This window comes from Cuculus canorus, chromosome 2, assembly GCF_017976375.1.
Source record: "Cuculus canorus isolate bCucCan1 chromosome 2, bCucCan1.pri, whole genome shotgun sequence".
NCBI classification, from domain to species: domain Eukaryota; kingdom Metazoa; phylum Chordata; class Aves; order Cuculiformes; family Cuculidae; genus Cuculus; species Cuculus canorus.
In genome coordinates, this window is record NC_071402.1 from 33,413,438 (window position 1) to 33,557,616 (window position 144,179).

General features: G+C 37.2%; 1 protein-coding gene and 1 long non-coding RNA gene across 3 annotated transcripts; one reads left to right on the forward strand and one right to left on the reverse strand.

The window, feature by feature from the left end:
* Positions 1-2,031: 2,031 nt before the first annotated feature.
* Positions 2,032-61,204, reverse strand: HNF4G (hepatocyte nuclear factor 4 gamma). Of its 2 annotated transcripts, none has more exons than XM_054060610.1 (10): positions 61,001-61,204; positions 19,847-20,015; positions 18,219-18,313; positions 14,696-14,802; positions 10,845-11,000; positions 8,696-8,783; positions 6,478-6,630; positions 6,064-6,300; positions 5,470-5,592; positions 2,032-5,077 (listed from the first exon to the last, which is right to left on the reverse strand). In XM_054060610.1, the coding sequence occupies exons 2-10, from the start codon at positions 19,990-19,992 to the stop codon at positions 4,959-4,961; spliced, it is 1,224 nt and encodes a 407-aa protein (XP_053916585.1). In that variant the 5' UTR covers positions 19,993-20,015; positions 61,001-61,204; the 3' UTR covers positions 2,032-4,958. The 2 variants fall into 2 exon arrangements, with proteins under 2 accessions (XP_053916585.1, XP_053916584.1); XM_054060609.1 differs by lacking the exon at positions 61,001-61,204 and adding an exon at positions 23,972-24,135.
* A 17,740-nt stretch (positions 61,205-78,944) lies between these two features.
* Positions 78,945-81,359, forward strand: LOC128851392 (uncharacterized). Its single transcript, XR_008448751.1, has 3 exons — positions 78,945-79,062; positions 79,185-79,330; positions 80,396-81,359. It is a non-coding gene; the product is annotated as an uncharacterized LOC128851392 (long non-coding RNA).
* Positions 81,360-144,179: the final 62,820 nt, after the last annotated feature.

Below are 144,179 nucleotides of genomic sequence, written 5' to 3' on the forward strand. Positions count from 1 at the left end.
TGTCTTAAGGTAATTTAACTCCCAGAGAAACATCTCCCTGAGTAATCTGTGTTGCTATGTTTCCATGAAGACATTCAGGATGCTAAAACTGAAACAGCAATTCCTGTGTGTTTGGTCAACCTGCTAACAAAACAGCAGAAGAGGTTAGTGGGAGGCCAAACAAAACCAAGCCCATAAGCCCAGTCAGACACATGATGTTCTCAACCATTGTAGCCCTCTGGCTACAAGAAGACTCCTCTAAAGCAGAAAGACAGTACTACTCACTCCCAAGTCAAAGAAATTTTTAAAATATGGATTTCTAGGCTTTCTTCTCTAATCTCAGAGCACAGTGTCTAAGCTGCAGATGAAACCACCCCTGGAACAGATTGGCAAAAGAGAAATCTTCAACACTTGCTACTGTTCACCCCATGAGGCACACTTCATCCTATTAAGCAATTGGTGGCATTCACCCTTGCAAAAGGAAAAAGTGGTGTCAGACCAGAATCATCAGCAGTTACAATCAAGAGCTCCGTTTCTGTTGCAGGGACATACTGCCATTAAGTGACCTGGAGCACGTGTCCCGTCAGGCACTGTTAGTGGGGAGCTGATAACTATCTAAGCCCCACCAGTAAATCTAGCGTTGATGTGGCATCTTTGGCTAATACTTAACTCAGATGAACCACCAGATAATGTCAGTAGAAATTGTAGCTCTAACACATCATTAAGGAATAGAGATCATTGCGATAGGAACATTTATTATGCATAACATGCTTGCTCTCTTGAAGAGATTTTGCCCATCCTATTTAAAGGCTATTTGGGTATGCTGGTACTCAATAAGAACGATTTGCCTCTTTCCATTTTGTGAAAGAAGTCCAAAGTTCTCTTTACTGTATACATCTTTATATTTCATTTCTATGTTTCCTACCCTTTCATAGAAATACATATAATTAAAATTATTAACATAGTAATATAAATTTTAACATTATCAATATATTTTGTTATGTATTATATTATAGATAGGTGCTATACATAATATTTAAATATAATATATATTCTATATATTATATAGAAGGCTATTTACAAGTAAACTTTACCATTAATGAAAATACTTGGTTTTGCCACAAGACAATAAGGAACTAGAAGGAAGCAGCGATCGATGGCAGGCTTGATGACTGCTATGTTCCCTTTGTTTTTATATTACAAAACCAACAGAAGAGAAAGAAACCTTTTAACATAATGAGTTTAAATTTTGGGGTAAATATTTTTTATTTATTTTATTTTTTCTGAGGAAGAATAAAGGGAAAGAAGAAAGCTAATGGCTCTGCCTCAGGGACAATATGAAAAATGTAGACATTTGCAAATCAATACAGAAGATTTATGAAAGACTTACTAGAAAATGAGGAGCTAAATATTTTCTTTCTACATATTTTAGCATAAATAACACAAATACTGGAGATGCACAGCCAGAAATAGTCTGTTGGAAAGACAAAAAATTTTTGTCATTCACAGACTGCTAAGGAGACTCTGGTTATCTAAAAAAAAATCTTAAAGTTTTTGAAGTTTTTATCTACATAATATTTAAGTAACTGCTTAGTTGCATCTAAATTAGCCTAAATGGCAATGCACTAGAGCAACAAAAGGGAGTGATTTGTTATTAACGTTGCCTAGAAAAAAATAAAAAAGTCTCTTGAACATATGCTTCATTTTAACCACAGATGGAATTAAGCATGTTTCAATTCTTTTCTGAGTCAGAACTAAAAATTGAACACCATAGCTATGTAATACTTTGCAGTGTTATAGTAGAATCAACTAAAATATTGCCATCAGATTATTTCACATAATTTAAATATCCTGCTTGAGTAGGAGGGGGTGGACAAAATGACCTCCAGAGGTCCCTTCTAACCTCAGCCACTCTGTGATGCTGTGAATACTGCAGAGAAGAAAGCATGTTTCAGTTTTCTACCTTTTCATAGCATAAAGAATATAAAGCATTGTCATTGTCTATGTAAATAGTCACAAAATTACCATAAGGCAAATGTGTCATTTGGATCATTCATTTTTCTTTATTGAGCTTCGATGAAAAACAGTCCATTTGAAACATTCCCAGCAACGATTTCAATTCCAAATGCTCAACACAAAAACTTGGTATCAGAGTTCAAACATATAAAGTTACTTCTCATTATAATTTAATATTTAACAAAGCTAATAATTTCTGATTTATCATAATTAAGTTTACAAAAATAACGTTACATTTATAAAATAGATCAGCTTTTCCCAATAAATTACAGTGGTGTTCTTATTCAAAAATGTAAAATATTGTACAAAATAGATAACTTTTTGACAGATAAAATACTAAAGTATATTTTTCATCCAGTACATTTTGGCAGTGAGTGAAAATATTTTATTGTACACTTGATATCTAAAGTAAAGTGTGAAAACTAAACCATTAAGTTATTACGCACATTGCTTCTATAAGGCAAGGGTGGCCAACCTGGAGACAACTTTTTATTTCCAGTTAATTGTTTCTAGTCAGACTAATACTGCCAAGTTTATGCAACTGACTTAATTAATCTGACCCAGTAAAGCCATTCAGATCCAGCTTAAGCCAAACACTCTTTCTATGACAAACACACAGAAGTGACCCCCATCAGCCAACTTTTGGGCTGCTCAGTATCTCTCATGCACACTTTACCTCTGTGTTTCCTCACAAAGTGTTGGTGGTCAACTTGTAAAAATAGCATAGTCCGGACCCCCCTAAAGTTAATGGCAAAACCTCAGTACTTTATTCTGTCATAAAAATTCATACTAAAAGGGACTTGTAGAAAGAGCAATGCTTTGATAAAAAAATAAACAGTAACCAGCAAAAAGAAAAACACTCTGAAAAGCAAATGGTAACTCTAAGAGCTACTGTATGCAGACTTTGCAAAAGCAACTACTTAAAAATAACATAAAAACCCACAGCATCTGCTTGATGGTAAAGGTATTCTCATTAAAGCCTTTTGAATATTCAGGTCAGCTCAGCACTTACTGTGCTGCCTTTCCTGCCTGCAAAAATGTATCTGAAGAAACATACCAGTTTGTTTGAGCAACTTTTAAAAGCCAGAGGTTTAACTACACAATCTTTGGATGCCATGATTAATGCGGGTGTCTGGTTCAGGATGATCAACATCTCACCCTGCAGAATTTCTGACTCCACTATGTTTTCTCTTTGCAATAGTTCAGCAACTTGCAGTATTTTATTCTCTTTTTTTCTCTGTTTGTCTCTAACATAACTTCTAGGAAGAAAGTACTAAAGGAATATCATTGCTGTCTGGAACAAATAAAATGTGCAAAGTGGTGATTTTCTTATGACATCAGTATTGTATGAACAACAGATCACTTCGTGTATTATAACAGATCATTTTCGACAAATTGTAACTGAGTGAGTATATGTCCAAGTGAGCACGTGTCACAAGGTCCCCTTTGTACAAATTCACTGAGGGTCCAAATCCAGATGGGTTATTATCGACTCCAGACAGAAAACTTAGTCAATATTGGATCCTCCCAGGCTGGAAGTGGACAAAGAAGAGGAGGAGAAGGGGGCTTGTCAGAGTAAGTCAATTCATCCTATGCTTCTGAAACCTCTTAAAATTCCATACAATGAGCATTTGGTGTGCTGGCTATCTTCTGGCTTGAAATACCAGGAACATCTGGAGCATAACTCAGGCACATCTGCTGGTTGAGTTAGTAAGCCATACCTCTCCAGACACAGAGCAACTACATAACTTCAAGTACTTTGTAGGTGAAGTTTAAAGGGATTGCTGAAACAAGCATTCACCAGATAGGCAAATAAACATGATGCCTACATTTACACTAGTAAATCAAATAGTGCAAAGTCCAGCCCTGAGGTCAAGTGGCATGGTCTGGCCATATTCCTAACTATACTTACTGTCCCCCTAAAGTGAGGTGGCAATATCCAAAGCACCTAGTGAACAGTAGTCTGGACAGGTCTAGTTCCCAAAATGTGCCCAGAAATTGTTTGGGAGAGTACTAGCTAGTCCTTAACAAAAAGCGTACCAGTCACTCTTCTAACAATTTAGCAACAGAAATGCCTGAATCCCTGCCTTGGCACTGTCCAATTGACTTACATAAACATTACTGTATATACAGATTTTTAAAAAGTTCTTAATGTATTTGCATGTGGCAGGCCCTCTGATTCATACAAATAGGTAAGCAAGAAGGATTCAATGCTTTTGTTGAATTTTCACTTGAAAGAGATGTTTCTTTCAAATCAGGATTTTTTTTTTAATTAACTGGGTATTTCTGTCCTTTATTTTTTCCTTTTTATTTAACACATGTGCTTTGTTTGGTAGCCTACTATTTAACTATTTAAGGAATCTTGGCTTTTGTTTGATTATCTCACTTTTTCACACCTACAATTCACAGCTAAACAAGCACTAAGCAGTTCCGTCACAATGAAAAAATAATATACACTTCTAAAACAATAATATTAAGACCACAACTAAAACAGGAAATAAAAAATTAATCTGTGCAGTTAAAAGATCTAAAAATAATATCAATGTCTATACATATTTGTCAGACTGCAGTGTCCACAGTTACAGTTGTACACAGCAGTCAGAATAGTGAGTATTACTTTCCAGATCACGAGGTGTTTTAAGATAAAACCCCCACAGTAGTGGCTGCTGAGGAAGTTATTTCCTTTATCATCCCAAGATTTTAAATGTTCAAGTGTCCCACCAATTTATCTAGTGCATAAAAAAGAAAGAGGGAGGAAGGAAGGAAGGAAGGAAGGAAGGAAGGAAGGAAGGAAGGAAGGAAGGAAGGAAGGAAGGAAGGAAGGAAGGAAGGAAGGAAGGAAGGAAGGGAGGGAGGAAGGAAGGGAGGGAGGAAGGGAGGAAGGAAGGAAGGAAGGAAGGAAGGAAGGAAGGAAGGAAGGAAGGAAGGAAGGAAGGAAGGAAGGGCAAGACGGAGAAATTTTATTACAAAGATTTTTGTTTCAAAATAGATTGCTGTGCAATGACTGAAGCTTGATTTGTAGACATTTTGTATTCTTGCCCAGAGCTTTGAGGAGGGGAAGGTAATGGAGTTTCTGGAGTTGCTGAAAAAAGAATGTGGAAAAAATTACATATTTTTATATTCTAGTCTGCTCTGCATGCACATATATCTAATACTGCCCCAAAAGGAAGTTATGTTACACTTGGCATGCATGCTAAGTAAACAGGATATTTTAATTATCAGAATTCAGAGTTTATTAAAAACTGTACATGTGAAACCAATAATATATCAGAATGGTGGTGGATTTTTAAAATTAGAATAAATTCAAGTCAAAGTCTCTCACTTAAGACTGTTTATATACATAGATTTTTAATGCACAATTATTTTAAGAATGATGATGAAATAACTATGAGCACTCACAGGCCACCGTTCTAATTAATATGTTTAATGCAACAGTGAAATGTTACGATGGAAGAATAACTTGCAATCACTTACAAATCTGTTCTCCATGGACAGGAGCAGACATTGAACTTATGAGGATAGTTTGGCCAGTTAATGGATCTTGGGCTAAGTGAGGATGCACTGGATGATGCAGATGACTGGCATCATTAGAAGTACCTGCAAAAATAACATGAACACATACCAATGGAAAAGAGCATGTTGTTGCCTGCAACTTACACTGCAATAATTACATTTCTGTAGAGCAAATATTTTGATTGGCAATCTGAGTAATTGCCCCTGGGTATTCATTAAACAATTTAACCTGACTCCAACCATATTAAGTGCTGTGTTTATTTTCACTGTTTTGACTGTATTAACAGAGGATTTCATGAAATATTTGTAAGGATTCTTCTACCTGCCTAGGGAATTTTATTTTTAGATACTCAGCAATGACTGAGAAGTACAGAGCAAAATCTGAGGTTGTAGGCTGTAACAAGATGAGCAGCAAAACCAAGAAGGCCTTAGCAAACAAAGATCAGCCAGCAAGGTAGTGGTCAAAGTGCTTGCTTACATGATAATACCTTCAATTTCCCAGTATGCAAATTCAACATAATATAACATGCTAAATTTAACACGTTGTTAACTTACCTCCCAGTAACATTTCCTGAAGCAAACTGTCTATTTTAACAATTCCAAATAGTTTAACCAATTGTATTTGCTCAATCATTTGCCAAGTGATACTCTGGAGTGTAGGCAGTAGAAGCAAAAGTTCTCCAAATCTTCCTCGGGAGTCATACTGACGGTCATTAATATAATCCTCTAAACTGATTTGGACTTGGAACCGCATGTTCTTAATCTTCACTGGATTACTAAGGCCCTTTGCATCTAAAAAAAATGACAAAAAAAATCAAGGCAAATTATGATTTGGGAGGATCATCTCACATTTTTTATTTTATTCTTTTCCATCCAGCTAAATAACACGAGCAGATGCTACTTCTACAAAAATTCTTTTCAATATAATCACATGTAAAATAATTGTGAGAGAAATTTTCAAAAAGGTACCTGGATCAAAAAACACAATGGCTTTCAAGCAAGCATACTCATTGTCGTCTATTTGAATTTCCTGGAAGGGTCGAACTAGTTCATCTAGAATCCGATTTGCCACTCGGTTGATCTCTACTTCAGTACTGTTGCGATGGATTATGTAATTATTGCCTTAGAGAGAAAGAATACCATCATACAGATTGATGTAAAAGCTTTGATATAACGTACTAGATGTAGCCCATTTTCAAAAGAATGTCTTTTTGTTTAATCAAATTGTTTAATATATGTTTTAAGTAATAAGGCTTCTTTGTATCATCCTTTGTATCTCCTTGCATACTCTATGCGAGTATATGTGCAAAATACAGCTGTCACAGAGTAAATAATCTGTAGATGTAAATATGCCAACTTATAGTTACCGATTAGTCCACAAGACTGAGGTGCATATTTGAATGCACAAGCCTGGAGCAAGTAGGATTTATCTTTACATAACAGATAAATATAGTGGTAAATTGATCTTCCCCCATTAAAATAATATATCCCAAGCTGAATGATCAGGATTTGCCAATGAACAGACACCTTCTTCCAGGGAAGGCATCAGGAAGGTTTCTAAGAGATGCTTCTGCTACAGCTAATTAAATTTAGAAGCATCTTAAAATTTGAAAGAATGCTATTTTTCCTGCTCTTTTAATTTTAAATTTTAAATTTTCATTCTGGGGAAGTCTCCATCATAGCACCTTAATTCACCTTCTGTCCAGAAATCATCTAACATAAGTGGTGAGAACAGTGGGAATGTCACAGAGCTTCCAGAAGCCATCAAGCAGTTTTTAAAAGAAAAGCTGATGATTATATCACAAGAGATCCATGCCAAAATGACTCATAGGCTATACAGATATCTACCTACAAATATCAGAAATAAGCCCTGGAGCCTCAAATTGTTTCTTCTTTCAGTATATATGTTAATGTTGGTGATGTTGACTGAAGTTTTCTGCTTACTATTTTCTCATTTTTCATCCTTATTACCTACTAATACAAATAAAACTACAAGTATTTCCTTTTTACTTCTGTTAATTTTATCCATAAAACTGTATCTAGAGAAAGCACTAGGTTAAGAATTTATAACATTTTTAATTTGAGCGGATTGCTGGTTAGAGTAGTATCTCCAGAACAAGCCCTTCCTGGCCTTTTAATGTTATGATATGTGTAAAAATAAATTCAAGTTGATTAAGAGCTATGCAAAAGGCCAGTCCAAAGAGGAAGGAGAAAAAATAGCAGAAAAACCCTTGTACCATACTGCCAGTGAAGAAACTAGTCCGTATTCTGTGTAGTCTTGCCTCACATCAAAAATCCTGTCCAAGAAGACCTACACATTTTCTATCAAAAACATGACCACTTTTGGCAGAATGCACTTCGAAATGGTGCAGTACTATGTCAAATGACGTTACAAATGCTTTATCACATCACTACACATAGGTACACATCTCACATTACTCTGCCTCTCTGCCATGTGAATGAACGGAAGACATGCTTCCACCATGCAATGACATCCCTTTCCCTAACAGCAGTGCTCTCTTTATCTGACCCAGTGAAGGAGCCATTTCAAGTGACTATGAATATGCTGGTGTAAGTGTTACTCCTCACAGTGCTACGGATGCACTCATCTCCCACACGGCAGGGGATGACAAGCCTGCTGTTTACATTATTACCATGTGGTGACTGTCACGGCAGTAGTGACAGGGCTCTTCGAAAAGCGAGTTTCAAGGAACAGGCTATCCAATTTTCCAGCCTGTAGGATCTTCTCTGACTATGTCTTAGGGTTCTTAGGGAAGCTCCAATTAAATTATTTTCATGAAGACTAAAATTAGCACATAGGCCACAGCCGGGCTGTTCCTCTCTTAAGTAAAGTTTTTTTAAGGATTTTTTTGTTGTAGTTTTGTTCTTTTTTTCTATGGGACAAAGGTGCAGAAAGGATGCTATTGCAAGAGAAGAATTGGCCAGGAAGTCCCTAAAGTTGTGGTTTCTGGTATCAAACAAACCTTTAGCCATATGAACTCACAGGATACTGTCCACTTACTTTTGCTGGATCAGGGCATATGACATTATGTCATTAATAGCTATTTAGCATTCACAGGACGTATTGCTTTGATTGTCCCAGAACAGTTGTCCCACTTAAGTGATTACATGGTTGCTAATGTACTATAACTTCATCATTATTAATTAAAACAAACCAAATATTTACCTAAAAGTAAAATGTCCTTATATGCCATGGACCGTTTTGCTGCTCCAAGCAACAGGTGTTCCCCAGCATGTGCTCTTAGCAGGGCAACCTCAAGAAAAAAAACCAGCAGACTCATTAGAAGTTAAAGCAGAAAGTTCCAATAAGGGCAAAAGAAACAAAGATGCATATTACTGTGAGTGTATTCAGCTATGGGTAAGACCCTTAACGTTCTAATGTAAAATGTAACGTGAATGTAAAAGCCTTAACACTGTACTAACAGCACACTACAATTAAACTGTCATCCTCTGTCACTTCTAGCAGTTGGTCTAGATTTTAAACATACAACTCTACAAAATACTTGTCAATAAATACAATACTTGCATTTATTTCCTAGTGCTATCCCCTTAGCAAAGTTTTCTCTGGAATTTTAAGTTGACACTAAAGACTCTGGTGGGCTGGAATGAATTGTTACAGTAAATTTGGCACTCAGTGTTTCAGTGTTTCATTTTTCTCACCTTGAAACAAAAATGTATGTGGTACTTATAAGAGCTTTTTCCCCAACAAAGCCAGATATACTATAGTATCCACTACTGTCAACAAAGAAAAACCGTGATTCATACCAGGAAGGCACTTAAAAATGTGGTCATTAGTTTACTCTTTGTCACCTATTTACTTTCCTTTGGTTTTAACGTCTGCTTGAAATAGGGGCTTGAGGCCCCTATTTCCTCAAGGAACTCTTTTCTTGGCAAGCAATTATTTTTTTACTAATCCAAGCCAATACTTTATAGGTGATATAAAGGTACATAGCACCTAGGAATACTTAGTGTCTTAAGACTTCTCAGGTTCTCAGTATAGTTAACTTATCTGCTATCACTTGATTTCTGGTTTGCAATTCAGGCTGGTTCTCAGATCAGGAATTGTTTGTCCAAAAACAGATGGTTTATTTTGTTACTAAATGCACAATGCCATTTAGAAAGAGGCTATCACAAATGCAAAAGCAGCATTCGCTTTAACTCCTACTACCTTTGTCACTACTCTTCTAAGGCAGTTAACGCTCGTGAGTTCTTCCAACATATACTCTTCAAGCACTGTAGAAGTGTTTTCAGCCTTTCTCTCCAAGCTAATTTTTTTTTTTTTTTTAATACAGACAGGATTTTTTTAATGAGGTCCAATCCCTTCTCTTTTCCTACATGTCACCCTATCAAGAAAAAACAGCAATATTTTTTTCTTGCTTTTGTTGCCCTTGTGTAACCAATGCATTTAAAATTCTCCTTTCATATGAATGATTTTTAACTTATTCCAGTATGTTGAGCTTCTGCATATTCTGTGTGTCTGCAAAGACATCATTCAGCTGCTATTTTGCAGGGTTTCATGTGGCCTGAAAAACCTCTGTATTCCTGAGGAAGAGTATAAGAGGGGATGAGTTCAGTTGAGTCTCAAACTCATGGATGATATAACTGTCTTTGCAGGATTTTGTTCAAAACTGAGAGACTGAAGAGAGTCATTTTCAAGCTGAATCAGATTTAGGCGGACTGGAATCTAGAAATCCGAGCTCCTGCTCAGGCGGCTGGTGACAGAACTGCTTACCACAATATGAAAACATTGGTTCTGAGTATGCCAGCACAACTTACTCTGTAACTCAGCGATATATTAGGATTTACTACAGATATGATGATAGATCAGACCTCTGCAAAAAACACCCTTAAGAATTTTCAAGGTTTGATGCTTTCCCCCCCATTACATGCAATATATAATAATTCTAGTACATTGTATTATATGAAAGATTATTTGCTATGGATTGAGATCAGTATGTCTGGCATTTGTTCAATATTCTAATAGCTTTTATTCTTTGCAAGCAGAGAAGACCTGCTTCAAATTCATTTTTCCATGCACTTTGGCATCTCTGCTTCCAAAAGTGTACAGAAAGCACAAAACACTTAAAGACATACTGGTTTACTGCTTCTTTTTGTTAACATGCTAAAGGCTTCTCAATTTTCTCTGTTTTTTTTTTTTTATTTTTGTGGCTGTGCTATTTCAAAACTTTAGAAAATTTTAATCTGGTGAGCCCAGCTCTACTTGATCAGACAAAAAACTATTTAAACATAACATTTAAATATCACAGAAATAACAGAACAGTAATTGAAGTTCTCTCTTTGTTCTCCTCTTATACCTGGTCATCCAATGGTAATTCGCAGAAGCCTGGAATATATTTAGCCCATTCCACCAGAACCAAAAGTTGCTGCTTCATAGATTCACAGACATCACTAATACCAGCAATTTTCTTAACATTTATGTCAGTGCTAGCACCAGGACTGGACACTGAGATCTGGCCACAGTGAGAGAAAAAATTAACAATGTTAAATTTCATATAAATGCATTTTCACTGATTAACAGCATATTTAATAATAAAAAAAAATCACAGCAGCAATAACACATAGCCTTGAGAAATTCCTTGACCACACAGGACGTTAGTCTTCATACAAATTATAAAATTATGTTTCTCAATATTACTAGTGTGTATTACAGCACGTTAAAAATTACACAACTCATATCATGCAATACTTTCTCATTCCAAAATACTATTTTTAAATACACCGGAGTCCTTATTATTTGTAGGGGTGGAGGTGGGGCTTTTTTATCCCTTTAAAATGGTTGACATTTACTTCATTTCAGGAAAAAAAAGATGTCATAGGGACATGCAGTAACAGTAAAGGCAAAGAAAGAGAAAGATAAAGGGGTAGCATGTTCTTCTAGTCTTCTAGTATCATTAACTTCAGAAGGTAAAACTGAGGGGGGGGCTAATGCTTAGAGGGGAATGGTTTGTAATGATGAAGTAGCAATATAGGTGGAGATCTGAGATATTTCAGAGCAAACGTAAAGGATATGAGTGTGCGTTAGACCACCTGCAGTGAACAGTGTTCTGTGAAATAAGAAGACAGCAATATCTTTCTGGGCCTGAAGCTGAGGTACCTTCAAACATTGCTGAGCCAAATCCTGAAATTCTTAATGACTTTTCAAGGAAAGAAACAAAACCAAGCTTGCTCTTAAGTTAATTTAAGATAAAACCAAGCCTGAGAAGAGAACATCAGTTTAAAGCTGCTATCATACTGTGGAAGAAAAAGAAAGAAAAGAAAGAAAATGAAAGCAAAAAGAAGAAAAAAAGAAAAGGAGAAGGTGAAAAAGGAGGGAAAGGGAAAGGGAAAGGGAAAGGGAAAGGGAAAGGGAAAGGGAAAGGGAAAGGGAAAGGGAAAGGGAAAGGGAAAGGGAAAGGGAAAGGGAAAGGGAAAGGGACCCCACCACAGCAACAAACTCCACCACTGCACTAGGTCTATGAAAATGATTTTCACCTTGCTTTATTACAGAAAGCATACTCAGGAAATTCTATAGTTTCTAGTAGATGCTATTTAGGTTGATTCCTACAAGATCCCCTTAATTTCCAGAACCATGTTATAAATCCCCCAGTAGTGAAACCCTGTTATCCTCGGGTCGTCAAAAGGAGCCGAACTTCTGAACTACAGTTCAGTGCTTCCTACATAATTCAGCAGTCTAAAACACTGAAAACAGCTTAGATATTAATGGCAGTTAACCAGCTGAACATTAGTTCTGAGGGAAATACAGCAGATAGGCAGGTGAAAAAAATTCTAAGGCACATAATTCAAAGACTATCACACAGGAAAAAGGTAAAAAATACTGTCTTTTTGTAGATAGAACATTTGTGAAATCCCTGCTATAATGATGAGTGCATTTCTGGCTTCTGTTCTACAAAAACAAAGTTGAAAATACTGAATATCGTTCAGGTGAAAGCTACCAGAGTGATTCAGTCTAGAAATCTTCCAGTACAGAAAGCAGGTAAAGAAATTCTATATATTTTTTTTCCAGAGGAGTAAGAGGAGTTTTGATCATGATTCAAAAGTACCTACATAGAGAGAAGAGTTCTAATAGCAGGAGGTGCTCTGATCTACCAGAAAAAAGATTCTGTCATGCACCAACTAGAAGTTAATTCTGGAAGGTAAAGAACAGGCAGACTGTTTAACCATTAGACTTACTGACTCATGAACTTAATACATTGTCCTTCTTTTAATATCATTTAATCAAAGCTATACATCTTTATAAATTACATATTGTAGGAAAAACTATAGAATCTGTGCTGAAATTACTTGTTGAGCTTCTGTTGGGGATTCATCGGACAACTCCCATGCAGTTCATCATGAATTCCTGTGGCTGCATCTCTTCACAAAGCTATGAAGTTGTGAACTTCCGTCTATTTCTTCATTCCTTTAACCTGCCTTTCATTGCTGGGGTGCAATACTGGAGTCACTGCCTTCACAGAATCATAGACCAGCCCAGGTTGGAAGGAACCTCAAAAGATCATCTCATCCAACCTTTTGTGGGTAAGGGAGCCTAGATGAGATTATCCAGCAACTTGTCCAATCACATCTTGAAAGCCTCCAGTGATGGGGACCTCACCACATCCCTGGCAAGGTTGTTCCACTGATTGATTGTTCTCACTGTAAAAAATTTTTTCTTATATAGAGATGCATGCATATCCCTTTAATATTTACACACTCCAGGAAGTCTCTCCTGGTTCTGTAGGAGAAACATGTACCGAACAATTTTTCCCTGTTGTGCCTGTTTCTTCTTCAGGCATGAAGTAATTAATTTTCCTTCTTTTAATATGAAAATTTTAGAAAGGATGAATGCTACTTCCTCATTTCACAGCTGAAGGACTTGGACAGTGATTTGTGACACTACCACCTCCTCCAAGTCTCTCCTCAGGCCTGAACTTATTTTACTGACCCATTTGACTGACAGAAACCCAAGAACTGTTAAGACTGCTTTTCCATCACATTAACATGCCTCTTGGTCTTTAAGGCCAAGAGTGTATTTTCACATATGCTTGGCATAGTGGGAGCAATTCTCAACATACCAAATAATAACTAGAACAAATTTGTGTGTATACATAAGGTGACGTTTTAGGCCAGGAATCTACCAGCTGAGAAGAACTTTATGGCAGGAAAGGCTGAGGATTTGAGTCTAAGACAGCTATTATTCCAGAATTGCATATATCAGCTGGAAATGATTAAGGAAATAACACAAAAAAAAAAGAGCACAATAAGCAAGTTCAAAGAATTACTAAGGAGATAAAAAAGGTATATTTTTCATACTGTATAGGTATGAAAGTTAGGAAGGTTCATTATTTTCATCTACTCTGCCCAGACATGCAATATCTGCCAAAGACTATCACCCAGTAATTCCTGCATCAATTCTTTACAGACAGTTCCACCCTAAAAGAGAGATGCTGATAAAGAATGAGATTACAAAACATTTTAGGATATATAAATCAGTCAGCATGAAATCATAAAGGTGGAAGTTAAATTCTAAGTAAGTTAGTAAGAGGTGCAAGAATGCAGAATCAATGACCATGATTTATTTGAGGTGCAGAAAAGGACTGGAGACTGTTCCCTTCAGCAATTGATTGGATAGGGAAAAAAAAATGGAAAATGAAGTTCAGATGAGACAACAAAAATTTGAAAGCAAGATGTGTATAGTCTCTGCAGTTGGAACACTTCTGTTTGCCTTATTTATAACATCTAAGGATATTAAAAATGGGGTTTTCAAAGAATGTAAGGAAATGAGTGTCCACACCCCTTTGAATGTAAATGGCTTTGGACAATTTTTTCCCTAATGTTTCATGGGAAAGCCAGCCTCAAGGAGAGATAGATGCCACCAGCTGCCTGAGACAGCAACTGATTTAAAAGCAGTAAGAACCATAAAGCTTTATTAAGAAAGGTGCCTAGGACATAGTGTCCTGGAAAAAATAGAATTTTTTTTACTGACTTTGCTTTAGGAATGTAGGGTATTACTCATTCTTTCATTGGGAAGAGGAAACTGGGTGCATTTTGGAGGTAGAAAAAAAGTTATCTCAATAATTACATTTAATAAAATAAGAAACTGTGAAGTATTTAACTCAAAAAAAAAGATCTTAAAGTCATGAAATAATTTTGCAGTAGATCTCAGTACCTGACGGGAGAGTGTCTCAGCTTGTGACAACGTGCTAATAGAGGGAATGTTGCAGCCATCAAAAGTGCTTCTTCTGGTACTTATTCTGTCCCGTTCATTTTGTACAGCTGGAAAAGAATAACCATCTCATTTACTGTCTTGTAGACACTGCCAAGCAATATAATTTCAGAAGTTTACTAGGTAACTACAACAATCACAAGGTATGCCATTCCAAAAAGATGTGCTTCTAGCTCTGAGCAATGAGGAAGGATGACAATACATGTTTATGGTCTTTGTATGTATACCATTTGCCTGTAAAAAATACGCATATAATTGTAGATAGATACTGAATTATAAGCACTTTTGTGACTGGCTTTGTTACAGTAAAATCTCTTTCTTCCTTTGAATTTGAACACATGCTGTCATTTTGTTACAGTAACCAATTTAATAAGTGAGGCTTTATGATAATGGCTGAAATGGACATCTACAGAATGTTGAACAGGTCAAGAGTTACAACACCGACACTGACAAAATGTCTCAATCAGAACAAGTGTGAAAGCCCTACTCCCGCTCTCTTGTGAGAAACTCTGAAACAGGAATGAACCATGAACTTAATTACTAGTAAGGTAATTTTCACACTTAAATCTCATGTTCCTCCTCAGTAACACTGCATTCCTAGCCAGTTTACAGAATATTAACTAAGTCAAAAAAAAAGCTGGTAAGTTTTGCCTAGTGGAGTTCAAGAAAAAGCAGTTGAAGGGGCTTTGGATAGACTCCTTAAAAAATCAACATATATAAGGCTTAAGAAGTTACACAGCTTACTTTTGAATTGAAGGAAGAAGTCAAAATAAAGCTATTAATCAAAATTTTCTAAAACCTACATCATGTCCAAGGTTAGGCCAAGGAAAAAATAAAAGAAGAGGGAAAAAAAAAAAAAGAATTGTACTGATCAAAGTCTTTTTATTGCACAAGGAATCTCACCATTTTTTAAGAGCAGCAGCTTTATTTCCAAAGATATGTTTATGATTTTGTGGGAAACAATCTACATTACAGAATTTAGGAGTAGTACCAAAGACTTCAATAAAAAAAATAAAATATTCTATACACTGAATAGTTTTCAAGGTTTATCTGAACAAGGTGCATAGTTTATTCCAGAGGTGTACTAACTTTTTGCCAAGGACGCTCACTGATAGGCCTTTTATTAAGGTCACAGTAAGAAATGCTGTGCAGCAATAAACACGAAGTGCTAAACGTTCATGTAGACAGGAAATAAAAAATATAACTTTTTTAAATAGAATGGAGAAAATAATCACTGAATCTCAAAAGCTTAAGTGCTACATGGATAATTAAAATAAGGTCAGCACTGATTTAGTATTGGAAAAATATAATAGTAAGCTATTCTGAGAATTGTTATTGAAAGTCACTGGTAGAACACTGAGAATCACAGGGAAATGCTTTGGTTTCCTCCTGCATATGCATAATTTTGGATTATTAGACTGAGTTGTTGTCTTGCTTAAGCCTTTCTGTCAATTCAGGCTAAAATTTTAAACAGAGACCCCCTGAGGAAGGGGGAATATTTGCTCAAAGAGGGCTTGTATAGCTTTTACCAGCTGAAGCCTTCCTTAACATTGCCCTGAAGAAAACAAAGTGATTTGCTAGAAACAAGTTGAGAAACTATCATATAGACTGTGCCACACTTACGCTATGAAACATCCCCTAATGATATAGAGAAGTTTATAACAACACACAAGCAGCAAAATTTACAGTTCAGCATTTTGAATTATTTCAGCACTGGGAGGCTCTGAATAAACATGGCTTAGACGCAATGAAAAACGGAAGTTTTATAGCCAGTGGGCCCAGAGGAGGCAAAGCAGTGTAAATTAGGTTAAAATTTTGTGCAGGGTAAATCTTTGCTTTGTAAATATGAGTCAGCAAGATGCCTCGTGGCAATGCCAGCTAACCTCTCAGGAGGTCTAATTTCTGCAGCTTACAGAAAAAGGAGCCAGATTCCTTTCAGATGTACAGTGAAAGGAAAAGAGGCAATGGATGCTATCCTTATTGCAGTAAGACACATTCCAATTAGATATATGAAAAAAGACTTCCCAATGAGTGTGGCCAAGCACTGGAAGAAATTGCTGAGAGAGGTTGTAGAATCCTTCCTCTCAGGGACTGTACAAACCTGGGTGGACAAGGTCCCAGGCAACCTAACTGAACCTAAAAGACAGCATGGCTTTAAATGGGGGCCTGGACTACATAACTTCCAGATGAACCCTTCTGAGCTAAACTATTCTTTAATTCAAGATTTGGGAAGCCTGTGAAGCTCTGCTTTTTGAAAAAAACTTTTAAGGATGCTGTGGACATACAGATCTTCCCTTTTCTTCATGTAAGATTGACAATATATATACAATATTTTACCGATTTTAATGACTGAAACTCCAAAAGGCTAAACTATACTCAAGGGGATCCACAATAATTAGCAAACCTATTTTATTCATACACAGTGTAATGCTGTTCCAGCTGCAAGAAGAAAATCCATTTTATTTCACAGGACAACCGGCAAAGGAGTACTATAGTATAGATATGTAACAGTACAAAGAAACAGCTTCTTCCAACTTAGAAAAGCTATCTCTAGACTAAAAATATTACAGACTAGTTACACCGCAGGAGGACTGTGCACTATGCTCCCAAGAAAACAGGTGGTAAAGTTTGTGATTAAAGAACCACTTTTGAGTACTTCCTTGAATCAGATCAGGATGCCTTTTGCCTCTACATTGTAACTGTCAGTAAAGCAACAGTCTCAACAACCCAGCACAAAAATCCTCTGATATTGTCACTGCCTTTCTTTTGCTCTTGCTCTGCTCTTGTGGTCGTTTGGTTCCTCCACTTCAAAAGGAGGATCACTGTGACACCCATGTTTTTTCACGACTGTCAGTGAGATGCATAAGTAACAATTTTCCCATATTAAGCCCTAATGAGATTAGATTTTTTTTCAATTAATGTGGACACTACACTGACAGCTACCGCTATTGTTCTTACCATTACATTTTCACTCAACTTCACACACCTTCCTCTGGTTTAAATGCTTCAAATATTTAAATTTAAGAGAAGAAACAGTAAATTGCAATAAATCCATAAATCTCATTACTTAGGTAGGACAGAAACAAAATCCTAGATAAAGATTTTATCACCCAAATTTGGTCAAAATTGAAATTAAAATCTCAGACTTCTAGCTATTCTAAGATATGGCTCAACACTTAGAAATCAATGAAATTTGGTACCAGGGTTCATGAATTAAACAGCTTTAATTAAAGAGCACTTATAACCCATAGATTTGATAATGCTCAAAGTGTTAGAATTGATTACCCATCTGAAAATTAGATGACGCATATTTCACCTCAACATAAAAGCATTTCTCCATCATGAAGACATTATAGTAGACTTCCCATTGAATTATTCTGCCAGCGTTTTTTAGAGTTTTTATTATATTTTTAAATTAATTCTGATTATTTCTCTTTTTATTTCAAATAATAAATTATTCTATTACCTTCTTTTTTCATTCCTGCTCGAAAACACTTTTTTAAACGACAGTATCTGCATTGATTCCTTTTGTCCTTGTCAACAATACATTGCCGGTTGAATCTATCAGAGACAAGAAAAGGTATATTGATAAAGCACTAATAGAGCAGTACCCTGATTATGAAGAGAAAAAAACCCAACTACTCTGGCATGTCAGAACAATGGCTATAACCACAGACTTTCTTCTTCCTTTGCTTTTTTTTTTTAATTTTTTTTAATTAATCAGTCTTGCAAGGTGTTTCATACCTCCTCAGTTTGCAGGAATATGTGTGTGTATGGGCAAGTGTGGAAAAAAAATTGAGTTGTGTGTATCATTTACACTTTGGTTTAGCTGTGAGATACGCTAGAAAGTGGCTGTATCAAACAGCAGTGGAAGGTAAGGAAGGAGAAGAAAAGCTACAAATCAAAAAAGGAAAAGATAATCAAGGAAAACTGCCAAGCGTCACTAGCACGGAGGAGCTCTGGGCTGCAAATCAGTTCCCTTGGCTGGCAAAGTTTACTCCTTCTGGGGCATACACTGAACAAGTTGTTACATCATTACAGATGACAACCTAAACAGGAAAAGGGAGGAAACTTTTCTGTCAGGGCAATGAAATAAAAGACATGAGGAAACATGGAGAGTGTGACGCAGCAAGAAAGTTTACTCAAGCTCTCCTGAACATTTACAGGTGTGCCTAAAGGGAAGGTACATAAGCCATCACCCCTCTCTGCCCTTCCCCTGTGCATGTGTTAGATAGATATATGTTTTGCAGAGCCCTTGTTGAAATCACTTTTATCAACTCCTGTCACACCAATTTAGAGGTAGTTCTATTCTGAATCACTGAGAGCTTTCCTTATAAGAGTATTAAGCCACCAAAGAAGAAAGTAGCAAACATTTCCAGTAACAAGCCATTCTTAAGAAAAGTTTCCCCTTTTAGGGTTTTTTCTAAATTCACAGAGGTTTCCATCTATTCTGTGCACAGCTCAAAACTGACATTTTATAGCATTGTGCATGCACAGAGCAATTAATCAAATGTGGTGCACAGACCTGAAGTGTGATAATCTGGGCAGCCAGACGTCCAGAAATTAGCACATTGCCATTCAGACTGATGGGGGGGAAATAGTCACTCAAGAGAGCAGCGTGTCAGCCAAAGTGCGAAGATGCGCTTGTACAGTCCTTAAAACAAGACTCATAAACCTTAGACTTTTGAAAATTGCCTTCATAAGAAAACAGTTTGGGAAGGAATTATTAGTAAACAATTAATTATACTTTTCACATTCCCAGTGAAAATATGAGAATATTTTTTTTGCTGAGGAGATAACCTTTGTAATCATAAATGAAAGAGTGAAACAGCTTTTGAGTGATATGGTTACATGGACAATGTCAACAGACATCTGGAATGCAATATACAGAATGTGTAGTGTCAAGTAGTCTTGAATAAAAGACATTTTTTTCTAAATCATGAGAATATGCTTTCACATTAAGCACATGCTCATCAAAAATGCTGTTTAGAATTCCTTAAGAAACAGTTGAAAATACCGCTATGTAGTTCTGAAAAGTCTAAAAAAGTCTGAAGGTAATTTTTCCTTAAATTCATCAAAGAACTTTTGAAATACCTGCATGTATAGACATGATTTTTCCGTATGCTGCGCCTAAAGAATCCCTTGCATCCATCACAGCTGGAAGCACCGTAGTGTTTTCCGGTTGCTCGGTCTCCACATATTGCACAGAGGCTACTGACCCCATTGTCAGCAGCATTCATGTTGACAGCTTCTCCTGAACTGTCTGAGGAGAAACAAGAACAACATATGTAGTTATGGACAAGACTTTCAACAACCACTCCGTGAACAATTTGTAATGGAGGCTTCTTCTAGCCTCTTCTCTTTTAATAGCCATTTACTAAATTGGAGAGATATGGATTTGATGAGTGGATGGTACGGTGGACAAGAAACTGGTTGGATGGTCGTATTCAAAGAGTAGTGGTCAATGGCTCAAAATCCAGATGGAGATCTGTAACGAGTGGTGTCTCTTAGGAGTTTGTATTGGGACCGGTGCTGTTCAATATCTTTATTAATGATATTGACAGTGAGGTTGAGTGTACCCTCAGCAAGCTTGCAGATGACACCAAGCTGAGTGGTGTAGTTGCCACAACAGAAGGACGGGATGTCATCCAGAGGGACCTGGACAGATTGGAGAAGTGGGCCTCTGAGAACCACATCAGGTTCAACAAGGCCAAGTGTAAGGTCCTGCACCTGGGTCGGAGCAATCCCTGTTCTCAGTACATGATGGGAGGTGATGTGCTTGAGAGCAGCCCTGCAGAGAAGGACTTGGGGGTGCTGGTCGATGAGAAGCTCAACATGAGCCAGCAAGGTGCGCTCACAGCCCAGAAGGCCAACCGTATCCTGGGCTGCATCAAAAGAAGCGTGGCAAGCAGATCGAGGGAAGTGATTCTGCCCCTCTATTCCTCTCTTGTGAGACCTCATCGGGAGTAGTGTGTCCAGTTCTGGAATCCTCAATGTAAGAAGAATACAGAGCTGTTGGAATGGGTCCAGAGGAGGGCTACAAAGATGATTGGAGGGCTGGAGCACCTTCCCTACGAGGACAGGCTGAAATCGTTGGGCTTGTTCAGTCTGGAGAAGAGAAGGCTCCGAGGAGATCTTATAGCGACCCTTCAGTACCTGAAGGGGCTACAGGAAAGCTGTAGAGGGGCTATTCACAAAGGCTTGTGGTGATAGGACTAGGGGGAATGGCTATAAACTGGAAAGGGGCAGATTTAGACCGGACATTAGGAAGAATTTCTTCACCATAAGAGTGGTGAGACACTGGAACAGGTTCCCAAGGGAGGTTGTGGATGCCCCATCCCTGGAGGTGTTCAAGGCCAGGTTGGATGGGGCGTTGGGCAGCCTGATTTAGTGGGATGTCCCTGCCCATTGCAGGGGGTTGGAACTAGATGATCCTAAAGGTCCCTTGCAACCCTAACTATTCTATGATTCTATGGTTTATATTGCACAGTGTATCTGATTACATCTAGTTCTCATTCAGATGAACATTTTCAAAGTTACAGAGATGTTAACAGAATTCATGAAGTTTGTAACAACAAATAATTTTATTTCCAGCTGAAAGGGGTTAAAAATTAGAGTGTAACTCTCAACGTATAATTCCATATAGATTCTTACTAACATGAAGAGGAATTTTGGCACAAAGCAGTGTTGCCTAGTTTGCTAAGATCTGCAATAGAGGCTGACAATAACTGGCAACTATCATACAAATATATAACACCATACATGACATTAAAAAAAAAGTCAAGAAAGCTTTTGCACAATGCTTAATGAAAAAAAAATGCATGCTAAGAGGACTAAGCATGTCTAAGTCTTACTTCCTTGAACAGATTTTCGAAAGGAACATTGGTCCTGACTTTACTTGCTTAAGAGAATATTAACTACGTGTTTAACAATTCATCACTGAATATGGTAAACAATACTGAAGAAATTAACTTGAAATCATATCAGACATATTTATGCTTGAGTCATAACATTTAGAAGATCTATTCAAAGAAATAGTTACTTAATAGCTTTTTCTGTTATGCTTCTGGTTTTACACAAGAAAAGCTGTTTGCGATATGCCCTAAACATTTGTAGTTGTTCAGTCAAGGAGAGGAAAGAGCATCAGATTAATAATTAGTGATTCAGACGTATTCAAAAGTTGAGCACACGAGTTCATGAACAGTGCACAGGTCAAAAAGTAAAAATGTTGATATTGATATATATTGTTATTCATATTGTATTAGGTCCAACTGAGATATATTACACAAATATATTATAACAGTTTTATTGTGTCCTGAAAAGCTTACAGTTTAAAAACAGTCTTTTAGGCCAAGAGAGAAGCAGCAACATTTTTTTCTATTTTACATAGATATAATTGATAGGAATTATATTAAAAACTAATTAAATAAGATTGATATCTTAAAGGTAAAAATTCAGTTCTGTAAAGATTTTATTTTAAAAATAGGTTTGTCCTGACTGGATAATTATTCTTAAAAATGGGTTACGGAATTACTTCAGCTAGAAGAAAATAAAACCTTTTTTTTCAAGTTTTGTAATTTTGCATCATGATGATACAGAAAAAAATACAATATTTGAATGCAATGATAAAATATGTCATGGTGATGTAAGTTGTCTATATATATGCGGATATACTTATTTTCCTTGGTATTGCTCTGAAAGAAATTGAGAAATTTACTTGATTTTGCAAAATTTTTTCAGTTCAACAGAAGTGCATAATCTGCCTGAATGTGGCTTGCTAAACTTCTCTGAATATTTATAATTAATATAGACAACTAGAAAAGACACATAAGAGGCAGTTTCAGTTCCACTGTAGGAATATAGCTTCAAGATAATGTTTTTTAATAAATTCTCTAAGAAAATATTTAGGCAAAACTCAAAGCAAACTCTAAAAGGCTGTCCCTAATAACTAAATAATCATGAAACTAATCACTTAAGGTGAATAATTTAACTAGCTTTATCACTAACACGTAATGCTACACAGCATAACCTCCCTAATCTGCTTTCCCATTTACGTAACATTAACAGATCTGAAAAGGCGCTATTCAGCAAAACACAAATCACCAATGAAATCGCCCATACTACACAAAAAGCAGAGAAATAATGTAAAAGTTACATAATTGTTGACAGCTTCAAAAATCATATAAAGCATAATGGTCTGTTTCTTCTTCCTAAATGAATAATCAAACCTACCTTCCTGCTTACTAAACTTGCTGTAAAGTAACATCAGAAATCCAGATAAAGCTTCAAGCCCAAAAATAAAAACTAATTCAAGTTCTGCCTGGCAGGAGCATGTGGAAATGCAAGTGCTAAGTATATTTTCTGCAAATCACTAAATATTTGTTCTGCCATTTAAAAGTACATACTACAACAGATCTATGAATTACGATGCAATAAAACATTTTTTTAAGTACATTAGAAGATTTGGAAAGCCATTTTAAAGCAGTTGAATTTTCTTGGTATTTTTCTTCAATAGACTGATGTCTATTTTTTTTTCAGTCAGTACTCGATGATGGCAGAATGAAATCGTGTGCTTCCTATTTCAAACATAACTTATCGATACAACTTCTCAAAAATTTATTGCATTTAAAAGTCCACCTAAAGTGTTGTCTTAGCCAAATGCAAATATCTTCTCTCAGCTAAACATTATCCTCTAGAAAGCCAATACTACGTTTTTCAAAAATTACTCTAGATCATATAGACACATACCTAGAAAGGCTAGATTAATGTTTGAATAAATGAAGTAATAGTCCAACAATTAGAAACTAGGCATCGAGAAACAGTACCTAATGTTTTTACAAGCCCCTGGACAATTTTTTTCTGTCCTCCTGAATGTTATATGCAAAATATACTCTCATGTCCAAACTGTCAATACTAGTTATTCATTTGTCTTATTGTAAATAAAACAACTGCTGAATAGACCATTTTCCTCCTTTGATTAACAGACTGGTGACAGTAAAGTTCAGTTACTTTATTACATATAAACTCTCTTATTTTCCTTAAAGTCAAAAAATTACAATGTTATTAACTTAGAGATACTGATGAAGTGTAAAGGAGAAAAATTGTAGAAAACTACCCGCAAATGCTCCATTAATAAATCATTCAGCTTATACCTTACAGCATTACCAAATTTAATTTTTTGTTAAGTGGCTTGATTTTGCATCATGGAGCAGAACTCACCATTGCCATTATACAGAATCTGCATAGTTTCGAACTCCAGGGCCGTATACGTTGAATCTAAAACTTCACTGTAGTTCGCTATTTCCATGTCTAATATTGGTTCCGACAGCTTCATCATTGAATGGAAAACCAGTGAAAAAGCTGCTCAAATGTACAACCTTCCCATTCTGTTTCACAGTGATTGATAATCCAAAGTTAACTATAACTGTGTCACTTACGTATTGCAATGGGAGGAGCTGGAAAACTGCTTCTTCATGCTATAATCTACCTCTTTGCTGTTTTTTTTTTTTGTTTTATGATACAGTGCAACCCTTCTGATAATCTTGGAATGCTTTATGAAATAACCTTATCAGAACTTGTACTGGTTCCAGTTTTCGAGTGGAGCCAAGGACGTGCAGGAAACTTCCTATATCTTCTATACCCTGCTACTCATGTTGTTACCATTGTGTGTTATTATACAAATGGTCCTAAACAAACAACTCTGATTGTTCTATGTAAAGAGACTGTAGGTTCATATGCCATTTTCTTCTCTCTCTTCAGAACAATAAGGAAGTGTGATACAATTATGGACTATCCTTACACCCAAAACATCCATCATCATGTTTTAAAAGACAGCTGAAAAACCTCCCATTTTTACAACTGTTAACATTCTTTAACAGCAGCAATGAACTGGCTGCGTAGGCACCCTTAACTAAGGACTCAAGCAACACAAGCCCTGGAGCAAGAAAGGCCGTTTTACAGATCCCCTCCATCACACATGGTGTTGCTGCGATGGCTCTAGGCAGTGGACCCTGCATATTCTCAGAAGGTGGCTTCCTGCTTCAGCTCTTCTCCATAGGAGATGTGATGGCAGCACCTTGTTTTCCAGTACCATTTAGACGCATAGAGAAAAAAATATTCACCTTCTCTGAAAAGAACAATCTCTGGGTAGATCCACTGCTCATCAGCTGGTGCACATGGCAAGTACAAACCCAGTAAAAAATATTTTGTAAAGCTGCTTTAATCTGTGCAAAAGATAGCTAAATTTCACTTGCTGATAGAGTGTTTTAAATACTAGATAGGAGAATTCCAAATTCCATTTTTTTTAGAATTCCAAACCTACTGCTATTCCTTTTCCCTTAAACCATTCATCCATTATATTTAATGAGACATTAAAAAAACTGTGAAAGTCATACATAAAAAAGCGCACATCTATAATACCTTCATAAGTATGTTTATTAATGATCAATGTAACTACAAATACTTCCTATGCACTACAGAAGACAATTAATATATGGGAATTTTATTAAACATGTTATTTAAAACAATATACAAAGGTCTACTTTGTATACTAGAGTTAACTAGAGTTATCTTTTGTTCCTTAGTGCATAAGGGTTGAGATTTTATATAATCTGTGGCTTTTTCATACCAGACTTGTATGCTGCACAAATAGAAACATATCTAAGATCAGCTGAGTTTTATTTCAAAACTCCAGTCCCCAAAATACTCTGGCATATGAGTAACTTTAAAACAAGGGAATGAATGTAAGGTGGAAGGCATCATGTATGACATGAGCAAATCCTGCTATTCCCACACTGTTAGCAGAACTTCTTCAGTACTGCCAGAACAACTCCCTCAGTGACTACTAAATAGAGGGAGTGAATTGACCGTTCATATTTCTGTCATATGAAAACTTATTTCAATTGATTTTTTAATATGGAAAAATGTACACTACAGGAAAGTTATTCTTTATACTATTTTTATCGTGTTTTGCGAAGGAAACTTACTGTCAAATGTTACATTTATAAAAATCTGCTCTCTGGGTGATTTTTGGCACCATGAAGTAAATAATGAACAATTAATGTATATTAAATGACTACCGTAAAATAGTACGAACTTTTCTTTCTGCCTTAGGTGGATTAGAACGCAGTCTCAAAATTAGAGCAATTGAGGAAAGAAGCTAAAGATGAAAAGCTTTTGCTCCTGTGTCAGTCCCAGCTTCATAATGTTCACCAGTATTCAGACCCCCACACAGCAAATTTCCTTTCATATTGGACATTTACACTGGTTTTCAAATTCTGAATGACTTGCAGTTTGTAGCATGAGATGTTCTTTCAAATTCTAAGTCAAGTCATCTACTACTGACAGCCAAGAAATATCAGCCTTACGTAAGCAGTTTAAGTGTCTAATTAGTCGAACTGTGAAACACTCCTTTCAGATAAGTGATAGTGTAAAATTGAGTGAGAAATTATTTTTCAAAATAAATTTTATAGCAATTGTAAAAAAAGAAAAAGCTACACAATAATGTTTCTGTTCATGTGGTACTGTAGGTATTTTTCTTTAAATTTGATGACTTCACAATCACATACAGAATGCATTCCTATCTTATCTTTAAGACTATTAACTCTGTTAATTGTTCAGCTTACCATATTAACTGTAATCATTCTTTCTGATTGTGGTATTAAATAAAACATTAGCTAATAAAATCAAGGTTTTTCAATAAAAATCTTCCTGAAAGTAAGAACAAATCTCAAACTACTAAAACTACTGAAAACAGTTTTGGTTTTCTTTGGTTTTTTTATAAGTAGCAATATGTCTTTTCATTATTTCAGCTTAGTAAGAAATGTTGATCCCTATAAAAAAGTCTTTATTAAAAGTCTGGTGGGTTTTTTTGCTTGTTTCCCATGTATTCTATGGCAGGAATACATCTTCACAATATTTCTTTGCTTTGCAGGTACAGTGAGTTGTGGTGGACATACTTGGAATGCATCCTATTTTTGTCAATAAGATGGCATATTTATCCAGTATGTTGATAAAACAGGCATTGTGACATGTCTGTCCTCCCATCTGCTGTCACACATGAGACAGTGTACACAAGGAGTCTGTACTATCCAATCCTAATGAAATCACATGAGCTGAGTCAGAATGTCACTTTACTACAGTAAACTCAGCCAAAGATGTCCAAGCTAGAGGGTTTATTTGCCAAAAGCTTGGTACCCAGGAAATGGTACGCAAATTTCTGCATGCCAGTGGGAAACCTCATCTTTGGCTTACTAAAATCCACGCCCATGTAATACTAGAGACTGAGTTTCCCTTTTCTGTAATACACTCTCAGTGCCAGCATGAACACTGCCCATCACATAAGCTCTGCTGCCACCCACCCTCAAGTATTTCATACGGTCCACGAGTAACAATGGGGAAACATTTGCTTGTATTCTAAAATGTATAAAATTATGATATGTTTGATATGAAAAGATTTGTAACACTGCAGTATTAATGTATTTGATGGAGATCAATGGCTTTTTTTTAAAAATAAAAATGTTAGAGTTGAATCAGATCTAAAAATGAGTGATAAAATTTAAATGTACTACCAAGCTTCTTAGACTTCTTTGAAAATAAATAGCTTTTTGTCCTTAAGACATAAATATTATGATGGAAACATGGGTACAGATCTTTACAACTCTAACATTACAGCTAGTCTCTAACATTGTCATGCCCCCCCTCCAAAAAAAAAGTTCGGAGCCAAGCAAGGACCAAGTTGCCTTTGAGCTGGTGAATATCAATGAGTTTTTCAGAACAATTTGTGAATCCTGAGAGTAAACACACAGCACAACAACTGCTTCCAGTACAATGATCAAAGGTACCATCCCAAATGCACTTCTCAAACCCACCAGCATCAACTATCAGATAGATTTATCAAGTAAATTTATGGTACTTAGATGCTTCTCTGCCTTTCCATTTTGTACTTTCCTTTTGTATTTCTCCTAAAAATCTAGTGGCTAAATAAAACACTAGAAAAGCAAAGCCAGTACCGGAATTGAATAACAGGCTTTCATGGCACACTTAGGAGGAAAGGTGGTAAGATTAGCTGCATCAAATCATGCCAGGTGAAACATAAGTACAAATCTTTGTGGGAAATCTAGGCTAAGCCTGTTTCCATTACACAGATTTTCAGACACTTAGACCACCCCAGGCATTCTATAAAAATGAGATTCTTGCACATATTGAATCTGCCTCTTTTTTCATTTGAATTGGTGATTAATTATGTTGGGCTCCACCGTATCATACAGTAAAAGTACATAGCTTTCTTTAATAAGTTATGATGAGGAGTCGGCTTTTTTCATTTTGGTGTAACAGGGAACAGACCATTACTGCAAGCTCTGAATTGTCTTTTGACTTCATAAAGTATCTGTCTTGCAGAACACCCAGCTACAACTTCCACAGCCATAAATATGAATAAACATAGAAAACAAAGAACATGTTTGGCTTCCGACTTGTCAAACACTATGGAACCACCGTAGAATGTTGATGATTCCAACATTCTATATAGAATGTTTTGCAAGCTGTAAATAATGCCAAAATAGTTATGAAGATGTCAATGAATAGTCGACCCTGAAATCAGGGTTTCAAAGCTGCATAGATTTAATGCTTTAAATTATATGAAGTGCAATTTACAATTTTAATCTTGCACCCACTAGGGTCTTTGCCTTGTCTGTACAAAGGAATACGAAAGCTTCAAAATATTTTGAGTCTGAGGAATAGTTGCTGCAGGATAATTTTTAAGGTAATTTACAATGTCCGAGGATATAGCCTGCTTTCAGATCCTCCCTCCCTATTCCAAACATCATTCTCTACAGCTTACTCTAAAAGGATAAATGATTTATTCACTTTGTATACCGCATTGTCATTGAGCAGAGCAACAGTAATATAACGGTGCCATATGCAAAGGTAAGATGTTACATCCACTACTTAAGGTCAGGGTAAACAAAGCTATCGTGTTTATATGATTTTATTTACCACTTAGACATGTGCATATAGATCAGTTTGCAGAAAATCAGTAAAAGCCAAAATAAAAGATACATTCCCATCTGCAAACCCTTAGTTGCACTCTCTTCAACAGAAAGGTGTGTTTTGAGGATAATCCTAGTAATTCTTGACATTGTATTGCCTATGTGCAGATTCTCTCCATGAGCTATTAGTAAATCTGTATTTTGCCACTCCACCCCATTCCTCTGCTTGCTTTGTGCCCAGATTAACAGTAAATTTGCTAATGCTATTTAGGGTTATCAGGCAGTATTCAAAGATTGTGAACATTCACGTGAATGTTCATAAAACACAGGATACTTTTGCTATTTACATAGCAGTATATAAGGTTTAATGTTAGGTATGCGAATTAATATTAGATAAACCTTAGTGTTTAATATTTCTGTTTTAATATTCTTTAGTTAATTTTATTCTTGAAACTCACAATAGTCATGAAGTCATGAATAGTCATTGACAGTTTAGAGTGCTTAAAGGATTTTGGTAGCATAGAGTTTTGCAGTGAGATTTTCTGAGATACAGTTAAATCACTGGGGTTACTTGTTAATTATTTGCTTAGATCAGGTAACTTATTATATTCTGATGCGCACAGGAAAATTTAATCAGAGACTTATCCTGGAGAGCTAAATGAAATGAGAAGAAAAGAGGAAAGAGTTCAGGCATAAGATAAAAGCAAACCATCGTGATACTGTTAAGCAAAACAACATACTCCTGTTCAGTCATCCCCAGGTGATTAGTAATTTCTTAATAGGCCTCCTTGGCAGGTTTTCATACAAACTCAGTCATAAAAAATGTTTTTATATAGCCAGTTAGATAAATTTTACTTGCAATTTATCCAAATTTATCTTGAGAAATACCATATAATGAGATATACATGCATATTTTTTTTCACAGATAAACACCCTTGCCTTTGTCATACATAGTAAAAGAGTTCAAGAAAAGGTTAACCAGTGTCAAGGCAAGGTTTGTTTGGGGTGTTTTTTCAGCTTGCCTAGAGTCTTTCTTTTCTGTGTGATGAATTAATCACACCAAGTCTTCTAATTTCTATATCCTATCCTATCCTCTGCTGAATGAGTTATATATGCTACATAATGTCTCAAAAAACCTCAGCACACTTCTGCCCATGCTAGTGACTATATAACTCTTGATCCTATGTAAAAGGCTAATTAAATAACTGAATAATCAGGCAAGTCCCGTTATTTTCAGTTACTCTGTCTAAAATTAAAATTTTTAACTAGAGTCTAAACCAACTCATCACATTCCTTCAGAAGGAACGTTGTGTCAACACACTTGGCTTAACTCTTCTAAGACACTGGTGTGGTTATGCTTAGCTTGACAAATTCTCTCATTTTTATTGTTACAAAAATCAGTTAATGATAAGTTCAGTGTGCGTTAAAGACTATGAGTTTAAACAGAAAGCATGGGAAAAGGACAGAAAATTCAAAATATGACTTGAATAAACGAACAACATGCAAGCATAAAGGCATATGTTGTTTTAATGATATTTTGGATCAACTCTTTAAATGAACAAAATAACTCAATTTTATGCATCAAATAAATATGAAGATTTTTAGAACAGCTCATGTCCTGGGGAGGCATGCATGTAAAATACCATGATTTTCAAAGGGATGCTTTTCCCTCTGAGAACAATAATACATGATGAGATGGAGTGCTGCTGAAAATCTGTCTTGTAAAATGTATCAACACCAACAATCCAAAGCTTCTAAAAATCCTAAATTGGTCCAAGGAAACCATTTCACTAGGTCAAAACCCAACAAAATTCACATTAAAACCATTACTTTATTTTCCTTATGAGAACAAAGTCAGTCTTGGTTTCAGCAAACGTGAAATGACAACAGTATTTCCTTGAAAATACAAACAACAGGGCTGTACTAAGAATCGGGAAGGCCTTGGACATTTGCTATCTTTATGGGCAGAGGTATGTGCGCTGTAAGTGCAATAAATCCAGAACTCAGGGCACATAAAACAGAATCCTCTGGAGAAGGAGCTTAAGTCTATTCTTTGCTCTACACATACCGATCTGCTCTGCAATTGGCCCATAGTTATCTCTTAATTTTAACACATGCTAGGTGTGTTCCCAGGTATAAATAAAACATTAACTACTGTGAATTCCAAGAAATACAGATATATCTGCTCCCAACGTATTTTTAACAGTGATTTTAGTAAGCTCAAAATCAGTAAGAGTCCCCTTCACAAGCTGATGATAAATATTTAAAAAATAAAGTGGGCTGTGTCTCTCTTATTAATGAAGCCAGAGCACTGACCAAGGTAAGAAGAAAATTCACTAGCATGGGGACTATGAGTGAAGCAATCCTCCAAAATTGTACTTTATCTCAAGGGCAGGTAAGAGGAAACTTTGAAAAATAGCCATAGGTGTTATTATGAGTGAAATCACAATGTAACTTATTAAGGTTCAGTCTGAAAGGTCATGTGTAGCATGATCAGTACTATCCTAATTATTATAGACCACAGCTGTGCCTGGGGAGGTTTTCTGGACACCAGCAATATTCATGTGGTCCTATTTCTTGTTTTAAAAGTATACATATAGGTAGGCTCCATCACTTTAACTGAGAACCTTGCAGTCAGTAACATTATCCACCTATCCGTGAGAGAAGGCCAAACTATATTCCTTTTTTTATGAACAGAAAACTGAGGCAAAGGACAACTAAAGATAGTGTTTATGACACTTGAGTCCACGCGTCTACAACATAACCACCTGCATGTAGACTAGGTGCCTAACTCCCTTTGTATACAAGGATCAGAAACAGGCACTTCTAAACAGATTCATTAAACCGATCTTTAACAGTAGAACTGAATCACCTCTCAAAGCACCTATTTCTTCCCACTGTTTGACTAACCAAACTGCTCACACAAATACAACAAACACTTAGAGTTGGGTGACATGAATCTACTCGAATGACTCCCCCGAATCAGACAAAAGAGCTGAAGGTGGAGACCCTGGATGGAGACATATACCTCTGGCACTTTCCACCTGAGCACTTTCTTAAAACTGAAAGTATAACATATACCCCACCTGTTACAAGTTATGAATACCAGAAAAAAGAAAATCCTTTATCACATTTTAAAACAAATTTTAAATAGTTACACTCCCTGTTCAAATGAGGCAAATTTGCACCAGTTTAAGACACATTTCAGAGGGCCTGAGTTTCAGAAAGAGTCAGCCCACTTAACGCGTGTAATCACAAAATGACCGAGTGAAGATTAAATGAATCAGACTCAGGTATCTCTGTGTTTGATAAAAACAGAGATACATGCAACACAATCCAAAAATTAGCTAAGTGAAAAACATTCCCCGTAACAGAAAGCAATGAAGTTGAGTTAAGACAAAGCAAGTGCTGTTACCATACCTAAACGCAGGACAGCTGTTCTGCATGGTGTCACCTGCAGTCCCAGTTTGTCAACATGTACCCAAAATCCATGTGACTGGAGGACGATCCTCTATAATTTCCTGTTGACGGTAGACTAGGCATGCACACAGGCTCAGAGCCTAGCTGATACCCGCTCTGGCCTGGGAAACCAGAAATACAAGGCATGTGGAGGACGCAAGTCACTTCCTCACCCTGCTGGGACGCTATTCAGGTGCATCTCCTGGGGCCAGGACTTGGTCCACAGTGTAGATACAGCCACAGAAACAGCTTTCCACTAGAAGTTAGGCTGCCTTAGAAAAGCTCCATTCTGTGTTGAACAAAATGAGAAATCACAACTAATCTCATGGGACACACAAAAGTTGTTGTAGTCCAAGATTTTGATGATTTTTCAAAACAATATGGTAAAAATACACATCTTTTTTATCTGATTAAGGAGAAAAGGCAGCTGTAAACTGTACTTTCTGCTGACTAAATGTCCTGGCAACACTTGCTAGCTAAACTGAGCTTCTAGATAACAATGCTGTAATTAGACATGTGAGAAAATCTCTGAGGTGACAGTCCACTTTTGATCAATAAGTTCTGTAAATACATCAGCACTTACAACATGTTAGTATTTGAATACCCCTGGCTGATTTGTGAGAATGGCAAAAGCAACTTCCTGTGAAAAGTTAGTCTCTCAACCTCGAAAAAGAAGCAAAATCATAGTAGAATGGAATGTCCTAATCAGAAAGAACCACAGAATAAATTTGTTTAGGAATCAGGAAGGCTGAGTCAGTAGCAGTAGTACGCAAGGAAACAATGACTTCACTTAGAAAGGTAAGGAAGAGGTCACTACTGGGTGTGTTCTAGCCATTTATGTTAAGGTTTTATTACATACACAACAAATTAGACATTTAAACACTTTCAGACTCCGCTGGTGAGTGGAGAAAAGAGGGGTAACAGGGTTTCCTTTTTTTAGGAGAGATCTAGCAGTTCAAGGTACTGTTGCAGTAGACTGACTGTCATATTTAACAGCAACAAAACAATCTTGCTAAAACTTGACCTCGCCTGGGCCTTGGAATAGTACAGCTAAAACACTGAAACTGTTTTGTTTTGCTTTTTTTGACATATAATAAATGTCAAAATGTAATAAATAGGAACTGGATAAATATTTTCTAACTGAAGATTGAGGTGACATCTAATTTGATCTGCGTAGCATTCTTGGGGGGAAAAAAATGAGACAAAACTACAGCAGTCTACCATTGACTTGGAAGCAACAGTTAAAGAAAAACAACCAAACAAGTCGATCGGTAATCCAAACATTCCTAGGAATTATAACAGAAATAATTATTTTGGTATTTCAAATTCTTCAGAATTACTGAATCATAAAAAGAAATTAAGACACATCCTTGTTGTAGGCAGTTTTATTTTATGTAAGTGAAGATGTATTTTTTCATTTGTTAGAAAAGCAAAAAGAAGACTCAGAGGTGAAATAGGACACCAGGTTCTTTGCTAACTTCTGAGACTGAAGAGATTTAAGTGACTGAAGTAGTATAGGCTATTTGCATGGCACCCAATAACCAGTTCTAGGAGTCAAACGGAGGAACTATTTGAAACAACACTATGGGCCCGAAGGGGCGATTCTCCTCCTTACATCCAGTCTGAAATTCTCCATTTTCAACTTACCTCCACCGTCTTTTGCCCTCCCACCTACACCACAGTGGAAAGCCTGGCTCCATCTGTTCACAAACCACCTTGAGGTACCAGAGGCTGTTCTGAGGCCCCTCTCCCAATGGCATCTTAAGTCTGTGCTGTAAAGGCTCTGGTCCATTAGATTCTCCTTAACTGAACAAATGCTCCAGCCCCTGACCATCTTGCTAGCCCTTCACTGAACCTCCTCCAGTTTATTCATGTCTCTCCTGGTAGAAAGAAGTTGCAGGGGAGAGGGGGAAAAAGTGGATGCAGTGTTTTAGATGCCATCTAACAAATGTTCAGTAATGGGGAATAATCACAGGTGCTGTTGGCTTGCTGCTACTAGGACACACTGCTGGCTCATGCTCTGTTTGCTGTCTCCAAGACTCCTTGGTTCTTCCCTCAGAGGCTCTCTCCAGCCAGTCCCCTAATTCTGCCTCCAGCACAGAACTGTTACTCAAGCATCTCCCAGTTTCTCAGTTCTCAATTGAATTTTTATTCTCTAAGAATCACAATACCTTTCTAATCTTCCCTGGCTAACTTACTACAGCATTCTCTTTTTTTTAGATGTATATTTAAAGTTACCATGACAGACTTGGTTCGCAAAGATTGACTTAGCTGCCTAAAACAGTTTTAATTAAAATACTGTTTACTTAGCCAGAATAAGAAGTAAGTTTATCTCTTCCACCAGTACTTCTGGACACATTTCGTAGAGCCAACAGAACTCAGCTCCACTGACTGCTATCTGTCATTCATCTGACAGGGAATGACATTTCTGCTTCCATCTGCATGAGGGAGACATTAAAAGCTGCCATTACAGCAGGAATTAATTACTAATTAATTACTAATGGCCTACCAGCCACGTCCAGGGCACAAGAATGTACCTCTTATAGAAGGAGACTAAAAGGACTTGGTTTGCCCATCTTAGGGAAGTGAAAAGCGAGTAAGTTTATTCTACAAATAAATCACGCATGGGAAACATTGGGGGGGGAAGAATAATGTAGAAAATACAATAAGGCTGAGGCTGGCAAGTGGAAAGCTTCTAAACATGGCAGGGTTACAGAACTGTAACAAACCTTCATTTAAGAAGTAGAGGCAAGGAACCAAACTGGTTTTAAGACATGGAGTGAAATTCATGAATGGTATTATACGGTTTGGTGACATAAGCCAAGTTGATGACTCAGGGGATCCTTTCTTGTCTTATTCTTCTGAACATTTGCATCATTAATTTTTTTTAAGTGGTCAGTGAACAATATCAATTGTCTTATTCTAATTATGAATTTAAAAAATACAAATGACAGAAAGTTAACCTTAGTGTGATAAGCAATTAAGAATTATGCTGTGACTGTAGCTGATACATAATTAACAACCCCTGCAAACGATGTTATCCATCTAATTTGCCCAGATTGGAGCAGCATTATTCTTAGGCATGTTTAGCAAGTTCTGTGATAATGTGCACTTGAGTGAAGGGCTCTTTACTAACCTGTTCAAATTGTTATTAGAATTGCAAATAAGAGATACATCAGCATCATTTCCTCTGCCCATCATTTTCTCTTCTTTGGAAATAGCCTTGAAAGTAAATCAAATTGTAACAAGTCCAAAGGATGTCTGCACAAATTGAGTGAAGTGGCGTTATACAATTAAACAAGAAAAATGTGCAAAAAATCATCCTGATGAACCAAGTAGACTGAATCCATCCAAAATCTGAAGGGGGCCTACAAGAAAGCTGGGGAGGGCTTGTTTACAAAGACTTGTAATGATAGTGCTATGGACAACGGGTATAAACTGAAGAGGGGCAGATTTAGACTAGACATAAGGAAGAATTCCTTCCTTATGAGAGTTGTGAGGCACTGGCACAGGTTGCCCTGGGAGGTTGTGGATGCCCCATCCCTGGAGGTGTTCAAGGCCAGGTTGGATGGGGTGCTGGGCAGCCTGATCTAGTGGGACGTGTCCCTGACCATCACAGGGGGGGTTGGAACTAGATGATCTTTGAGGTCCCTTTCAACCCTATCTATTCTATGATTCAAAAAAAAAGTGAGCTGCTGCTGAGTAGGAGGTAATAAGAATCATGGAGTTCATTGGGGGACACAGGGGAATGTTCACTGTAGAAGTCACCTAAGAAAGTGGAAAGAGAAAAATACGTTTTGAAGTGGTGTATATTTAAGGCCCAGAAATGAAGAATTTCTGATCATTAAAAGCCTAATGAAATAAGTAGAAAAAATCATCACCTTTCAGGACTGCATCTTCAAGATCAATACGTGTTTGAGTTGCAAAGTCTTTAATTAGCTAATTAAGGCATATAAATTAAAAAAAGGAAGAAGAAAGTAGTTTCACAGGTCTTCTGTTCATCTTCCCCAGAAGGATATTGGAACACCTGGACAACTGGAGAAAGTAATAATATATAATGAGGGAGCAGTTGCCTTATAAAGAGCACACACAGTCTTTGGTGAACAACATAATGACATAATTTTGCAAAAGTCTTTGGTGTGCATATACCTTCTTCTAATCTACCACCAATTTCTCTGATTTCATAGGTGTTTATGTGGCTTTCAGGAGCACAAGATTTCTAACAATTGTGCCTCCAAATGGTCACCATTTTCTGAGGGAGTGACATTTAAAAATAGGACAGCTAATGATATAGTCACTACCAAACAAGTAGGTTACTGAAGCATGCAGCAAAACTTTACGTATGTGAAAAAAAAGAAAACAACAGAGAACAGAAGCTTCAGTTCTCTATACACAGATGAAGGAAGTCTAATTTCCTAGGCTGTGTTTCCATCCTCACCTCTAAGGAATACCTGCAGTCAATAAGAGTAAAATAAATGCTAAACTACCTGCAATGCAAACCAACCATGCTCCTAAAGAAAATAGTTGTTTGGATTATAAAGCCTGAGAACAACAGTGCTTTCACTCAAGGTACAAAGGCATTTCTGAAGATTAAAGAAACTTCAAGAAAATGCTTAAGTCATCAGACAATGTTGATGCCTGATTTTATTCCACTTGTAGAATAAGAAAAGCGTAGAATTTATACAACGTCTTGAAGGATTCTGGAAGGATTACATACAGGGAATATGCGACAAAATGGTTTTTAAGATTGCAGAACTGTTGACATAGAAGTGTATGAATAAAAGATTCTCTGCTCTTTGGATGACTCTAATGTTTAGGCACTGGGTAAACTACATAATAAAACAGGATTTGTAGTAGAAAAGCCTGGAAGGAAACTAAGTTTAATTTGACTGTGTGGAGAGGGTTTCAAGAAGGATGAAGGCATGAAGGAAACAAAGGGACATTCTGTAGTAACCTTGAGAAATACTTTATACCCCTTGCAGTCAGCCTCACTGACTTTTCTGGCATGACTTGCACTTTTAAATGCTAAGCTTTAGCTGTGCAGTCACTTTTATTGTTTTATGTATATTTATGTCAATGCTACCTACTAATTGTATGCACTTTTATATATGTGCAGTCTGTATACTTATGAGCAATTCTTAAACATAAACAGAATATACACTGACCACTCATGAAATTTTGAAAGACTGTTTTTTTTCTGCATCCCAAATCTAACTCCCTCATATTAAGATCCAAATAAGAATACATAATTTTTAGGTTTTTTCTATTAAAAGCAAATCCATCCACTGGCTTCAGCTATGACAGCATTCTTCGCTTTGTTTTCTACTTTCCTAGAGACCTTATAGGTCATACATTGTTCTTTCCTTTGGAAGAAACTGACAACACAGAAAATCACTTCTAGACACCAAGGATGAAACTAGCTCCCTTTATTTAGATAAAACAGGACTTTAGTCAAGAACAGAGATTCTTAGACTCTAAATTGTAGGTCTGCTGAGGCACCACATTCTTTATTGATCTTGTAAACTGCCGTTCGTGCAAAATAGAAAGCAGTAAAAGTATTAGTCTGTGAGTACTTTCTGTCCTCAGAAGTGATACAGCTACACCAGTGTACCAGATTGATTCTGCAAATATCAGAAATGAGAGTGGTTTTTTTAGTAGTCAAATATATATAAAATTAATTCCGGCCTGCATACTTTCACACAGAGTCTCTGGAACGGAACCATACTGTTTGGCTAACTGAGAAGGAAAAAAGCACTACTTTTAATGACACAGGCTCTCCCACTGGGGCCACTATAAGGACATATAAAAATCATCCAGCCATACTGAAGTGAAGATGAAGCCCAGCAATGGATCTGCTCTTTCAGTTCCTCTGTGCCTCTCTCCCTGCCTTCACTTATCTATGCAAGGTAAATTCATCTCTCCATCATCTATGATGAGGAAAAGTTGGAACCTCTAAGAGAAGCACACACTTTTATATATAGCTCTTTTAGTTCTACATTTTCAGAACTCCCTTGCACACCTAATCCTATAGCCATTAGTAAGGCAATAAAATGACATAAATGAGCAAAGAGCAATAAAGCAATCATGTCCCAGTATGTTTATTTAAGTTGTGGTCCTTAATGACGGAGACCTTCGTACCCAGTGATACCTGGAGCTACTACTAATTCTCTGCTGCAAATCCCTGGTTATCATTACTCTCAGACTTATGCCTAATGTTTTAAAGCCCTCTTCACACAAACTATGCAAAAAAAAACCAAACCCTCACAGAAAGAAAGAACAGTTTTATATGTATGTATATGTATATGTATATGTATATGTATATGTATATGTATATGTATATGTATATCTATATCTATATCTATATCTATATCTATATCTATATCTATATCTATATCTATATAAAAAAAATCTTTGCAAATTCAGCCCAAATCCATTTCCTTTTAGAGCAATACTGAAAAAGTTTAGTCAGGTGAGGTAGAAAGGTAGAAGTGGACAGAAGGTCTCATCAATGGGTACAGGCTGCACTTCTGCATCATTCCCATACTCTGACCCAGATGGATGTGAGTTAGATGCAATGCAAAATTTGCATAGCTGAACAGAGGTTGTGTTAAAATGTGTTGATGCGTACCTTAGCCTTTGGGGGCACTGTGTAAATTAGGTACATAAAACAGCTGAAACGTCAAACAGAGCTGGGTGGCTGTTGCTTAATATTAGACTGCAGACATATCCTCAGTGGTAAGAATTTAAATCCAACTATGGACTTGTGAATCTGATGTGAAATCAGACTTTCCTCTCTTCAAAATACTTGACGAGCAGTCAAATTTAAGCTGTGCTAACTAGCATATTGTGATTATTTTTACAATCATTTCTACGTCCATCTAAAATTCATTCCTTCAAAATACCAAATCTCTTCAATTTCAAGAGTTGTAGTTATCTATCAACAATTCAAGCAGCATTTCCTCTATCTTTACATTAATATTCATATTATTCTCTAAGAAGTTTTAAGAAACATGACTTCCATAAGGGGACATTCTGATAATCTACACTGACTTCTGAATAGCACTGAAAAGTGCAATTTGATCCAGTTATTCCTTATGGGGACCAAGAACATATGCTTGCCCTTCAGAAGAACCAACTTTGATTTAATAACAGCCATAACAATCTACCAAAAAATATCTAGGGATCAATCACAGCCCAGTGACTAGTCAGTCACAATTACAGTAACAGTCAAAATACAGTAACGAACTTGCAGTTTGGATGTTTCTAATTTCATCTTTTGAAGATCCCTGAATGATTGGTTGTTTTAATTCTATTCGTGAAAATCCGTATTTTTTTTTTTTCGAGTTGCCTCATGTCACATAAAATGTCTGCAGAGTCACTTTACTTCTACTTCACCTCTGTGCCATGTATGTTCCAGTCTTTCCTTCCCAACATTTCTCCCTTTCTTTTTCCTCTGTTCCACTGTCGTCTTTTCAGCCAATCTCCTCTCTTGATTTTGTAATTTTGTTTAATTCATTCCCTATGTATAAAATTTTCTTCAACATAATAAAAAAACATATAACATTAAGCCAACACATCTTTAGAGTGCTACTGAAATCACATAAATCCTATTGTGGAACAATTTTTCAGGATCAAAAAGTCACAATATTTCTGAACCTGAAAGAGACAACTGTTGGATTTCTTATTACATTGCACTAAAATGTCAAAAGATTTTACTTTTCCTTCTTTAAAACTTTCATAACAACATGTTTATAAACTTAATGTTTATTAACTTTATGAGTGCTGTTATGCATTTTCTGTGACAATGTGCACAGGATTTGTCTTTGAATCCTTTCCTTTTCAGTCTGAAAACAAGTTCTGGAATTTTCTTTTAAATAATTTGAGGGAGTTAAACTGCATTTCCCTGCTGTACAATACACCCGTTGCATTGCTTGTGTTCTTCTTTTGCTCTCCATCTTCTCTAGATTTTTTTCCAGCAATATTCCCTTTTTTGGTTAGTGTTTTGTGAGAGAGACTGTTTTTACTACAGATTTCAGCAGTGGTTTGTTCTTTTTCTGTGAGCTCTAGGAACCTGTCGTCTTTCAAACTGGGAAGAACCACACAAATGTGGAAGTCCAGGTATAAACTAGCAACTGCTCAGAACAAATAAATTACGTGACCCAGATAACATGTGATATGTCACATTAATATTGCAAGCAAAACATACAACAGGTTGTGTTTGCACAATCAAGTGTATGCAACATACAGAGAAAATGCATAAAGTTTGGCAACATTCTTCAAATAGCATGCTCTAAACATCAAAGCTGGTCAGAAACTACTCTGAGGAAAATATTCCCCCTTTCATTTGAATTTTCAAGTGTCCAAACAGTACAGTATTGTGCAAAAAATGTCTTGTTGAAATAAAAAATAAAAAAAAAACCCAATGTGTTGAATTATTACATTGAGCGAGAATCCAAAAGCACTGTGTATAAATCACATAATTTTGCTTAAAAGCGGGGTAGAACAAAACACGGATGGGTAGAGGAAAAAAGACAAAGAACATGGGAGAAAACCAAAACAAAAATGTACCCCTTTCAGGATGATTGAATTTTGTTTAACCCATATTTTACTCTCTGCTGCATAATTTTACACTCTTGACAAAGTGTCAGGCAATTGGAAGAAGGTTAGAAAAACATATGCAGCTTTTTGTCAACGTTATGCCTCCCTAAATTTAGAAGACTTTTCTGAATATGGAAACTAAAAATAAATCAGGAAGCGCTGTCAATAATGGAGTCTGAATTATCCAGCAATAAAAATCTGAAAGCATTTTTAATATATTTAAACAGAACTTTCATAACATAAATAGTGGCAACGAGATTTGACTAACAACAAAAAAGTGATTTGTAGCTGACTTAAGCAGATGACCTTTTAAAAAAAAATTACACTGCTTATATACACTGTGGCTTGTTTACTTACATTTTTAAACTATTATAAGAACTCATGGTTAAAATGTGGCCAACATGTACTTTACCTAATCTTAATAGCAAAAGCTGGCACTGAATTCTTGGATAAGCAAATATATTCACATTAATATTTGCAATTTTAGTTTCCAGAATGAAAATCAATGTCTGTTTACCTGGATACTGTAAATAAATTAACAAATGCAGAAAAATTAATGTCTAGTTTCATGTTACAATTTTATTTTCACCAGACATATATACTGTGCTTTTGTGTATTTATAGAGAAAGAGAAGGTTATCCAGTTTGGCTTAGGACCAGTTTTACAAGAGTCATATTTAAATGCAACACAACTATCTTTAAGGAAATATCCTGATACCTAAAAAATTGAAAAACACACATTTATGTTATATAGCGTTACATAACAGATATATAGAAACTTATATAACAGATATAAGTCTGGATTTTCTAAGTAGAAAGCTTCCAGAATTCTGTAAGCATTCACCAAACTAGTTCTTTGTTCATCAGAGTAATGTTATCAGAGCTATAATGACAAGAATCATGATTACTAGGCCAAGTCAAAAATTTGGTTAATATATACAATTTTTATGAAAAAGCATCCACAAAATAATGACATTGAAAAATAAAAACGAGAAGGTGCAAGCTGGTTCTCAAAATCTCAAATGTTAATCCAAATATGAAAAATTCTTAATCAAAGTTAAAAAAAAGTCCTTTAAAACTTTAGCAAATTTAAAAAAATAAAAGTCTACCTAGCTTTAACAATAGTTAGATGCAGCATTGAATCCAGGTTCATATTTACACCAGTTTCTGCCAATTCTTTACCTCTTCTCTATGAAAAAAACATATTAGGTTCAGTTCACCTGCCCAGCTAGCCAACAAGATTGATCTTTTTTCACTTTGAGAACTTGTGACCAGTGTGGAGCAGAATGATCAGCCATCTTTTTAACAGCCTTTGGATGAGATTAATCATGTCTCAGGTTACAAATCACTCAAGCTCCTGAAATTTTTCATTCTGTTACCCTTTCCTGTCAGTCCTCTTGTTCCTTATTCTTTTCAATGTTATTAGGCTTTTATTTTCCTGTGTTAATGAACGTAGATTTTTACCACTCATTCTGACAAGTTCATCAATGAAAACATGGCTCATCAGAGCTATGCAAATTATATTAACTATATTAATTGTATGAGAAGCATTGGCAGATTGTTGCTTTATCAAGCCACTCCTCTTAATATTCCACCATATCCTGCATTAAGCTAAATAAATACGATCACACAATAAACTTCCAATATTTAACTGAATGTAGTCATAAAGTATATACTTATTAACTAAATCCACATACAAAACATGCAAATTATTGTACAGCAGCACCACCTCTGAAACACTAGCAACATACACTAATGGACAAAGGACATAATCCCTTTCAGTCTTAGAAAAAAGGTATATTATTCAGGATAGTTCCTTCACACGCCTGTGAGGACAGATATCTAAAACTCTTAGTAATATGTAGAACTAGAAAAGAAATTTGAGGCAAGTAATAGTAATAAATCTAGAACTAGGATCAGATAACAGCTTGATGGCAAGTATGACAAAAGATAATCAAATTTTATTCAGAATTTTTGCAGTTGTTTTATGCCATAAAAGGGAAACTCTGCACTTGTTTTATGCCATAAAAATACTTATTAATGTGTTTATATCCTGTCATTGACTTTAGTTGAAACATTCCAGTAATTACTGGAAGACATGGCACAGAAAATACTGTGCAAAGCAGTAACTAGCCTCCAGGAAATAAATAAAAATGTGAGGTGAGATGAGATGATGAGACAAGAGATGAGATTAAACAAAAAGAAGCAAGACGAAATAGTGAGATATACTAGCCAATCAATGTTCTTTTCATAGAAAACATTCTGTCCCCACCAGTTATGAACACTGAAGAAGGTGGTGAGCTGAGAGATCTTAGACCTGCTTACAACTCATCTTTGGAACAAACATCAAGGTGAAATGAGAAGTACACACAAACCACAGATCAGCAGATGATCCTCCAGAAAAAAGGAGCTGCAGAAATTTTTCAAGGTATTCAGACACCTTACAATGCAAATGTGCATTGTAAAAGAACACACGGTTCTTGATAACTCCTAGCCTCATCCTGTTGGGAAACAACATGCTGAAGAGCATGGTTCTCAACTGAAAGAGTAAAACAGAGAAGGACTGGATCACTGGCATGCAGAAGACGAAGAGGAGCAGGTATCATGTACAGAGACTTCTCCAGACCAAAAAGGAGTCCCTCTAACACATACACACATGGTCACACGTAGCACCATTCTCAGCAGGAAAGAGAAATAGCAACTGCAACCACAACCACCACTATTTCTGATGGTTTTGATCACCCTGTTCCTTTTTGCTGGCAGATAAGATGATGAGTTTACAGACAACGTGTAGGACAGTTAGGCGGTATTTCACTAGATATTTACTTTCATCTTTTAATGCATTAACTCCTTTGAAAATATAACCCCAGTCCTAAGTATTCCCTGGAGAAGTGTAACAACAAGAGTCTGGTTTTGCTAGACCTTTTTTTAGTGTTGAGTTCATCGGTTGTCAATTAACTGTAAATGATAAAGGCAATCATAAACACGAGCAGGCAATTATTAGAGCTCAGTTCCATGAACCATTTCGCAAAACAAACTCTTGGAAAGTATGAACATCAAGTGATGAACTTGAAAATGCCTTTTTTGTAGCAGATATATCCTGAAGAAAGAGACGAAGTTTGGGTTTTTTTGGTGTGGGTTTGGTTTTTTTGTTCTGCGTGGATAGGAATTTCATGGGCAATGTATGGAACTAACAAATTTAAAACAAATATATGATCGATTTTTATTTAAATGCCTCTAAATTAATTGAAATAACTTGAATTATTTAATTTTAAATTTTTGCAATTATTAACTAAATTCGTTTTTCCCCAAAATCTGTTTCGATGTCTCTGAACTGCATGTGACTCTACTGTCAGCTACATTCTGCTATACTAAGACAACACAGCCAGTAGCAACTGAGAAAACACATTATACACAGTACTTAGTTCACCATGAAATCCTAGATGAGTTAATGATACATAATGGCCTACAATTCACGTGTGACTTATTTTAGCAAATCTTACTGATACAGCAATTCAAGCGCACTGCATCAAGGCTGCACTAAGTATAATCAAATGGACTTGAAGAAAAATGAGCAGAAATTACAAAACATTTTACTGAAAAGAAAGTTACGTGCTTAGAAGTCTCATTAGCTCAGTGTTGTTTGACTATTTTAACACATCTGTTTTATTAGGATTTCCAGTTCAGATTTTGTGAAGAAAAGAACTAAAGTGTCAGTGCTCATTAGTTCCCTGCTCCTTATCCAAAGTTATTGAAACAGTTACAAAAACCTGTCCAGCATCACCATGATGGCTGACATCTTGACTGACACAAAAATGGTGTATAAAGGGGTATCTTTGCAAGATCTCATCTTTTTAAGCAGGTTACCAGGGCCACATCCATTACTCAAGATGTGGATACACACTAGATGTACCCTGTAGCAGTAGGTCTGCAGCAAAATCTTTGCAACTGTATGAATCAACTACTTTCCAGAAGTCCTGATGAATATATTGAAGAAAACTGAAGTCCCAGGAATATCTCTTTATCTGGACAGGTCTATGTGTGACTCTGTCAGCAATTTCCTTTCATTCCAAAAGCTAACCTTAAACCTAATCCTAGCCCTACCCTTGGTTTTCTATCTATTAAACAATCATTAATCCAGGAAAAATCCTTCTGACTTAACCCATGATGGCTTTGTTTCTTTAAGCGCCTTTTCGAGGAAATTTGCCAAACGCTTTTTGGAAAATCAAAATTATACTATGACAAAGCCTAAAATCACCACCAGAAGGCACTGTGAAGCTCCTAAATATGACATACCCCAGCTTTGCTACATACGACACCATCTCCCTTGCTTCCCTCTCACTGGCCTCACCATCAGGAGAAGAGCTATGGCATTTGCTTGCTCTCTCAAGACAGGACAATCAGGGACCACAACACAGGGAGCACACAACACCGGGTGGTCCATTGAGGTACACTTATGTCAATAACATATCCTTTACCCTACACCTAGAGATTCCTTGAAAGAACTGCAAGTTTATCCAGTGTGCACTCCTGATGAAAAAAAAAAACAAACCAACTTTAATTAGAGATTTATACATCTGTTTTTCACAGTGTACTTCAACAGATTTCATCTGTGGTACTTTTTTAGGAAAAAAAACCCACAACAACACTAAAAAATTGCATGGCATTTTTCCATGACGTCTGGTCCTTTGATACAGGGATACAGGTTGAAGTAACAGACACAAACTAGCAAGACAGCTTAGTAAATGAGAATAGTTCTATAAAAAGATAGTTGAGATAACTGTACCTTCAAATACCTTCCTGCTTGTGGATAGCGTGAAAGTAAGGCTTATTTTAGTACTGCTCTGTGCAAGAACCTCATGTGGAAAAGTTGAACAGGTGAGAAAGAAAACATTTTAAGTAGAGCAAGAGTAGTACTGGTTCCCCACCTCCTGGTGCCCTTCAGATGGCTCTCACACCACCACAGATAACCACCTCACTGCTGGTCACTAAATGCAGCCCACTCACCTTGGACTCTAGACAGCAACCCTGCTTCTGCAGCTGCCACCAAACACACCAGTGGTAACAGACTAACCTAAAACCAAAAACTCCACTCTGTGATCAAAAACCAATGACGTTCACAAACAATAGGTGCTGGGGAACAGACAGTAGAAACTGATTATTAACAAATGCCTGCATTAATTTGTGGTAGAAGGTCCATACATTATATTATGCATGTTATTTAATTTTTGTGGTTTGCGCTGGTTTGAGAAATAATAAAACAAAGTGAAATAAACATACCTATACAAAAGCCCCAACAGATACTAGAGAACCAGAAACACCTTTTGCTCTGAAAAATATAAATACAAATTCAGGAAGCACATAATCAGACCAAAATACATTAGAGTAAGTCAAAATTACCCTATTTACACAATAAAATATAGTCTCAAGCATAAACTTTATCATTATTTCATTTTCTCAGCTGGCTTTATTCATCTAACAGCAATACAAATCTACGTAGCTGTGTAGATACAGAGATCTCCTGTGTAATCATATTGCCTTAGTTTATGCTTTTAATTAATAAACAGCAGACAAATAATTATCATAGCTGAATAAGTGGTTTTACTTCATATTACCCGCCCATTATCCTCAACAAAAATAAATAGCAACAACAGAAATGTCTTTGTTGTTCTAGTATTGTTTCAGTGGAAATCTAAAGAATCAGAGCTTATTAGACTCACTTCTTGTATATTACATGGAGTTTGACATAATGTAGTCAAGTCACACAAATAAAGATGGGCCCTTTGCAGAAATGGCAGCTTTGGTATCAATGGCCACTTGTCAATATGAAGAATATACTTCATCTAGATAAAGAGACTAAAACAGTTCAAAGTACTTTACTAGCAACAGCTCCCCTAAGAAATGCGTGCATCAAAAACTAACACCAACACACCATTTCTTCCAAGATCAGACATTATTTTCACCAAATGAAAAATTATCTGTATGAGTATGTGTAACAGTGCCCTCTGGTGAGTAGGCGCCCAAGCGATCTGCTTTCATTATAAAGGTAAAGATTTTGCAGCACGGCTGATAAGTAATATGGACAATTTTGCAAACTGAATTATTTCAAAACCAGCAATGAAGAAGTTTGGTGTTTTGAGATCATAATTACTTTATGCAATTGGTTTGTGCTTATTTTTTTAAATGCAAGCTTCTATGAGAAAAAAAGACAGTAGCCTTGACTAGGTGAAGATTTATGAGTGCTATAGACAGCATAGCTACTTTTATGGCTGAGAATGTAATAGATCCTAAGCAAACACTGATAAGTCCTCTATTCTTCTGGGAAGTATCCACCCACCAAATGTCCTGACATTGGAAAGCCCCACAGTTTTGGTAAGAATAAAAACAAGCTAACTGTAGAAAACACTTCACTTCTCAAATCAGTTGAAAACATTCATCAAATGTTCTACAGGAAGGGACTGTGTTTTTCTCCATTACTGGACAATGACCACTGCATTTTCAGTCCTACTGAAATTTGTATAGATATGTACATCTTCTATATATACACACACATAAAATACATGTCTATGTATGTGTACGTACGTATATTTATGTACAAAAAATAAGTTACAATATTGGAGGTACTTGCTGTTGAACCAACGAGTAAAAGTCTATCTCAAAAGGTTTAATTGTCAAACACAGCTAAAGGTACTTCATTAAAAAAAAAGTTCATATGAAATTGGGAGTGGCTGAGGCCTCAAAATACCATTGTGATCTAGTTTATTACCTACTACCCAGGGTGAAACCAAGAGTAGTTTTACTGAGAGTCTCATACTCCATCAGTAACTCACAGTCAGAACAAACGGTCTGTCTCTCAAGGTACCATACCATAACTTTTAGCCTCTGCAGTGCAACCTTAACTTCATCAATGTTCACGTAAAGCGGGGAAAACTTAGGGAAGTTACCGGACCTGCTTCTATCTATGATGTTTGTACATCACAAGAATGAGAATGTGAACTTAATGAAGATACTACCCTAGTAAACGTTTCTAACTCTTACAACAATCATTATTCTCACTCATATTGCATATACCTCATCGCTATCTTGCTGTAACTGTGGTGACTAATTAACTTTGCAGTTTTTAAGGAAGAAACTTTGCAGTCCCATTCAGTTGTTTAACAAATAACCAGCTGTCCCCAGAAGACTCAAAGGATTCACTTCCAGCCAAGTTCCTCTGGGCCAGATATAAACAACATACAAAAAGCCACCTCACTAGGTGGCAACAGGAAGCGTAGGGGCACAGGACTGTTAAAATTTCATAAGCAAATACAAAATCTGACTACTATGTTATTTTGCAACGTTCAGTCATTTTATTATAGAGACTGTGACGGCTACAGTGGACACTGTAGGTCTCCATTATACGATATGGCTCATCAAAGTTCTCCATTAGCCTTCTCTAATACATTTGCTTAACATCTCCAAACATCCAGCCATCTGCTTTCCCAAAACACAGGCAGTGGCACTTTCAAAGGAGGAAAAGATGATTAATTTTACACAGAAAAAAAAATATTAGTGTGGTGTGTTGTAAACAAAAAAACAAATTACAATACTTCGAAAGATGCCACCATTCGTTTATATGAGAAAAGTTAAGAGCTTGGTAGTCACACTGGAGAAGTAATTGGTAACCGAAAATGCTACGACGACAAAGTGGTTATTTTGTGCTAGATTGATAATTTGTAGAGGGAAAGAAAATTTTCCAGGGTAATTGTAAATAATACTGCATGGGAACATAGTGGAAGCAACACAAAAATTTAAAAGCAAACAAATAAACACATAGAACACACTTCAGCAGAAAATTAGCAAACTGACAAAACCTGACCGATTTGTTACAGTTCAAAATCAGTGAGGTTTGACTGTAGTGGACATTTTTTTTCAGATACTGAAAGGAAGAACTTTAAAAAGTTGGAAATACTGTTCTGCTTGGAGTATCAGCCCAGGCTTGTTCCATTTCCAACAAAGCTCTGCATTCCCTACGGCTCAGTGCACTCCCTTGTGTGCCACCAAGGCTACTGCCCACCGCTTTCTCCTCAAGCATTTGTACAAGACTTAAAGGAAGCTTTACCGAAATTAACGCCTTATTAATCAATGGCAAAATAATTGTCTTTCAGACACATAAGTGAGGAAGGAACAGTTATTTGGAAACTGGAGAGCCCTGGTAACACTCCTGGCTTTTTAAGCGGATAACAGTGCATTTCTGTCAGTGCTGCAGCATGGCTGCAACAAGCTGACTTTACTCTTCTATTCACAAAGGGCTACTACATGTCTCAGATCAGTCACAACTTGCCCCAGTGACTGTAAAGGAAAAAGGAAGAAAAATAAACATACTATTACTCTAGATTAAAAAGAACTGGCAGAACATGCCGATTTCTTTGAGTACTTCCTGTTTTCCTGTGCATTACAATATTTCAAGGTGCTCTGACAGCAATGTTGCATAGTAAACAAAGTAAAAAGAAACCCACTGTAATAAAATTTATTTATTATTCCTTTAGCTGTGCTACACTGACAAAAAAAATGGACTCTGGCTTGTTTTCTTTGTACTCATCACACCATTATAGACCCTTCAATACATAGTTATAAGAAAAAGCAGGACAATTTTTGCGCTTGTTTGTTTTTAACAAGTTTTTATAGAGTCTAAGTTTTCTATCTCAAATGTTCGTGTTCAAACTAAATATAGTTCAGGAGAGAAAAAAACCCTCACCTCATTTCCTTGCGAACGTAGTTATTTTATCTACCTCAACAACCAAGCTACTCTACCTTGTCATTTCAATTTTCACATATTTTCTCTTTGTGTATTAGTTCTATGATTCAATGAAAACTCATCCCTTCAGCCTACTGCCATAAACCACTGTCCGGAACAAAGCTCTCTCTCAAATTCAATCTCAAACAAAATGAAAAAGAGAAAATCACAAATGAGAAAGTGGACCACAAACAATCCTATGGGCCCCAATCTCACAATGTCTGCAAGTTATTTTGCTTCATCAAGAAAACCTGAACTACAGGAAGGTGCTATCAACTCTCTCATTGCCGAATGAGAAAGTGTTAATAAAAACACGATCTCCTCTCAGGGACGATGGAGTATCAGTGTTAATCACTGATTTGGCTGAAATACACTTCTTGATCTTAAAAGTGGATTTCAGATGAAATGCAAACAGCTGAAATGTTATTGTTTAAATAAATGGGGAAGCAGACTGTCACATAACTGGTGGTACTACTGTTGCTAAACCATGACTACTATAAATAGTAATTATTTACTGTAGTAGTAACATCTAGAAATCCTTCGGGCTCATCTGAGTTTTCTCAGAGACATTTAACAGCCCTAGTAATCAGGAAGGCAAGAAAAACATTTACATTTATGTCATCTATACCTCTGCACAAAGCACTGAGGTGTAGAGGACCTCAGTTTAAAGAACTTTCAGACAAGGATTAATTTCTTTCTGTTTCAAAAATTAGGACATTTACTGCACTTTCTTATACCGCCTGTTAATAGCTTTGTAATTTCTGCCAACAATCTGCATGTATTTATTTTCTCCCACTCATATGCCTTCAGGAGCTTTCTATAGAGCTCCGCCTGCTAAAGCCTCTCCAAGACAGCTCTAACAGCTGTAACTCACAGGACTGAATTATGAAGTTTTTCCTTCAAAAGAAGATCTGGAAAACACCAAAAATAAAACACTTATGTAGCAAACATTTATAAATGCTGGAATCAAGCCTGCTATATGTGAATCTGTGAGTTAAAAGGACTGAGCAAAGGATTTACTAAAGTCCTCTACAGTTAGAAAGTACTCTGTGATATAAGGATGGGTGTAAGTAATTCTAGCTATCAAGAACAAGTAATTGTCTGTCTCCATAATGTGCCACTGTTGAGGTACAAGCTAGGGAAGCCCATACCATCGCTTCAATGGAACTACGTGCACAGGGAGTTAACACTGAATTAAAAAAAAAAAATTAGTTTCACACAATAATAGCACATCTTAACAAAAAATACAGAATTAATTTTCCCTTCTATCACAGTGATTTTAAACTGGTGTAACTCAATTAACTGAAGTTCGGTCAGCAGAGAAGTCAGCAACAGTGTGCAAAATTGGTGCAAACATTCCCACATGATAATAATAGAATATCAATGCTGATGTTCTTAGAATCTCCATGACTATTAAAAGTTTCACTTTGTTGAAAAGGTGTACTTAGAATTCTTTATTCATGTGCAAATAGGAAATCTGATTAATAAAGCTACTTTTTATTTCTTCAGCTTAGCTTTTAAAAAGTTTGGTTGCAGTAAAACATTTCTAGCATTTCTCCGTGACTTTTCAGGGTAGTACCTAGTACCTCAGTTTTACCAGGCTTACCCTGCTGTGATTCCATAAGTGTGCCATAGATTTAGACATTAATGAACTTGACAAGCTGCATTATATATTAAAAGTAACTCTCTAACGTGTATAAGTATATACACCTTGTAATACATACACATTTATCTTAATTCCTTCAGCTTCCATGGTGCTGTGTTGTAACATAAAATTATTTCTAACACTTTATCTAGAAAACACTCATTTTTCAACTCTCAAAATTTCATTTTCTTCTAAGCAGAGATCCCTTCCTTTGTGGACTCCTGCAGGGCTCAGTTCTGAGTCCTCTCTTCTGTTCTCTCCCAGGTCATCACCTTACTACTTCCTAAACATCAAACCTGAGGTCATCAGCCACCTATAATCTTAACCACCACACCAGCCACACTAGCTTTAGTGATGCTTATCTGTAAACACTTTAACACCTGTTAACATACCTCCTTCTTCTTTGTCCCTGCTGTTCAAGCAAGTTCTAGGCTTACTACACCGAAGTCCGAGATGCACATGAACAAAGCACTATGTCATTATTTACCCCTTGTCTCTGTTCCTTCTCAACTGCTTCTTTATTTCAGATTTCCCGAACCATTCTGGTTCTTCTCCCACATCTCATCTGCTTGTACAAACTGCCTGCTAATTCCTGCAACATTTTCTGTATATAAAAATTTCCTTAGCACACAGCTGGAGTGTGCTTTGTTCCCCAAAAAAACTTTGAGGGCACCAGCTTACTCAGAATCCCAGGCACAGCAACTGCAAATTTGCAGCCTTTGTCCCTTTTCAACGATACCTCCACAGAGTCTAACCCTGTTCAGTAGTCGCTATGACTGATGTCTGAACTGTGATCTTCCTGGCTATAGTGACTCCAGGTGCTGGAGGCCAGACACTTCATTTCATCCCTTCCAAACACAGGGTGGGAGAGCAGAGCCTTTGGATATATGCCCTATACACATCTTCACCAAATTCCTCATCTTGACTTTAATCTGTTTTCAATTTAGCTACATCTTTTTCTGCCCTAAAGCCAAGCTCTCCAGCCCTACAGATGTACAGGCTGTAATCCATCCCCTAACACACAGAATAATGCTCCTGCTCTCGCCCAAGAGTAAGTTACAAAAAGAGACTAGATTGCCTCCAACAGTTACCCCCTACCTCTCTCAAGTATTTGACTGGAAAAAATCTATAGCCACACAAGAAGAATGTGGTATGCCACATTTTTTTCCTGCTGCAACTGGCACCAACCAGCTACACCTAATACATAGCCAGTTGTTCTTCTTGTGTCTTTAGCAAAAGTTCAAGAACTCAAAAGACAAACAAAATCACAAGAAAACAAACAAAAAAACCCTAACAAACTCCCAAACACAGACAAACAAACCACCAGGCATATATAATCAGCCTTTGTACAGAAAAAAAATATTATTTTTGCACACTAATCTTGTTTACTATTACGCAAGTCTGTAAATAACTTGCACTCACTCATGTTCTCTCAGCTAGGGCAAGACTGAACAGATGTACTAAAATGGGAGAAAAAAATATAAAGGGAAAAGACAAGTTTGACTTCCATACAGGTTAAACAACTTACAGTTCTGCTTAAATAAAAATGTGCATAGCTGTTCTTTAGACACACGGGAAGTTTGAAACGGGCACAGGTATCAACACAGACAGAAGAGGCATCAAGGCTCAATCAATGGGCATCAGTAGGCACTAAGAAATTGCTCAGGGGATTTAGAAGTGTAGGATTCTTTCCTTCATTAAAACCAACTCTATTTCTTAACACAGCTTACTAAACCTTATTTTTATTACTTAAGGAGCAGTCTGCAGTAATGTTCCTACATGTGGGATATCATTCTAAAAGTGTTCTAAGAGAAGTTTCTAGAAATTGAAATTGTGTCAAAACCTAGACTAGCCAATTCCTTATTCGTATTTTATTTAAAATCTTATGTTTTAATTTTAAATATTGTTTTAAGGGTCTATTTCAAAAAACAAACCACTGAAATATTTACTGCTTTTAGCTTTATTTTAGTGTAGATTATTCTTAAAAAACAATAAATAAGCAAAGAGTTCACTTAATTTAAAATTCCTAAACACTGACTGCGTGTTGGAAATTATAAATATAAATATCGAAAAAGCTAATTATAAAAAGTAAGAATTGTTTAATAAAGCAGGTAATGTTAAAGGCTTTGTTTTATTCTTACAACTATGCGTAGAATAGCTATATCAGCTTTGGTATTGTTGCACATTTTCTGACACAAAATAGAAACTGATTACTTTGACCACCTAAAATTACCAGACAAGGCAGACAAAGAAGCTGTTTTCACAGTGACTTCCCAGAGCACACTGTCTTTCTAGGTTTGATAATGTGTTTAGTTCTCAACAGCCGTTTCCCTACAACTACTTAACTGCATTACTTTGTCAAACTAATGAAATACTTCTGTACCAGGAAAGTTTTACCTTCATGACCTTCCCTATACAGTTGAGGTTTAACAAGCACCTTACTGGTTTTAACTGCTCTACAATGCTGCTTTTCATCCTCTTACAGAAAGCAAAAGAGACCAGCCTTAAAAATTCAAGGCCACTAGTTGTGAAAGGAGATCATAAAGGGTTAAGAAGTTTGCTGCAATCTTATAGGTATGTTCTTCAGTCCATTTGAAGCTGTACTCATTTTCTCCCTGCCAAGATTTTTGCAATGCATACATGTATCTTAATTTCAGAATGCTCATTTATGCTCTCCGGTACCATAGAAACCTGGGAATGATCATTGTGAGTGTCTTTCATTTTCTACCCTCTTTCAGCTTCATACACATTTTCGGAAATAAATTACTTGACCTATTGGATTAACATAAAATAAAAATTCCACTACTAAATTCTGTCATAACAAAATTCATGGTAAATTTTTTGTTAAAATCAGATGCCCTTCTCAGTCAGAGCCTGCAAACTGCTTAATATTTCCTTGTCCTTGAAATTAAAAATTTCCTGGGTTTGCTCCATTATTAAAAAGGTCTTTATAGATTTGCTGTTATAGAGATTACTATAGTAGAGTTGCTTGCTTTCCTATTTACCACTAATCAACGTGACGTTAAAAATGAAAAATGAGTTGCCCTCAGTCAGTTTTTGAGCATACAAATAGCCCTACCATTATATATACACGAGTCAGCTTACTCTTTTTGGCAAGAAATGAAATGACCGATTTCGCTGACAGAACAATTTGTTGAGGTCTGGCTGCAATACAGTAAAACTTCAGCCTCAGCGCTCCTTGGAGTTGACCACTCCCTTCAATGTCCTCTCAATGGGGACAACAGGAGCAGGCACGTGCCCGAATCTCAGCCATGAAGTTCAACATCTACTAAATCAATGTAAGCATCCATGTATTTGGCAATTTAAGAAACTTAAGCTTAACTGCAGACAAGGATATGTATTAAACCTTCATTATGGGGACAAAGATCTTCAGGAGAGATGGCAGATGAAGTGGACGAGCAAGCAGTGGTAACGCTTTAAGCTGCCTCAGTTGTTTTAGCTGAGCCTGAAAATGGAAGTGAAATGCATCAGCCTGCGTCAAGACATTCGTACTGTTTCTTCTCTGCTCTTGCATATCTGTAAACAAGGGCACCTAACTGAAGCCTCAAAAATTTTACGCAAAAAAAACCCGCAAAAGCTAAAACCAGACCTGTGTTCTGTGGAACACAGAATGCACCTACATTTGTAAATGTAGCGTGGATCATAAATTCCTGGGAGCTGGGGCCATGTTTCATCCTATTCATGTTTTACTCTCAACACTAAGTAACAATAGTTAAGGAGATACAGATCCTGTAGAGCACTGTTTATTTGAGATAAATTCTTTTCATCCAAATTTTTCAAACTAAAAAAAAAACCAAACCCAAAACCAACAAACAAAAACCACTCACAAAGTTAGCCTAATAGACTTGCAGTTACCTTAACGTGTTTTACAGTTTCACAACTGAAATTTCTTTCCCCTAATTTTGATGCTACTTTTTGCTTTTTTGGGAAATTTGAATGGAGGCTTTTTTTGTTTGTTTGTTTTTACTATTATTAGTATTATTGCAGATAATGTTTTGTCTTTGGCAAAATGGACCGGTTTTCCATGCAAGGTTGTGTGTCGACACCAAATTCTTAAAGGCTTAAAGGGACTAGACTATATCCCTGTAATTTATCTAGAAGGCTCTGAAATGGAACACAGCAAATACATCTCATATTAAAAAGAGTGCCTTCCTCTGCTTTTTTTGGCATTTTTACTGTCACAGACAAAGTTATTGGTATCACTAAGATCAAATCTAAAGTTCTGCCTTGAACTTCTGTCAGACAAAGTTCCGGCACTTTAGACTTGAAGTAAATTAAAAAGCATTGTCTCTAAGTCTCCCTAAACCACTCGTGAAAATTACATAATTAATATTAATATAAAAAGTCACTGAAGCTCAGATAAAAAGAAAAAAATAAAGTTAAAAGCAATAATATAGGGTAAGACTGTAAAACGTGAACTGAGACAAGAGGCTTGGAACACATTAAAGTCTCTTTAAAAATGTAAATCTTTCTGAAATGTTTTAGATTTGGACATTAAAGCCAGAGATATCACTGTTCTCCCAAAAGGCAAGAAGGATATTAAATAAAGATAATACATACCTGTTATGTAGATAACATTTACTGCCAAAATCAGATCTAGCAGTATAAGTTATGCATTGTTTTCAGAGTTCGTAAGAAACAAGCCTGCTTCCATCTTTGTGAGAACAAAAGAAGAAACACGGATCGAAGGGCAACTGCCCCGAAACTGTATGAAACTACACAAGCAGCCAACAACGTATGAGATCTCTTGTCCCATCTAACGTGGTCACTGTGTGACTACCAACCAGTCCAGCAGAAAAGACAATTTTCAACTTGCCTAGCAGTCGGGAGAAGGGGAATAATAAACAGGTAAAGTATTTAGCAATTTGGTGAACAAAATCCTATCTATTTTCAAAATCATAATTTACCCTTGGAACTACAACAGCACGCACAAGCAAAGATCTAACTATATCTGTCAGGTTTGGAAATAGGACAGTGAGTGTGTATTAATGTGCAATCACAGCATGGTCACCATCTTACTTCTCCAAGTAGACCTCTACTCAAGGAATTTCTTCTTCTAATGTAATGCGAGTCTGACATTTCCTTGCAAAAGTAACAAGTAGCATTATCCCAAAGGGCGTAGTAAAAGACACTGTTTCCAAGACGCTTTGGGGTTTTGATACAGAAACACGTGATACGAATAATCATCTTTCTCATCATATTCATCTTTTCTTTTTTTTTTAAAAAAAAAAAAAAAGAAACTGTCTAGATTTTGTGCAGGAGGCACAAAAAGTGCCTAAGAAATGTGAGGAAACATGGGTGTGGTGAGCAGTCTTCAGGTATCTGGTCCAGCTCTGACAGTATGGACTGTTCCAACTCACTGCCTGGTGTCAATACTTCATATGTCAGCAGTTAACGAAAAAATGTCTTAGTTGTCAAAGAAAAAGGGAGATTCTGTCCGCGTATCTTTCTGCCAGCGAGTCCTATTTTGGTCAGCAGGTAGCTGGTTACTGATGGGCATTGCTACTGTCCCAGACAAGTACAAACCAGGCTGGTATAGCCTAGCAACCTCATACACAAATGGTTCTCAGAAAGGGTATTCTCATTGCAACGCTGCCATAGATGTGCTATCAATTGCAAGCCGAATCATATTTGCCATTTCTCAAGCCCCCTCTCCCACCTAAGACTAATCCCCACGTTTAAGCCGGTATGGTCATACACACACATCAAGAAATCTTCGAACAAAAACCTAAATATAAATTAAAAAATACAGAAATTTGAAGGCAAACTTTACCATGCTGGGAACAGACAGTGGAAACAGCACTGTTTATGTAGGACTACTGCAGTTGGATTCCCAGATAAACAGGAGGCAAGAAAAATTCACACAGCACCTTGTATACTGCTGACTCTAATGTATGTCTTCGTTGCCTGGATACCTCTAGCGAATTAAGGAGCAAGGGTGGGAGTCTTTTTCCTAGTCAGTATTAAATAAAAAAAAAGAATACCAACATACTACTTCAAAAGAGAGAGAAGATGCACATAGAGGCTTTCTGCATCCTTGCCAGCCGGCTACCAGAAAGAGAGAGATCGAGCCTTGAGAATTTTTAAATCTTGTGAGTTGCCATGCCACGTTATGAACTAGATCTCATACAATTCATCACCCAAGTTGCAGAAAAATAGTTCAAGAACTCAAAATAATGAATTCTGTCATTTCCAATAGAAGTGTGAAGGGAGAATTATGAATGAACCTTTTAAAAACACGTATGTGGAGGGAGATTGCCCTTCTACAAAATGAAAGCAGCAGGCTTCTATTTAAATGGCCCAATCCTGAAAGCGAGACCTTTCATTTTCAATTAACTTAAATTGACAATTGAAAAAGGTTTGAAAATGTTGTTGGAGCCTTTCAGTTTGATAGATCTCAGCTCTGACATTACACACAGCATTTTGACCTGATTTTTAGGGTGCGCTGTTTTAAAATTGAAAAGTTGAAATGAAGACTATTTGATTCAGTCAGAGCTGCTGCAAGACATTCAAACATCTTAATCTGTCTGAAATGCATTTTATTTTTTATGTTACATAATGTATCATTCATTAGGGTATATGAAAACATAAGAACCATGCTTTCCTGTAACCTTATGTTATTGTATGTTGCTGTGATACTTTTGTTGAGAAATTAAATTCTATCACAGAACCTATTACCATGTACAACAGGTTATTGTTTAGTACAGACCTAAAACCTTTCTCTATATTCTAAAGCAGTCAACATTACCAGTCTACGTTATCAAAATTACTCAATTATCTAATACTACATACCTCATATCCACATGAACAACACAGAGAAATCAAACTAATCTTCAGGCTTAATATTTGTTTTTAAATGCAGAAATGTAAGGCTTCCAAGTAGCTGAACCACTTCACTAAATAAAAAATGAAAATAAATAAATCAGAGAATATTTCAAAACTCACAAGCAAGAGACAAAACTTTAAAATCTTGAGCAGTGAGGCAGAAATCTGCACACAGAAATATTTTTTCAATTAATAAATGGAGTATAGTCTCCGATACTCAACAAATGTCAGACAACAATCTGCAGAGCCACATTACACCTATGATGCAGACTTAAATTAGTTGCAAATTGATAGATTCAATTCCCAAACAAACAAAACCAACCAAATGATGATTTTTTACCATCACCTGGTTATCACATTATTAGTTTTGATATTTTTTTCAGGAAGTCTCATTTAATTTCTGACCTGCTAAGGAGAATTAATATTGTTTAAAGTAATTTTTTGTTTCTTGTAGCCGATGGATATTGAAGTACACGATGAAGATTTGCAGGTAACGCTGATGACATGTGCTGGGCCCTATTTTTCCACCCCTGTTATAAAAAGCTTGAAGAAACACCAGGGACCAATCTGTTGTATATGGAGTCCATATGCACGCGATACAAATGCTGCCACAAGGTTTGAAACAGGCGCCATGTCAAGCACAAGGATCAAGTCCTCGTCTTGCACTACTGCAGTTCATTAAACGCAGCAGGATCAAATAGGATTTGATTCAGTCATTCAAATTTGGCCAAGAAATACTAGGCCATATCTTCAGGAATGGGAGTAGCAAAGATGTGCTTACACCAGAATGCTTTTGTTTGGAAGTTGATCTGGAGATAATTTAATGATGTACGTAAATTAGCAGTAAACACCACTTGGTCATCTAAGGAACTGACTCTTGTAGCCAGGCTACTGGAATCCTATTTTCCTCACTGTACCTCCCATCTTCTTCCCTGGTGGGTGGCAAAATACAGACAGCGGTAGCTCAACGCAACCAGAAGCTTTTCTGTATACATTGCCTACAGGTACTTAGAAAAGTCACCTTGGAAATGCACAGTGGGCTTCTACACTGCTGTAGTTTCATGTTATTACTACTAAGTACAAAGTTTTGGAACACAGAGACGTCTTTAGTTGTGTCAGAGAAGGTGCGGAGAAAGTTACGCTTTGTGTTACGGAAACACAAATTTTATGTTTTGGGAAATGTGGCCAAATGCGTGAGCTGCTAAAATCAAAACTAACATCATGAACAGTATAACAGCACCTTGATCTTGTCCTATACCTGATTTTATTTTTTAAAAAATATATGTATGAAATGAGCCTTAAGCAGCCCAGTACGCTTCAGTAAGAGAGACAGGGCTGAAGACACAAGTAGTAGGCAATGGAAATACCACTTTTGAAATTCTATTTTCTTCTCAACATTCAACGACTTAAGAATAACAAGTTTGGATGGAGTTGCAATGGAGAGTTTTGTCCATTTTCTCCTTAGCACATGACTACAAAAAGGAAAGTGAAAAAGAATGAAATCAGCAAAACAGTGTTCATAACATTTAAAAATAACCTGCCTGTATACAAACGTGTCATATGCTGCCTATATTAGTTTTAAGAACACCTGGATTTTAGCAATATGGGGAAATACATAACACTTTTTAGTTTTCTAAGCACATTACAGACTTCGGGGCTTTGAGAGCTGCGTAGCACAATTAGTCTTATCCACTAACTCAGTTTTAACAAACTCAGCACCAATAGCAAAGGAGATGTCACTTTAAACTACTCTAATGCCTTTGTAATAAGCATGAGAAATTATAGTAAAGCCAAGTTTGTGTATCACTGTACAAAAAAAGGCCTACACAAAGGAAGGTCCAATTTATCATCACCATAGTTCGGTATGGAATAGTATTCACTATTGTAAATGTAAAAAGTCACTTTAGAATGCTGCCATTACAACCTACGGTTTATATCACTAAACGCTTAACTGCATCTCCCAGGTCAATGTGCAGAAACAGATGTTCTACTCACAGGTGTGAGACCTGAAAGTTGGCGTTCATCAAAGGTACCCTGTAAACAGTGCACCTGCAACACTGCAAAACCACTGGAAACACTGCAGGATCTGCCTACAAAACTTCTCATCTTGCTTCGCCCATTCCATGTTTGAAATTTTCAGTTTTACGATTATTTTTCCCCTAAGGAAAATATTTTGGGATTCTCTACACGGGCATCAAACTTTGGCCAAGAGCTAGTACTGATTTATTTACTAGCAGACAGGTATGGTTGGACTTTATGCATAATCACAAAGGTCTTCTCCAAACTAGTGGTTCTATGATAGCGATTCCAACCTAGTGATTCTATGATACCAGGAACAATAACAAATTTTTCACAGAGAGGGTCAGGTACTGAGGCTGCCCAGGGAGGTGGTTGGGTCACCATCCCTGGAAGTATTTAAAAGACAGGTAGATGAGCTACTCAGGGACATGGTTTAGTGGCAGATAGGAACGGTTGGACTCAATGACCTAAGAGAACTTTTCCAACCTAGTGATCCTCTGATTCTGTAAGTCCACCTGCGGCACAGGTGATTGTGCGATCATGACGGAAGGGATGGAGAAACAAATAAAGAGAAGGCAAACCAAAAATCCTCTAGAAACCCTTCCTGCAGCCGTGAGCCGGACCCCTATGGAGCGAGGCACGCCGGCACAGCGCCGGCACAGCGCGGCCGGGACGCACAGGCACACCCCGCCCCGGGCGCAGCGCGTTGGTGCGGAGCGTCCCTGGCGCCGCCACGTGACCAGGAGTTAAAATAAGGAAAAAAAAAAACTACAAAAATAAACTAGAAACTGGATAAAATATTCGTGTCAAACCGCCTGCTGCCCGCTCTGCCCCGAGCCGGGTGAGCCGTTCCCCCGCCCGCCTCGCCCGGCGGCGCTGCGCTGTCCCTCGGGGCGCCGCCGCCCCCCGGGCACTTACCGGCGGGGCCGCCCCGTCCCTCGGCCTCCGGCGGTTCGGTCGCAGCTCAGGGCGGTGGCATCCCCGTGCCGCCCGCCTCCCCCGCACCCCCCGGCTCCCCGCGGGCTGCGTTTGGTGCGCCGGGCACCGTCTTTACCATATGCTGCTGTGGGAAGGAGGAGGAGAGAGAGCGCGTGGAGGGGGGGAGAAGGAATTAACTTTGCTCAATGGCGACGGGGCAGCAGCCTCAGCCCAAGCATCAGATCGATTTACTAAACAAACTGAAACGTGGGTGGGGACGTTAAACAGTAACCAGCAGCCTCAATGAAAACTGAAAGCTCCAGCCGGCGGGAGGCTGCGGTGTCGCTTCGCACCCCCCCCCGCGCTCCGCCACAGCGCCCCCCGCCGCTCCCACGGCTGCTCCGGGCACACAACCCGCCGTCCTGCCCCGCTCTGACCCGCGAAGGGCCCGGGACAGCGGCTGCGAGGCCGCCTCCGCTCCCCTCCGACGTGTTTTATAGCCACAGATTCGCAGGCGACCGGGTTGCCTACTGGATGTCTCTCCCTTTGCTCCGCTGGAGCTGCCACGGGGGTGGGAAAAGCCCCCCCTGTTTTCACTTAGCTGCCCGGTTCTCTAAAGAAGCAGGACAAAATACAGGGATCCTCTGCAAACTTGGATTCCTTTGGATTCCCTTGGATTCCCGACACTTGGTCGGCCTCATCTTATCGAGAAGGTCGTGACACGAGGAAGTGTTTATAAAATAATAAATGTCATTGTTCTCCGACGCTGAACATTCACAGGCTCGAAACAATAATTAACACCTTGCCTATGATATCACACCCGTGGAGGCATCGGGGAGAAAGGAAATAATTCAAGGTGTTGTCTTTCCGAATATCATGCAGGGAGAGCTCCTTGGAGGGGTGAGAGGAGAATATTCGGCAGAAGTTTTCACGGGAGAATGAAGGAGATCCCCGTGGGAAGGGACTGCCTCGCCGTGACCGTGCCCGACTCCCATAACCGCACACCCGTGTCAGTGATTTAACGACACCCTCCAAGGAGAAGGGACCACGAGGGCTCTGCACGGGAAGGAGATTGGAAAAAAAAAAAATGAAAAATGCTCTCTTGCTCTAGCCTGTGAACGCGGCCGATGATTGATTGGTTTCCACAGTGAAGAGACCAGCGAGTTTGCTCTACTTTCTTACCGCTAGTACCTTGCCATGCTGCTGTGTCTTGTTAAAATGGCCAATTCCTCATGTCCAGAGTTTCCACTGGCAAACTCTGAATCCAATTTCTAGGGGCTTTCGATTGAGAACAAAGGGAATTTTACTGGACGATTCTGCCCCACTACGAAACATTAATAATCACTGGACATAATTGCCCAAATACCCACAATAAAAGTGTAAACATATCCAGAGTCCTCCGGTATTATTTCAAAGGTGTTTTTTAAAAGGCCAATAAAAGCTGCCGAGGAAGACTTGTTCCTGAGGAGTTCTTGCCCATCTCCTGCCGCAGATAAAATACTGCAGGCGAGGGCAGCGCTGACAATGAAATAAACGCTTGTGCTGGTGGCCACGGGCGCCTCGGAGCGATCCGCAGGCGCACACGGACGCTTTAAAAAGTGACTGTCACTTACACCAGGGTTGTTTTTTACCTGTCTTCTGAGAATCTCACCCATGTGCCGTGGGCTAATAACCAATTTCCTTATATGAATAAAGAAGGTTGACCGGAGTTTCTTTGCTGTGTTAATTAGAATAAAGTTAACGTGGTAAAGCCGTGTGGTCATCTGTAGCAGCTGTATTTCCACACTTGCATCTGGATGCGGGCAAATTTGATGGAGGGGGGGGGCAAAGCGTTTTTATTTCAGTCACTTCAGCGTATACAAACGTTATTCTTGTTTCCTGCGGGAAAGGTACTGCTTCGTGCCAAAAGCAAATAGCTTGCAGAATAGTAAATGGAATTTTTTTCCTGTGCGGGGAATATTTGCGCGCATTTCTCATCACAGAAGGCCTCGTTTGATTTAACCTTAATGTAACTAGTGGTTTTCATTTCGGCTTTACGGTTTCCTTAAGTGATTCTTATGAAGCGGTTGCCTCTCTTAGTTATCAACAACATTTTTGAGGAGGAGTGGGGGCAGCGTGCAGTCCCTTCCCGATCACCCCTCTGCCAGCGCCACTTCTGAAGCAGCATTTTCACATGTCACCTCCATGATGAAATCATGGGACCGCCCGAAGAGCCGCAGTAGGTGTGAACTGCCCCGGCGCCAGCGGGCTGAAGCCCTTCGCCCTTCCTTCTTCCCCCAGGGCTCCCACTGCCTCTCCAATCCGACCCCCCTTCTCTCGAGGATGCGCTAGAGCGGCGGCGGGGACCGGGATTCCCGGAAACACCACCTGGGCCGTCAGGGGCAGGAGATGCCCCGTTTGCTCAGCACGTCTCTCCCTAACTCCATCACAGGAGGCAGGATGGGGAGACAGCACTGAAGTTAGGGAGAGGAGGAAACCCACGTAGCCTTTTGCAGCGCAGATAACGAATATTTCCAGGCGTTGACCTACAGGAGGGCGTCCCAGACAGCATAGTTTCTGTGCCAATTCGGAGAAGCCTCTGTAAGCGCTCGGCTGCCCGAGGCTGCGGCCGCAGGCGCCCGGGGAGGGGGGCTCCCCCCCGGCTCAGTGCCCCCGACGCGCAGCCCGGGGTTCCCCCGCGGGGCCGCCTCCGCCAGGGTCTCCCCTTCCCCGACCTGCCCCGAGCAGCGTTTGCCCACCCCTCGCCAGGGCCGGGGGTTCATCGGGGGAGCTGCGGGGGCTGCCTCTGCCGGCGGGGCAGGGGCCGGGGGCAGCCAGGCTCTGGGGCTTCATCCCGGTATCATTAACCTGCGTTTTCCCTGTTACTCATCCATCCCTCGTAAATCATTTATGGGGAAACGGGCACTTCTCGCAGGAGCTTCCCTTGAAAAAAAACTTTCCCATCTTCAGTCGAGCGCCTTTTCTTTGTTAGCACAAATAATTGATAAAGGACCCCAACGTGCCTTCAAAAACCATCTAAACGGCTGCCGGGAACCATAGTCACTTCGGGTCACGGGGTGCTCCTGGCTTTAAAAGCGCAATACAAGAAACGATCAGGACCAAACCGGTTTAAAGAAGCAGCTAGTTTTATATGGTTACCTGCAATCATAAATGGGAAACGCGGTCTAATTTTACCGGTCCTGGTATCGAGCGTTCGAGCTGACTTCTTGCAGAGCCCCTTCCTCTTCCCCCGATCAGAGAGCTCATGCCATTCTTATACTAACTAATAGTTATGTGTTTTCTCGCCTCGAAACACCGAGTGAAAGTGCGTTTTTTCAAAAGGAAAAGAAAACCCGTAAACCTCTTAAAACTCTGAATCGTGAGATTACGCCGGCACCACGCGGCTATAAACCGATTTCAAGGGCTGCATTAGAGAGACTGTTTTCTTTAAAGGTTCCCTGGCTAAACTATTAATTGCCAGGGTTTCATGAAAGATTTGCAGACTTTACAATCATTTATGATCCGTGCAATAAAAACTCGGGAGATACGGGCACACTGGTTCAAGGTGTAATGCAGAGATGTATTAGGTGCCCTTGGCAACTATCTGTGGGTGCTGTTTGTATTCTCCGAACACGCCCTTCGCTGCAATGAACATTTCTGCAAACCGCGGGTTGGGCTGTTCATTTCCAGAGCTCTGAACGTTCACCCACAGAAGAGCTTATACATTTCAGGCAGGGAAATGGAATGATTGGAAACTCATTCTTGTCTCCCGAAGAGTTCAAATGCAAGGGAGATAATTACCCTTGACGGAAAGTAAACTTCGAGGGGAAATATATGCCTTTCCCTCTCGTAAATTAAAAGCCCGCGAGAAAGCAGATTTGAGTGTTCACAGCGGCAACGATCTCCTGACCCCTATCAACGCGGGGATTACATTATTGTCCGTCCCAGCAGAAGGCGGAGAGGAACCCCTCGAATCCGGAGAAAGATACCTCTAAGGGTATTGACGGTCCTCCAATGATATCCTATTTAGGAGCCTCACAAGCGAGCACCCTAGGCGTTTGAAAGATTATCCCCCTAAAGATCTTTGAAGATTATGCTAATGACTGCAGATTACAAGAGTTTACTGCGAGAGCAGAGAAACAAAACCAGGCTCGTGGCGGTTGCCCATGGTAATTTTCTGCCTCCCTTTTAAACTGATTCGCACCTCCTGCCCCCCGCCGTTCCCCTCATTAGCAGCGGAGGAAGGGGGGAAGGGGAGCCCCTGCTGCCCTTCTGTGTCTAACGAGGTGGGGGCTGCGGCCGGGCAGGGGCCGGGCAGCGCCGCAGGTAGCGCGGGCGCCGTGCGAGACCCAGCCGCGACACCTAGCGGCGGCGCCGGGCAGCGCGGCACACGGGGGGCGCGGCTGGAGGGAGCGGGGAGCTCAGCCGCCCCTGGAAGCGAGAAAGGGAAAAACCCGCTCCGTGTCTGTCACACGCGAAGCGTCCCGCGTACGGCACGGAAAAAGCATCAGCAGCCGGAAGGTTGCGCGCTGCCTGAATACTTTGTTCCCTCTCCCGCCTGTCTAGACCCTCTCATCCCACAAATATTCATCACGGAGATTGATAAATAGAGAGTAAGAACCAGTGTGTCCACGCGGATTGTTCCACCTGACCCGTGTCAGTGATCCCGTCAATTCCCTCCCTGGACAAAGCGCATCCTCTGATCATCAGGGGGTTGGAACTAGATGATCTTTAAGGTCCCTTCCAACTCTGACTATTCTGATTCTGTGATCATGCAAATAGAGGGTGGGGAGCACATCATCATCCAGGACACTGTCATTATCATAACGGTAGTAAATGTGTGGAAGTACAAATCATATTCGCCATATTTGTTTTTCCGATTAAAAATCCTGCCGGGCTAAAGCAGGAATAAGAGCTTAGAAGGACAAATGCAGGTACTGATGTAATCATAACAAATTTAATGACAGTGATTCCCTGGATGAAGACAGCAACTGCATATTTCAATATGTTATTTTAATCTTGCTGCTTAATCCAGGCCATGTTCGTGGTGTGCTTTATGCAAATTGCGATTAATTTCTTTTTCTCCCGAAATACAGTCAAGAGATACATGCATGAACAGTGGGGGAAATGAAAAATATTTCATAGTTATTCTAAGTATTTCAACATCTAAAAGCACTGGTCTTAGCAGATCAGCTTTCTAAAGATTTGTTGCTTGGTCTGTGCTTGCAAGTTGTACTGTTTTATTGTTATTTTATGTTTTAAACGTGATTTAGAATATACTTTGTGGTTTTCTAAAAAGTAATCAAAAGGGTTTATATGCATGGCAATTTCCGTGTCAGTACATATCTGCCAGTCTACATAATCTGTCGAATATGGGCTACTCTGAAATGATTTTTACTCAAACTCTATGTTTAAGTATGCAGTGGTTGCCTTAGGCTGCCTTTGGGAAGATACTGGTCTTGGAAGATACCTTGGAAACTGTAGAAGACGTAAGCAGAGAACATTGCTGTTGAAAGAGGTTTAAGCAGTACCGATGTGAGAACACAGCAAAACTGAAATAGGATGGAACAGAGATTAAGAGGATGAGCATGCATCTGATACATAATTTGTACACAAAATTGTTCCACCTCATTGATTCAGTTAGGGATGATTGAATTCAAAATGTAGGCAAGGCAAAAGGAAATAATCTTCGACTGATAAGAAAATATAATTCACAGTGTGTATAGTGATAAACAGTGTGTATACATTGATACTAACAGTGTAGGCATGGCATATGAAAATAGTCTTTTGCTGAAGGTTGGGAACAATTCAGTCTCCATGGCATAAACTGATGAAAACTTCTGCAGTATTTTCAGTTGGGCTCTGCAGGAAAAGACGCACCATAGGAGTCTAATGAACAAATTCCATTTGTCTGGATTTATAATGATGGTTAGAACTAGAGTGGTTTGTCTAGGCTATTTTTACACTCATGTAGATGCAGAGAAGATGAGACAATTCAATTTTGCCTAAATCTTAAAGTTGACCAGCTATTTTTATAGCATCCCAGAGTGCATTGTGCTTGGCACTGGATTTAAAGAATTACAGAATAGCTTTGGAGCCCATTTTGGGTGTTAAATTGTTTAAAAGAATGCTTTTAGCCTTTAACTTATTCCACCTTTTCTTTTTCAGCAGAAGTACAGATTCATGGCAGTACTCATATTTTTATTTACTTTTCTTAGTTACCTCTCATGTTCTCCTAATCCACGCATACCACAGTGATTCACAGATCACTGATTGAAAAGTGCTGCTTTAGGAAAACACAAGCCAAGTCCTCGTGGCTGGTTCCAGCGGAACTGGTTGCGCTCTTAACTGCTTCGATACAGTCATCTCAGAAACAATGCTCAGCTCTTTAGTGCAGAAAGAGGCCTGACTATTTGCCACAGCAGCTGAAGCAGAAGGGGCTGAGCCCAGCGAGTGCTGAAAAGCCCTGCCACGTCCACCCTTGCTCCAAACTCTTCTTCATAGGTTGTCCACCTCCTTGCTGAAAGCTGCCGGCTCCTGAGATCTGATACCAACCATGTCAAAATGATCCAGATTAACTCAAAAATTATGTCAGCGTGTTGGGTTTTTAATTAGGTTATTTTAACAGCGCTGGATATGCATGCAGTTATGATGGGAGAACTGAAGGGGGCATGTAATCTTCAAAATACAGGTCAAAAGAGGACTGGCAGCTTGAAACAGAAGGTGAGTGGCTGTGTTATGGGTTAGCTGCAGTGTTGGGTAGTTTGGATATATTACTTTAGTGATCCATGTGAGGGAGAACCTGTCTATGTCTTCAAGTTCTGAAGTCACCAGATCCCGAAGAGGGAGGCCTTTCTACGAGGTCCAGCACAAAAAAACCCTAAGACTGTAAGTCTTTATTTAATATTTTAACAAAATCAATGGTGATCACCTTCAAAATAGTTCCCTTCTGAGTTGACAGACAGCTGCAAATGATGCTGCCAAAGTTCAAAACAGTTCCGCAGATCATTTCCTGAGAGGCTGCTGAGGATGTCGAGGATGTTTTTGCTTGCACATCTACAGACAAAAAATTAGTTCCTTTCAGCACTGATTCAAAAACGTGTGCACAAGATGTCGACTCTTTGCTGTAAGCTTCAGTCATTAATTGAAAAGTGTCCATTGTAGATTTCTTCAGTTTCACAAGAAACTTGATGTTAGCTTACTGTTTGCTCTGCACACCATTTTTCTAACCAAGGATAAAAAAACCCTATATTTGAACACACATCCACTCATACTGAATGAAGTGATTGAGTTGAGCTTTGTCTCACTGCGACAGGTTAAAGCAGAGTCTATAGCCAGCTCTTTGCCTCTTCCCTCCCACTCTTGATTCCTGAGTTAGTCTCGGATTTTTTAATGTCAGACCTCATATACATACCTCAGCCTTGCATGTGCTCATACAATTAACAAAGTTATGTCGAACTCAGCTGCAGGTGTGATTCTTTTTTATTCCTCATGCTCTGTATAGAGCACGGCAGTATTCAGAACGTGATCAAACACTGCTTTTCATATTTATGCTACCAATATAAGCTAAATTTAATTTCTAAGGTAATATAAGAACTGATCATGGCTTTTTAATAGATTTGTCTTAAGACTGCTATTTAATATAGCTGTTGATCTGAAACTCCACGTTTACATTTAAGTAAGAACTGTGTGAAACAGTGCAGTCTCTCTTAAGTCTAACCTAAAACCTCATTACAGCATGAGTGTTCTTATATTCTAGATGATGAAATTAAAGTTGTCATTTATTTAATTAGCTTACATAAAACTAAAAGCTTCACAGAAAAAGTGTAAAAGCAAACATCACCTAAGATTGCTAACAGACAATATAATTTACCTATTAAATAATTTGTAAAATTCTGACACTAATCCCAGGAAATATGTCGAGGTTGCCATAAAAATAACCACACTCCATAAATCATACCACACTATATAAATTAATTCTTGCTAGCTTTCAGTGTATTTTCTCATACTGATTTGTATAAACAAGCATGTTTTTTTCAAGGAATGGGAAAGATCAGTGCATGTTTTTGCCAGCCTTACTGTAGTATTTTTTAGTGAAGTACTCAAGATCATTTATTCCGTAGAAAGTTTGTGTGTGTAGTTTGGTAGCATTGCTAGCATGAGTGAATTTGAGTGTTCACCTTTCCCTGAGAAAGGGAAACAAAAAGGCCATTTAAGTCGGGATGATGTGTTGGTTAGAAGAAATTAAATGCATATAAAATAGCTGTTTGTAGAGTTATTGGTTTACCTCTGTAATAGAAAAGATGTAAACGAAAAGAGACACACTAGGAAAGAGCACATTGAAAAGAAATTCCCTACCCAATGTGAAAGACGTTGGGATCCTCTGAGAAAGGTGTCCTTGGGGAACAGCTGCTTCTCTATTGCCTATGCTACCGTCATCATGGAACAGCTGATTTGTGTTTCAGGGATGATATATATATATTTTATACATTTGTATAGGTGGACTACTTCCTCTGCTTTCTCAGTAGACTTACTGTGCGATATTGTGCCAAGTTTCTTAGGCTCTCCATGTTCCTGTTCCTGATTTGTGTATCTGCCGTAATGGGACATTCCTGATGTTGTGACAAGTAGAAGTTTTGGGGAGAAAATCAGGCTCACACTATAAAGGAAAGAGGTCCTGGGTGAATCTGTGTGTTCCACAGGTCTGGCACAGAAATTCAGATAAGTATACAGAATGAATGTAATAAGTAGACCTAAGATGTATTTTTTCTGGTGCTTGATATAATCCATGTGCACTGGAACCTACTTTTCTGGGACCTGGGTTGCACCTGAATTATTGCTGTGCACGAGGTTAATCTTCTGTTATCGTGTTTGAGCCTCAGGGCTGGAGATTTGTACTATAAGGTGAATTTCAGACTTGCTTCTCTACTGGAGCATTGCTTCCTGATATCCTTCATCATACAGTGTTGCACGAAACAGAGAAAGAGATTCAGAAATTTGAATCTTAAATAAGCCCTATTACTGAAGAAAATTTCAGATGAAGCTTCTTGAGAAACGTTACTTTCAGAAAGTCTGTTTTCCTGACTTATGAATGAACAAAAGTGGCCAAACTGAGTAGGGCGGTAAAAGAAAATCTTTCAAAGAATGAACATGCTTTAGAGTTATTGTCACAATTAAAACAGGTCAATTTATACCAGTTCAGTTATATGCATGGTTTGTTTTATTTATAGACACTTGAATAGCTGTAGAATGAAATGCATAGCTGAAATACTTTTATGCAGTCCTCTTGTGGGGCTTAATTATGACAATTGTGCTAGTCACAGAGGCAGAACATTTCTATATGCATGTATCTATTGAAAGTGTAAACTCTTTCAGTAGACAAAATTCCCTTCTCCGGTTTCATTCACCCCCCCCAATTATAGTTTTAATGTTTTACAGAAGGAAACTCAGAGAATAAACTATGCCTTTTCTTAATTTCATTGCTTTACATGTAACTATTTTAACAATTTGACGTTGCACTCTCTACAGTAATTTCTGTGTCTTATATTTTGTGAGCATATGTAAGATGTAAACTATTTTATTTCTCAGTAAATGGCAGGAGAGTATAAATCAATAATAGAGTGGTAACTGTGCAATTAACTCATATCACCCCTGTACCTTCACATTAGCATCACTGAGAATGGTATTACCCTTTCAGTGACCTCAGTAAAAGCAATAGCTTCCTTCTCTGCTAAAGTTAATTTTTTTAAGTGAACTTAATGCTCCTAAGAAGTGATAGATTGACAGTCCTGTAAAGTGAAGTCCCTTATTTGGTCATTGACTAGATATTGTATAGGTAGTATGTAATTCCACGAATTATCTAGTGATCCAACCCTGTCCCAAAAGGATAAGGATGGAGTCTGGTACTTCCTTCACCCATTTCATTGAGGCATCAAAAGTTGGATGTGAGTTGTCAGGGTAGTTTTGGATACAGTTGCTGTCAATTAGCAAGCAGAGTTGTAATTCCAATTAATTTTCAGCAAGCAAACGCAAGTTACTATAATCGGTATTGACAAAAGGTAGATGGCCACCGTAAACCCTGTATCCCATTACCAGTCCTCTAAGTTGTTTGATTTGCAAAATGGCATCAAATATCAGTTCAAAAGGCATCAGGAAATATGTGAAACAACTAAGGAAGTTAAAGGCAATATAGTAAGCCTCTGTCAAGCTGGTCATTCTGAAAGCTTTACGCTTACTGGGGAGACTGGAGACTATTCAGCAAACAAGCAAGTGGAAGATAATTTTACTGTCACAGGTATGTTTTCATGTATGAACTTTACACCATAGTATACTACTAATCGAGTCTGTGTAGATTTACTGGAAGTCTGAAAGGTAATGTCAGTCTGGGCCTTGCAACTGTGACGATTTTCACTCAGTAGTCCCCTCTGCCACAGGACTCAAAGAGGAATGTCTCTGTTCAAAAATATCTGCAAAAATCTGTGAATATTTTGCTATCTCAGAGTGATGTAGAGTACAGGCAAATACAGAGAGATCATGAGAGGTTCTGATACAGTGGCAATAAGGCAGTCAGATATGAAGCTGAGGTAAGACTGTGCCAGGATTCACCTTTTAATATTTGAGGGGTCTTTCTTTCCTTAAATGCGGCTGCAGGAAAACATTTGAAGAGGAATTAAAATTACGCCTGTCTCTGACTGATCTTTTTATAGGTGTACTTCTGTATTTCTGTGTGAACATGGCACCGGTCTCATCAAAAAGTTGGAAGAGGAGAATAGGAAAACCACAGCCACATCTGTAGTAGTGATCTGTTGTGTTGGAGGTGTCCTCGTTGGGATGACATATTGCCTCCTCTTTATACTTGCACTCATATGTACACAATCTAGTTCAGAGAGGACAAATTCAAAGTTGTTTTCTTCTCAGTATCCTGGCAGGCCACCATCCCCTGTGCTCCACTTGCAGTGTGGACATGAGGATCCCTAGGAGTTTGCTTTTAATGTGTGCAGCACCATTGAGGAAGTTTGAGGTGTTGGTAACAGGCGTCTTCATTGTTGTGCCTTTTAAGTTGAGATGTATGGACACATGTAGGACTGGCAAATGGCACGAGGCTGACTGCCAGTACATGTGATGTGGCCGTAAGGTTGGCCATACAGTCCTACAACCATAGCAGACTCTACTTTTGTCCTCCATTAGCTATTGATAGAGTTGCAGCCAGCAAAGGACTTATCCTTCGCTTTCTGCCCCAAGCAAAGAGTTTTGCCATGAATATTGTCCTCTGTATTTACAGGGAAGGTGAGGATTTTGTCTCTTATTTCAGTCTTTACTGAAAGAAGCGTATGACCAACACAGTTTTTAGCAAGAGCAAGTTTAGGACCTTGGACTATATCTATACTAAGAGAGAAGTCAACAGTCCTACCTCTTTTTATGCAAAGGAAACCTGAGGAGTTAGGCTGGAAATAAGCTGCAGTGCTATCTATGCTTTCTACACAATTCCTTATCTAGATGCTCACCATATTCAAGTCCTACTATTTTCTTTACAGTGAACTGTTCTTTTCAGCTCTCTGAAGGACTGAATCTAGTCTTTTAAAATGTGACAGGAATAAATGTTTGGATGATAGGATGATGAAATTTTTTTAAATATTGCAGGGATTTAGACATACCTTTCACTAAATATACTGGAGGATCTGTTTCCAGCCTCTGAGGTATTTTTAGAAAGATTTCCTCTTTGGCTTAGTGTTATATTCTCTTACCTGAGGTAAATCTAGTTACCTAGATTGCAGAATGCCGTCATACCAGGTTACACTGATATTTTTGTTGTGGAATGCCTGTCTGAGTTTCCGTCAGGACAGTTGCGTATGTGGCATCTCTTCTTACATTTAAATCCAACCACTCCTCAGTGTATCATCTCATTAATTGTACACTGGAAAAAAAGAAACGAACACTGTGACCTATGTATGTGTAATACTTAGTGGGAACCTAGGGAATTATTTAATGAATTAAATTACCTCAGATATTTCTTATACATTCTTGAATAGCCCACCAGATCCCATACGCCTGTAGAAACTGCTATAGGAGTCAGGTGCTCCCTCGTTAGATATAATGTCATTTAATTTCTTCCATCTCTGAGCTGGAAGTATCTTCAAATAAAGTTTGATGGCATAATTCTCAGTGGTCATAATTAACAAATGAGACAGGGGTAGGACAAGAACCTACATTTATGAGTGCAGAAGAGATCCATGTCAGTGGCGGGCATCGTGGTGTTTACCCAGTGGCAGCAAGCTAGTGAACTCAGCTGTAATTGGCAGTACCCCCTGCAGGGACAAAGGTAGTGCTAATTAAAAGTCACTGTGCATAAAAGGGCCGTTCCTAATGAACATGTACTGATGAGACATTAAGCTGTGTCTCTTACATCTTAACATGCGTTAAAAGTAGCTTTTGAGGTTTCTTTTCCCAGGAAGGGCTGTCAATTTTACTGAAGGATTTTGGTCAGTACTGTTGCTTTCTATGTGGAATGACGCAGTGACAGGCAAAGCATGCAGGAAGTCACTATTAAAAATGCTGTCATTTTGCAAAAAAAGATTCAACCTGAGTTTCTGATTGATATTGTAAGGAAGTACTCTGGCAGCAGGAGACAAGCTCGTCCTTTCTTTCTGTCTGGTCAGGGGGCTGGAAATACAACCTTTGGAGGTCTCTTCTCTGGAGGTGTCTTCATGCTCTATGAGTCTGTGATCATTTCTGCACTTCTGTGAAGTACAACAAATGTGATTAATCTATGTAGCATAAATGACTTCATTTCATAAGAAATGTAATGCTGCCAAAGTCAATAGTAAAATTTCTCTTGAATTCAAGGGAAACAAACCAACATTAGTTTTTGGCAGAATGTGATTTTTTTTTTGCAGTGGATACATCATGGAAGGTACAGGCAAACATTAGGATACAATTGTAACAATTGTTTATGGTAACTCCACCCTGACACATACTGACAGCCATAAGCATGCTTTGGCTTAAGGATTTTCTATATAATACTTGCTCTGGTTCAGTACCAGGTCATATTGCAGCTGAAGAAGCGTTATGACATCTTTCTTTTTCGCTGTGGGTTTGAATCCCTTCTCAAAGCAAGACCAGACCTGAGACTTGCAGCAGATTCTCAGACCCCACATACCAGGATACACCTGGTGTGTTTGCGTGGCAGAGAGCTGCCAGGCTGCTCCGCATAACCCTCTCTCAGAGCAGTCTGGATGTAGTTGTGAGCTTCAGAGCCCACGTGAATGTGAGAAGGCAAGAAATCATTGTTTGGTTTTGCATAGTGATTTAGGGTGTCAGCATACCGGCTGTTATTGTTTGCATAACAAACTGGAGTTAGGCACTTGACTGCTACCAAAATTCAATGTATTCACGCAGGGCCTTGAGAGAGCCTTAGAAAATCCTAGTTGCTTGCCCCAGTGTCTCTGCTCCATACTGGGGAGTGTGCTGCAAAGTCCAGACTCAAGGATACAGTTAACGGGAATCACTGAGCCTGTGAAACGAGCCTGCTTACTATGGTTTTCAGTGTTACAGCCAGAATTTCAGATTTCAGCTTTGCAGAAGTAGTGCGCGCTCTGAAAACATTTTCACTATTAAAGGAGCTCTGCGAAGGCATTGCCAAATGGGGCATTTCTCACAGCAAACACTAGATGGCCATGTGGCCTTTTTCTTGCCATGTTAAAAACTTAATTACTAAAAAGTCCCTGTGGTGTTCTTGATGACTATAAATGATATCACATTAGGAAAAATTTCTAGAAAAGTTAGCCCATGTTAGAATGATTGCATCAAGGTCAGAATTACACAATTGCGTATAGTACCTGATAACTACACGCTATGTCCTATATGAGATGCAGTAAAACATAATTTTAAAAAATATCTTTTCTTTAAGAAAAATCTCTGATAGCAGTTCCAAAGTAACCTTTCAAGGTATACATTCTACTGTTGTAACATAACTTATTTTCATAAAGGAAGATTGCTTCATGTTGTGGATGAATGTTCATACATCTATATATTGCTAATCTCTAAATTAAAAGTCATTTCATAGCTGTCAGTCTATAAGAACATCTGAATACAATGGATAATTTATTCCCAAAGCACAGGCGTCTTTGAGAACAAAAGTTAAATTAAAAAAAAAAAAATTCAGCATCCTCACACAAGTTGCTCCAGAATGAGGTTTATAAAAAAAGTATACATTGCATACATTTTTTTTAATGCATACATTTTTTCTGCAACTGTAACTTCTTAAGATCTATTTGTAAACCCTGAATCATTAAAAAGGGTTTGACAGAAGTGATCATCTTCCTTGCTTTTCCATAGAACTCCTAGCTCTTAAACACAAAAATGGTTAAAAAAGCCTTATATGTAAGTTGGAAATACCTGATAAGTTGTAAAATAATTATTATCTATAGAATTATGTATCATTGTCTTTCTCTCTTACAAAAGGTATTCAGAAAAGTGACAACACACTATATATTCACAGAAAGCCTACTGTAGAGTCTGGGACAGCCTATTGAATTTCTTTGATGTTTCCTACATCATTGCACATTCCAGATTTGTTTAATAATGTGAATTAAGTTCTCTGAAATTGTCTAAAAAATTCTCTCTGTTTATGCAGAACATGGGTACGCCTTCCATGACTGACTTGGCTGCAAATTAGTTTAGATAGAACTCTGTTGCTAAGTAAGGTAAATCCTGGCATTATAATGTGAGAATAAAAATGCATTTTTTATTTAGGATACTACTGGATACCTATACAAAATGCCGATAGAATGTTAGATATTTATGTACTGCCTAAAGATTTGAGGCATACATTTAGAGTAGTTTTCTGGATTTTAGGCAGAAGACTTGTTCTTTGCTTATGTTAACCTCCAGTAGCAGATCTTTACTGACCATAAATTTCTGGCACCCTTATAGTGCAGCTGCTTCATGCTTAGTATTTGGATGGCAGAATGCTCAGTAGTATTGAAAGCCAAGGAATTGGATATGACAGCATAATATAATGCATTGCTTATTACTCTCAAAGAGCTATTTATTTCAGGATGGATCAACTATATATGAAGGCTCTTATATCAAACAGGTGAGCAGTCCTCGGCTGTAGATAGGATGAATCCTTGTTTTAAAATCTTCAGCTACTCCAAGTAGTTCCCATTATCTTCTAATGAGTAGGTCTGGGTTCTTGTATTTTGCTTATTAAGAATAAAACTTATTAATTAAAGTAAGAACAATTAGAATCCACACTTTTTAATGCCAACAAGAAACCAGTCTGTTCCAGTATTGTAGAATTCTGGAGTCTGGATGACAGATGAATTCTTTGAAGGCATTTTGAACTTCTGCTTGGTTGCGGAAAACCTTTTGCAGGAAGTTGTTCAAAATGCTTGAAAATCAAAATGCATGTGAAAATCAGTGAGAGGGGGGTTTGTTGAATAAGCTGGATAATGCGGAGTTTTGTTGCGCAGTTTGTGTAGCTTCTGTAGAGTCATTTGCAATAAAAGCAGTTGGGCATTGTCATGGAGAAGAATTGGTCCTTTTTGATTGACTGATGTTGTATGTAAAGACTGTAGTTCTAGGTGCGTTTTCTTGCTTTCCTGGCAGTACTTCTCTGCTGTGATGGTTTCACCAAGATTCAAGAAGTTGTAGTGGATGATTCTAGTTGCCAACCACCACTGACCACAACCTTCTTGTGAAGTAACTTTGGTTTGGGGAAGTGGTTTGGTGCTTCACCTTGGTCCAGCCACTATGCAGAGCACCTTCTATTGTCATATAGAATCCTTTTTTTGTCACGTGTCACAATATGATCAAAAAATGGATTGGCTTTGTTGTGCAAAGGAAGCACAGAACAGACATTGTAATGGCGATTTTTTTTTTTCATTTTCATTCAGCGCTTGCAGCACTCATTTGTAGAGCTTTTTTGATTTTCCAGTTTGGTGCAAATGCCAAACAACCATTAAGTGGTCAAGCTTTAGTTCCTTTACAGCTTCTCAAATTGTTTTATGTGGGTTTCAATAATAGCCCTCAATTGGTTGTCATCTATCACAGAAGGATCTTTGTGACCCTCCTTATCTTCAAGGCTTTAATTTCTGTTATGAAATTTTTGGAACTAATGTCAAACTGTACATTCAGTGATGGTCTCCTGTCCAAATGCTTGGTTGATATTGCTAGCTGTTTCGTCTTTTGTACTTATACAACTAAATCACTTGAATTTGCCTTTTTTTTCCATCTTTAATTTGACAGCATAATATAAAATAAAATGAAGAATGAAAACAAAATCATTACCATAAATAAGTAGACTGAGTTTCATGCTTTGAAATGCTGTACTCTATGAACACAGTTAAAAAAAAGCTTAATCCAAAATAAGCATCACAGTTCACAACAACAAAAACAGCAATTATTTTTGCACCAACTTAAAGCTGACCTCTAAGCCTACATTTATGCTCCCGAAGAAAACAGGGCTGGAGCATGGGGTTGAGAACTGGATCACAATTGTTCTTGCTATTTGAATTTTAGTACATTCATTGGCACAGCTTAGCCCCTCCCACCTAGGGATTTGACTGCCAGCTAACAGGAAAATGCATAGATATTCTTGCACAAGGTGGCTATTCCAAACAGGATATTTCCGAAAGGTAGTATAGAGGTAGACATCCTGTCCCTGCAGGGGAAAAGCATTTTCCATAGAGACCTCAGCTGGTCAATATGACTTCTCTTCAGGGCTGTTCTTCCCCTCATCTAGTTTGGTAGATATATTCTCATGCTCTGAGAATCGTAGTGAAATGTCTGACCTCAGAGCAGGCACCAGACTTGATTGCAAATGCAAAGTCCTTTGCAGTTATAAACTTGTAGGAGTTGGTAGGTAGAGTATCACTCATTGAGTAGTAGTGGGTCTTGAGGGAGCCTTTCATTCAGAAATTCTTTTAAGTACGCAGTTATTCTACTGCTGGGCACTTTGTTCAACAGTGAGAGAGCTGTGTGGAAGTTAAGGATGTTTGATAAGAAAAAATAAGCTTAACTCCTGTTAATAAGCTCATAAGCTTAACTTACCTGTTTCTCCCTACAAAGATTGCCAATTGAACATAACAAATGCAAATTTTCTTTGATTTTTTTTCCAATAGCTGAAATGCTTCAGTAAAGATGGACCACGCTAGAACCTTATCAAAGCTATTACTACTGAATCTGAGCTCTGCTTGGTCTACTAGGACAGCAGTTTCCAAGACTAGTTCATATTGCTTGAGGAGGAAGCCCTCTAACAAGCTCTGAGAAACATTATGCAGTCAAATACATCAACTACAAGATGGTAGAATTGACTCCATGCTTCCTTACACAAACATAACTTATACAACTTTATATTGTTTGGGTGGCTTGCCTGAGAGATGAGTATTTGTAGAGAAATATGCCAGATCTTTAATTTTCATTGTTTGGAAAGACACCAGCGTGTCTTGCAGCCTTCTGTAGGGTAATATCAGCAAGTCCTTGTTTTATCTCCTGTACTGGAAAGGGTACAAAAAAAATGAAAGAAGTCTGACAGTTTGACATGTTTTACAAGTTGTTTATAGACTTGACTTTGACAGGAATTATTTACTGGAACCTTCATGTTCCTGATATTTATAGGATTTGGATTTATTTGCAGCAGCGTGTGAGTTTCTTGGTTTGCAGAATCAATAGATGGAAGGTTATGCTGACTTTGCAGGGTTGGTGAGTTTTGCAATGTCTTGCTACTCTGTTCACCAGCAAATTTTGCTATGGACAAATTACTGTTTGGCTTAGACTCCTCGTTTTGGTGACCCACAGGATGGAAATGAAGCCTAACACACGTCTTCAGAAGAAACCAGAGTCAGAATATGTTTTTTCATTATATTCTTGAAATGTTATCAACCTGCATTTTATGCTTACTTAGTAATCAGAATGCATAAGCTGACAGAAATGTCAGCTTTTGGCACTGGCTTTGTAGTAAAACATTGAATAGAGACTCTTCTAAGAACAATCAGGCTGGGTGCAGAATGGAGGACTTTCTAGACCCGTGGAACAGGGGTGAGCAGAAAACAGATCATGCTTAGAGCAACACATAACATAAGGTAAATTTATAGCGCACTTTCTAGGTGCTGACTTACAAAGTTACTTGCTTGGCATCAAAATATTCAGGCATTGTTTTTCTGGAGGAGCTTGTAAATATGGGCGGTTTTTTTTTTTTTTCCAGAGTGGCGGATATTTCACTGTTTTGTATACAACGGAGATTTTTCAAATCACTGACACTGTAGTAGGATGGTTTAATAAATTCACAATGTTGTAACCATTGATTCCACATGGAATGGCTTGCACGTGCTCCCCACATGGAGGTCACAGGTACAATCATATTTAATTTCAAAAAACTGATTACTTGGACAGATTTCCTGAGCTTGCAGTTTACTTGTGTAACTACTCTGTAGAACAGGTGGCACTTGGTGATAGTAGAAAGTATATGCTTATCCTGAAGTGACAGCCTTCTGTTCCAGTTAGGTTTTCTGAAACAATGTTTTTGTGATCACTGAAACCTCACATCGCAATTTTTTGTACTTTTTTCGTATCTCACTATATGGTCCATATTCCACTTCAGGATCCATTGTGGCAGATTTATTTTCCTATCCTAGCTGAGAGACTCCAAGAATGTTCCACTATTATCAATTTCTATGTTATAACCATGTAGCTCAGAATCACTGGGCACACAAAACATCCGGATATTTCTAATAAGCATTATATCCCTTCAGTACTGATGTTGCCAGCTGAAAATTCAAAACTGATAGGTTAAAAACTGAGCTATAACTAAGCAAATATCATCTTCAATAGAAAAAAAGTAGAAAGGTAAGAATTCCACACTGCTCTATGAAGGCAGAGAAACAAATCTCTTGCTTCAGAAATCCATTCCAGTTTGGTTTACGTTCTTTTAGTGCAAGCTAATATAGTACGACATATTTACTTTCCCACTTCCTTTTGTGTTTGTATATGGAATTTCGCTTTTGCTGTATATAAAAAAAATATTTAAAATGGTAAATCATCCTGAGGAAATCAAGTTTTACATAAATAAGAAAAATCATCTCCCTCCGTGTTGCTTGAATTGATAGTGACAGGTTTGAACAAACCAATGTGGCAAAGCCATAGTCACATGATTATACAACCTGATTGGATAAGTTCAGCCGTGAGTATCATTTTAGTGAAGAGATTGGGAAATTTCTTTTTACTTAATATATGTCCAAACTCTTATATAAATTCATGTAGTCCTTGATACTCTGAATTGTTTGAGGTATGATTTGACTTGGTTTTCCCAGTTAAATATTCAATCTTTAACAAATTAACTCTCAAACTATTTCAGAGACTTACTATACTGTCTGCTTTGTTTTATTGATTATTAACTAGTGTCTTTAAACATTTCAGAAGTAAATAAAATCTTCCTGCTGCACTGTCCAAGAGTCATCTGAGGATATGCACCACACTGTTCGTCATTGTCCCAGCGAAGTACCCTGTGGGCAGAGCCGGCATACTACTTCTTGGTTTTAATTGCACATTACCAGCTAGCTAGTGCGAACATTCAATGACAATATGCATCCAAAGACTATAAAACATGACAAACAATAAAAAAGTAGACTTTTCTTCTAGGTAGTGAGTCATATCTTTTCATATTAGTGTGGAAAACACCTGCATCCAGTTTTTATTTCCCTGTTCAATGCTTAATTTGAAACTAAGCAGTTAATTTTATGGTCTGTTGCCGTTTGTAGTGTTCAGCTTCAAAAATATAGTCTTACCTTGTTATTTGTTTAGAAGTATTTAAAAAGTAGAAACTCCATCTTTTCCCAAGGAAAAAAGATAGCAATACTTCTTAGCAATGTTTGTGGCAATCTAAGGTCCAAGAGACTGAAATCATATATCAATGTAGGCTCATACCAACACATTTCTAGTAGGAAGAATATAGATACAAAATAAGGAACTAAACAGCACTGGAAGATACTACTGTTATGGAATTTTCTAGTTATTCAGACATTTGCTATAAAATTTCCATCTCCTCCCTGTCAGACTAAAATAAACCTGGTTTTTGGAGCATGATTTTTAATCTAAATAATTTTCTTGATCCACTTCACAAAGCAGCCTTGTGAACAATTCTTTTGGCATAATGGATATGACACACTGAGATGTAGGGTAGGAAAAATAGCCAAAGACAAAAAAGAAGGGGATGAGAGCTTTTGAAGTATTCATCTTCTGTAATAACACACACTGGAATGCTTGAAAATACTTCGTTCAAGAGCCCTAAAAAATATGCATGGTATCATAAATTAAGCTTCCTGTGAAACAAATAATATTCTTTAAGAAAAAATAGCTTGTACTAATAAACATGAGCACCAGTATCCTCAAACTATACGTACATTGACTATGATACTGTAACCTTTCTCTAGCAGTTTGAAAACACTGATGCAGACCTTCTTCCACTGCTTGCAAGTACTGTGGTACGTCAAAGCAGCTCTTTTGCATGCACACAGGAGAGATATCTCAGACACTGCTGAGCTGCCAGTTTCCTAGCAGCATCTCCTGAGAACCTGCAAGCTGTTTTCAGTGACAATTTCCACTGTGTCTATTGAGAATATTTTGATATTCCATTACAGTCCCTGATACTGAAGGAAAAATATGACAGTGGCATCACACTCCATCTCTTGTCTTACCAGTTTTGCTGCTTCTTCCTCGGGTATTTATTTTTCCATCCTTTACCTCCTGGAGACTGTCTACCATTGAAGACATCACTGAGCCACCTGGTCATCATGAAGTATGCCCATCAAAATCATATACTATCTCAGAATGTTTAAATTGTGTATTTGTTTTAAGTGTTGTGTGCTTCCCACCTTTATTATATTGTTATGGGTTATGAATGAGGACCAAATTCATGAGAGTGCCGAATGCAAGATCCTAGAAATTTCCTGCAAGGGACCTCAGGAAGTCTCTAGTCCAGCCTCCATCTCAAAGCAGGATCAGTTGTGAGATCAGGTCAGGGCTTTAACCAGTCAGTATTTTAAAGATATCCTGTGTCAGAAATGGAATGGCGGGGCATAGAACATGACACTTAATATTTACCAATGGACCTATCCTTCATGAAAGTCATCAGGTCCTTTTTCTGAAGGCATTTACAATTTTGGCCTCAGCAACATCCTGTGATATTGAGTTCCATGGTTTAATTCTCTTCTCTATGCAAGCACTTCCTTTTGTTTGTAAAATAATTTCTTTACATGCTGCTTCCTCTTTGCCTGTGAAAGTTTTAGTCATCATTCATTTTTATGGATCTCTGTCACAGCCTTCCTCAACTGCCTTTTCCCAGCTGAAGAGTCCTAGTTTACATAACTTCCATTCTGCTGATCCATAATACTTATTTTTTTCTTTCTAGTTCTGCTGAAACTTGTTTACAGAAGACATGCTGTTTAAGATATTAGTCTAATGCAGATCTAAACAGTGCTGTAAGAATATTTTTTGTTATATTTCCAATTTTAAGGGCTGATGAAGAGGTGTGATGTATCCTTTCCAGATAAGAGAGCTTCAACTCTCGTCAGCTGAAGAATGCACAGATCTATTTTTCCCTTCAAGTAATGTTTCAGATTTATTCCTGTAAATGCTGCCTGGATTAATTCTATTATCTCTGCTCAAGTGGACCTTTTTGTGTCTCTTCCAAAACCTGCTTTCAGTTTGATAAGCCAGACTGCTTAGGCATGACGAATGACTCTGTGGGAATTGGTCAGTCTATCCCACTATTTTAAAACCTTTTTTTTTAATTTATTTCTATTTTGGTTATTCCAGGAAATCAGTGTGGCAGGTTTCTTCATAGGATTTAGTCTTGTAATTTCTTTCATGTTACCCAAAATGAATTTCAAGACACTTCAGGTTTTTTTTTGTACTGTAAAACAAATCAGGTCTTTGGTAGTTTTACTGTATTTTATTCGAGAAATGCCTAGAGCTACAGTTATCTCATAGAAAGCTGGTAAAACTAAAGCTAAGATAAAGGTTCTTTTGCCTCAATGTGAAGGTCCTCTAACTCTTAGCCATCCTGCTTCCAGGCAAACAAATCTTCCCTAGCATCCCAGCCTGCAGTGATCTATGGCATTGTTTAGATAGATGTGCTTCTTATATATTGAATCATTATGACTGAACCTCCCCTACATGGTTTGCAAAATGTTACACTTTCAGGCATGGGGGATGTTTAAAGAAGAACTTTTATTATCCTTGATATCTAAAAAAAATATTACCAGTCTGGACAACCACCATCACACTTAATCCCACTCTGAATAGTACAAGATCTTGATCTGCAGAGGACTCTGGAGCAGATGACAAGCCCTTTGACCTTCTCACAATAGTACTAATCCATAAAGATGGACAATTTTGACCTTGCACTCATTCAAAACTGCTGCCGATGCTCTGTGGCTGTTTTAATTAATGGGCTTATTGGGTCTTATCACATGAAATGACAAGTGGAATGCAATTTGTTGTGTCTAAAACCTGAAGGTAGTTTCACCTCATTTTTTTCAGACAGAGTAAATCTAGTTTACTCTAGCATTTTTTTTCAAAAATGTCAACGATTTCATTTGATCATGTATTTTGGGGGGAGAGGTTTGGATACAATTTTCACAGTCAGTCAGCTAGATCTGAATTTATTTTACCTAAAGACTTGCAATCACTCAGCACAGTATCCACTTGGGAGCAGCAAGAGGTATTAAATATATCCAGCAAACCAAAAGTTCCCATTCCTTCAGGGACAGAGCTAAAAAGACACTGAAGATGACATTTGACCCACTTGCACTTAATTTATAAAATGAAATACAAAAGCACTCCAAATAAAAATGGAGTTAAAAATAAGGTTATGAGTATTAGGAAAAGGAAATTAATGAAATGTGGATTTAAAATTTCTACCACTGCAGGGGCAAACAAAGAAATAGAAATGAGCTAAGCTCCACAGGTTTTAAACAAGTACTCGGGACATTAAAAAAGCATACTCAGTGTTACAGTTTCTGGTTTATTTTTTTATAGCCTAACTGACCTATAGAGGATTCCCAGGGGATGAAATAGATTCTGTTGCACTTGTTTCTTTTATAATCAGGAAAAGAAGCATCATAGAATGCCATAACTCTAGCCTCAGACTGCTCAGAAGTTTGCTGCTCTAATTAAAAAGTGAATGTTCCCAATGTTTTGCCAAATAAAGCTCTTTTATAACAAATAACCTTTTGATGGGGAAACCACACTGTTTGGACACCAAAAAGTAATTTTAAGGCTTATCTTGAGTCTGTGCCATGGTAAATAGAGGCTAGAGCTTCTTGCCTTTCCTCTCTTTACTGAGGAATCAAAACAGACTTATTTCAGCAAACAGCTTGTACAAATATTCTACTGTAAACGTAACTACAGTTTGGAGTGACAAATTCTCTTCTAATGACATTTTTTTAAGGATTACTCACTTTTACATTAGGGCAATGCTTCTATAGGATAAGGTTGTAGCACTTTTTCTTTTATTAACATAAACTGCTTTTGTTTAACTGCCACAGAAAACCTCCTTTTCTTTTCATGACTTTTTTTTTCAGCCTTTCTCTTCCATTTTCTCTTCCTTTTTATTTTTTTTAAACGTTTGAGTCTATCCAAGCAAGTTACATTTGGACTGAGGAGCTCAGAAAACTCAGTAACTACAAGACATTTTGAAAACACATGATATGTAGATGTTGATAGTTGTGGGCTCAGTCCCACTCTTACTAACATTAACTCAATACTCTTTCAATTAAATGCTGTGTCAGTCTGTAAATAGAGCTGCCTTTGCTAGAACATCCGCGGGCAATACACTTGAGAGAAGCCATAGCAACCTAACTTGCAAGCCTTGGTAAGGTGCGCCTATGGATAGATAACAGATCATAGAATTGTAGAATCATAAAATGGTTTGAGTTGGAAGCAACCTTTAAAGGTTGTTTAGTCCAATTTATCTGCAGGAGCAGAGACGCCTTGAACTAGATCAGGTTACTCAGAGCCTTGTCCAGCTTGACCCCGAATGTTTGCAGGGATAGAGCACCTGTCTGGGCAACTTGTTCCAGTGTTTCACCACCTCATTGTAAAACAATTCTTCTTTATATCTAGTCTGAATCTACCCTCTTTTGTTTTAAAACCATTATCCCTTGTCCTGTTGCTGCAGGCCCTACTATCCCAATCCTTCTTATAAGCCCCCTTTAAGTACTGAAAGACCACAGAAAAGGTCTCCTTGGAGCTATTTCTCCAGGATGAACAATGTTAACTCTCTCAGCCTTTCTTCATAGGAGAGATGTTTCATTCCTCTGATCGTTTTTATGACCCACCCTTAACTCGTTCCAACAAGTCCATGTTTTTCCAGATGTAGGGCTTTCCTCCACAGCCACTTAACTTCTTAGCTTAAAAGCATTTTGGTCCTTTCCATCAGCTTGGAAGCATCTGTTAAGGTATGGCAAATCAAGTCTAATCCCATATGACTTAAGATGTAATGATGCAGCCTCTCTCTTGAATGTTTTTAGTTTGTATCCTCAAATTTCTTGGTTTAATTTGGTTCAGTCCTGAATACTGAACTCCTGTTAGTAAATGAGGCAAATTCAGTCTTATCTATACAAGATGCTGGGGATCTCCTTGTGGTCACCAGAAACCAGGAATTGATATTACATTGAGAGAGGCATTCAGCAGCTCACAGATGTTCTTCTTGAGTTAATAAAGCTAGGCCATTAATACAATGAGATATCACCAAGACTGGTTAGATAACGCCAGGTCTGGGATTGCCAGCCGCCCAATATGTTTACCACCTTCTGAGAGGCTTTTTTTTCACATATTGAAATCCATGTCTTTGTAATACTAGAAAGCGTGTAATGTTATTCCCAGAAACTAGAAAGCAATAGGCAACATCACAAGTGATGTTGATTTGTCAGCCTGGTAGGTACAGAGTAAAAAGGGAAGAGGTTGAGGTAGCAAATGTCATGATATCCTTACCCTTTATTTACTATTGTATTTCACGGTGTGTATTAAATATTACATTTCTGATGTCTTATTGCCACAACAAGACAAGAATTGCAGACAGCACAGAACTGCAGGTAATCCATTTTTATGACAAGTTTTCAGTATGAATGAAGAATAGCAAACATAAACCATTCTAATTACTGTATTCTCATTGTCCTCCATAGATGTCACACAAAAGGGAATCTCTTCAGTTATTTTTTTAAAATAATTATATTTCATATTAGTACATGTTCTTAAGTAGACCAGTTATCTGTGCTGGCCACTTCCAAAAACAAATGTAAATTATCCTTGCTCAGACAGTTCAAGAAATGCATGTCAACAATGAATAATAGTTACGAGTATTTATGAAATATCTAAATGCTTTGGAAAAATTAAAACCAGTCTGCAATTTCTAGTTATTCAGATTCTATTTTGATGTCTATGCAAATTAGTATACAGTAAGGCTGTTATAATGCATGTTTTTTTTTAATGAATTGCAGAATATACATATAAGCCATAATTAGAGCTCTTGGGAACAGCATTACCTAAATCTAATTTGCTGACATGCCATCATAAGGTCAAGTAAGTCTTTAAAGAAAAGAACTCTAGTAACCTGAGATCAGAGACTTCCAGATTGTTCTTCAGCTTTATACCATTGCATATTCATGCACATGTTCAGCAGAAAAGCTAACCCTTTTGATAATAATTCACGAGGCTCTAAGTCTGCTGTTACCCTTCGCTGAAACCATTAAGCAATAGATTATAAATTAAGATGCATTTCTTATACAATGAACTTGGTTTTAACCTTTGTCCTTCACAGAAAAATAATTTTGGGGATTTCAGCAAGGGAAAGAAAAGAAATTCTAATGACTATTGGAACTTCCTTTGCACTTTACTGCCATCTCTACATATTCATACAGCTCAACTAATTTATCAATAACTTCCTTATTTCTTTTGGCTGCAATCACTGTTTATTTGAGTTGGTATGTTACTTTTGTAACAATAGAGCACTGGCATCTATCGCCTTACCGGTGGCTGTTCTATACAGTGGCAATGTTTTGGCAGAACTGATTTTTCCTCTCTATTATGGGATCTTTAACTTCAGAAAACAAAACAGTAAAATGTGGGGTTTTTTATTTCCTGTGTTTTTTTCTTAACAAGTCTCTTGGTAAAGTTTAGGAAGTTCTTGTTGACAAAACATTAAGGAATCTAGGTCAAAAGTCCTAAAAAGTGTATGGAATTTTCCATAAACAATACTGCAGAGGTTTGTGTTCAGTTCTGGTGTTGAAAAGTGACCTCTGAGGTATAGGTTGCAGTTATATACTGAATATTAAGATACCAATCTCACTACTCATGATTGTGTTGAAAATATGCTGAGGTGACCAACATCTAAAAATATGACAATAATAAAAATTTGTGATTTGGGATTAGCAATGACTAAAGACTATGACAGTGAAGAAAAATAGTGGAACCTAATGTCTTACTATGGATCCATTTACAGCAGAAGGGGTTTTCGATCCTAATGTCATATAGCACAATGGATTTATTCTGATTTATCTGTAATACACTGAGTAAATATTTTCCGTTCACAGCTCTTTTGAATATGGCATTTATGGATAGTTTTGAACATCAGTTTCATAGTTTGCTTTTTAATAATTTTTATTTATTTTAGAAGCTCCGGGAGAGGTTAAATTCTCACTTTGCTTGGCACTCCACAGACAAATAGCAAGCTAGACTCCCTTTCTCAAGGAACTTGCAATTTGAGTATAAAGACATAAAGAAGAGAATTTCTTTGATTTGGCTGTTTTTTAAAGGAAGACTTCCTTAGGATTCATTGTATCTTGAGGGTTGTTTTTTTTTTCTTTTCTTAATTACAAAATAGTATACATTTCCTAGATTTGTTATTTTGTAAACGCTTTCTTGGTAAAATCTTTCATTTTTTGAGTAATAAAAAATTCTTCATATGTTTGGTAGTGAGCCCGGGCTCCCTTCTTTGAGGGTTTTATTTAATACTACCCAGCTTCTGGCTTAAAATGTGTGCCTTCCTCAATGTGCAGGAATATTTCTCAGGCTATGTTCAAAAATCTATAATATATGCACACATGCATGCATATGTGTGAAAGCTAAAATATATACAAATAGCTGGCTATGTAAAAAAACCTTTCATGACAAAGGAACAGTTTTTATGTGGATGGGAAGCATTACCTGAAAACATATGTCTGGCCAATACTTACCCGAGAAATACTTCTAAGAGACTTGGTTTCATTAAATCAGTCATTGTGAAACTACCTGAAGTGCTTAGGTGATAAGAGTGTTAGGTAGATCTGGGCTTTCTGTAATTATTACTATCTTCTGAAGCAATAGTATAAAATATTTAGAAAGGGACTTTTAACATGCTGTTTCACTGACTCAGCAATTTTTAAAGAGCAAAAGTAATACTGCTATTCATCTTGACAGTCCCCACATCTTTATTTGTTAATTATTTAGCTGATACTGATTTACCTGCAGGAGTTGTATACAAATGAACATAGCAAAAGGAGCTGTCATTATCTGCCTTCAAACAGTACAAAAGCTCTTGCAACTGATAGAAATGTTGACAAAATCCTTGGCCAAAGCGACACTTTAGTTTTCCCTTGTTTTTGCTATCAGCCATGTAACCTCTTCTTGCTAATATTATTATACACATGGAAAGTCTCCCAGCCTGTACCCCAAGGCGTGGATTCTCTGGCTGGCAGGCTGGGGTGGGCTTTGCTGTGTGGCACATTTCTGGCTGCCAAGGAGGAGCAAAGGAAACTAGCAAAGTCTTACTTTCAAAAAGAAAACAAGAACTCTCAATATTGATTGTTTATTAACATACACGCAGAGAGTTTGGATTCTGCGGAGGAAAAAGTTGTCTCAACACTTAAAAAATCACCATGGACCGTAAAACACAGCATAAAATTTGGTGTAAGTTTTTCAAATACTTATGGATGCACTTAACTTTATTAGCTTGAACAGTGCCAGGCCATCAAAGGGTGCAAAGTCTGAGAATCAGGGACGAATTTTGCTATTATTATGATATGATTAACAACATTTTAGCTTTGAGATTTGAATTTTCTGTCTTTTGAGTTCATTTGTGTCCTCTTTTATGGCCTAATTTACCTTCAAATGTGATCAGCGATCCATGTGAGATTTTTCTAGAAAACTTTGAAGTCTTAGATTTGAAAGTGTCTTGCCAGTTATCTGAGGTGAGAATCAGGTCAGCTGTATTGTTTAAACAGCTTTAGTCTGAAAAAGAACAGTTTGGTTAAGCAGAAAAAAAAGTGACATTTATTTCTGAGAAACCATTCTCATTCAAGAAAAAACCTTGTGTCTCTGATACTTGCCACATAACTTTGTAAAGGACACCATTAGATCATGCCTGGCAAAACACAGCTTATTATTCTTCTTATTTGCTGGGTGCCAGCATTATACAGTTTCACAGAATCAGGAAGAGATGGAAACATATCTCCTGCCATGAGAATTTTACAGTCTAAATAAGCAGATCAGATAAATCCATCCCAAAATGCATAGGAAGATCCATGACAGAGGTCTACAGAAGCATGTTGCTGTATTTTCATTTAAAGTTTAGGCTTGACGCCAAAGACAAAAAAGTCAAGGAAGACAAAGATCTGCATAGACTGAGATACAACATTTTAAATTATGTGCTAGCAAAAATTCCAGTACATTTGGGTTGTCTGTTGAAAATACCAAGTTATCTAAGGAAGAAAGACAACAGAATAGGATGTAGTTGTGCATACGTCAGTAAGTGAAATGTGCTTTCAATGAAGTAGAACTATATTTGCAGAATATATCTGGGGAAACATGCCAGGAATTCCAACTTCCAACCATAATCTTGCTTAAACAATATTAATAAAATGGGAAAAAATATTGTCTTGTTTTGTGTATTTCTTCTTTGTGGGCTCCAATTACATAATGTTTTGCTCGTCTGTCATGTGTTCTGCCCCCAAGTGAAAAGCTGTGTCTTAATCTAGTTTAAATTAATTTCTCACTTTGGTATATGGGATAAAAGCTACCCTTCCAATCAAAAAGTCTTTTTCTACTGAGTTATACTAATGAGTAATTAGCTGTTACCAGGTATCTTAAATAATTAATGTAGGCTTTGAAAGACTATGGGTGAACGGTCAAATAAAGCCAATTAATTAAGACAGTGATCAACAACTCTTGTTATAAACTATATGGCTTGATTCTGTAACAACTGTCATGTATTAAATTTCTGTATAACTAAAGCATCTGTTTTAGAAAACACAATATTCCCTGGCTATTAATAAAGCTGGGGCCACTTTAATTGTTTTTGAATGTCAGTATTGTGTTACCCAATGCCTGCTGTGTTATATTTAATTAATTTTTAGAAACAAGAGCACAAAAACAATTTCTCTGAAACCCACAGGGAAGCTGGATGTTCAGGTTGAACCTTTATTCTTAAACAATATTTTCATCTTTAAAATCCAGTCTCCAGAAGAAAAAGATAGCCTAAAGTTAAATAATCAATCTCTCTGTGATTGTGTGGGACCACATGGAGTAACACTACCACACGTGTTCCTAAGGTGACCTTAAGAGCATTTTGCCAATTTTAAAGACCAAAATCAGCTCACTTCCAATCTCTCAATTCTTTTGTCAGGGCTGTGATTTGTCAAAGGAATAATTCTAACAATACATCTCAACTGGATGAAGACATACATTTTAAAGGTAATGGAGAGCAGCACTAATCCTAAAATTCATAGAATCATTGAACAGTTAGGGCTGGAAGGGACCTTAAAGATCATCTAGTTCCACCCCCCTGCTATGGGCAGGGACATCCCACTAAATCAGACTGACCAAAATTATATAATTCCATCCATACACAATGTTCATAACCCCAATTCTAGAGGCTACTTTTTAGTTTTTGGACAACTTCAAATGTAGGATAGGTTTAAAATCTCAGACTAGGGAAATTATCTCAGTTACATTCGAATAAAACAGGAATGTTTTCTGGGCTGGGTAGCATCAAAAAGGTTATACCAGGTTTTCTGTATTTGTTCTATGAACATCACAGCCTGGCTTTGCATATTTTGCATATACACGCAAATGCATGCATGCTCATATTTGAAATGTCCATATTCTTCCACAGAGTTTTAAACTTCAGGGTTCTAGGATAGTTGTAGTAGCTTCCTTCGATTAGTTGATTAGTCGATTTTCATTTATCTGATTTACAGTTATGAAGATTTGAGATAGCTAATTCTTCTTCATTAGTTCTCAGGAACTGTTTCACCAGTAGCCTACTTCTCCTCATTCTGGAGACAGAATGCTTATATTGTACATCTTTATTGCCATAAAACAGGTTCCTTGGTGTAATCTGTGGTCACTGATCATAGTTGCTAGTTTAAAAGCTGCACTTAGCTGTAGCTTGCACCAAGATATATAATAAAGTTTATTAACTGCTGGTAAAACCATCTGTATCAGGTCTAGCTGACATTTGACTGTGTACACGTGTGAAATTTCCTTGAGTATTACGTTTATTGCCTGTTCTGGAGAAAAATGTGAAGATGTGCAAAGATGTTGATGAAAGGTGGAATTGTAACTTACAGAAGAAAAGACCACATGGGTCTCATATTTATGACTTGCATTTTGTTGACTAAGGGCAAGGATTACTCGGAATACCTGTCAGCAGTGTGTCTTCAAGAGTATAGTGTTTTATTTGATGATTTTCAAATCTGTGGAGAATTTGCAAAACAAACATCCTCTTATGTTTCTGTTATAGCTACCTTAACCAGTAAAATTAAAACTTTTCCTGTCCAACTGATGTTTACGGATTATGTTCTCTGTAGGACTGACCATTGCCCTACATCATTTCCTCAGAAAGTTTTTTTTACATATGGTAAACATTTGAACTTTGTCATTACATAGTTGAACATTTAAACCAGGAGAAACAGAGAGGTATTGCAGTAATGTTTGGCACACTATTATCAGTTGAAACTGTAATTGAACAAAAGTTCCCGTAGTTTAATTCCTTTTTACATGTTCATTTATTTGGAGACAATGATGCCAATTCTTTGGAGCATGACTGAAGTGCTCAAAAAATTACAAATTGATTGGAATACAATGCACCTGCTGTGCAACTAAAATACTTGCAGTATTCAAGGTGGGATAGCAAAAAGTATTTTCCAGTTAACTCTAATTATTACAGGGTTCTTATCTATTTTAATGATCACAAACTTAGACCCAAGCTTTGCAAACTCCTGTTTTATGTACAGTTGGTCCATTTAAAAGTATAATCATTTTACACTGCTAGGGTATTATATATGTATCAGGCAGTTCTAGTATCACAATATGACTAATTAAATAATTTCAGTCTCTAACTGTGGTGTCACAAAGGGATAACTCTGATGAAAGTGTTCTATTTTAATTAATTCATCTTTTGAATAAAAATCTTTCATGCTTGTACTGAACCTAAAGGTGAAAGTTCTCAAAAATACGTTGTTGTATTTTTAGTTATAATCCCAAGAGTAATAGTAATCAAAATACTGCTATGCAATCATGCACTTGAAAACATATTTTAATGCAGACAGATAAGGAGACATTTTTAAGACTGACAAAGTATTCTGACTAAACCCCAGTTCTCTCAGTCATTGTATATTCATTTGTATAAGATGTAACGGATTTGCTGCTATTAAAGCCAACAGCAAGATCATCATTGATATTCAAGGTGGGTACAGCTGAAAAATCTGAACATTTACTACTACTTTGTGAAAATTACTATGCAAGTATTGGAATAAGCCACCATCAAAATTCTAGGTAAAATATTTCTGTGTTTTTCTTACGGAGAAAAATAATAATTTAACATTAAAGTATTTACTCAAACAGGTTGCCTTGCTTCTGCTGTAGGTAATAAATTGTGTCCTGTGCATCTTAAAAAGGCATGCAAGGACTACATTTGGGAGTACTTTAGGAATAGGAATACATTAGGTGAATTAACATTTTGGGTTTGGGCTACCTGATTTTACCAGAACAGCCTTGGTGGCCAAGGGCACATAAATTACTGTAGTTTCGAGGTGAATATTTGAATATTTCATTTCTTCTGGTGTCTTGGTCTTTTAAAATTCTCACAGTACTATAGGACAACGTAAAAATGTAAAAATTGGCTGATGAATTACTTTGGGGTATACTTTGTGAGCTTTATGCTAAGAGTGTTTAGAATCTATGATTTTGTTTTTAGAATATCATCTATTAAAGGTATTTAATTGATCTTGGCTTAATAACACATCTTCCCAATATATTCTTTCTTGCTTATGTTGTAAACATTTTTTCAATATTCACATTTTGCCATAGCTCAGAACAAAAGATACAGAAAAATTGCATGAGTTTGAAAAAATATGATTTCTCCACTATAGTTTTCATACTGACAGAACCAATAAAAGTAGCACTGAATTTTAAGACTTGGAACTTTGTATGAGGTCTGTCAATACCTAGAGTTAGTTAGGTGGTTACTGAGAAAAAACATCAAGCAAACTTTAAGTTCCACTTTCATACAATTGACATAAAAGGCATAGGAGTCAGCCATTTCTGCTATAACAGAAATTAATTTATAATGTTAATCTACACTAACCATAACACTTTCATTAAACTCCTTTCTTGCAAATGCGGATGTGAATGCTTCACTTCAAATACGTGAGTGGTCTCCCAGAAACTGCTTAAGTGCCTGTGTGTTTAGGAGGACTGGAGCCTAAATTTTCACCAAGGAGCTCCATCTATAAAAGGGACAAAAGAATACACAGTAAAACGGAATGAAAGCACGAAGTTGTTTCAGAGTCAGCCACAAAGTCTTTAGGATCATATGCAAGACATTGCTTATTCAGGTGCATTGAGAAGACAATACTATAATGCATTAATTCTCTTCACTTTGCTGCCATCAGACATCAACATACATTTTCTCCTATATTTTATGTTAAAGTTACACACCATCCTCACACTTCAAGAAAAGAGCTAGAACAGAAAATCTGTGTATATGTTTACCCATTAAGATATAAACAAAAAAACCCACAAACCTGCTTTCGGTTAAGGAAGAAAAAACATATGCAGTCTAGTGATGCAACCACACAAGTTTCAACTCACATAATGGAAAAGGTGGATGTGAAGACCTTGTAGGTGCCTGTGTTATAGTATCCCCAAGACATTTTTGATAATGTAATTGGGACCAATGCTGTGCATTCCAAAAGCAAAATAAATTACTCTTTGTTAGTTGTGTTCATGACTACCAGGGACCAATCATTTCTCGTGGGGATGTTTCTTTCTACCCAAAGAAAGCAGAAATTGTATGAGAGGATTTAAAATTATCCCCAATTTCCCTTCAACTTTGTGACAGAATTTTAACAAGTTGCTTCCAGGAACCCTTGAGAGCTTCACTCAGCATCTCATTCTGTTAAAAACTTAGATATAGCCCTGAAAATACTGTGGAATTTAAAATATAGTTATAAGCACTTTAAAATTGGCCTTGGTACGTCACTACCATTAAAATTTCTATTAGTTTTTTTATTACATGTAATTCCCCTGTAGCACCATGGAATTGCCTAATAATGAATTTACTCTTCTCTATTATAGGTTGGATGGAATAAAGTTGAGAACAATAGTGTAATGTAAGAGCTCCACTCTGTTGGTTGCAACTTTCTCTGAAGTTTTTTATTTGTTGCTGTGGTTGGTTTTGCCTGAATTTTCACCTTGATCTGTATCGCATTTAATAAACGTATTTTTGCTAACCAGCTTAGCTTTAATGTCAGGGATAAAAGGCCTCTGTGAGAGTTGCAGCTACTTGTTCTTGTTCAGCTCCAAAGCATGTATGGAAATTCATATCAGCACAGTACGGAAATTCTCCCTCTTCACATCTGCTGTACATTCATGACTTTTAGGTAAAACATGTCTTCTTTCAAGCTCTAAGCAGGCCATAAGCTCCCTAGTTTAGTCTCCTAAGTTAGAGAATTTCCATTAGGCTTTTTGTACAGTTTCTGCTTCAGAAGAAAATGAGGCAGATGATCTGTGTCGTGGGCAATTTGTTGTAGATTGCAGCTTGTTTATAGTGTTCTGTAGAAGTCTACAGATATCCCATGGTTTTGAGCTGTGAGTTTTGCTATCTGAGTAGTTAAGTGTTTCTCATTTTTGCTCAGGCTAGCGTAAGAACAAATTTGCAGAGAATAATTTTTGCAGTTATGAGCTAGCACCAAAAATCTCCGAGGCTTTCTTGCAGTTTTATGTAGGATCAGCGCTAATGTTTGTGAAGGCTGAATTATTGTAGCAATCTCCTCATATTTCTTTATAATACTAATAAACTTGTGGGTGCCTACTATGGAGGGAATGTCACGCTGGCTCCAGTGAGGTTAAGTTTGGCTACTGGGAAGAGAGGGTCCACAGCACAAAGTGGTGTATAATTAGAGCAGAAAAATACCGGAGGAAAAGACAATGTAAGGATAAGAGTTATATACTGAGCAGAGGTCCTTCACAAATGTTTAAAGTCTTGTAAAAGAAAAGAAAACTCATTATTGCACTGGAAAATAAAATACAGGTTTATGAGATTGGCATAATAATCTTCCTGTGAGTAAAAAATTTCAGTTTCTTGTAAATTGTGACGTTAAGGTAAAAAATTAAATTCCCAAACTCACAGGTTTTATTGTAATTAAAAATACAATATTTGCAATATAGATATAATAGATTCAATATGTGAGTGGATCAAAAGCAGCTAACAAATTAATTATAATTTGGCCGGGGGATTTGAAGTATGGAGAGAGAGTTCCTACTAAAGCTTGAAAGGAAAAAAGTAACAGAAGTGAAGTGTAAGGGAAATCAGATATTATTTTTTTCCTGATCTCTTGCCAAACACCCCACTGAATGGGCAGACCTTTTTTTTCCAGTACAGAACGTTTCCTTGCAAAAAATGGGGAGGTGACTACTTTGTTCCCAGCCAAGTTGAGGATGAATTGTGGAAATAAAACTTGTATCTACTGGGACCCTCAGTAGTCTGAAAATCTGTTGCAACATGTTGAAAGTGACTTAATTCAGGAATATCTGGATTCTAGCTCAGGCTCAGAAGGAACTTGAGGACTTTATGGTTTCCTTTTTTTCTATCAAGTTTTATAGCCCACATTTGTAGTAAAATAATGCTGTTTGAAGTTTGTATGTTTCATGGGAGTGGTGCCTTAAAGAAGTTATTTTAGTTAAATGGCACCAGATGGAGTGTTTAGTTTGTGACAGGATTCCAGCGTTTATTTTGAAATTATGTTCTTTATTTGATGGCTTTATGGTATCAACTATTCTGCTGGCATATATTTTTGTTCTGCCCCTTGGAAAAAATGGATAAAATGCATCTTGAGTTGATTTTGGGAAAAAAAAATTGCTATGCCTAGATATTAACATAGAGGATTTTTTTCACTATGAGGTTTCATTGCTATATATTAGAGTATGAATTAACTTTTGAATTCAATATTATGTCTTGGTTTTCTTTTAACTATACAACAAACCCCAAAGATACATAGGTAGGATACAATAAATCCTCAAAAGAAACAATAACAATTAATATTTAATGCGAGAGACTAAAATATTTCTGTATTGGGAAGCAGTACTTAATTTTAATTTTTATTTTTAATTTACCATCTTCCTTTATGCTGATATCATCTATATTTTAGAATTTCCACTCTGTAGCAAACAAAAAGCTCAAAGAAGGCAGGAAGGAGATCATCAGTTATAAACAGCAGGGCAATGAGATTACTACTAATCTCATCATTGACTTCTAAAAACTCTTTGCCCAAAAGTAATAGGGAGAGAGCAGGCAGCTATGGAATGGAAATTACCAGCAAAAGGAGAGATATGAAAAAGACATCACAAATTATTTTAAGAGAGAGACTTCATTGCTATAAGGGAGTAGCCTTTCAGAAACAGAAAGCACAGCAGTAAAAATGAGACTGTGAGTGATTTTATCTTACTTGAAGGAGACTGGGCTCCTCAGCCCACAATCTTCTAGTAGTGGCAAAGACTCTCAAGTGGGGAGATAAATATGTGGGAGATTTTATCTTCCCTAGACAAAACTGACAGAATCCAAGGACTTTTAATAATAAAACAGATTCTGAGAAGGAGACGGAAGTCAGGTCTCTCCTTCTGAGTACATTAGCAAATACAGTTTCTGAATACTTGTACCTTGTAGGATTAGAGTGGTTGTACTAAAGAAAAGGGGGAGAGGGGGAAAGATAAAGGAATAAAGTGAAGACATATTTTAAACTTTCAAATCATCTCCAAGAGTTAATATAAAAGCAAACCCAGTCACAGGTGGGTGAGACATCACCAGTGTGTGAGCAGACAGAAAGACTGACAGAAAAGTTGATGGGAAAGTTTGAGACACCTCCTCTCTCACTCTAGGATTTAGGAGACTTAGATTATAGAACAGCTTATTCCAATAACAGGTCCATACAGTAAAAGGCCACCCCACGGTGAGCATTTAGCTCATTAGACACATTGGAAATCTTTTGGTGAACCTATCTGTCTCTAGGTAATGTGCTTAAACCACTAAATCACTTTTAAAACTGAGACTTAACCTAGAAGGCATTTAGGCATTCCTCAAAGTTTTGATCCAAGTCTTTTAAAAACAAAAGCAATATCTTGATTAGTAACAAGAAACACTTTGAGAGCAAGAGGAAATTCTGGAATACACATACTCCCCGAAAGCAGAACTCTTCAGCAAGAAAACCGCAGACTCCTGCCAGAGCTCAGCTCAGGTTTCCAAATAATTTGGTGTGTGGCACACTGCAAAAAGTAAGATTTATAGGAATTCCTTCATGCATTTTAAATATATGACTGCCTTGTAGGAACAGTTAACTCATGTCTTCTCTTTTGGGAACGGAAATATTAAAGAGACATTGTCATGTCTTTTTTTTTTTTTTCACTAAAATGGTTTAAAATATATCCATTATCACTAACTGCTTATTTATATCTTTCTCAACTAGGTATTAATTTTCATACCTTCTTTAGCTGAAAACAAAAAAAATTTACATCATGTCTGAAAACTTGAATGAATGCTGTTAAGGAATAATGGGAAAAAGAAACAGAATTAACTTTATGAAGGAATTGCTACTGCCATAGTCTCTGGCAAATAATCAGACAAACAATCACAGTTGTGATTTTTCTCTGGAAAATAATCAGACAAACAATCACGGTTGTGACAAGCATATAGAGATCTAGACCTTTCTAATTTCCCCTATCTCAACTTTAATAGTTTTAGTGATCTGTAAAGGCCAAGGCCAAGGTATTTTTTACACCGGTTTTCCCTACAGGTCTGTAAAAACTCTACCACAAAAATCAACAAACCAATGAACAAAAAAACCCTTACAAACCCCAGAGAAAAACCCAAGCTCATGAAAAACTCTACAGTTTCAATAAAGCAAACTTTAAGTTTCAAGTATCACATCTAGGTACAGAAAATTCTCATCTTAAAGATGTTCGATTCATTTGCTTCTCCTCTTCCCTGGGACATCTTGGCCTTTCATTTAATTTATATTTGAATATATGGATCTTGTTAAAGCACACAGGTATCTGTTTTGAATGAATCGTTATGATAAAGGATCTCTATGTACATAATGATTAAACAGTTCAAGAAATATCCATTCTCAAATCAGTTATCACCCTAAGTGTTCATTGCACTGACCACATTTAACAACACGACTCCTGGAACATTCCTTGCTTCTGCCATGACTGTTTGTAGACACTATTTGCTCTCTGGCTTTTGAGCGCATAGAGAATTTCCCTCTCAATCACAGTCACACAGCATTTGAAAAATGTAGTAAGCCATAAATCATTAGCAGCCCACACTCCACATCTGGAAGACCATTTAGATCAATGACATCACAATACTTCCAGCTATTCTACAGGAAAAGAAGTTAAGTTTTTTTAAAAGAGGTATCTGCAGGTGACCATTATAGCCACATAAGTAGTTTTATTTTCAAATGTTATTGAGACTTCTGCCGCTATTTATTCTGCTTTTTTATTTCTTTTATTTTGGCAATCCAATAATATTACATTTCCTAAACTTTTGGCTAGATCTGTATTCATGCATCCTGTAGTGTTTTCATCTTTTTGTGTCCTTGGAATCTCTGTGAAATAGTCAAGCTTTTCATTTGAGAAATTATTTCTCATTTTTTGGTGAGGTAATGAAGCCCTCAAAGTTCTTTACTGCCAAGTCCGTTACACGCTTTTATTAGCTCTTATGCAATAATAGTTCACACAAACCCATATATATTTATATATATAAATACATATCATATGCATATAAATGATAACAGTAGAAGTGGAACAAATAACAGTGCTTACTCTTTACTATTTCATCTTTAAATAGCTCAGCTGTTTTTGCTTTTTTCTTATAAGTAATCACCTTTCTCATCTGAAACAAATTAACTCCTGGGGAGGATATGTTCTGAGAGCTTTCATATGGTCCTTGTTACCAGGGAAACTACTTCTTTTGTCAGTATGTGTTCTGAAGCTCACAGACAGTGTGGATTGCTTTGTAACATCAGATGACAGGAGACAGCAAGGGCCGACTAGTTTGCATGTGGTTTCTGAGCAAAAAAAATAATTAGAGACTCTCTCAGCACCAGCCAACATTACTTATCCTGGATAGCTCTTCAAAACAGAGGTGTGCAAAATAGTGTGGTTTATTGATGTATTCAGCTTATTGTAGGTTGATGAAACAAATATTGTCCTGGGGGTGAGTAGGAGGGATGCAGTGCAGAGCATCCATTGGTGCTGGGAGTCCTCTGCTGGGGGATGGTGTGTCAGGTGTGTGCTAGACGCCGCAGGGTCCAACTTGAGAGTGCTGGAATAAGTCCCTAGAGGAATTCACTTCCCTTTGAGCAGGCTCTTCCTGGATAGGTACATCTCATCTTGAAAGTGTATTTAGTTTTTGTCACTACACTGTGTGTATTTTTCTGTGGTGTTAAGCCTAGGGCTTCCACTTCCTAATGGAATATAGTACCTGAGAGCATATCTGTCTAATGAAAAATGCCTCTATTTTTAACATATTGTCAGCTATTTTTATTTTCAGCAAACAAAACCAACAGGTGCAGTGGGGAATTAAACCAGAAATATGTTTGTACCTAATAATAATTACTGCTGTTTCAGAAGTTTGCCTGGTTTACATTTTTAATCTGTAATGAGCTGAACACTGACATTGGATTGAGTAAGGTGTTTGAATTGAAAACAGCTACCAAATGGGATGCAGAGTTGAGCCAATAGTGAGAAACAATGTGCCATTAATGGCTTCTGAACATCTCAGCAAGGCATCTGTTTGTAAAAGTCTATTAATAACAACGCTTAATGTATATCCTATGTCTTTACCAGGTTGTTTTTTTAACCACATTACTTTGTCTAGAATCTCATCCATAGGAGCTGGTTTGTTTTAGAAGTGAAGAGAGACTAGATTAACAGATCTAGAACATTGTTGTTTTGTTTTGTTTCTTTCTTTTAGAAAAGAAAGAAAGAAAGAAAGAAAGAAAGAAAGAAAGAAAGAAAGAAAGAAAGAAAGAAAGAAAGAAAGAAAGAAGCCAAAAAATCATCTGGATAATCAATTTTCATTCTTTGGAAGACTGAAAAATAAAACCAGGAACTCTGGCTGCAGAAGTGGAAATATCAGCTTAGTTTTTATTCATCATCATTCCACCATCATTACAATAGTCCTGACGAGCTGGAGTTCAGTCTTTCTTGAAAGTCATATATGAAAATAACTGATGTTTCAGTCAGCGACACCTAACCATGAATATTGGTTATGAGAACAGATCACAAAAAAATTAGCACATTGACGATATGCATAAAACAGTATTTGGAAAGAATCTGTACTATTAATCTGAGCAAATCACCAGGTAGCTGCTATTCAACAGGATGAATACAATCAGGAATGAAAAATAATAGAGAGCAGGCCAAGTGAAATAACTGGGATTACAGAAATGGGAAAAAAGGTTATTAAAAGCTCTGCTCTTATTATGTGGCACCAGATGCATTAAATACTAAAATGAAGGTTAAGTTTCCTTGCCCAGAAGCACACAGTCTAAACGGAGTTTTTGTGCATATGATGGAGTTAGTGCAAGAAAACCAGCACAACTAGATGGCAAATTTATGAGTGCATTTGGTATAATGGGGCATAAGTTATTTTCTTGTGATTGCTTGTGATTTTCAACATGTAACACATTTCTTTATCAGATTTATGTTTCTCAAAGGTACATTCAATGGGCCAGATGCAGAAAAAAATGTGGATGCTTGCTTGCATCTTATAACCATGTGCACAAGAGGAATTTTAGATAAACACTCATTTGCATCTGATTTCATAAGCATATGCTTCGGTGTTTTGTTAAAATGAAGATTATCTCACTTTCTACTAAAATGACAGAATAAGACACAAAAGCTCTTCTCCTTAGTACACTGGGCAAAAATCCAAAGTAAAAGAGACTAGAGCATGTGAGAACCTCAGGTGTTCTCTTTCTTGGATTGTGCAAAAACTGTATTTTCAGCACCATTTTGTAGCTAGTAGGTCTTGCAGGAGTTCTGCAAAAGCAGAGCATTTAGACCCCGAGGGAAGGGAGAATGCTCTTCACAATCTCTTTCAACAGTAGCCTCCCTTGTCAATTAAAGGATGCCAGCCACTGTCAGCTAGGAAAGACTGTCAAGCCCTTAGTGTAAGATGCCTGAAGGGAGGATGCAGATTAAAGCAGTGTAAGAAAAACAGATGTTAGAGTATGAGCTAGAGATGTTCTGAAATTCAAAGAGGTTGTTCTGCCTTAATGTGCTTAATTGCAGAATTCCTCATTGCTGTCATTAAAATTGGACCCTGCTGTTAGCTCATTCATCTATGCTCCAATTTCCATTAAAAAATATCTGTTCTCTTAGGGGTGGTAGGACCACCTAGACTTGACGATTCCTGAGATGTTACATCAATAGGGGAAAAAATAATCTCTTCAGAGTTTTGAACCATTCAGTGGTAAATGTAAAAAGGAAGTCCAGTGCTTAAATTTCAGGAGTACGGATTGGATGATCTATATTTGATTACATCAGATAGCTTTGTGATGAAAATGTAGCTTGCTTGAAGACACTGAAAATTTTGCTATTAAATTCAAAAGACCCATGATTTTTCCCTTGCTGTTGAAGTAGGAGTTAGTAATTCAGGTCAGCCTTCTGAAAAGGCCTCAGAACCACAGATCATAAGTAAATACAGAGTATCCCAAATATGAAGCATCCAGCACTGGTGAGCTCCTTTATGCAAATTCTGTACCTAATTTTTCCTCGATTTTCCTGTGTAGAAAATAAGAGAAATAATTTGGAGTTTTATGGAAAAGTTTTACTTATTAATATTGCATCATTAATCAATGAAAATAAAACAGCATTAAGAAAAGAGGCATTAAAAACTGCATGTGATTAATCAGCTTGCTCTTCCTCTCTGTCAAACTGTATTTTCATTTTTCTATACAATCTTCCAGTTTTAGAATCTGTTCATTCTGGAATAGAATCAAATGGAGGTGCATTCTGGTGAAACACATTCTTTCTAAAACATTTGAAAGCCACACTGAAGACTTCCTTTCAGTAAATTTGAAACTGTTTTTAAGGAATGTAAAAATAAACTTTTTTTTTTTAATTTGAAACTTGTACAAACAAAAAGTTTTCACATTTTCATGAAAACATTTTGTTTCCAACCAAGCAGCGCATGCAGACAGAATAGTCTGAGCTACCTCAAGTTGTAACAAGAAAAGAAAACCAAGGAAAGCGCAAATCTAATACTCAAAATTTCCAGAAAACAAAGTAAAAATAGTGGGATTTATTCTTGCCACATAAATATTTAAGTTCATTATAGAGACAAAAAGGTCAAACTTGCACCTACAGGAAGCCTAGGAACAATCTGAACTTCCTTTTCAGGTTTTGAATGAAATTGTGTAAAGATGCCTTCCAATGTGGTTAAGGGCAGGGGAGAGGAACACCCATTCCTGTGGAGTCACTATATGGAAGGAGACTGAATCTCCCGGAAGGCACTCGGGTACAATTCTACATGCCAGAAGTTATGAGTCGTGTCTGAGACAGCATGAACCTGAAGAGACTGGAGAAAAAAAGCTACTAGAGCCACAGAACCACAACTATTTGTGTCCATTTAATATAAATATCAACATAAAAACCTGGCACCAAAACTCAGCATTATGTCATCACATAAAAACTGCACTGTAACAATGTGCTTCACTTTTTCCTAGACTTAGTTCAATAATTTTTTTATCTAGAATTTTATTTGACTTTTTAATTTTTTTGTTGTCCCTCATATCACTGAAATACTCTGATTAATGTCTATGCTTAATATCTGAATGGTGCTTTAGAGCTCTCCAGATATTCTCTGAGTACAAAGGCTGCAAGATGTCACATTAAAGGAATTCTGCATTTTTATTCAGGAATCTAAATACCTGGTCTGCTGTTAAAGTGGTGTCTGTCATTTCTATATATAAAAAAATGTGATCGAGTTTTCGAATGTACTTAATATTGGAAGCAAGATCTCTTGGATATACTAAATATTCCTCTAAATCAATTAGGAACCTCAGTGAAAGCAAAGCATTTCTGTAAGCTTAATTTGTACTGCATGAGCCACTTACTTTTGAAACCCAGCCCATCACATTTTTTTACCACTCTCTCAATATATCAGCCTCACAGTACCTGTGACTCTGTATTGTAAATCATCTCTTTTGGCTAGCATTCCTACCAATAAACCCATGTGCTAGGATACTGCCGAATAGCAAGCACAGTATGGTTAGGAAAGGAAACAAAGCAGAGTAATTTGAAAATTCAAATATTCATAGAAACATATAAGGGACAGTTTCCACACTTTGTTGTCACAACCAATTACAAATGCTGCTTCAGAAAGTGTTTTTCAGTTTTAGGAACAGAGTTGCTAAAAGAAAATACAAAATGTTTATTTATTCTTTAGTTGAAGTATAACTTAAAATCATTTTGGCACGGACTTTCTGCAGAGATATCACATATTTGGATAGCAGTGCCGCTTGCACAATGGGCAGAGCTTTTTGCTGGGAGAAAACTACACAGAGCACAGCAAGAGGCTGACTGAACACTGGTTAATGACAGCATCAGACAGATATGCACAGGATTTAGCAGGTAGCAGAGAGAAAATGGAAATAAAATGAGGGATCTCCATACCATCAGAAACCTTTTGTTTAATAGATCACTGAGTATCATTGCTAGTCTATGCAGTTGCTCCAATACCTTCAGCCAAAGCTCCAAATCATCGGTAAAAGACAGACAAAAAGGAGATCTGATAAAAAAATACCCCACAGACATCCCCCTCCAAAAAATAACTAACTTCCAAATCCCTAGAACTGCAGCAGCTGACTCCTGGTATATTAGGTTGAAATCAAAACAGAGTCTGAGTTGTACCATATCTTCTGCATGTACCATGCAGAAGAACACCTTCCAGATCTGGCCTTTGGTCTGCTTGTCTGAACAAACTATGCCAGGTTTTCCTCAGTCTGTATTAGGATGGGTATTAGTAGAGCATCATGCTGGATCTACTGAATCACAGGAAGAAAAGAATTAGGGTGTTTGGAAAGATATCAGGGCCTTCAGGACTGCTATTTTGAGTGTAGTCTAAAAGTGTTTTCAGTTATAAAATATCCCAGGATGGTATAGCAAAGTATTCCAGAGGGATCTGGACAAGCAGGAGAAATGGGCCTGTGCAGACCTCGTGAGGTTCAACAAGGCTAAGTGCAAGGTCCTGCTCCTGGGTTGGGGCAATCCCTGATTTCAGTACACGATGGGGGATGATGTGATTGAGAGCAGCCCTGCAGAGAAGGACTTGGGGGTGCTGGTCGATGAGAAGCCCGACATGAGCTGGTGATGTGTGGCTCACATCCCAGAAGGCCAACCGTATCCTGGGATGCATCAAAAGAAGCATGGTCAGCAGGGTCAGGGAGGTGATTCTGCCCTTCTATTCCTCTCTTGTGAGACCTCACCTGGAGTATTGTGTCCCGTTCTGGAATCCTCAACGGAAGAAGGATATGGAGCTGTTGGAATGAGTCCAGAGGAGGGCTACAAAGATGATCGAAGGGCTGGAGCACCTTCCCTACGAGGACAGGCTGAGAGAATTGGGCTTGTTCAGCCTGGAGAAGAGAAGGCTCTGAGGAGATCTTATAGTGACCTTCCAGTACCTGAAGGGGCTACAGGAAAGCTGGGGAGGGACTGTTTACAAAGACTTGTAGTGATAGGAATAGGGGCAATGGGTATAAACTAGAGAGGGGCAGATTTAGACTAGACATAAGGAGGAATTTCTTCCCAATGAGAGTGGTGAGGAACTGGCACAGGTTGCCCAGGGAAGTTATGGATGCCCCATCCCTGGAGGTGTTCAAGGCCAGGGTAGATAGGGCCTTGGGCAGCCTGATCTAGTGGGATGTCCCTGCTCATTGCAGGGGGTTTGGAGCTAGATGAACTTTCAAGTCTCTGCCAACCGAAACTATTCCATGATTCTATGATTACTCCAGAAATGACCTTGATAGGAACAACAAAACAGCGCAGGGAGGTGATGCATTCAGTACATCTCAGAAAAATCTGGGAGTCGTTCTGTCTTGGTAGATACAATGATGAGTTTTTCAACTGATCTCAGTGAGTGTTAGTTGGTATTGTACATGAACAAAGCAATACATTTGCTTCTTTGCTGTTTTAGAATATTTTGTAGAGGTTTGTCAAAGGAAGGTTGGAGAAAGTGACTCACCTTGTACACTTCTAAAGAGACCAATAATAAAAGAGAAATCATCAAAAGAAAAGCGTAGTTACTCGTAATTATCCCTTCTGTGCTTAAGTTGACAGCTGTAACTTTTTCATAAACAATGTTAAATTTACCTTGAAATAAAAGAAAAAGGAAAGCAGAATTTGTAAATATGGGTGTTATTCGAATAGGTCTTTTATATATAAAAATGTATTCTACAAATCTGTAAATTCATTCACATAGCCAGATTCCATGAACATTGTTCAAGCTGCTAAAATATAGGTGTAAACATTTACAATGTTGAGAAACCAAGAAAGAAATATTGTCTTTAATACATTTCCAACCACAACTTCTGTGAAACTGCCCCAAGCACAATGTAGAATGGAAAAGAGCTTAGGAAGGGCTCTTTACTTCACATGAAAGCCTTTCACTTTGTACTCCATTGTTACTCTTCATGCGATGTGGCCTATGTTTGCTCAAACCCACATTTTCCCTGTTATTTCTTCTTCTAAGACTTAGAGATAGTTCATTTATCATCTTTACTGCTAGAGGTGATTTTGCTCCTAAAAATATAAATTTGTTTTAAAAGAAAAAAAAAACCAACTAAACTTATACGACATTTAATATTTTCAAAATGTTTCCATAAGTACTGTACTTTCACCAGTTTAAACCAGGGAGGTTGCAGTACATTTGAACATCTCTAAAAGACTATCTTGTTATAAACATTCGTTTCTCAGCAAATAAACATAAAATGCCTATAATTTTGCGTAAGTTATTTGAGCACTGAACTTAACAAAATGCTGTAAATGTTTTAAACTCAAGGTTTTCTCTCTAAGGCATGATCCTAAGACATTACAATTTATGGATATTTTCCAGTTAGAATGAGAGCAAGTTTTTTTCCCCCAAGTTTTCTGTCTAATCCTATGCTTTATCGAGTAGTTGTTTCTTTTGCTTTAACTCGTAAGAAATTGTCTGTTTCAGTCACTGACGTGTCCACCACATGCATTTGTTAACCTTCAGAGCTTACAATGTGGATCAAACCTATCATTCTTCTCTTTTTTTTTTATGGTCCAAAAAATTGAATTTATGAACAGAAAGAATTTCCCCAGAAATGATCAGGCCTTATAAAACTGTAGGTGCAAACTGAAAAAGGTACAGATCTTTTCCTTAGGACCTTTAAACTTTTCCTGCAAACACCTCCAACATGCTTCACCTCTGTTCCCAAAAGTTCTTCATACTCTGCGCTCCACTACCATGTCACCTTCCACGTCACCTATTTACCTCTGTTTTGTTGGCCAGTCCATATGGTGACTTTTTGGAGGAAGCCCCATTCCATTTCTCAGACAGGAGCCAGCAGGGCAGACACGTGCCAGCATCTCTTTCAGGGAGAGGCAGGAGGAAGCCCTACAAACTTTTAATTTTCAGAAGACTTACTTGAAATGAATGGGGTTTTTTTTGTCAATTCTGTCCTTCTATATAATGGGTTGAAATTCCTGTGTTTAGAAGCTCTTACAAGGGTGTAACATATATCCACACAGATTTGATTCAGAGGTGCAATGCCCCTTAAGTTCCCTGTCCTTCCTCAGCATGCCTAATCATACCACAGACTTCGTAACCTTCATGTATGCTGCCAGGGAGGTCTGCTTAATAATGCCCTGTCTGAATATGTGCTGTATAGTATTCTGAATAACTGTAGTTGTAGAGTTTATTGCATAATGGTGTAGATCTACAAAAAAATTACTATATGTAAAAGCTTCCTCCAAACCTAATTTTCTAACTAATTCGTCTGTCTTCTGGTTGCTTGATAAGAGCAACCAAAGGTTGTGATCTCACCTGTTTCAGCAAATACAATGCAGTACTTCCATGCAGCTTAATGAATATGTAATAATCAATTAGGATGGCATCAGACCTCATGCAGTTTATGTGGAAGTATTTGAGATAGCATCGTTAAATTAATTCTGTCAGATAACAAGATTAAAGCTCAGGTTTGGCCCACTAACTCAAAGGCAAAATACCCTTTGAATTCATTGGGTCTCTGGATTTCATCCATAATCCCTACTTATCAATTTCACCAAATGCTATCCATCCAGTAAGTCATGTCAGAAAATGCCAAGTAAAGTAATTGATTCTCTAGACAAGACTTAATGGAAAGAAGAAAACAACTTAGAGATTTTTTTTTTTTGCAATATCTGAAACTGATTAAAGGCTGGCACTATTAAACTATTCATGTGTTGAAATCTAGAATGTAATGCACTTGTCACTAAAGCCTCCAGATTTAAATTTCTGGATACATTTCACTGTATGAAGTTCTGCAGCGTGGTAAAAATGAAAAGTGATAATTTATTTACATTGACTGCACTGGAGTTTCTGAAAAAGGCCACAAACTAGATGGAATGTACATGAGTTGAGTTAAGAGTTTTTCCTTAATTTCATTAGACATAATACTGGACTATGGTATAGGAACCATGGGGAGATGCTGAGTTTTGGTTAAGGATGGTAAGTTCAGACTATTTGTTCTGCGTGCATAAATATGTGCCCATATGGAAAAGAACATCTTGTGTTCTACTGATGGGCTTCCTTGTTGACTTGTAGTCCCTTCTGTGTTGCTGCATCTCTCCAGGAGATCTTTCTTACTCTTTTCCAATGCTAGGTGTGTTTTCCTCAATATGAAAATGCGTCCCTCGTATTCTGCATGAAAACATGATGGTGGGTGACTGGAGATGGTGAACACATCCATCTCAAAAGTATTTCATGCAGCTTTTGCAGCAGAGTCCTCAAAGATGCATAGCTGCGGGCTTCTTGGGGACACAACCAGCACCTCTCAGTCCACCCAAGGTTACCACTGCAGCCCAACAGGCACCACTAGGTGTCAGAGTAGTGCCACAGATAGCAGTTATGTTAAGTGACGCAGTGACGACTGTAATTAGCAAGTAGAGTTTAAAATGTGTTCTCTTTCCTTTCTAGTGCCCTTGAGCGAGTTGTTTTGGTTTGTTGTTGTTGCTGTTGTTGTTTAAATATTGTTCTCTTTCCATTTCCTCCCTTTTTAATGTTCAGAATTTGGTAGTCAAACAACCTGGCAACCATGGAGTTTTCTGTATGCCAACTGTGATGTCAGAAGAAATGCCATGTTGACACAGCTCAGACTTTCCTTTCACTCAAACTGTATTTTATTACATAAAATTTTCAGCATCAAGCACGAAGCAGAAAAGTTAAGCAGACACAGCAGTCCTACTTGACCATATTTCCTGAAAAATATAGGCATACATTATTCTTTTTTGATTTTGTGTAATAATCTGTTATCTTTTGTCATGCATGTTACACTGATTTCATGCATGAGCGGGAAGGATGGATGATTTATTAGGAGAGCTCTATTCATCCTGCCAAGCAGGCTCTGGTTTGAAATTGATATGTACTTAAAGAAATACAATATCTCAGGTCACAGTTATGAAAATACATTCCTGGTTGCAGCTTCATTAGAGGTTTTCTTTTAAGAAAATATGGGCAAAAGAAATCTTAGCTGTTGCTCATTTTTGCATTCTACATAAAAGATTATACTAATGAATGATTTAACCGGAATAATTTTCTACAGCTTCTGTTCCTGCCTTTGTATTGATTTCCATTATTCACCCATAATTATGGCACGGACTGCTATAAAATGAGATTTGGTTTTGAAACATTGCTTGTAACTGGCTACCCTTCAGAGTTTGAAAAACTGAGGTATCAGTTTAATTACATCAGTCTGTCACCAAGCATTTTTTGGAAACATTTTTAGTAGGACTTAAAAACCCATTAAAATATGATTATATTGTGAAGCCTATAGTTCTGCTCTAATTAACATCTCCTTGCAGTAATGATAAATCACCTTTCAATATAGTGGTGCGGATATTTCTAAATTGTAAGCTCTGAGTAATTTGAATGTTGCTGCCAAGATACAACCACCCATATTAATGGAAAGCTGATTAATGACACTTTCTCTGAATAGAGTGCTGAAAGTAGCAGCAAAATCTCTGTGAGTCAGTGAGATGGCCTGTCTTCCTTCAAGAAAGTCATGTGCCAATGTCAAAGGTTTTATTTAGAGAATGGTCATGGTGATGGTTTACTTCTACAGAGTAGGTCAGTGGAAGATGCTGAGAATCAATCTACTAATATTCTATTTCTAATTCTACTCATTTTTTATAATGTAGGCTTCACTATGAACAGTGAGCTGACATGGAAAGGCTGGGTAGCTGTTATGACCCACCCAACCTGTACACTTAGGTTCCCTCTGTGGGTGGCTGGAAATCTATTGTCCTTATGTCTACTGTTCTGAAATAAAGCAAACGAACTGAGAAAAAAAACTGTGTTTGCAGCTCTTGCATGCTTTCATTATTTTATATTTGACCATGGATGAGTGTTGATTTTTTTTCAAAAGTGTTGGAAATCTTGGTTATTTCCACTAAAACAAGCCCAAAGATATTTTCACTTTAGGAATGGAATTTAAAGGTGAATGTCACCAGTCCAACAGTTCCTAAAATGTAAAGACATGGGATAAATCTTTACTTCACTGAAAAAAAAAAATCCCTTTGATATGCTCTGCACTGACCATCACCATTTAGGAAAGAGACCTTGTGGTTATAATAGATAATTCTAGGAAAACATCAGTTCAGTGCTCAGAAGCTGTGAAGAAGCAAACAGCGTGTTGAAAATTATTAGAGAAGAAATAGAGAATATACCAGAGAACATTATTGAAACACTCTACAAATCCATGGGGAGCTCACATCTTGAATAACAGGTATAATTCCAGTCATCCTATTGTGAAAAGTATATAGTAGAACTGGAACAGATACAGAGAAAAGGCAACAAAGGTGATCAAAATTATGCAATGTTTTCCATAAAAAGGGTCAACAAGTATACTTCACCTCTTCCGCCTGAAAAGGCATAAGAAAGAACTGATAAAGTTTTGTAAAATCATGAATAGCATTAAAAAGGCTAATAGGGAGTAACAGATCGCTGTCTCACAGTGCAAAAACTAGTAGCATAAAACCAACAGAATACACTTTCAAAATAAGTAGAAGGATAAGACTATTTCAGATAATACTTGCTTAAACTGTGGAGCTCCTTGCCGTAATGTATTATGTAGGAAAAAATTTGAGCTGGTTTGGAAAAGCATTTGGACAATTTCTTGAAACAAACAAACAAAAAAGCCATTGAGTGGTCTTAAGTCTCTGGATCCCAGTGATTTCATACAGAGTTTTTCTTGTGGGTAATACTACTGCTTGAGGCCCATCACATTAATTTCAGTGCAGTCCATTCAAATTCAGTTCATTGCAAACCAAGCCACAAAGTTTTAATAGCTGTGGCCAGGTCAGATTCTGCCAGGAGAAGGTCCAATCTCATGGCTGGCCATAAATGAAAGAAGCTGGTTTTGGCGATTTTTGTTATATGGTGTAATGAGAAATACAGAAAGATGCTGAGGCTGCCTGCCATCCTACGAAATGAAAAATGAGAGCAGTTGTCCCTCAAGCAAAAATTTTATTACAGTGTTGGTTACTTGTCCAAAATGTTTTCCTCTGCCTATCAATACTGCTTTTATTATGCCCAAGTTTAGATCAGTCTGCCGTTCCTAGCCGTAGCATTAATCCCTCTTGGATGCCTAGACAACTTGAGAGGAGTAGTTTGTTGTTTTATGGAATGGCGATAAGTAGAAAGTTAGTTTACTGAATGAGAATGTGATGTAAAGCTGAGTGTCACAACATATTCCTAGCATTTCTGTCTGTTGAGTATGACAGAGTCCCCAAATATGTTAAAAGAAATGAGAGGAGAGAAAGAGTTTGTAGCTTTCTACATTAGAAAGTTTTACAGACACCTTGGCATTTCCAGTCCATCATTTTAGAAATCGTATCTACCATTTTTAAGATATTTGTCATCAACATCTTTATTTTCACATCCTATGGAGTAGCCTTATTTAACTGAGAGTCCTTTAGGTTTTATTGATCCCTAAATGTCTAGGGCATCTAATATAATTAGAAAAGAATATAATGTTATAAAGTTCTTTTTACAACTTCCATGATAAACAACTTAACAATAATATCTAGGAGGTTGTTTTTTCCTGTCTACCTTTTGGAAGCATCAGCCTCAGATAAGCAGAAGGACAACTACAAATCCTTAAATTGCTATAAACTTATTTCCTTGGGTTATGTTTACCTCTCTTGGTGCACCAAAAGTGCTGAACTCAAGTGAGTTTTTAATTTAGCAGGGTTAATAATTATTAGTTCAGTGTGACTCTCATAATACCGCTGGCTCTAAAGGTGTCTAACTGACTTATTGATTTCCTCGGCATTTTGTGGTTTGTTCTGATATGAGTACGGATTTTTGTGAAGTCATCGTGGTGCAATGACAAACAGTCAATACCCTCTGCCAGTGCTCTGTTATTGAAACCTTTTACCTACTTGTTAGATAGCATTGCCCGAAAGGTACTGATTGAGCCATGTTGCTGGTTTATACTGAAGGCTTGTCAAGGAGTTACTTGCTCAGCTGCAAATGCTTCAGATCACTGTGCATTCTTTATTTGCTTAACCTTGTTCTTCCCCTTAAATTACACATTAAATATAAATCTGCATCCAGATGCATCACAAAGACAACGCTGTACTTATAGCAGATGGCAACTCAGAGAGATGATGTAATGTTTTTGGACTGTCTCAGCTCCCTAGAGCGAGACAGGTTGGTATTCCCCCCCATCGTGTCAAAGATGTGTCCTTCTGTGAGATATAAACACAGGTTACCTTAGCCTAAGACTGATGGCAAGCAGTGCGACACATGCTGGCAGAAGTCTTTTCTATTCTTTAAAAAGCAAGAAACAAATATCTCCTCAAATTCTGGAAGGCACCCTATGCAGTTGTCTCACAATGTGAGAAAACATACACGGCTGGTTTCCCTTCTGCAGCAGCCAGCTTTGCGGCCATGTCAGAAGACAGTTATGTGAAGGGTGACCTCTTTTGCCTAATACTTCCCTTGAATCTGAAAAAAAACCCTTTGCAGCTTGATCTTTACCTGTGGCAGATGGGTGTCACCCATGGTGCTTACTCAGCTTTGTTTTACCTCGCCTCCTTCACTGCCCATTCCCCTCAGCCTGTGTCTATCAGGCACTTAGGAACGGTGTGCCCCTCTGTTTCCCATCTTCAAAATAAGTGATAGGAAATGCTATTGGAATTCTTCACAGTATACATTCCAAAATATACTATTACCAAACCTTATGGTTCCCACTGCCCAAATAATCTAACTATACAGGAAAGCTGGGACTTGTCTGTGAGATGAGTGTGGAAGACAAGGTGACACTGGATCTCCTGCCATCTGTTAGCATATGAAATCCCCTGCAACACCTCTGTCCTTCAGCCACTGATATCACATGCACAAGAGCTTTGTTCTGGCTTCTTGTGGAGGGGAAGGAAGAGAGAAGACAAGGAGAAGGATGGACAAATAAGGCCAACCCTCAGACCCTTCTTTTCTGACACGACCTATGTGGCCCCGTCTTTAGGAATTGGAAAGCAGAGAGGTGCAGGCAGTGCCACGTGGGGCCAAACCCATCTGTGCAGAGTGCTTCCAGTCCTGCAGTAGAAATGAAAAAGTTGTTTGGTATTTTACACTACAAAGATATTTGTTTGTTATGTACTGCTACTCCAAGGTAGGTGTCCTGCATAGGGTGAATGAGACTTCAGCTTTTCCTTGGGTAAAACAATGAACAGTGGTTGGAAGGCTACAAGACCACCTCATGATTCTATCCAGTCATGAAAACAGCCATATTTATATTATTCCTGTCATATTCTAATAAATGCTACGAGCATGGAGTACCTTACTTCTTTCTCATGTCTGAAAAGAGTAAAATAAGCAGGTAGGAATTCAGCCAAATGCTCTTTCAGACAAGCACATAAAAACTGATTTGTCCTTTAAGGTGCCTGCAAACTGAAAGCCTATTGCAGAAGAAAAAAAACATCCAAAAGAGATTCCACAGACCCTTTCATTCGTATAAGTCTGAATTTCTTACCATTAAGGACAGTAAGGAAAGCAAGGAAACAATGATGAAAGTCAATGCAAATATGAATTCAATTAAAGAGGAAAAAAACCTTGACAATATGAATTCAATTAAAGAGGATTAAAACTACACAAATGCATACACTCAGGAGTAAACTATCCTTAGATCACTCCAGCTTCTAGTCACCTCACGCTCAAATTCATCCCCATGATATTTAAAGCACTTAAACATGTGCACACAGAAATAAAATCCTTAGCTGAATTGTCTTAATTTTACTGAATGATCCCATATATGGATGATCTCACAGTAAAATTAATTAGGATTTATTCAGAAAATGCCACTGACGTATAAACTATTTTCTGCATTTGCTCACAAGGTTTCTGTTCTTTGAAATTTATCCCTAGCATAACAAACACTGGCTGAAAGGAGGACAGCCTGTCACTGATGGCTGATGGACAGCTTAATTATATTGACCAAGGAGAATTTACTTGTTTGGATGATTGGAATGGAGGAAGCCACCTTGCTTATGGTATCCCAGCAATAAATATGTATCTTACAATAGTCAGGACACAGCACTGTCCAGTCACTGTCTCTAAGAAAATGTACAACAGGAATTGTGTTAGAAATAAATGTTATTAAATGAGTTCTCTGAAACAAGTAAAGATTTCATATTGTGGCGATAAGCCATATAGAACTGTCTGAATCAGTGAAACAAAGCAGCCCATCTGTTTGCATGGAGAGCAAATGATGACCTTGTGTGTCTCAACTGGAAAATCAGAGCATGAGCATAGCCTACTGGATTCTGGTAAAATTGCATTAGCAGTAATTGCTTTTAGAAGGAGCTTTGCTGTTTCAGCTCTCACATGAAATGCAAAAAAATTTCATCCTTGAATCTTTTGCTTATTGTCCTAATGGAAAATCAAAAGGAAACAATTGATCCCTGCATTAGTGAGTTACTAAAGCTACTGCCTACACTCCACACTGCATCCTGAGTTAAATCAAAATGAATTTGCTTATTTTATTGCTTATTTCAAGAAACACCATGAGTTATGTGTCTCCCCATGGCCCCATAAAGTAAAAGTCTTGCTCAGTTTTATACGTTAATAAGTAAAGCAATATAGCAATCCACATACAGATATTTTGGACAGGATAGAAGGATGTCAGACAAATATGTGTTGAACTAGTTCATCAAGGGAATTAAATTTACTAAAGAAATTCCTCTTCTACTATATGGCTTTAGCTAAATCTAAATTCACTGTCTGCATGTGAGCATGAGTTATGAAATATGGCATTAATAGCTCAGAAGTCAGGATTATATTTTGTTTTCATAGCACCCTTTTGTTGGGTGTGATTTCTAGTACTTCTGTCTCTGGTACCTCTCATTTCTTTCCTAAAGCAAAACTCGTATTGCTCATGAAGAAAATTCATACCTTGTCAGGGAAAGGATCCACCACTGCACCACACACAGGCTTCTAAAAAGTGAGGTCTGCCTCTGCAGCATTGTAAAGCTTTCTAATACCTCACAGTAACTCTTTGCTTCTCTTTAAGCAGAGTTTGCAAAGACCACTTAGTCTTTATTTATTTTATTTACCACTGAATAAAAGTAGCAGCTTTTCGGGAAACAGACAGGGCAGCGCCTACACAAAGAGACAACGCAGGGATCAGTGCATCACACCTTTGCAAACGGATGAAGAAAGGAAGGAGACTGAACACCTCATAAAGGGAGTGGATATTTAGCCAGACCTTCTAGTTTTGAGGTGTTTCTGTGATCAGAGTCTACAAAATGTGACACATTATCAAATAATAATAATTTTGTCTACCCAAAGCAGCAACTAATTCATTTGCTTTGCAGAATATTTGTTTTAACCTAAAATCATACTAACAGATACAGACGTTAAGGGACAGAAATGCATGCTAACCAGAGGACCTTCAAAGTTGTTATCAAATCTTTCAAAGTAGATGGGAGGCTGATAACATGCTTGTTGTCTTTGGCTTGTTTCAGTTTCCTTACTTTCAATCTCGTTGCTGATCTCCAGCAGCTTCTCTGCTTGCAATTCTTATTTGACCTTTTTGTTGCAAAGTTATTGTGGAGGCTTTAAATAGTTCTTTATGAGATCTCAGTGGGTATTTCAATCTGAAATTCAGCAATAGTTCTTGTTATAATCCTAAGAATCAGCATATACAAGCTGACCTGCGGCTTAGTGTTCATTTCAGTCCCAAATGTCTATTGTCTCTCACAGTAGGTGTAGAAGAGCACAGTATATGGAAGAAAACTGTTTATTAAAACTGCTGTGAAACAAGAATTAAGGGATTAACGTGAAACTTCAAATTTTTAAACTGAAATGCCCTTGCCATCATTTTAAACTTTTTGGCTACTACTAATGTTACAATGATAAGAATTTATTTCTTTTGCCCAACAGAAGTAACATCATGTATTTTACTCCCAAATGGCATCTAAATCAGTGCAGTCGTAGTAACTGCAGGTTATGAATAGGTTTTAATTTTTCTCCTAGGAAATAATCTGAATTTTGAAAATGCTCTGTGCTATCAGAGCTTGGATGAGCTAATCATATCCCCAAATTGCAAACCCATACTGCTTCAATGTTATTGCTGAGAAAAAGAGAGGCAGACTGTGCAACTAGCACTTGCAAGAAATGAAAATCTGGAAATTACATGGTATTGTGATATTTTTCCTGATTATGATTAGCAATTTATTTTTCCAGATGAGCTTGAGCAAGTACATTAGAATATAGTCCAATGATTTCCATGGATCTTTTCTTTAAAGATCATTATTAATCATGATAAGGAAGGGAAATAAAAATAACAAAAAATATTTTTGAAAAAACATATGGGAATATATGGACCAGATTATTTTTTTGATTTTTGGCAGTGATGACCATTAAAGTGAGAATTATGGGAGTATCTCTCTTTTAACAGAAAGATTCTGAAACCTCATATTCCTGCACAGCAAGATAGATAAGCTCTGTTATACAAATAATTACTGCTGTTGCCACTCTCCACATGGTCCCACTTTTATTTTTATTTTTAAATTGACACCTTTCCTTCTACTATTCTTTCCATTTCATCACCAGCTCATTTTTTTTGTTTCCCATTTATCAGAAAGAAAGAAAAGATTTATTCTCATAACCGGGAGTTAAACTAGAGGGATTTATATTTCTGTTTTGCTGAGTGTCACTTAGACAGAAGCTCACAGAAGTAATACATAGTTTGTGTTGAAACATGTAGTAATCTGTAGATGGTTTGTGGTACAGCAAAAGATGCATATTGTGACTATTTCTTTGACTTAAAATGCTTCTCCATTAACATTTTCTCCTAAAATTTTCCTGTTAATTTTAAAAAATAAACATCTTTTAATCACATTTCTAAGGCAATGATTTGCAGTGCCACAATGGCAGTGAATCAGTTGTGTTGCCCATCAACTGTGAAATCTTGGATGATTTAATGCAGAATCTTGTAATAAGCTGAATTAGCTACAGCCCATTTTGCTAGTTAATTCACGATGCTGCACTTTAAACAATACTGAACTATTTTATGGCAGCCACATCCTTTATCTATTTTTTTTTTTGGCTGGCCCATGAAGCATTGAATAATTGCCATTTCCTTCCATGTTCAAAGAAATTGCGGCTCCTATCTCCAGGTTAAGACAGTCTGATCTATATTTTGGTGCTAAGGAATATGAAATCGAAACGTATACAGCTCTCTGTCCTTTTACCCAAATGAGATCAAGACCATTGTTCTTGTGACTTTCTTATTTCTATAACAAAACCCGAACAGCTTTAAACATCATCTGATAGGGCAGGCCTTATATAGTCTGTAAAATCACTGTACTTCACATTTTGTTTCAATAGTGAAAAACAAACGACTCAGAAAAAGTCTTTGTTGACCATAAATTAATATGAGCCGTCCAGGTTTTGGTACAAAAATATATGACTGGTTGCTCTGTTCAAACTGAATGGCACAAATCCCTGGGGATGTGCTTATCAAAACAGGACCATGTGTTCTGCATTGTTAACTAAGGATTGTTTACTCAAGTAAGTCAATATGTAGAAGAAATTCTAAAAGAACATTTTGTTCCACAAAAAGAGTTGAGCTGAAAATATATTCAAGATTTAGCTTTCATATTGGTCAACCTTTTGTTTTCATCTTTCATATCAGCAGGGTGGTGGAAATCCCATTTCCCAGATAGCACAAGCTGGCTGAGAGAAATCATTTTCTTCATTTCATTTAATTTCTTGTGCAGAATGGGCTAAGGATATAGCCTGGAGGCACCCTGGGGTTCAATGTACTAAGATGCCAAAGCACTAAATTGAACAGGAAATTCAGAATAAAAACAAATAGCAACAAAATCTATGTGAAATGCTCAGACAGAAATTCTAGTACCTCAGAGTACTCAGTATTATCTTTCTCCTGACTGATAATAACATACAAAGGAAATATATATCAGTAGCAGGGATGTGGAGGCAGTTTCTATAGTCAACCAGAGAACAGTTAAAGATGATTTTGACACTCACTTCTTTATACAAAGTGCTGTCTCTACATATTCTTCCACATGGCACATAATATTTCCCTCTCTTGGAGGATTTCTATAATGAGAATAAATTGACAGGGCACGAGTGAGTGCCACCTTTAGCTGAGGACCCTGTTCTTTGCTTCTTGTGTTTGTCTAAAGGGAATATAAAATACAAACACATCAGACTAAAGATCTCTTACCCAGTTCTTACTTAGACAATTTTCAAGCCATTTTTCAAATGTGAAAAGTACAAAGCCTATGACAATTAAGAAACTAGTCATGAATGTACTTCCCTTACAAGTCTGCACTTAATGCACTCATTAGAATACTATTTTGGATATAGCAATACCTCTTAGAAGGTTTCCACATAGATTAGGGTCAAGAGATAAAATTTCAAAATCTGGAAATTAAACCTAATTCTTTGGTATTATTTGATTTTTATTTTTTTTCCTTGTTGTCAGTACAAGTTTCTGGGAGGTGAGATCATTTTTGAGGCCAAATCAGAAAATGATCATCAAGAGGAAATCAAGTTTTCTTTGTCAAAAAGAAGATGGTGTGTTTACATGAAATCAGCTGGGTACCTGCAGATTATCTGGGTCACTTTTTGTGGTTGTTCAAGGAGTGAGAAACAAATACATCAAGATGGTGATATTTAGAGGCTATTCAGTAGCATCTGCTCACACAATAGTGCACTGAACTGGATAGCACTGACGTGGAAGACTACAATCTTGTTAGCAAGTCTAATAAATTCATGCCTGGGTTCTGGGTTTTGCATACTAGGGAGCCTTATCTTCCTGTTCATGGTAATTGCTGAAAGAAACTTAGAATCAGTTGAATTTATTCACAGAGTGTATTAGAATCAATGTCTTCTACAACAGTTTTGTTAAACAATTTAGATTTTTAGATCAATAAATTATGTAAATAGTGAAAGTAAAATCTATTTTTTGTTGGTTTCACCAGTATTTTTCAAGTAAACAAACATTTTCCTGCTAATCTAGCCTTAGAGAAAGTACTTCTACATCTTAAGTACCTGAAAAGTTTCACTGACTGCATTGTTCAATCAAACCCTTGAATGAATTATGCTTGCAGTCTCACGGCTATCCTACATATTATCATTCAACAACCCAGTGGAATCTCAAAGAAGATATTATTCACAATATCTTATTATACACAGACATCTGTTAAGTATTTGAAACTGATTGGTATTACAGGCAGCACAGGTGTTGTTATAATACGTGCATAGATGAAACTAACAGTAAAGATGTGGCCTTGTAGTAAATCATGACATGAGCTGTCTCCTGGAACGGTACCAATGCATATGTGCCCCTGTGTCCCCTGCTATGATGCAACATTAAAAAGGGTTTGTGTGCAGAAACAAGCTGTGCTGCATTTTCAAGAGATTGTTTTAGCAGTTTTCTGTAAGGGATCCCACTTAGCCCTTTGGTATTAAACACATAAATACTGCAGTCAAAATACAGTGAGAATACACAGGAAATCACCTTGCTCCTGAATTTCCTTCCATAGACCCCTTAAATTCCTTCACAGAGTTTTCAATGAAACCTGCTTTTGTTACTCTGTGGCTTTTTTGGGAGCTCTTTAGGTCCACTCCGGGCTTTTGCTTTGTGAATGGTATCCTATCTTGTTTCAGAGAAAGTGTAGAAGATAGACTTCACTGACACACTTGTTTTATTGCTGCCTGGAAGAACAAACCTAGAAGTTTTTACTGCCTTTTCTGCTTATTTTCTGTCCAATCTGTCAGTGCTATTCTAGCACTGAACACTGATCTAGTTTGTCTTCTGTGTGGAATATGTTTCAAACAACACTGTAATTTAATAGTTCTCATTGTTTCTCTCAGGTTTTGTTCCTTAATGTTTAATTATCCAGTGAGTTATACATTACTGCCCTCATTGCGACTGAAGAAAACACATTAATCAGTTAGGAGTCTGCCATGAGCTTTCATCAGAATACAGAAATTATTTAGAAGAAATTAATAAAAACCTGCAGAGAGAATTTTAGGAAAAAAAATAGGAAATAGCCAATTGCATCTCAAATTTGCATCCCTCAAATATTCGATGAGGGAAAGCAAAAGAAAAAAATGTAATGACAAAGATTTGCCATGATGTTGTAGTGGAGGCATGGGCATGGGTAAACTATTTTCTTTGAAAGGAAAAGCAAGAGAATGGTACCCTCTATGCTACAGATCAGTTTGCTATGTTTATACAGCACCATACCTGCTCCCTCTGATGGAAAATTTCGAGGTTGTTTTCCTGTCAAAGTACACAAGTATGAGAAGGAGAACAAAACAGAGGTTCTACACCTTACTTGCACTGTAGATGTACTCTATAGGTTGCCTTAGGATTATTTTTCCTTTCATAATCAGGCTTAGGCCCTACTGTGCATGAATAAGTTTTATTGTCCTGAAGACCACAGCATCTCTACACAAAGCACATACAAAATAAAAACAAAGCCCTGATTACGTAGAAGGCAGATTTTATAAACTGTGTGCACTGATGCTAAGATTAACACATCTAATAAAAACATTACAATGAATTTTCAGTAATTTTTACTGAACTTTTCAGTGTAAAGGAGTCATGTAGAAATGACTGACTGGCACAGCATTTTTTTTTTTGTTCTCCCTCTGCTGATTTGTTAAGATTTTCTCAGCGAGGTGCAAAAGCACATTTATTTGGGAGTGGCTCTATTGAATGCAGCCAGTTCTCCTACCCTCATGAACCACTTAGGGAGAAGAATGGACTGTAGTAAGTGTTTGCTGCTTTGAAAGTGAAGTTAAACTAGAGAAAGACACAGCTTTTAAACTTCTTTGGGGAACTGTACCTATGAAGCACAATACCCTACATTCAGGACTTTACAAATGAAAAATCTTTTTCACTTCTCAGACATGTAATTTTCCTTGCAGGCAGATTTATCCCTGTGCTTTTTCTCAACCACAGATATATTGAGTATCTTTTAAAAATCACTATATGAGCTTTCCCACAAGAAAAATATAATCAGTGAGAAAGAAATATATCAGGATTGACAAAAGAATAGTAGTTCCATCCTGTGACAACCTTCTTTGGAATTTTAATGTATTTTATTCTACACTGACATGCAAACAAAGGTTTTCTGGATGTATTTTCTTTTTGGATGTATTTTCTATTGCTGGAATGGTAACGAATTATCACTTTTCAAATTAACATATAAATTCCTACTTGATTATTGGGAAGTGAGGTGATGGCTGGGACACTGTCCAAATATTCCAGTTCAAATCCCCCTTATGCCTAGTTTCCCAGCACTTACAATGCTGGAGAGTTTATCACTTCATTTCTCCCCTCCTAGTATGATCTCTCTCAAAAGTCATGACTTTTACTGAAGTATTTTTAGTTTTGACATAATACTATATTTTATCAAATTAAAAATTCACTGAACCCATTTCAATCATCTCTGGGAAATATATACATACAGATCACCAGTCCTGAGGTGCTTTGAACTGTTTAAACATTTTGGATACTGTTGAAAAGCAACAGATTACTGTCTCATAGTCAGAAATATAGTTTTTATTTGGTATGTGTAACTCTTTGCTCTGGAATAGGATGTGAGGCAATTGTACAGTAATTAAGTAGTGACTTTATCATGATTTTGTTAAACAATAAGATAAATGCTGCCAAGAGGTTGAAGAGAACTTTAAATTACTTTGAAATATTCCGTCGGCTTATGCAAAGATAAAAACGTAGTGATGCTATCCTGTCTGAACTGCTCAACTCTGTATTTGTATCTCATGTGTCTGAGTGCTATATGGATAACTGACCAATAAATATGTTACATGATTAATGTTTCAGATTCTGGATATCTATTAGAGTTCTATAGATACTGGAGGTTAAGAGTGGGCAATGAGAAGCATTATGGTCTTTAAGGCTCCTTTCTTTTCTTTCAATAGACTCTGCCCCAAAGCCAAGGACTGCATTCCAACATATCCAAGATGAACATTGCTAACTCTTTTACTCTTCAATCACACCTACAATCTTTAAGGGACCCAAAGAAAACTGCATTCTAAATGTCATGCTAAGGAGAGATGATGTAAAACTTGGCTTGGCATGGGGCTAAAGATACTTCCTGGCTGAAATATTCCACTTGACTCCCTCTTCTCTTATGTCCCAAATGTCTCCTCTTGACACTTGAATCCCTCTTCTCTTATGTCCTAAATGGTACACCTTGTTTATAATTTCAGTCCCACCAACCAAGCATGTTATTCCTGGTTACACAGGAGTTTTATAAGTCCTGTGTACCTGTAAGTTTGGAAATAATGAAATGAGGATTTATGTTGTCAAAATAATTTATTCAAGATACTGATTTCTGTGACATAGAATCTCTATATACAAAGTAGAAGGTAAAATTTCAAAGCTTGTCCTAACTTTTCTCGATTTTTTTCACTATGTTTCTTCATTTCTGTGAGTCTAAGTCTTGAAACTTATGCTCTAACCAAACCATGAACCTCTTGCCAACCTTTCATCTACAAGTTGTACTGTTTTCTATGATCATGGCTTGAAGCAGTATCAAAAAGGTCAGAGAACAACCAGCTCGGCTGGGTGAACTCAAATGTCTTCAAACAGATAGACTGGCCAGTAGGTGACAGATGGAAAGCCATAAAGAAGTAATGGGCTGAAGAGCAGATATATGAGGTCTGACACAAGAAAAAGAAGAGAGACCATGCCTGTAACTTTTTGTATATGACAAATAAAGAAAATCAGGTACGATAACCTTCAAAATAGTTCCATTCTGAGTTGAGACACGGCTGCATACATTCAAAGCAATTCCGCTGATTGTTCTCTGAAAGGCTGCTGAGGATGTTGAGGATGTTTTTGCTTGCACATCTACCAACAAAAAATGGATTCCTCTGATCACTGGCTCGATCTTTGGGAATAGGTAGAAATAACAAGGAGCTGGGTGGGTGAATAGGGTGGGTGCTCAAGCAAAATGATGTTGTTATTAGCTAAAAACTAATTCAAAGGCAAAGTGTTGTGGGCCGGCACATTGTCTTGATGTTAACTCACTGTTCACTTTTACACACCAACATTTTCCTACCAAGGGTAAGAAAACATCTGTGCTTCAACATGTGTCTGCTCGTACTGAGTGGGACTGGGTCGAATGTACAATGTAGTCACGACCCACAGGCTTCTCAAGGGTGCAAATGGAACAATGAAATTATCCTGTTTTACCTTATTGAATAGTGGAATGCAATACATTGCACCAGGCTCATGAGAGCAGAAAACATATCGAAAGGATCATATTTCCCCATTAGAAACATAAATAATTACTAGCAAGCAATTTTTTACAGTCTTCTCAGATTGTTGACATCACTTGCTGTTAATCAGGTTAGGATGAAAAATGAGTTTGCAACAGCCTTGGAATAAAATAACATGAACATTTTTGCTGAGTCCTCAGCAATAATATAGAAATAGAAACAGTGAGGTGACACGGATCAGGCTCAAAGTATGTCAGTTCTTGGCCAAACCAGCATATGCTCCATGTTTACTTGACAGATTAGCACACATGCTTATATCAAAAAATACATCAAATCCAAACAAGCCATACTGAATCTAATTTGCATTCACCGAGAAGTAAAGTTGCCAGGGAAACTATCCAAAATCAGTCACCATTTTTTTTCAGGTAAAGCTGAAGGAATATGAATGGAAAATATAAGATTCCTTCTGGTTCAATTTCTTGCAGCCAATGGAGACTGAGAAAAATATATCTCAAAACCTGTAAATGTGTATTAAACTCATTGCTCATAGGTAGCAGCTATGAATCCCAGGTTATTTCAATAGTTTAGTTTTTCTAGTTGTTGAAAAGTTTCAGTGCTGCTGTATTCAGGAATTGTGATATAGACTCCATATCAAGTGCCGTGTCCCAAAGTTTGATATGTCCTAATATATACTAATGCAGTCTTCATAGAAACACTTCTAAAAATCTCATTGCAGAAATTTTCAAATAAAAATAATTGAGTTATATATTACAGTATTGTAATACAGAATAGAAATTAGAATGCATTATAGTCAGACACCTTTTACAAAAATATATAGTTTATCAAGGCAAACTTATTGTGGTTTTTTTTAAATATTGTGTGTTAACATTGTATTTGTCAGCAACTGCATGGTATTACAAATTAAATGTTAAATATAACAATAGGCTAAAAAGATCCTATTTGGTTTGGAATATTGTTCTATAGATTAAATGTACTTCAGTTTTATGCCATCTAATATCCAAGTCTTGCTGTATCAGACCTTCTATAAACTGGCTGTAGCCACCATGTTTTCTGAAAACTGAACACTGGACTGAATTTTGGAATGCAGTGAAATGTGCCATACCTACAAAATCAGGGTCAAAAAGCCAATCTTTTAGGGTGGAAGAGCTTTTGTTTATTTGGGTTTTTTTTCACAGAAGGGACTTTTTAGAAAAGCAAGTAAATAGTATTGATTTAGATTTGTGCTGGAGTGACCCATGCTGTCTCATAGCCCAGCACTGATAAATCTGTCCATGTTACTTAGGTGTGAAAATGTCTGATAGTTCCTTCTCTGCCAGTTCTGAGAATATATGTGTTGTTCCCACTCTAAGCCTCAGGATCTTGTCTCTTTAACAGGCGCAAAAGCTCACTCACAGCTCAACAGATATCTGTTTCAGTAAATGTTTCAGTATATGGTAAGTCAGTCAGGATAGTGGTTGTTGGTTTTCCTGTTATTGTCTTGTACATAAGGTTGTTAGATCTGTTCATTGCTAGTCTCAGTATGTTGAGGTATCTTCAGCTTTCAGTTAACCATTAATAAAATAGTTGTCATATTTAAACTACTGAGTTTGTTCCCTTTTGGCTTATTTTATAGCTTTTAAAATATTTAATCCTCTTCAAATTCCATTCTTATCTGAATTTTGAGTTCCTCCTTATCTCCCAGTTTGAACAATGCCAGATAGCTCTGAACAGAGGCATGCTACTATGCTACATCTTTGCCTAAAGTACGGATCCTATTTTTCTTGTCCTCTCATTATGTAATTATGATTTTTTAATGTTTTTTTTTAAAGGAAAGAGAGAGATATTAAGTTTGCTCAAAAAATGTAATACTTACATCTCTAGAGCTTATATCTCTAGTATATTTTCAACTCACATCTCCTCTTGGCAGCAGATTCTTTCCTGCTCTGGAGACAACTGAGTGACACCCTCCAGGTTCTTAATATGTGATCAGATGTCAGCTTGCACGTAAAAGCCAGAAAGACAGTGCTGGTGTTACTATATGAACAGTAACATTTCCCTATGAGGACTGTCTTGGATGAAGCGGTGCACATTCCTACACTTCTAACAAAGCCAAGCTCTACCAGTGAGTGCAACAAGTACCAAAGGGAATAACCGGAACTGGAGTTTATTTTCCTGATATTTACATACCATTTTAAATTCTCCTTCTTGCATATAGTTAACTGCTATTTCCACAGGACATTCCCATGGTCGCTGAATCCAGTCCACAGTAATACACCACTCTTATTTAAATAATGTGAATTTGCTTCTATTTCCTTTCCTTCTACCATTTTATATCCAAAGTCCTATCAAATGCCAATCACAGATTCACTGATTTGGCTGAAAATCTAGAATTGCTATGCTACTTGGTCATTGTCTCTTTCTTTATCATATTTTCTTATAGGACCATGCATACATAAGATCTGAAGATAGTTTTCCAAGTCGAGATAAAGTAGGACTTCAGAGTGGAATGACTGCAGATGACACCAAGTCAATGGAAGACCACTGTAGTCTGTGTCTTTCATATAGTATTCAATTACAAATACAGTAGGATACAGTCAGAGATTTATTTTAAGGAAAGGAAGAATTGAAAAGTAAATTTGAATGTGTTTTCTGATACTTGGTTTTCTGTTGATGGTAGGCAGGTGGTTTTTTTAGGTAGAAACAGGCTTTCTTAGCAATATTCAGAAATGGAATGGGAGACTACCTACGCTGAGCCTCACTCAGCATTTTTTCCAGTGTAGCTTGCTCTCTCATTTGCACTCCTTCATTTACTTGCTAATTGCTTATTTCATCATCTATTATTAGACTGTCCATTAATAGAAATTTTCTTCACAAAGAGTCATAGTCATTGCAAATGTTAGCAGGACTTTTCTGTAGGAAGGTAATGACCCTGAAGCTCTACTTCAGATGGGATCGTGTTAGTCAATAATCCACTTCTGGCAAAGCCAGCTGTAAAAGGTCACTTGAGTTCACCTGGCTGATTTTGCCAGAAGTGTATTAAAGAAAGAAGTTCCTGCCTGCTGGTAGAGATTTGAGAGCAGTAAGCTCCAGGTGGTGGGCAGTAACAAGGAGCCAGAAGTCTAAAAGTCTTCAGCTGGCACAGCTAGTGCATGTAAAGCTTCTGCATACGGCTATGTGCAGCCCAGAGTGTCTTCAGTGGAGTTAACTTGACTCTCATTAGTACATCACCAATTTGATTAAGACCTGTAGTCCTTTTTGTTTGCATTATGAAATAATTAAATTACTTGTGACTACTACAACAGTAGCTTTGTATAACAGTGATAAAAATTAGTGATATTAGATTAGTCTAATAATTATTCATATCATACTGGGAGGATATCAACAAGCAAATCTAAAAAACTCCAAAGTTTGTTTTGGATGAAGCTTTTATAAGAGTAATCTTTGTTCTGAGATTTCTGATGTTTCTAGTTTCCACTTGACCTATTTTTCTTAACTTGCTCTCTGAACAAAAATTATTGAGATTGAGACCTACTCATAGAATAGCGGAGTCTAAGTCACATCTCTTTTGTCTTCAAGTGCTACTGCCTTATGATGATAACGTCTGTTAAGTTATTACACTTTTGCTAGAAAAGATTCACAATATAAAATGCCATCTGTCCTCTAACTTTGTTGCAGAGTATTCAATAAAACCAGCAATTGTGTTTTTTTCCTTTCTGGATAGCATAGCTAAAGATCAGACTAAAGCCAGTATTTGCTTTTGACCAACAAGGAGCAGAAAAGAAGTAATTTACTAGATCAAAGACTTTTTTTTGTCTTTCCTTCTATAGTGAACCAAAACCAGGGACCCAGTTAAACAGAGTACTGAAGCGCTACCACATCGGTGCCTGGATAATTCAGGTAAGAACATGATTATTTGCCTATGGAAACAAGCTTCAGTGTTCATAGTTAGCAGTTCATGCTTCACATTTGAAGTCTGACAAAAGAACAGCGCAAACTTAAAAGCCTGAAAATAAACAGGCATTTTCACACACTCTGTTTCCAGTAGACATCCTTTCTCCTTTCCCTCTAATCCCCCAGTACAGCCTAAAACAATTACTGTATCCTGGTACCTGCTTAGACATGCACAGGTTAATTGTGTCTAATGTGAACTGTGATGGAGACAAATACTCCGAATAATCAAAGCGAGGGGCTAAAGAAAGTGACATACAGGTAGAGATAGGAATTCCCTTCAGGAAGAGCCTTATAGTCTTTAAACATTAACTTAAGTTCTCTTTTCTTTCCTTTCCTTTTCTTTCCTTTTCTTTTCTTTTCTTTTCTTTTCTTTTCTTTTCTTTTCTTTTCTTTTCTTTTCTTTTCTTTTCTTTTCTTTTCTTTTCTTTTCTTTTCTTTTCTTTTCTTTTCTTTTCTTTTCTTTTCTTTTTTCTTTCTCCCTCTCTTTCCTCCCACACCCCTGGCTGCATCTGCAGCCAGCAGGGTTTTAGCAATCAGGAAGGCCATGGATATCTTCTGCTGGAGTGGGCCCAAAGTTTTGAAAAGTATTTGTGCAAGGGTATCAGTCTTGTAATTCAATAGAGGTCAAATACCTTGCAACACTTCCACCCCCCATCCCTGCCTTTTTTTAGTGTTTCCATCTAATTGGAAGAATATGTTTGCTAAATTTGCTAAATCACTCATTCCAACATACAGTACTACATAACAGTATTAAGGCCATCTGTATTTGTGTGTATTCCATTCTAAGGAATGTCAAGTTCACAGAGTTAAACTCTAATGTAAATGCCAGAGTTTAGATCCTATGAATAATCCAGCATGTCTAGGCAACATATTTGTCTCGAATTATCTATCGGTTCACACGGTAATTTTCGAACAATAATATATTGTGTTGTACAACGTAGTACATTGTTCTATGTCTTTGTAAAAATTTTATTCCTTTCTGTCTTTCCAAATTACACTTACTTAATAGTTAATAAAATGCTAATTATCATAACCTATCTATTCGCTAAGGCCAACATTTTTGAAACTGGATTACTAAAACTTCCCTCAATGTACTGCCTTATTTAGAAAGCTCTAAACTTCTACAGCTGCCACAGGAATACTTTTTTCTATCTTCACAGAATCCCAGAATCACAAGGTTGGAAAGGACCCATTGGATCATCGAGTCCAACCATTCCTAACACTCCCTAAACCATGTCCCTAAGCACTTCATCCACCCGTTCCTTAAACACCTCCAGGGAAGGTGACTCGACCACCTCCCTGGGCAGCCTGTTCCAGTACCCAATGACTCTTACTGTGAAGAATTTTTTTCTGATATCCAACCTGAACCTCCCCTGGCGGAGCTTCAGGCCATTCCCTCTTGTCCTGTCCAATCTTAATACAATTGCAATGAGCTTCAACCTATGTTTAAATGTTAATCTTGTAGTGACTCACCATATGAAGCCTCATGTTAAATGCCATTATTCCTGATGCCCATAAATTTTTTCCATATTTGAAATCCATGCGTGTTACCTGAAGTTTTCTTAAAAAAATATTAGAACTACTTTAACCTAAAAACTGTATCTGTAACTCTACTTTGGTGAAGTAATTCTGTGATAGGTCATATATTGTGATTACTGCTCATGTTTGAAGCAGGAAAATTTAAAGATTGCCTTTCAAGAAATAAAAGTAGTGCCTTCCCATGGGGAGAACTTCAAATGCAAAAGTAACTGTGAAGTCTTTTTAAAGAATCAGAGGCACAACATTAAAACCTACTTTTTTATGCCAGTCTCCCCTCATTTAATTCAGATGGATGGAGGTCTGTTTTATGCAACTCCTCTAGTGAATTTTTACTCCAACTTTTTAGCGGATATACGTGTACCACACAGACGTTGCTTAATGGCATGTTCCCAAATCACAGTGAGACAAAAGCCAGGGTTTAAACAATAATAATCCACATTTACGGAGGAAATAAAAAAGATCTGTGCAGTTGCATAATCAGATGATTATAATCAGATAATCATGAGCAACTGCCACACTCGTTGATGGTATCAGCTTTCTCATTTCCTCTTACCTGAGTAAATATGCACCACACCATAAGAAATAAAAATATAGAGCACAGATCATTAGTTTTCTACCCTAGTCCCCTGCATGTGAAGGCAGTTGTAATGTTGCTGTTTAGACACAGAGACTAAAACTAAATGAAGGCTTCTGTGTACAGCTTAGACACTGACAAAAGCCATCGAGTTCACAAATATACCTGAAGCAAATGAATTCTACCATTTGTTCAGTGAAAACTTTGATATTTTTCCTGCTTCTGGTGATTGTATACTTGTACTGTATTTTTTTTGTTTGTTTCAATAAAGTTTCATATACAAACAAAGAATAAAAATAAGATCTTTGGCCCAAGTCTTTATGGTCTAAATATGAAAAAGCGAGCTATTAAGAACAAAGAAGATGGAAAGTACAATGACACAATGGGATAGATATTAGTCAGCCTTGTAGACAATGTTCTCAGTGCTTGAGCTGCCAGGCTTGTGTAGGTATTGGGAAAAAAGAGGAGGGATTTGAAGCAATGAAGCTATATATTCATGCCATAAATCTGATTTAAGGCTAGTTTCATCAGCAAGGGAAGACTTTTTGGAAGCCTATGCAAATGAAAACAATGATAGTTTCCTATTAATGCTTACATATGTGTCATTTAAACTGTCTGATGCTTTACTTCACTAAATGGAAGAACTGCATGCTTCATATTTTAGATTGAACTGTTCTGCTTGATAATATATTTCAAAAGACATTAAGACACAACGAGAATTGTTTCTGCATAACATTTTGTAAGGTTTTCCAGTAGTCATCAGCAACTCTTTAAAGTTCAGTTCAGGTTAAGAATTATATAGATCCTTTCAATGTTCAAAGGAAGGCGAATCCCTATGCCAGGGCAGAAATTACTCACTCAGATGCACAATTGACTTATCTCCACCCAAATATTTCAGTGCCTTGAAATTTACCACAGATGTTCTCTTTTTTTTTTTTTTTTTGTTGAACTTTGTGCAGTCAATGCACTCATTCAGCTACAGGGAGAAATTATCAGTCAGTGAAAATAAAATCAAACTGTAGTAAAGAGCAAATCCTAACTCCACTCACGACTGTATCTTGCTGTAGCTCAAGTAAATTTTGTTTTGTAGTGTGGGTCTTAACTGCACACTGCAATCCCATTTGTAGCTGGACTATTGGTAGATTAGTATGTGATTCAGTTCTGCTCCTGAATGCTATTTTCTGATTTGTAAGAAATTTACATAGAAATTAAACAATAAAAAGATGCTTTGAGATATTTTAAGTATTTAGTCCAGTCAATCCATACATAAGAAATAACATTTTTAATTAATTATTCACTTTTCGTCATTTATTAGTGTCATTTAATTAAGAGATTTTCTAAAATTGCATGAATTTAGACTTTTTATCATACTAATAGGGTCTTCCCCGTAAATTTAGTTTGGAGGTTTTTTATATAAGATGTGAGAATAAATATTCTTAATGCGTTTGACTTCTTCAAAATATCTCCTTTTTATTAAATACAGTGGTAAAATGTAAGAAATAGTGGTATACCATGTGGGTAGTCCCTTTCCTTTTGTTCTCAAATAGATTTGCTTTAAATGGGCCACCTCTTCTAGAATATTACTTAACATCCAGAGAGTTTTCTGTAAGAAGTAATGGCTGCCCATTAAAAGTATTTAAAAGAAAAATGACTGTTTTATTGAGCGTGTGGTAGGTTTAAAGACTACTTAAGGAATTGATTCACTTTGATTGGAAGTGGGTATTGGGATGACATGCACATATATAACTGAGCGTGTACTGATTATTCCAATTTCAGACATGCTCACTGAATGCTGAAAAGGGAGAAGTCTTAAAAAAACTGAAAAAGTCCATTCTTTTTATCACCTTGATCCTTGTAGCTCAGATGAAGCAGTGTCCTGAGTCTCCTGGAATAAAAAATTTCTCCTTCCCATTAGCTGCCAGAGCTACCAGGATCAACAGGAGAGCAGCAGTAACCTTAGCTTCTTACAAGAAAAATCAAGATGCATAGGCAAAACCTGAAAAATTTGCTTAAGAATTAGATGAAGAAAAAGAAAATGAAGAAAATGAAGCCATCCAGGTTGCAAAGGATTATGTGAGATTCGAGATATTTTCCGTCATTCTTTTTTCACAGAAATGAAATCACATTTTGGATACACGTTAGGTTAACAAAATGTACAGTGCGATCTTGCATTTTTTTTTCATAGTTGGTGTTTGCATTGGATAGTGTTTTTCTCAGTCTCAGAATTACAATTCTTGACATCATGATGTAATTGTGGGTAGAAGTGCCAAATGTTGTGGCAGCTAGTATAACGTGTGTTATTGTGATACAGTGAGGGTTTGGCTGGGAATTACAGTTCCTATACTCCCTTCTAATTCTTTTGGTGCAAATTCCAGAGGCAAGTTGGACAACAGTGCTGACATAACCAAAAAAAATTATGAATTTAAGGACTGCCTTTTCAACCATGGAAATCAGTGTAACTTCTGGAAGATACTGTACTTCATTAATATGATCCAGGACAAAACACTCAGTGCTGTAGTATTTCTTGCTTGCATGCCTCCATCATTCAGTTGTTGCTAGCGGTACGGATTGCACACCTATTGACAGTGAAGAATCTGCCTTCATTAGAAACATTTCATCTTTTCCAAAGTTCTGGGAGAGGGCCGACCATCCTCTCTTTAATTGTTTTCATAGACATGACACTATTCTAGGAACTGGAATCTCCTTAAATTTCAATAGTTTAGACTTGGGATATAGAATTGAGTGCTTATATCAAAATCTCAATTATCAATAGAAAAAGAATAATAAAAAAGCCTTGCCTTTAGTTATAGCCTCCATCTTAACCTGGGAAGCCTGCAGTTTCACAGTTCTAGCCTCACAATTTTTTTAGGAGATATGTAAAAGTCCCGGTATGAGTAGTTTTTTCAGGTCTTTGCTGTCCTCCCAGAACAGACAGCTGGTGCTGGTCCTCTTCCTGTCTGAGAAGGCTGTCACACCTCCATGATCTCATAGTAACTACTTTCTTGTTATTTCCTCCTCTGCGCCTCATGGCTGGACTAACGCTGAGACCTGCAGCCAAGAGCTTGTAGATTTCCTCTCACTTCCAAAATACCCTCCAAAACAAATTATTGTTCCAGACTCCATATGTTCCTTTAATTTTAAGTATGTTAGTTATGTTACTGTGTTTAGTTAAATTTCTCATGGTGATTGCAAAGGATGTTTTAAAGGGCAAACCTGGACTATGAACTCTTTCTATCCTCTCTGCCCGGTTCTAGCTGCGCTGAGATCCTGAGGGTCAAATTTTTCAACATTCAACATTTTCCAACACATAACTGGAAAATTAATGTGTTTTCATAATTTTATGTGTTTCTTTGTGCACTCAGCTTCAGCACAGATGTCTGTTTCTCAAGCTACTGTGCTATTTTTTGTTCCAATTAAATATAAAGCAAAAAGATTTTACTTACTTTGTAGAGCTGAAAAACATATGAGGACAAACTGAAGCTGTTTTCAATGAAGGAAAAATAGTAATTTATGCCACAGTAACTTTTTTTCCAGTAATAACTTAAGGTAGGTGTAGTAACTTGTATTCTGTTTTCCTGCACTTCATGTTAATTTTCTATTTAGAAAAAATCTATTTGGAAACAAGTTAAATAAACACTTTGATCGGCCAGGAGGGTTTCAGTGTTCCTGCTGACACTGGCACAGAGAGGAAAAATGATGGAAAAACTAAATGAGGCTTAACTCTTAAAGCAGCACAAAGTAATAAAAGTTTTCTCCAGTGCAGCGTTTAACATATGCACAAGTGGGAAGGGTGGTATGTTCTTTGATGCATGCCATGGAGAACAGTAATTTTGAATATCAGATACTGATTTTACAATTAAAAAGAGGTAAGTTAAGAGGTTTTGGCAATAAAAATTATGATCTCTAGTCTTTTGCTGTTTCTTCTTAGGTCTCAAAGTGCTTTGAGATCAGCATGCTAAAGCATGAAGTAGGAACACAATTTGCTGTGTGTCCTGTACTAGGAAACAAGTTAGTATAATCTCAGTGTTTTATCCACTAAATTACACTTAGAAGAAAAAGCTAAAATCATGGCAGTTTCATTTGTGACAAAGTAAATATCTTTACTCATGAACAAGAATAATCTTTTTTCTAGTGTACAGCAGAGGGAATCATATCAGCACTCTCCACTATTGAGCTTGCCTGCCTGTAAAGGACTATAGGCTGTGTACACTCGTTTCAACTTGTCCTTCATACCTTTCTGCCTTCTAATCTGGTATCATGTCTTTTCATTGCAAAATAATTAGGTTTTGAGCTTGAAGTAATTCTTAATGAAAATCTTCTGTCATTCAAGTACCTTATACTAAGCTGTCAGGTTTTCAAGGAAATACTTATTATCATGTTTGGTCTGTTACCTGTTTGGAACAGTGATTACTCCTATTTCAATGTGCCAGAAGTTCATAATAAGATATTGCATATTTGAAATTTGTGTATCTGACTTTTTTAATTAGGGGAAACCTCAAAGAAGCTCTCCCCCACCCCCACCCCCGCCGGCCTAAAGTCAGGAACATTCTGTATGAAAGTGTCATGTTATTCAGAAGTGTGTTCACATATTAGAACATTTCTATTTTCTATTATAGTTTTTTGCGACGAGAGCTCCTGCACTTGGCTATGTCCTGACAGCTCCATTTTAGAACAGCTCTCCACCTCTGCTGGGTTCTTTGTCTGCCCTGACAGCTGTACATAAATATGTCAGTGCACTCCTCCTGTGCTCTCTGCTAACCTACCGAAGACTAATAAATAGAAATCACTACTGATTTGTACAGTCATACAAACTTTTCCCCATACCCTTGCCCTTACCATCAGATTATAAGGACAGACTGTCTTCTTTGGCTGGAAATGACCTCTAAAAGACCTGTTCTCAAAAGTTATTATACAGCAGAGATACATGAACTGAAAAGCTTGTTATCAGCCTTGTTTTTGATAAATTGTTTTCGTTTCAAGAAACTCATTCTTCCATAAATGATGTGTTTTTCAGCACGCACCCCTAGAGGATTCACTGCCTATAATCGTATGTGTGTGAGTGTGTGCATCTTGTTAGCCAATATTTTTCTAAATCTGTAGCAAATCAAACTAAATTTGCCCAAATGGTAGAGATTTCAAAGATATTAAGTGTTTGCGTCATTTGTCCATGCATAGATGCCTAGTACCACTTACTAGGGCATTTGAGAAATTGATGTGGCTTTGGCAGCTATGTCACAAGACCTAAAGTAGACTTGAAGCCTTTTCATTTTACCGAGGAAGCTGATGTCTGTTTGATACAACATTTGGTACTTGTGTATGGGCAGCTTATTCAAGTCCTGCTTCTCCACTGATCATTAGGGAAGCTTGAGAACAATGCACATGTAGATTTTTTTTTTTTATGATATCTTAATCTTAAAGTCAATCTCCCACCACATTTCTGCAAGCTTCACAAAAAGATTGGTGGTTAAAGGGCAGTTTAAACTTTGAGCTCTGCCTAAAGTAGGGCACAGAGAATCAATATAGCAAAAAGTGGATCCTCTCCTGCATGGATTATCTGATGTCGTGTAAGGTTAGATCTTACAATTTTAACTGTGAAAAGGATTCTATAGTGCTTAAATAGGAACCACTTAATTACATACAGCATAGTTAATGAACCAAATAATCACAACTTTGCTAAAAATCTTTCTTACTTAGCCTGTTGTTATTAGTGCTCATAGTTAACTCAGCGTTCCTGAATGAGAAAATCTAAAATGTATCTATACCACCTCAGCAGCAGAACCCAACTTGATATTTGAGTCTTGGTATTTTCTTCATTTCTAGTCTTAAATATTTGAGGGGGAAGGTGGGGTTGTTGACCTCCCAAAGTCTTTTCTAGATTAATTTTTCTGTAATTCTTCACTTTGGCTGCTATGATTGTCATAGGACCCCATTTTATTCAACTCTTTCTGATTGTAGCATATTTCAAGAAATTATTTTGAATTAATTTTCTTTTGCTCTTCTATTCTCCTTCACTTTTCATCTTCGAACTACTTCCACACCACAGGAGTAATTACAGATTATCATGTCCCTTCACAAAGACATTTTATCCTCAGTTTATGTCACAGATGATTGAAAAATCTATGCCTCAGCTATGAGTGTGTTTGTCCATAAAAAATTATTCCCCTTCCTTATGTCTTAAAAATGGGGGACAGACTAAGAATATGCATAATGAGAATTGGGTGTACGTTATTTTCTTTAGTCCTTCAAGACAGTTTGAATGGTTTTAACATGCATTCAGGTATTGAATTATCTAACAAATTCAAGGCTTGTAAAAGCCATTTATATTTCTTGCCTTAAGTCCAGAACTTCGTCCAGGTTAAGATTTGTCTCTCAAAGTGTTCTGCTTAGCTAAAGGTTGACTGGGCAACAATGTTACACAGTTTGCAGTTTGATGTTTTCATCCAAGTGAGCAAAATCACATTTAGGTGCTAGTTGAGAAAATCTAGCAAAACAACAGGACAGTATTTCACCAGCTTCCTGTTTCAATTTCCTGAAGATAAATTGTTCATTTTTGTAAAAAAAAAAGTTGTCAGTTGTAACAAAAAGGGATTTTCAAGATCTCCATCTCTGCCAGGTGTTTTATTGGGCAGTGAAACATGAGTACAATTTAATCCTTACCCACACAGCGTTACTGAGAAGCAGTTTGGGGTGGGTTTTTTTGAAGTTTCAGCTTCAAATAACAGCTAAAAAATTATTGAATCTCCTTAACTATTTCTGCATCTAAACTCTTGGATTTGTAATTCCCTCACTGAAGAACTGTAGGTAATGCAAATGGAATTCTTTTTGAGTGTGTGTTTACTGTTTGTTCTTTAAATGCTTCTTAGTAGTTACTTGCAACTCAAAGTTAAGGCTGATTTTACCCAGTGTTTATCTATATTCCTTTTTTACAGCAGATTTTATAGAATACGTCCCTTTACCTGTTTCAAATAAATTGTTCCTATTATACCCATATCAAAGATGATGGCTTCGCAGCTTCTGTTGCCTATTACACTTCCAGAAATGCTCATTGAACATTCAGATTTGGAATTGAATACACAAATTCTACTTTGATAAAAATTTGGTAAGACTTCATGGGGCTCTCATTGAAGGGCAGGGCAGGGCAGAACTTTTGTCACCGTAGGTCTGTCTTTCACAATTTGTTCTTCATGGTGTCTTTCCAGTTGTGCTGCTTCCCGGATCTACTTTTTCACCTCTTATTCTTTGGTATTCTTTTATGTAAAATTGTAACTGGTAAAGCCAGTTTTATTTAAGTTAATTAAATAAAAATGTTCAGTACAGAAAAATTCTCCTTGCTCACAACAAAATCAGAACTCAAAAAGTTTAAAACAATGCACTGCATACCTCAAAGCTCAGTAAAGGCAGTACAAAGTGTACTGAATTGCACATTTCAGAAAATAAAGCTTGTTTTCTTTCAAGTTTTTTTATGGAATATGGATTTGTAAAATTTGTTTCAAACCATGTGTTTATGCTGTGGGAAGATGAATAGGTCACCGACCAGGCCCTGGCCTAAGGCTAAGCCAACTGAGGAGGATCTGAGAAACTACTGGACATGACATGAGAAAACTGCTGTGTGTAACGAACAAGAGTGTGAGGAACTAAAAAAGTTACTTATAATGTCCTAAAGAATAGCCAGATTGTATAGGTTGTTAAGGGGTGTTATGTGAGAAACAGGCAAACTTTACAGACAGTTGAAGGGGAATATCAGGGACTTTTCAGGAAGGAGATATGGCAAAAGCATCAGAAATCCCAAGTAGTTGTTGCAAAACTAGGACCAATAGGAAAAAAGTAATTGGGGTGAAAGTCTATTTAAGAGAGGATGAGGGTGTCAAAAAGGAACTTTCGGGGGGCAGGGGACAGGTAAAGAAAGAACACGAGGATTCGCAAATCAAATTGTAGGGCTGTTTGCAAGTCCCTGTTTGGCAGCCCTGCAGTTTAAAGCAGAGTGATAAACCCACTGTTTCCGCTGTGCAAAGGTCTGACTTGCTTTTGCAGCCAGAAGGGAACTGATGTCATTCCCGTATTGACAAAGGAGGCACAGCTGATTTTCTCCTAACTCCATCAGAGAGCAACTGGTGGGTTCCACCTGATATCCTTCCCCAGGCTCCTTTGTTACCATGAACCTCCTCCTAACACTTGCACCTCCTGCAAAATTTATAAATCATAACTTCTGAATTGTTACACTTTTCAGTAACTTCTTTGTACCATATTGTTACTTAACACCAGAGATTAATTCTGTCTCTTCTTTGCTTCACTTTGCAGAAAGAAAAATGGAGTTGTGTCTATGACTAAGGTAAATCTCAAATATTTTGATTAAGCTCATTGCTTTTTTTGCATGGGATCTCCCAAGGTCTATGTTAAATTCTTAACTAACATTTTGAAATCAAACTGGAAGGCTATTAATTGTGAGGAGTGATCTTTCCATTTTTCACTATGTGTAAACTAAACTATTTTTAATAGGAAATTTTGTTATACCAAAAATAACCACAAAAGAAATCATAATGAGACATATCTAAACCAGTTCTTTGCTTCAGAAATAACTCTTTTTTGCCTGTTTGTTTTGCTTGAGGACACTATTGGATACAAACTACCAACAGCTGTGGATAGCTGTGCTCACAAAGTGAAGCAATTCTATAGAGTCCAGAGTACAGCCATATAACTATTCAGGCAGCCATTTCCTACAAGTCTATTTTAAGCTTAACATTTTTAATGTGGGAAATGTCTGAAAGAACTACAGGCACTGAAACTAAATTTAAATCTGCTAGAAAACAGCATGATTTTTTTTTTTTCTCAATTCTCTATTTCTTTTTGTAGACTAATGATTTAGAGGAAGGCCATGAGCCTAATGAACACATGGTGGGACTCTATATATGATATCAAAGTTGATGCAACCCACATATACCTTAGCTCTAGCACTGTAACTGAGATCAGAAAAGAAATATTTGATACTGCGTGGTTCAGTTGCTTCATGCTTCAGATTCAGAAGTGGTCAATGAAAGTCATACTTGTGCTGTCTGAAAGAGGTTGCTTTTAAGAACCACACCTGGAAATGCCAGGTTATCCATGGGAAATTCACATCCCACTATTCAGTGGAAATATGGAGTATCATTTGTTTCTTCACACCATTAGATTGTGACAGCAGGCAGTAGTAGGCATGGTCAATAATTGAAATATTGTAGTGAATAATAAAAGTAACTGTCAGCAGTCAGCATGGTAGCTTACCATACAATATTACTTACGACGTTCTTCTCTCCTATAAGAAAGGTTGTTCCTCGTCACATTTTCAGTGTTTTCTATACCAACAGGTCTGTACTGGCAGGATCTTGGAACAAGTTTTGACAGCTGCATGAGCCAAAGACTCATGGGGTCATTCCCTGATGTGCACAGGGACTTGCCTGAAGCTCTTGCTTGTGGTAGCAGCTGGTTAGTGTTTCTCTGGGCTATTGTTGGCTCATCCAAAGTAAGATATATCTCTCTACCCAACTTGTCCCCAAAAGCAATTGCTTTGCTAACTGAATGTTTGAGATGAGTTAGTCTGAATGAAAGTGTAAGGAACCCGATGAGGAAAGAGCTAAGAAGCAGATCTGTTTCTTTCAGGTTCACTCTTACATTTCCTACAAAGAAGTATTGTTTCTTCTCCAACATGTAGGCTTTCTTTCGAGGGACTAATATGTTCCTCTCTCTACCAAATGTATATTGCCATATAACCAACCATACAGCATTTATTCTGAATATTCAGTCCCAAAGCTGTGACTCAGAAATGGCTTCTCTGAGAGGGCTGCAGGACTGAATCCTTGAACCTTGCCATTTTTATCCCTTTCTTTTTTTTTTTCCTTACTACAATGAATAGATTGATTATTAGTTTAGACATTATTCTGCGATGCATTTGCATGATCTCATATATAAAATTCTGACTGCCAAAATACTAGCCTTCATTCTAAAACCACTTCATGGCCTCAATAATTGTCAAAATACATCTATGTTGTGCTGTTATCTGAGTATCTCTCCAACTCATGCTGCTCTGAAACCTATTAAAAAATTCATTATCTGGATCAGTAAAAATTCACATTGTGCACAAGGAGAACTAAAAATATTCTGCAAGTATTAGTAGGGTACTATGGAACTGGGATCCTATCTGGTTCTGAATCGATGAATACTATTTGGCTGAAACAAAGGAGCTCCATCAAGGTAGAGGAGCTTGCATAAGGAACCGCTGCATCTGCATGCTATATGACTGCACATTGACAAAGCCGATGGTGGAGCTCTTACTGTGAAAATGTAATTGGTCTCTCAGTTGCTTGTAGCTACCCAACTGTGACTATCTATGGACACAGGAGCTCTTAGCAGTATTTGTGAATGGTAGTTTACAGTCTGGCCTTGTATGTTGTATTACACATACCTACAAAATTACATTTAGTGTTTGTGCCCTAAAACTTAATTCAGAAATACAGCAAATTTCTGCCTCCACTGCATGACCTCTGAGGGATGTTGGGAAGGTTGCATTAGCTGGAGTGAGAGCAGCATTTTCTTACAACTCCAGGTCCTAGTCATAGTAAGAATAATGAGTAGTTATTTTAGGAACTATCAAGGACATATAGCTATAGCTGAAGAACACCCTGATAAAGTGGTAGATACCAAATTTTCTAATTGTCACCGTTGTTGTGAAGTTCTAATCACAAGCTTATTGGTTCCTCCAGGATCTCAGCCAAATTTGGGAACTACCTTCAATCCAATCTGATGATTCAGTTGCACTTTTTCGGTTTTGACAATTTAGTGTTTAGTAATACCTGTACATTGAACAACTCACTGTTAAATTCTGAGTTTATTGTGCTATTTGACTGGAATTTAGTTATAAAATATAATTAATTCTATAGTCAATTAGTAAAATTGCTACCATTAGTGCAATTGCTACAACTGCTGCTTTGCATAAACCTTGGAGAATTTAATTATTATTATCACAGTAAATTTTTTATCTTTTATGTCAGTCCATGTGCATGGCATCAATTTTTATTCCTCATGTTAAGGTGCAAATATAATTTTAAAATTGATCTGAAAATGGATAGTATTAAATTTTCTGTCCTTCTTTTTTTGTCCTAAAATCTGAACTATAGCATTGTCTACCCTCAGCAGAGTATTCTGAATTTCATTTTCTTAGCAAGAAGGCAAATCAAAATGTGTTTGATAGTTGTGTGAACTTCTGCCCAGAGCACAGAATTTGTTTGACTATAAGCATTTTAAGATAAAACACTCATTCTAGTGTGAAGAGTAGTCCTTGATTAATTTTGCTGAGGTATAATGTAGGATGTTCTGCTAAGTACGAGCATTTTGTAGAATGCTTGTGGTATATATTAAAATTCCCATGCTGTCATGTAAATAAGCATTTATTTATGGCATAGGTACTGTACGCAAAGAAAGTGTACTTTGCCCTAGGAACTTTCATGTTCACGACTGCAACATTAGTGATGGAATGGTAACAAGCACAGCTGAAGCGAGTCCTGAAAATGACTGCCTTGCATCGATGAGGAAAGGACTAGATTTATGACTCAGGATAAAAGAATATTTTTCACCTCCATTACGGTCATATTTTTCAGCTATACAAGTTTCTTCGCAGTCTATCAGATCAGGTCTGCGCTTTGTATGCACTCAGATCCCTGCTGATAGCAAGAGGAAGAGCATCTACTTGCCCAGGAGAAACTTCTAGAACCAAAAACTGAATTAGTATCCTTTTCTTCACCCTCCCTTGTACTTATTCTCTTCCCTCTACATAAACATGCATGTGATTTCCTGTCATTTATCTTTACTGATTCCTGTTTTCACTCTTCTACCCCCTCCCACATTTCTTTTAGATACACATATAAGTATACATACATATATAAATATTTATACAAACTTATATAAGACCTCCAATGCATTGGCCCCTCTCCACATAGCTGACAAAACACTTTCAAAAAGCCCCACTTCCTAACAGATATAATTACTTTCAGTGGTAACTGGGCTCAAGAGAAAAAAGAAAGCTGAGAATTGCATATGTAACTATATAAGAGATACAAACGTGAAATCCTAAAATGATGGTTGAATGGAAGAGTGTATACCAAGATTAAATTTCGATTTATCATGAATCCTCTGTGGAGCGAAGTACTTACAATGAGCAACAGGAAGCCAAAAAAATAAGGGGAAAGAAAAAAAAGAAAATAATTCTGCTTAATTCTTAATCTTTTTCTCTTGAATAAATAATGCAACATGGCAAGGACACCTGAAAGCTGAAATAGAACTGCAGCCAAGAAGAAAATATACCCTTTAGCATGAAAGATATCCACCCACGGACGGTAGTAGTAATAACCAATAAAATAAAGCTGGGGCTTATAAAACACATAATTTCAGTCACAATTAATTATAAAAATTGAAACAGAAGAATTTCTTGCAACATGGTGAGGAGACTTTTCATTCCTTCTCAACATATTTGCCATAAAGTGATCCCACACACTAATTAAATGCAGATTTTTTTGTGGTTATTTTCCACACAGGAGGAATTAAATTTTCTGTAAGCTTGGAAGGAAGCTCTACTCGAGTCTTTTGGTTCAGCAAGAAAAAGAATAAACCATTGCACTAGTTACTCCTTCTCATTTTTTTTTTTCTGTCATTTTGCATATAATTTTACATTTTCACCTGGAAAGGGGAAGGATATGATAAAGACAGAATAAAGACATACTTCGAGAATTTCAGAGTGGTATGAACATAAATGACAATAACCACTGACTTGAGCTCATGAGCATCATACACCATAATAGCCTTCCCTGCCTTCACTTCCCAGCTGCAAAGACTCTTGCCTGATCTTTCTTTCTGTCCAGATCAAGCAGTTGTAGCTCATGTTTAAAAACCAGCGCATGTCAGGTAAGGACCAAAATCTTGCTTGCAACACTTGAACAAAGCATAAAGATGCCATGCTTGTATGTACATGCAGTCATCTTCACTCATGTACGCGTACTGTTAGTCTAGTTTAGCCAAGAAGCACCAAGTGGTGGAAAGTCCTGTGAAAGTCATGGGATACTAAAGATTGTATCCCAACCAGTCTAGCCTCTTATGCATGAGAAGTCTGGGAGTGAGGCTATGAAGAAGTAATTTATTTTTGTTAAGCAATACTGAAGGAATGATGTCATGGAATGAAGAACACATTTCAGGCACTGTGATCAAACTCAGCAAAAAATAAATGTCTCACCAAAATGCAAACAAATATCTGAAACAGAATATTCAAACAGATCAGAGAATCGTTAGAGCTCAATATCTTTGAAAATATGAAAGGCAAGATGAATATTTAAATGGAATTTTCTTTGACTCTTCAAAGAATGGGTCATAAGGAAAAGAAAAATGATGGGGAGGACATAACATGCTCTGGCATACTTAAGTGAATTAAAAGATTTTTGTTAGCTTGGAAGCTGCACAACAAAGTGTAGATAGTATCTACATCCCACGTAAAATTGAAACAAACACTATTTCAATGGCATATATACAAAAGGAAAGTGAAACTATAGTAATGTTTGTGATTCTTTTAAGCTTGGAAAACAAGTCTTGAGGAGTGGCATCTCTGTAAGAAAAGCAGACATCAGGTACCTAAGTATGATGTAGAATTGAATATTTAGATCTCAGCGGTCCATACTTCTAGAAACTCTACTTGTTGGAAAGAGGTGGGATCTGATAAAAGCTTTTAGTTTGTATTCCAGGCACAGAGTCTCTTGGGGGATCCAGAATTAATCCCTACTAAGACCACTCCAGGCAATGGAAGCCTCTCTACTTCAGGATGAAGTTTGCAGATGGTGAACATGACGAATGTGATTAAAATATTCCACATACCTCAAGAGAAGAGGGCTCAGGAGAAAAAAGAAAAAAGATTTGGCACTGCACTTAAAGCATATCATACAGTTAAGTTAGAGACTTCCCTGCCATGTTAGAAAGCAGAGAAAAATGCAGTGGATTGCCCGATGTCACATGAATATTCAAGTGCAAAGCCACTTGTGCAAAACATAGAGAAACTGAACCACTCAAAAATGTATAGCAATGAATACAGAGTAGGAAGAGAATGAACTACAACCAAAAAGGCAAGTTGGATATTTATTAAAACCAATTACACACTGTGTGTTCGATTCAGTTGCCCTGACACACATGCTTAGCACATCTAGTGTTATCTGAGGCATTCACACAGACCTATGCAGACATAATGCAGGACCCATGTGAGACACACATCTTTCTAAAGCAACAGGTAGAAACCAAGCATCTGTACTAGAGCACAATAAAAGGCATTAAATACCTGAGTTTAGCAGTGTGTGACTCACAAAGCCAAAATAACATTATTAGCATTACAAAAAAATGCCCACAGGTGGTGCCTAGTCCACAGTTTTGTTAAATGTAAATGGAAATAAATAGGAAAAGATACATTTTGCAGTAGTGCTGATGACTAGCAGCATGCACTGAGGACTAAGAGAGCATCAAATCCTTTTTAAAGGAGATCAAATTGCTTTAGAAAATACTGGGTCAAAAATAAGTGGAAA

Excerpts from the sequence above, each read along its gene's own strand:
- HNF4G (XM_054060609.1), bottom strand. The coding sequence starts at position 24,089 with ATGATGAAGCTGTCGGAACCAATATTAGACATGGAAATAGCGAACTAC. Across the intron at positions 6,631-8,695 it reads TAAGGACATTTTACTTTTAG|GCAATAATTACATAATCCAT; the intron begins GTAAATATTTGG and ends TTTCTCTCTAAG. Across the intron at positions 5,593-6,063 it reads TCAGGAAATGTTACTGGGAG|GTACTTCTAATGATGCCAGT; the intron begins GTAAGTTAACAA and ends TTATTTTTGCAG.